Below are 128,639 nucleotides of genomic sequence, written 5' to 3' on the forward strand. Positions count from 1 at the left end.
TATCTATATCTTTATCTATATCTATCTATATCTCCATTTTGCTCTCCGAGTTCACAGTGACCTAACCCTAACCCTAAGTGGAATTTTCCTCCAATGGGATTTTCCCATGTATTTTACCAGGAAACATAGATAGAGCAGGCTAGAAAAGTCAGTTCCCTCCTAGCCATACCCAAGCACCCCAAATTTGTTGGCGATCTCCATTTTGCTCTATGAGTTCATGGTGACCTAACCCTAACCCTAAGGGGAATTTTCTCCCAATGGGTTTTCCCCATGTATTTTACCAGGAAACATAGATAGGGCAGCCTAGAAAAGTCAGTGCCCTCCTAACCATAACAAAGGACTCCGAGTTTGTTGGCAATGTCCATTTTGCTCTCCGAGTTCACGGTGACCTAACCCTAACCCTAAGTGGAATTTTCCTCCAATGGGATTTTCCCATGTATTTTACAGGAAACATAGATAAGGCAGCCTAGAAAAGTCAGTGTCCTCCTAACCATACCGAAGCACTCCGAGTTTGTTGGCAATGTCCATTTTGCTCTCCGAGTTCATGGTGACAGAAAATTTGTTGAAAAAAGGTGCCCAGAACTCTATATCTATATCTATATCTATATCTATATCTATATCTATATCTATATCTATATCATCTATATCTATATCTATATCTATCTATATCTATATCTATATCATCTCCCTCCATTCTCTCTCTCTCTCTCTCTCTCTCTCCCTCTCCCTCTCCCTCTCCCTCTCCCTCTCCCTCTCCCTCCCTTTCCCTCTCAAATTATATGACTGCCTAACTCACCTACAGTGATTCCAGGTGGTTTACAGAAGCAAAACGCCAAATACAAAACTCAACAAAATCTTACCCTCCTGGCTGGGATTTCTGGGAGATAAATTCCACATATCTTCAAACTGCCAAGATTAAGAAACACTGGATTAAAGATTTTTCAGGTACACAAATTGTGACTTGGTGCAATGTGGAAGCCCAAATATTTGGTACTCAGACTATTGAATTCTCTTGGGGGTTCTTACCTGTTGGGGCAGCAAATCTCTTAGGCTTTTAGTAAAAAGAAATTACATATTCTTAAATCACCAGACCATAGCTTCAGTGAGTCCAAAATGGAAATAAGGGTACCATCAAGGAAGGAAGGTGCCTTCTTAAGGTAGAATTTGTCCAAACTTATAAAGAAATTAAAACCTGGGACAATTGTGTGGTGAATTATTTTAAAAAAAGGAAAAATAAACAATAACATATGCAAGCAGTAGGCGTGAGCCTAAATGGACTCCAGAAGATGGTAGAGGACAGGAAGGCCTGGAGGAACGTTGTCCATGGGGTCGCGATGGGTCAGATACGACGTTGCAACTAACAACAACAACAACAACAACAACAACAACAACAACATATGCAACCATTACATTTTATCCTCATTTCCTGTCTCACTTTGATTTTATCTTTCCCTCTTTTCCTTGCTGGACATAACTGATAACACTTAATGTCATAACTTTAATATGTTTGAAACGATCTTGGTAATCTAACTTCTTAATCTCCTCAAACCTAGCTAAACCGTTAATATTTGGCTCCTCGAATCTGTACACGGAAAGGTTTTATTTATTTGTAACTACCAGCATGTATCCTCCTTCCATTTGTTTATAGGTCATTGAATCATGGTGGTTTACATCAAGAAAAATATATGAATTATGCAAAATGCATGCCAATGAGGTATAACCTCCTTAAGAGAATTTAATCTTGGCCATTTTGGGTCACAAGGAGGAAAGCTCTCAAAGATCTCCCTTCTTTCATGCTGTGAAGATCAAGTGAAAACGTTCTGTATGTTCGCTTTGAACCAACCGATCTGTAATGATTAAACCACTGAGGTTTTGAGCAAAGGGCCCACGACTTTGCCTTTATACCTCATTGGTGAATGCATTTCTATTGGACTCAAGAAATAGCAACACCCCCTAGCCCCCAAACATAAATCTAATTTATGACTTTTGTGTATGCGTGTACATGTACATTTCTTTAAATGTGTAACGAGGCAAAGAGATAATATGTCAATTATACATTCTATATTATTGTGTACAGAATTTCTGTGACTCCCCCCTCCCCTTCACTCTGTTGAGTTGTTGTTAACTCCCTGTCATCGCAATTCTCAGAAAATCAAATATTCCCATTTTATTTTAGGGAGGCCATTTGTCCCTCACAAAAAGAGGGGGAGAATATTCTAAGAATATTGCAGCATGGGAGAATTTTACAATTTGGGTGGAGGGAGGTCTGGCATTTAGAAATAAGGTGGCTGGTGGCTTGGTTCAATCCCTCCCTCTCTATATTTAATAGAAAGAGAAAAAGAAAAAGATTCTATGGCTGGCTTGACCACACGGTGTTCTTCTGAATAGAATACCTTTGGGAACAACAAAGAAAAACCCTTTTAAAACTTAAACTGTGTTATTTTTTGAAGAAGGAACTCAGCTCTGAAAATGTGTAAATTTGCCTAGTGTCTGAAATTTAATATATTTCCAAGGCAGCATTTTTGATTCATCCCTGTTGGAAATGTAGGTAATTCAATCTGCTCTAATTCATTGGTCCAGAATCTAGAATTCAGCTTTTTTTCCACATAATTTTATCATCTGGGGAGGGAGAGTGGTGACTCTGTTGCATTAAACCATGGACGCTGTGATTCAACATTCCAGCAGACTTTTTTTGTTGTTGTTAGCATTATGCAGCAATGTGGATAACTTCTGAAAAAAAGGGGGTGTACGTTCACACCCTTGCAATCCAAAAAGCAGTTTTTTCTTCCTTATCCTCTTTGGCAGTAAATTCATTGCTCCATTACTGCACTGCTCCCTTCAGTGGGCTGTAAACTATCACTAACGTTTTGTGGATAATCTAAAACCCAAGGAGAAAAATAGTGCTTGTGATTTTTTTACATTAAATAGTGGGATATACAGAACTGCACTGGTTCCAGCCAAAGGCACCTCTAATTCAGGATATTGCTTGGGCACGGGGTCCTGCAAATGCCTTTAGAAAGTGCATAAGAAGCCCCTGAGCACTTTTTTTTTCTCCTCTCAGTTCACCTTGGGCACCAAAGATGCCACTTCTAGCATTGGATATAATATGTGATGATCATGAATTGTAGTTATGGATAACCCCTTGGAGACCTTATTTGTCTCATCTTTAAAGCTGTCGGAGGGATTGCTTGTCATGTGGATCATGCAAAAATCCAATCTGAATGGAAGGTCCGATCCATAGAACCAACCGGACGGTTCAAATTGTTTTAGACAATCGGTCTGATTCGTAATGGATGTGGGAAAGGAATGGCCGAATTGGGTTTTGTTTTTTCACTTGAGTTGGGGAAAAAGAAAACATTGTTATGTAGGCAGTATCTGAATTTGTCCGGTTTGTAGGCATTTATGTCAGACATTCCCACAAGAACTTCTGATAAATAATATTTACTTAAGAAAGTGAGGAGGAGCTAACCAAACAAATTTCAGCAAGTGATGTAGAATGTGTGTGTGTGTGTGTCTATCTATCTATCTATCTATCTATCTATCTATCTATCTATCTATCTATCTATCTATCTATCTATCTATCTATCTATCTATCTATCTATCTATCTATCTATCTATCTACACACACACACACACACACACACACAATTAGTGTTTAAACTATCTTTTATTTCTTTTTCCTTCCCACCCTGGGAGAGGGACTTGCTTTGTCCTCTTCTTTTGAATTGACTGGTTTCTGTCTCTTTTTGCAAGAATGAGATTTGTTCTCACCTTGTTTTTCATTGGCTGTGTGAGAACTCTCACCTCCAGTTTGATTCAACATTTCAGACTCGAGTTCCCACTTGAATTGGCAAATTAATTCAAAGAGTAGCTTCCCAGCAGACCTCCAAAGTGAATCTTCACACATAACCTTAATTGCTACTTCTCTCCCCAAGTGAATTCCAGTTTAGTTCTATGCCTTGCCTGGGTCTGCAGGCTCTCCTAAGCTGTAAAGTGGTATATTTGGTTTTAGCTGGTTGGGTAACCCCAGACAGCACGGTTTGTAAGACATGGCTCCCAGGAGCCTTTAGCAGCCCACAGAGCACCTCCAGAATCTGCAAGGAAATTTGGCAACCAAATTGTGCCTTTTTTAAAAGGGCGGTTTCTGTCCAGTGTGCTCATTTTTTTTTGCCTCTTAAGATTTCTCTACCCAATCCCAAAGGGTTACACCTTCTTCATCCTTTGACGACCATTTTTTTTAAAAAAACATGATTGCCGCTTGCAAAAAAAGACACACCCACGCTCACATCCACAGCTTAATCTTGCTGAATCCAGACAATTATGATTGAGTGCATTCATAAATCTCACAAGAGTCAGAGATACTGGATCTTCCCCTGTTTAAATTCCTTGGATAAGCCTGGGACCCATTTTCATATGACAGGACAAAAACCCACCTCATATCCATTTTCTCCACATGATGCCTCATTTGATAAGACATTGCTTGTGCCCTACTTCTCAGTCTTTAGCCAAAAGAGTCAGCTGTTACCTTGAACAAAGCATGTTATAGTATCCAGTTTGGGTCGGTTATCAGGACCAGAGGTTTAGAATAGAATAGAATAGAATAGAATAGAATAGAATAGAATAGAATAGAATAGAATAGAATAGAATAGAATAGAATAGAATAGAATAGAATAGAATAGAATAGAATAGAATGGAATGGAATGGAATGGAATGGAGTAGAATAGATATAGAATGGAATGGAATGGAGTAGAATAGAACAGAACAGAACAGAACAGAACAGAATGGAATGGAATGGAATGGGGTGGAGTGAAGTGGAGTGGAGTGGAATAGAATAGAATAGAATAGAATAGAATAGAATAGAATAGAATAGAATAGAATAGAATAGAATAGAATAGAATAGAATAGAATAGAATAGAATAGAATAGAATAGAATAGAAGCTGGAAGGGACTTTGGAGGTCTTCTAGTCCAGCCCTCTGCTCAAGCAGGAGAACCTATACCATCTCAGACAGGTGAATGCCCAGTCTCCCCTTAAAAATCTCCAGTGATGGAGCATCCACGATCTCTAGGGGCAAACTGTTCAACTTTTTGATTGTCCTCACTGTCAGGAAGTTCCTCCTCAATGCCAGGGTGTTTCTCTCTTTGATCAGTTTCCAACCATTGCTTTGATGAACAACCTGGCCCCCTCTGCCATGTGTCAGCCCCTCAGATACTGGAACACTGCTATCCTGTCTCCCCTGTTTCTTCTTTTCTTTAGATAGCCAAACCCAAGTCCTGAAGCCGTTCTTCGTATGTTTAGTCTTTCAAGCTTTTCGACTTGAGCTCATCCTTGGGGAACTTCTTGCTCACCAGAATGTGTGAGAGGCTTCAGCACAAGCCCGAAAGCTTGGAAGACTTAATTTCTCTTCCCTGTGACTAACCAGATTGGCTTCTGCAACATTATCCTGGGACACATATATTTGTCTTCATTTGTGAAAGCATGTTATTTTGGAAAGGCACCTATGTACATCTGCTGTTCAGGGCAAGTTATAGAGGACCAAAAGTCAGACTCCATCTTTCTTCTTTGCTTGCTCCCTCATTGTTCTTCCTGGAGAAAACTAGAGGGAGAAAAGAGAAATGTATACATCAGCCCTCAGCATGAAGCCCTCTCTTCTTCCTTTACCCTGCCCAAAGTTGCTCCACTCCCCCACATTTAACCTTGGTCTTCATGTTTGCCCCAACAGCTTCTTTCTTTTCATCACCAACTCTTCTGCACTTTGCATCTGGTCTGAATGAGTAAAAGGTGGCTCCTTTCTACCTGTTAACCATCTTGGTCTCATCATCCATGACGCCTCTTAAGACTTTCATTACTATGTAGAGCACGACTTTAATGAAGTGCTGCGCTCTTGTGCTGCATAATGGACTGTGCAAGGCTCATTATAAACATTTCTCCTTTTGTGCCAATTTCATTTCTACATTTCAGAATACAAAGAACAATTGTCAGGAACGCCCCTCACACTGGATGGATGGATGGATGGATGGATGGATGGATGGATGGATGGACGGGAGGCTCCTTATCTGTTTCTTTTTGAAATGATCACTTCTATTATCAAGACCTTTTTACAGACTTGAACAGGCTTGGGGTACAAAAGGTTCATCTCACCTCACATTTAAACTAACATCTTCCCCCCCCCTTCCTCTTTCTTCCCATTGATGCTGATGGTCTGACAAAGAAAACGATGTAAGGAAATACAAATGTGAAAAAAAAGAAAAAAAATCTTGGCATTTGATGCGATTGATTTTATGTTCTGCCTCAAACAGAAAATATTCTTCCTTCTCATCATTTCAGATGGTGATTCCCCACCTTGGATGAATCCCCCCCCCCGTTCTTCTATGTGTAAGCCATAAGGTAATTATGGCCCCTCCCATCTTGCTTATAGCGACTCTGTTGATAAATCTAAATCAGCTTTCTTCAGTTTAGCATCTTGTAGCTTCATAAACTTCAAAACCTTTATTTATTAAATCAATTTATATGGTCACCCAATTTAAACACGGTGACTCTAGACAGCGTGTAGCATTAAAATAGTTGGGAATAGTTGGGAATTGGAGTCCAGCTGCCGGTGGAGCTGAGGACTGCCCCCGACCTCCGATCATTCCGCCGGGGCCTGAAGACCTGGCTCTTCGAGCTCTCGGGCCCAGGCTGAGGAGAAAATTTTAACTGGGGTTTTTAAGTGTACAGGGTGAATTTAATATTTTTTAACTGGTTTTAACTTTTGTACGTTTTGATTTTTAATTCCCTGTAAACCGCCCTGAGTCCTCAGGGAAAGGGCGGTATATAAATATAATAAAAAATAAAATAAATAAATAAAATTAGGCTCAGGGTTTGGGGAGATTGAATTAGAAGCTGAGGTTATACAGTACTTTCTAAAATAGTAAACCCAGGGTAACAAGAAACAGTTGCAGTGTGAGACAAATGCACAGATCTTCTGCAACTAAAATGACCGGATTAGACATTGCAACACAGAGATGTCATGGTGGCCTCTGCATGATGATATTGTCATGATTATCGTAATCTTAACACCATTGTGGTTTGTTATGGATGTCCCGATTGCAGTATTGATGTCAAATGCCACACACAAAGAAATACGTTGTATTATCTGACAATTTACGACTTGCTCAGTGAATGACTGGGTTCCTATCACACATTGAACTATACACAACCCAACCCTTTTTTTAGCCTAGAGTCGCATTCTGTGTGCCTCAGTACAGACTATTGCTATGGTTTTCCTCACCCAAAATATTCAATTTAATAAATCTCAGTTCATCAGAAGCTGAATGGCCACATTTTTAAGTTAAGTTATTGGATGGAGATGTATTCAGTCAGAAGAGTTTCTCCATGCAAATTTATTCTGCATGCAGACATTTTCAATTAAAACAATCAGCTGAGGAAAAAGATCACCTTCTTCTCTTGACCAGGAAGACTCAGAATAGTTCAGCCTCCCTCAAGCTGGGTCTTCCAAATGTGAGGTGAATATGCATTACTAAGCTTAGATATGGGTGGAGAGCCTATTCAACCCAAGAGATACAGATTGATTTTTGGTAATTACATCAGGGGCAGCTTGCCAGCGGTGGGTGTAACCAAAGTCCATGATGGATGGAGACAATCTACTGCAGATACGTTGGCTCCAAAGTACTTTTTCAGCACAGACAAACCAACACATGCCTCCCCATGCTTCTCATGCATTCATTCATGCATCCTCCCCCCCTAACCCAGATCCGTCTTATTGTTTTCCTTGTGTCAGCACAAGCAACCAAGTACGATGGTTGCCACCACTCTACAGTTCCCGCACATTGTTTGTAAGAGCCACCCTTCTCCAGATTTTACCTTCACATACAGGTAGTCCTTGACCTTGACTTACAAGCACAATTGGGACAAGAATTTCCATTGCTAAGCAAGGCAATTGTTAAGTGAGCTGGGCTTAATTTTATGATCTTTTTTTTGTTTGGGCTACAGTTATTTAGGTGAACGGCACATTTGCTTTATTAATTAAAAGTCAATTTCTCACCGACTTTTCATGTAAGAAGACAGCTGGGAAAGTCGCAAATGGCAATCCTGATGGCTTCAACAGTCATACATACAAAGCGGTTGCCAAGCGCCTGAACTTTTGATCACGTGACCACAGGGAAGGCTTCAGGGGTCGTAAGTGTGAGGACTGGCTGCAAGTCACTGCCATTTTGAATGATTACTGAATGAATGATTGCAAGTCGAGGACTATCTGTATGCAGGAGCAGAGACAGAGGGATTTCCCAGGTGAAATACTTTGACATAAGTAACCTTTTCTGCAGCCGGAAGAAAGAGTGCACTTTGTGGTTATTTTTTTTTTAACCTACAAGACCACAAGGGTCATGGTAGTAATTCTGGTGAAAAAGCCAGAGGTTCTACTGCCACATTTTGCTGCTGGAGCTGGGGGTGTAGGCTGCAAAATTAGGGCAGCACTATGCAATTATTCTACACAGGCAGACCCTGAATTAAGAACAAGATCCGTTCCTATGTCAGCCTTGAATTTGCACACTTATGGACTTATTACTTATACTTACACGTATTACTAAACATGGCGGATGGTGTGCTCCTTCCTCGAGCCGGTGAACTGCCGAAGCCTTGCGATGTTTTCATGAAACACTGAAAAATGGCAGTGTATTAAAAACACACAGCTTCAGCACTTTATGAAAACATTGTGTGGTTTCAGGGCTTCATCGGCTCAAGGAGGAATGCCGTCCACCATTTTTAGTAACAGCTAAAATGTTTGTAAGCATGAGTGGTCTGTAAGTTGAGTGTTCTTATGTTACTGCTTATATTACCCTAACAAGGACATTCCTGTCATCTTTGCTCCTTGGGAGTTTCCTTTCAGATTTCTACTTTTGGCAAACCTGAAGAGGCTAATACTCTCCTGATATCTAGATCAGTGTTTCTCTACCTCAGCCACTTTAAGACGTGTGGACTTCAACTCCCAGAATGCCCCAGCCAGCTCCCAGAATCCCCCACCCAGCCATTCTGGGAGTTGAAGTCCACACGTCTTAAAGTGGCTGAGGTAGAAAAACACTGAGGGGGTCATTATTGAATAAACTTTTACCAAAGAACTGGGGATCCAATTACAAGACTTAGAGGGGATCTTGTTTGCTTAACATTTGCTCTTATAAAATTCTCTTTTAATATTGGGAGCTTGTATCTTACTGCATTTTTAACCCGTGTGCCACTTAGAAGGCCCTCGGGAGAAGAAGCAGCTCCAAACCAATAAATAAATAAATAAATAAATAAATAAATAAATAAATAAATAAATAAATAAATAAATAAATAAATAAATAAATGAATGAATGCATAAAACATATATTTATACAAAATATAAAATAACACAGAGGCAGAAAGATGCCTAATGTGAAAAGCAAGGAGCTGAATTGAATTCTTCCCTCAAAAAAAGAATGAGGCAATATGGGCATTTTTTAACATTGTGCTTATGAATTTAGCCGTAGTTTAGCCGTAGTTTCATTCCATACAGCATTAACCTTGTGAACTCTCAAGCTTCCTCCTTCCATTATATATTCCAGATGGACAGTATTTAATATTTATTTGTTATGTATATGTAGGAGTGGGGGTCTATACAAATGTTGTATATAACATGTTTAGGCATGTGCCATGTATGTGTTTCACTGTGAGAGCAGGCAACTAAATTTCATTTTTGATGTGTGCCGTTTTGCCCACAGTAAAAAAATGACAATAAAGATTATCTTATCTTATCTTATCATCTTATCTTATCTTATCTTATCTTATCTTATCTTATCTTATCTTATCTTATCTTATCTTATCTTAAACAATTACACAGTTTGACAGTGAAAGGGATTAACTGTCTACAGGCAGTCTTCAACTTACAACAATCCACTTAGCGATTGTTCGAAGTTACAACAGTGCTGAAAGAACTGACTTACAGCTAATTCTTGTACTTATGATTGTCTCAGCATCCCATGATCACGCCCTAATTTGGTTGCTTGGCAACTGACATGTATTCACAATGGTTACCACATCTTGGGATCGTGTGATTGTCATTTGCAACCTTCTCACCTGGCTTTCAATAAGAAAAGTCAACGGAGGAAGCCGGGTTCATTTAAAATCTGGTTTCACTTAACAAGTTTGTAAAATTGGGTACCACTCAATAACCGTCTTGCTTAGAAATGAAAATTCTGGTCTCTATTGTGCTGATAAATTCAGGATTGCCTGCAAATCCATCCTATCAGATGTTGCCTGCCCTGTGGATCAACTTTCTCTCCCTCCTCCAGAACCTGCTGCCTTTTTGTTAGCCACCGAAAATATGGTATTTTCATAGGATATTGGACCATCGTGCAGGGTGAGCCTGTCTTTGAGTTAATTGGTTTAAATGAGATTTTAATTGTTTGAATCCAATGAAAACATGCCCAGAGTTGCACTGTGTGAGAAGCATTTCTATACAATGAATGAATGAATGAATGAAAGAATGAATGTTGACCAGAATATGTAGCCTAGAAATACCGGTGATGATTTTCTGATGATAGATGTATTAGGCCTCTTGTATGGCTTGTAAATCTTCCTTTGCTTCAAAGGCTTGGGGAAAGGTATCTCATGGACAACGTTTCTGTGGTTTGTTTAATCTTACTGTGTCTCTAGATATCTTTCATCAAAGCAAGAGATGGCTAAATAGGTAACAAGGATTTTCTTGTGCATCTGCAAAGCCAATGTTCTGTTTTAGCCAGAATTGGGTGCAGAATGATTTGCATGTTAGTTGGTTGTGAGAAGCATAAGGTAAATTAGGGGCATCTCCAGGCTGTTTCAGATTTGGACTAGCGGTAGATTAGTCTTATCCAGTATTAGATTAACAATGTGGATTTGCAATCCCAGGGTCCAACTAATCAGTAAGTCTATTGTTTGTCACTAGTGGAAAGGTTAAAAACAAAACTTCTAGGATCCAGCTAAGCAAGTGGTCTCATACTCATGCCCAACTGAAAAAGGAGGATATTGTTTATTCCAGCACTCATGTGAACTCAATTTGATCAAATCATCTATTTCAAGTCCATTTTCATTTTAATTGCTCAATTAATGAGGCGCTTTGGAACTGATTCAGAGATTTCACAGCACGGAAGGGATCCTAAGGGTCATCTAGTCTAATCCCCCGGTCAGGGTAAGATCTGCTAGTACATCTGACAAACGCTGTTTGATGTCCTCCAGTGAAGAACTCACTCTGTTGTGTGGCAGCCTGTTTCATGGAAGCTCAGGAAATTATTTTGTGTGTGCACTGCTTTTTCCAAACTGATTTGAATCTTCAAACTGAATCGATTAAAATGGATTTGACTCAGCTTTTCAAATCAAACTGCAGATTTGAGGCAAATTAATGTAACGCATCAGACTGCAGATTTATGGAAGATTTTGATTGCATTACTCTCCTCCATTTTTATTTTTATTTTCTCTTTTTTTAAGCCTTTATCTTGACTGGCTTTGTTAAGCCAGTCTCTACCCTCAAGTCACGAAATCTTGCACTGAATACAGTGTTGTGAACTAATGTTATGGAATGCACATATTAGCCCAGAATAGATTATAGAGAGCTTGCTGTGCTGGTTCAAAGGCAGATAAATGGCTTTTTAAAAAAAATGTGCAGAAAAGCCTTTAATTAGCGCAGGTCAGCTTTGCTAAACTTGAGCTGCTAGATGGGTGACACTTGAATTCTTAGGAGAGATGTTAGCCTTGCCAAGGGTGTTTTCACTCACAGTTGGAACGCAGATAATTTTTTTAAAATCCCAATAATCCATGAATAATTAGCTCTGGGGAGAGGGGCAGCAAAAGGTTGTCCTTGCCATTTTGGAGTGGCACAATTTGTCCACACTTTCTGTCCTGACTCTCCAGCCATCAGTTTCCCATCCACATGGACCTCTTTTGCCAGACTGATAAGCCCACCTAACCTGGCCCTCTTGCCTTGCCCCAATAGATCAGACCAATGGCACCCATCTAGCCTTGAAGTGTGAAATTCGATTACCACGTCCCCATCATTAGCCTCATTGCTATAGCAACAGATGCTATTAGCAGTCATAAAATTCCCCAACCCCCTTATTAAATCTAACTGCAGAATTTGTCTCCTTGACCCACTATGTCTCTAGCAGCTGTTTGATGATTAGACTCCGGGGTGGGGAAGAGGTTAGAAGTTTTATCTCTTGGGGCTTTTAGCTGATGGGTGCCTGTCTGTGTGTGCACATGCATCTAGAGACGGGTTCTTGTTCCCAACTCTAGAAAGGAGTGGGAGATGAAGGAGGAAGAGGTGGAGAAGACATGCCGCCAGGTTTATAGCTGTCTCTTGAAAGCATCAAAATGTTTTGAGTGATCCCCAACCTCTTGCTCAAACTGCTACTAAAAGGTAAAGGTAAAGGTTCCCCCGCACATGCGTGCTAGTCATTTCCAACTCTAGGGGCTGATGCTCATCTCCGTTTCAAAGCCGAAGAGCCAGCGCTTGTCTGAGGACGTCTCCATGGTCATGTGGCCGGCATGACTAGATGCCAAAAGCGCATGGAACACTGTTACCTTCCCACCATAGTGGTCCCTATTTTTCTACTTGCATTTTTACGTGCTTTTGAACTGCTAGGTTGGCAGAAGCTGGGAGGAGTAACAGGCGCTCACTCTGTTACATGGCACTCGGGATTCGATCACTGCTACTAGTGATCCTCAAATTAGGTAGACTTCAACAGGGTGATTTTAAGACTTAAGAAGCAGAGATAATCATAGGGAAAAGATTGGACATCAACTTATGAAAACCAGGTTAGTTGCATTTTTTTAAAAAAGTTAATTAGCTTTTTGATGATGATGATGATTTTCTACTTGGACAGCACCCATTTTCTCCTTTGCCCCAATACATACCATAGACCATCCTCGATACATTCACCTTGAAAGTATCACGGGATCCTCAATCCTGTAAAGGCACTTGTGTTTCAGAAAAGAGTTCTTCTGTAGCTTTCTAGGTGTACCGAGTTATATTTCCCAGTATACTTCACAAGTGGCTGGAGAATTCTGGGAGTTGAAGTCCATGCCTATTTAGAGGCCAAGGTTGGGAAACCCTATCTTAGAAAGATGTTTTCTTCAGGGAAAATGGAAGAGAGATGTTGAGACCATCCACATAAGCCAGTGATCTTCAAACTTGGCCCTTTGATGACTTCTGGACTTCAACTCCCAGAATTCCTCAGCCAGGCAAGGGCCAAGTTTGAAGATCCCTGGCATAAGCCAATGCTTCTCCACCTTTCCAGCTTTCACAGAGGGGATTTCAACTCCCAGAATTCTCTAGACACCATTAGATGCAGGCAGCACACAGAATTACACACCCTCCACAGGTGTGTGGAGGAAAAACCTCTCTCCACAGAACCAGTCCCTGGTGCCCCAAAAGCTGTTTTATAGCTTCCTGAACTTTATAAGGCTGAGAGACATTCAGCTCACTGGGGAAATATTATTCCACAGGGAAGGTGCCACAAATCAGTAGGTTGTAAGCTCCTGGGTCCTGCTGAATTTGAAGCTCTGCCTAACCTTAAGCCAGTTTGCCAGCCTACATGTAGCCCCTCAGCTTACAACCACAATTTGAGACAGAATTTCCATTGCCAGGTAGGGTCGTTGTTAACTGAGTTTGGCCCAGTCTTAGGATGACCTTTTTTTGTCACAGTTGTTAAAAGTGAATCACTGCAGTTGTTAAGTGTATCACATGATCGCTAAAAGAATCTGTCTCCCCCTCCCCCTTGACTTTACTTGTTGGAAGCTGGATGGGAGGGTTGCAAATGGTGGTCCCATGATCTGGGGACACGGCAACTGTTGTGAGTACGCGCCAGTTGCCAAGTGCCCAGATTTTAATCACATGAACGTGAGGATGCTGTGATGGTTGTAAGCACAAGGACCAGTCCTAAGTCACTTCCCCCCCCCCACTTTGGTCACTTAATGAATGCTTACAAATTGAGGACTTATCTGCAGTGTTCTCAAGTTGCTCTCAGGGATAGCAAATGAGCGAACACTCTTTTCCAGAGAAATCTTTATGATTTCTTGGTGCCAGGTTGATCCTACCTGCTCTTAATGCAGGAGTGGGCAAACTATCTGTTCTCCAAAGGCCATCTGGAGTGTCAAATCCTGGTCTACTCACTCATGCATTTATACAGGCATGCAAATCAAGTACATGACGGGCACCCATGGCAGGAACATCCATCTACCATTGTTACCCACAACCTGGTGACAACTTAAGCAGATTCCCCGTTATGACCGGCTGAGCTATGCCTAGCCCAGCCCTCTGCAAAATTAAAATCCCCTTTCCAACATTCTGAAGGGGTTGACCATCTCATAGAATAAAAGGAAATTCTTGACTGAGCTATGATTGTAAACAGGTTAGACTAGAGCAGTAGTGCCGAACCTATGGCACGTGTGACAGAGGCAGCACTCAGAGCCCTCTCTGTGGGCACATGTGCCGCCGCCCCAGCCCCACCTCCCCCTGTGGCCCACTCCTCACCAGCAGCTCCCCCCAGAGGAGAATCATCCCTGAGCGCGGCCCGCGTGGAGCAGTGCAGCCAAGGAAATGGCAGCTGGGCAGCGGGGACAAGATTCCGCCCTCACACTCCGTCGCGTGCAGTTGATGCTGCGGGGCGCGGGCGGAGGGCGTAGCTGCCATGGCACTGCTGGGCTGCCTGGGCGATCTGCAGCGGGCAGTAGAGGCCCTGCGGGTGAGTGGGGCAGAGGCGGGTTGGGAGTGGATGGGGTGGGGTGGGGCAGGGGGGTGGGGTGGGGCCAGAGCTGGCTTTTGGGCACTTGGTCTCTAAAAGGTTCGCCATCGCTGGACTAGATGATTTCTGGAGTCCCCTTTAATTCTATTATTCTGCAATACTAATTGTCCTCAGTGGGTGCCAGTTCTTGCCCCCTGCTGTACCTTATGCCTCCAAGTAAAGCCTTGAATTGTTGAGAATGAGATGGGTGTGTCCATTCACTGTGTGAAAAGACCTCCCTTCTAGCAGTGTAATACAAAGCATTCTTAAAATACAGTCTTTTAACATGAATGAAGGTAAGCGTACGTGTCCCAGGATAATGATGCCAAATCGAATTTGGGTCGATTTCGCATCTTTGAACACTAATCTTATTTTTTTTTTGTCATTGTTGAATTTCTTTGTTTAAAAAAATGGTTCTTTATGGTCTGTTTTGTTTGCTGCCCAGTCCTGTCTCATCAAATAGGCAGCCTTCTAACTATGACTTGTAAATAAATACAGGTGGTCCTTGATTTACAAGTGGTCACTTAGCGACTGTTTGAAATTGTGATGGACCCGCCAGAAGCTACTTAGGACCCGAATTCAAGTTATGATGATTGTACACACTCATACTTCTCCGTAGTCACACGATTGCATTTTGGGTGCTTGGCAACCTTTACGTTCGTTTGCAATTTTTCACAGTCACATGACTGCAATTTTCAGTGCATTTTCTAGTTTCTGATATTTACTTCCGTTTTCTGACAAAAGAAAATAAAAAATGGTCATTGGGTAAAATTGATTTTTTCCCCCCAATGACTGTGGCATTCGCTTGATGGCTGTGGTGTTTGCTTAACAACTACAGCAAACAATGCTGGAAAATTGGGTCCGGTTATACGATGCTGAGATTTACAACTGCAGTGACTTACAACCTTAATTCCAGACTCAGTGATGGTCATAGGCTGAGGACCACCTGCACATAAAATCATGCCATTGAAGCAATTGTGAAAGGTAGATTATGAGAAAACCCCCCCCCCCCGCCCTTTCTATCTGTGCCTTGCTCATTTAATAGGACCGTTGCAGATGGATTTCTTTGACCGATGGCGCTTTTCTTGCTATTTAATACCTTGCCATTTTTGTTTCCTTTAAAAAAATGGGTTAAAACATCTCTCTCTCTCCTCTCTCTCTCTCTTATATTTCATTCTTCTCTTCCCGGAAGATGAGAGAAATGGGAAGAGAAGTTTTTTTATTTTATTTTTTATTTATTTTAATTCCATTTATATCCCGCCCTTCTCCGAAGACTCAGGGCGGCTTACAAGCTTAGCAGTAGCCTTCATTCTATGTATATGCCTGCTTATTAGGGCTTTCACACACACCCCAAGCGGCATTATTACAAAGTCAGCTTAATTGCCCCCAACAATCTGGGTCCTCATTTTACCTACCTCGGAAGGATGGAAGGCTGAGTCAACCTTGAGCCTGGTGGGATGCGAACCTGCACTAATTGCAGGCAGCTGGTGTTACTTAAGGAGGCATTAGCCCACTGCTCCACCAAGGAAATTGAAATTGAAATTGAAATTGAAATTGCAGGGCACGCCCTCAGTGGCAAAGGATGGTGTCAGATCTTCAATAAACCATGCCCTCTGACCTAATTTCAAAATTAAAGGACGGTTTTTTGAGAATCTTTGCCAGCTGCTGCAGAAAAAGGACCCTTCTGTGCATGCTCAAAGACACAGTTCCCTTCTCTGGCAGCACAGGTTGCACCTCTGGGGCTCTGTTTCCAATTTGAGTTGGGTTGCCACCTTTTTTACAAGATTTTTACTCTTGTGCCTTTAGGAACCAGCTGATTTGCAGAGATTATCAGGTTTTTGCGTTTATCACCGTGCACCAGGAGCCATGCCTACTGCTTTCAGCATATTATCAAATGGTTAAAAGGCAGATTAGAGCAATTCTCTCACCTCTCCTTAGGTTTCAATTTAGGGTCTGGCTTCACACAACAGGCTGGGTCTGGAACGACATAGCACAACAGCTGGTTCAGGTGGCCTGTGATCCTCAAAGAAATAAACCATTCTGTGACTATTAGGGACCCCATGCTAAGGCAATGGGTAGAATCTCAGAAGTTGACCAACTAGAAACTTCTCAATCCCCACTGGAGCCTAATCCAGCATCTTGTGTCAAATGGCCTCTTTTTTTATTTTTAGCAGGATTTTAGCAGAAACGGACCCAGGTTTCAGTCTGTTCGTGATATTTCATTATTGTTTTAAATTATTTTAAGGCACAGCTGCTGTAATTATCCTGTTCTGGTCAAAGTGAGACAGAAGTCATATTTGGGTTTAAGAAGTAGATGGATGTCCCAAAGGTGCTTTTTCAGGAGGCAACTGGACTTTCTTGTTTTTCTTTGAAGATATTTTGCTTCTCATCCAAGAAGCTTCTGACCGGATGGTGGGTCGGAGCTAAAGTAGATGGATGCCTTTGAGATGTTCACTTAAAACAGAATTCCATTTATAGGTATCCCTTGCTTCATGACCAATTGCTTAGAGTCCTTGTGGAGTTAGGCTAGACCTCCCCAGGGCTACTTAGAACCCAGATTTGAAGTTCTGATGGTTACTTCCCTCCCACTGTGATCATGTGATCTTTCGTGCTGTTGGCAATTGGCCCGCATTCATGGCTGTTTGCAGAATCCCGTGGTCACACAACCTCATTTCATGACAGGTTTTGCTGGAAACTGGCATTTACTTCTGTTTCCGTCAAAAAATGCCCATTGTCGACCATGGATTTGCTTAATGACTGTAGTACAAGGTACAGGTAGTTCCCAACTTACGAACACAATTGAGCCCAAAATTTCTGCTGCTAAGCAAGACAGTTGTTAATTTTGCCCTGTTTTATGATCTTTCTTGCCACAGTTGTTAAGTGAATCACATGGTGGTTAAGTGAATCTGGCTTCCCCATTGTCAGAAGGTCACCAAGGGGGATCATGTGACCCCAGGAGACTGCAACCATCATAAATATGAGCCAGTGGCTAAGCGGCTGAATTGTGATCACATGACTGCAAGGGTTGTAAGTGCGAAAAACAGTCATAAGTCATTTTTTCCGTGCCGTTGTAACTTTGAACAGTCACTAAATGAACAGTTCTAAAGTCAAGGACTACCTGTATTTGGCTTAACAATTGCACACTTGTTTAAAGACCACTGCAAACAGGTAATAAAATCAGTGCAGTCGTGTGGTGATCCATGACTTATGATGGTAACTGAGTTCAATTATACTGGAAAGTTCATGAATTCAACTTACTGCTAACTCAGGAATTCTGGGAGTCCACAAGTCATAAAGGAGCCAAGGTTGCCTACCCCTGACCTAAACATTGCAATCCTTCTGCACTCTGATTTGGGAGCACGGCCAGCTGAAATACGAGGTTGATGGAGTAAACTTGCATAAGACAGCATTCTCTGTACAGCTGGCCACAAAGAGGCTGGGAAACGCCCCTGCACTTTTGTAGATGGAGAAGCAAAATGAGGGATGCTTCCCCCAAATTTCTACAGGGAAAAGAGAAGTCTACATTCATCTCTCAAGGGAAAGCTCCCCCCTTAATGATGACAGTAGTTCTGCTTCCTACAAAGCACCACGGGAGGCATTTCCTCCTAATGAATTCTTTGGGGGTTTAATGGAAATTTAGGAAGCTGCAAACAGCTGGAGTGAAGGTTGTGCAATGAAAGCCAGGCCACAGATCACCCTAGGGGATCAGCCTCATGGATCTGGACCAAGAAATACACTCGGTCACTCTTGGGTACTGCTTAGCAGTCATCTGGATTCTTGCAGTCCCGGATATGGTTTGCCCTAGTTTAGATGAGCAGACCCACTGTGGTGGCAAACCACAAACAACAGTGGAGTATGGTGTAAACCCTGAGCAGTTGTGGCTTTATGTGCTATACTGTGCTAAGCCAAACCTTGTGTGAATTCAGTGTTTGAGCCAGACTGGGTCCATCTTGGCCATTAGAAGTGGGGAACATGTCCAATTATTCTCAAAGTGCAGTTCTACTCACGGTGAGGGATGCTGGGATTTATAATTCAGCAACCCTGGGAAAGGCTTCCAACTCAAAAGAGTTTCAGTCCTGCGTGGAGATGGTGGGGGCTGAAACCAAGACCTTCTGCAAACCGGTGTGTGCCCCTTAGAACTGAGCTGCGGCCCCCTCCTCTTGGCTGGTTAAGGAGCATCAAGGGATGAAATGGGCATCAGGCATCCTGGAGAGAGATGAAGTCAACAGAGCAGAGCAAAAGAGACGAAGGAGAAGCTCAGGGCTCCCTCCCTCTTGCAATTGAATTCCTTGGGAATAGCTCATATTAATGACTCTCTCCCTATCCCAGAAGCTGAGTGCTTCGTTAATGGTGTAAAGAGGAACAATTAAATCCTTGGTAATTAGCATCCATCACCAGCTCACCAGCATCGATGTGGCTGCAACTATGCTCTCAAGAGGCTGGAGAGAGCCTTGCTAGGAGGCACCCTTGACTTGGCTGTCCTTCACCCCAACAGCCAGTAGGCGGCTTCCTCTGGAAGGGGAAGCTTTCCATGGGGCAATTGGGAAATATAGTAGGTTGGGGGGAGCAAAATAAGGTTTGTCACGAGCCATGCAACAATGCTTGGATATTGGTGTCCTTTGGTAGGAGTGGCAATGGTTAGCTAGGCAACTTCAGCGCTGAAGAACGGGCTGAGGCTGACTTCCTGGAAGATGGAGTTTGGTCTGTTCTCACATTCGCAGAGGGTATTTTTAGGTGGGTGCATAATGTATGGATGTCCTCATGAGTAGGCAACCATTAGACATGGTCAGCAATCCCTGTGGATCCCAGATAGATAGATAGATAGATAGATAGATAGATAGATAGATAGATAGATAGATAGATAGATAGATAGATAGATAGATAGATAGATAGATAGATATAGATGATACAGATGAGAGATAGAGGGAAGGAGGGAGGGAGGGAGGAAGGAAGGAAATATTAGAAGCAGAGGGAGTGAGAGAGACAAAGGGATAGAGATAGATAGACAGACAGACAGACAGACAGATAGATAGATAGATAGATAGATAGATAGATAGATAGAACGTAAAGCTGACATTCTACCAAATGCCATACTCTAACGTTATTAATTGTTGTTGCTATTGATTGATTCTCTGCCTTTTCTCCAGGAGCAAAATGAGGCTTTGCAAGACAGATTGAGCTGCGAGAGAATGATTAGCCCAACAGCCCCAGGTCATCCCAAGTCCTAGTCCAATAACTCAACCATTGCCCCACGCTGGCATCATATTTCTTTCCTTCTGGACCTATTTTATTCAGTCAACAGATTTACTGCATTTTCTGTCTCTTTATTTTTCTGGCAGGAATTAAAGGGCTGTGTAAAATATGCCCAACTTATTTCCCTCCATCACAACAACTTTGCGAGGTAGGTTGGGCTTCCACGGTTGAGGATGAACTTGAATCCAGAGCACAGCATCCTCTGGTGTCAAAACTGTGGCACAAATTGATGCTCATCACCAAATGCCAGAACTGTATCACTGTACTACAAGGTCTAGGAGGTATATGAGTTATGGCATCTGTGTGATGTTGTCATCCTTGTGTCATCCTTGGCCCTGCCTCCTCAGCCCCCCTTTCCCCCCCCCAGGCATCATGAATCCAGGTCTACCTTGTTCTTCTCTCCATCATAAACCTGATGCCAGGGTGGATGGGCCACCTAGACAGATCAAAGAAAAATTGTGCCGTGGAAATAGAAGGTACTGATTTTAAGGACTGGAGAATATGGCACGGGACTGACCTTCTCACCTTGCTCAAGTAAATCCTGAATGGCCTCAATTAGCTGTTCCGATAGATCCTTTGTGGATCAGAAAACCTCACCAGAAAAACATTAGATCTGAGGAATGGGTTTTGTGGAGAAGTGGAATAAAATGGTCAGGGAATCCAGAAAAGCTACGTTATTTATGCAAAACCAGCTTTGTAGACGAAGTTGCTACATCTTCTGAGAGATCTCTTCTGGGCTTCCAAGTATGCATTTTGGAAGGTTTAGGGATGGGGGGGGGGGCAGCTGAAGAAGTGGGTGATAAGTCAACAAAAGCACCAACTTTTGGAAGCTGGATCTCCAGAACAACCTGTGAAGGACACTGGGATTCCACGAGAGTGAGATGTAGAGATTTGTCCTTCTAAGGAAGGTATATTATTGCAGCATCTGCATTTAACCCTTCTGCTTTATCCCAGTTGGGCTAACATGGTTTACTTAAACCAGGTTTGTGAAACTTGCTGAACCATACTATGCTTGGCCGGAAGCCTTGTATAGCACATGAATCCAGCTAGTCTGGTTTTTCAACACCTGATCTGCAGGCTTGGCTAAGACCAACCAATAGCAACTTATCCAATGGTTAAGCTAACCGCTGCTTGTGGTCAGAACACCACCAAGTCAATGTATGGAACAGCTTGTGAGTTCTTCATCAATGGAGGTTTTTAAGAAGAGACCGGACAGTCACTTGACTGAAATGATACTATAGGGTCTCCTGCTTGAGCAGGGGTTGGACTAGAAGACCTCTAAGGTCCCTTCCATCTCTAATCTGACATAAAGCTGATCAAACAGAAGCCTCACCAGCTTCTTGATCAGACCATCAAACCCGTTGTTTTTTTCCCCCCAGCTGAGATCTGTGGTTTGTTCCCACCATGAATTTTACTCATTATAGGGAGCTTTGGCGAGTGTGTTAAGAAAGGTAGTAGCACACCTTGGACGTATAACTTAGCCTAGGAAGGACTGCCTCATTGCAGAAACTTAGCTTGGGTGAGAGAAGAGTTTAGAGATGCTGGTTAGCTGAATACCAGGCAGGGAAGGTGCTAGAACGGGCTCAGGTAGCAGGCAACGTTGGAAGCAGAATATCCGGCTTCAGCTTTGCCTTTGGGCTTCCCAGCGTCTGGAATAAGTGGCCCGCTGCGATTTTCCTCTCCTGCTTTCCTTTCCCCGGGCCAGCGGTCACATCCAGAGGCCTCCGAGCATGTGCAGAGTGCTTTCCATCTCAGCGCACGGCAGAGGAGGCAGCCGAATCCTGCTTCCCCCCCCCCCCCACTCCTCCTTTTGAGCTGGACGCGTTGTCGATGGATGGGATGACGGAGGGACCCGGGAAGAGGAATCACGGAGGGGGGGGGGGCTTAGAGAGCAACCACGTGGGGGGAGGGGGCGGAGGAGACCCCCCCCCGGAGGCGACCCGACTGGGGAAATTAAGGAGGGCGGAACTGAGGCGAGGAATGCGAAGGTTCACTCTCTCTCTCCTTGCTCTCTCTTTTTCCCTACGGAAGACCCCCCCCCTCCCCTCCCGGAGGCAGTTTTTGAGGGGGGGGCTCGGGGAAGGGCAGCAGGGGGATCCCTGTGGGTTTCCCCAGCCGTTTGCGTGGACAGGGAGGGGGGGCGTCCCTTCTCTCCCCCCCCAGCCCTGCTGCAGTAACAAAGAGCCCCTCATCAATCAGCAGCGCGACCCCCCCCCGCCATCCCTCCCACCCATTGGTGGTCCCCCCACCGGCTTCATTTGCATGCTCCGCCCTTTCCCAAGCCAGGCCTCCTCTTGATTGGTCCACTCGGGGGCGTCCCTCATCTCTGCCCAACTGTCTGTCAAATTTTTCAAGCCCTTCGGTAGCTTTCTTTCTATTTCTCTCTCTCTCTCTCTCTCCCCCCCCCCCACCATCTTCCTCCTCCTCCTCCTCCTCCTCTCCATCCTCCCCCCCCCCGCCCCTTATGAGATGCAGCAAGGCTGGCGGGTTGAATGCGAGAGCCAGCCCGTCCCTTCCTCCGCCGTCCCCCCCTCTTTCCTGCCGCTCCTCCTGCCGCGGCGGCGGCGGCAGAATTCCCCTCGTCTCCATCCAGGACCAGCCGGAGAGATGAACCGCGTCCTGCTGGGCGCGCTGCTCTGCAAGATCAGCTTCTTTTTCCTCTCGCAAGGTACCGCCATCCCGGTCGGCCCCGGGGCTCGGGGTGTGTGTGTGTGTGTGTGTGTGTGTGGAAAGGACCGGGGAGGAGGAAGGAGCCCCCCCCCTCCCGCCGCGTTTGTGTGTGTGTGTGTTTGTGTATACGCGGGGTGGGGAGAGGGTTCAAGCCGAGCTGGGAGGGAGTGAAGTCGTGCGCGGACGGAATGCCCAATGCGTCTCTGGGCACGCGTGGGTTCGTGCGCGGAGGGGGGGGGGGTAGGAATGCACGCGTGCGCCGCCGGCGGGAATCACAACAGGGGTTGCGTGCCACGAAGGTAGCGCAATGGTACCTATGCATCTGGAAAGGGGACGGGGGGGGGAAAGAGGGGCTGAGTCCCGGCGAGGGTCCCCCGGCGCCCCTAGATGTTGTACCCGCCGTCCCCCTCCGCTTTGGGGGCAGACTCCCGCTTTCTGCGCCTTTCCTGGAGGTCCCGCTCCCTGCTCTGCAGATTTGTGTCACGTCGGATGTCACGGCTGCATGCCTTTGGAAACCCCGCTTTCCACCCCCCCTCCCTCCCTCCCTCCCTCCCTCCGCGGAGATGTCACAACAACTGCAGGCGTGCTGTAGGAATGCACAATTGTGGCCCCTTATGCATATTCAGCAGAGGAGGGAGCCTGCCTTCTCTTTCGTGGAAAGCGCGAGGTTGCCTGCCAACCTCGCTCTGGCGCTGGATGTGGCTTTTTCCCTCCCTGCCGTGGGCGGCGGTGGAAAAGATCAGACCCGGCAAAGACCTGCAAAGGGTCCTCGGCAGAGGTGGTGGTGTTGGGGTGGGGGGGAGCCCAGATCGCGCTGGGGCTGCCCGAAGAGAAACGGGAAGGGACGAGTTGCCGTGAGAGAGCGGAGCCGAGCGCTTTTGCCAGGGTCCAGCTGGATGGACTCGTCTGTTTGGGGAAAATCCAGAGCAAAAAAAAAAGGCGGGTTGTGTAATATGCGCAGGACTCGGGAGAGAGTTGCAGGGAGGAAGAAGAAGGAGGGAATCGTATAGGTAACGCTTCTGAGGCTTCCAGGATTTACGGAAACAGACTAGAAGCCAAAAGGGAGATGGAAGACGGAAGGGGAGAGATCCAGCTATGTGTTGCAAAGGGATGATGAGGTCTGCAAAGCTGTACAAACCGCACTGCCCTGCAAGTTAGGCCTATAGACTCAGTAGCGGTGTTCACACAACATACTTAACCGAGAGCCTTGCAAACTTCCCAACTGCAGTTGCAGGATACGTGAAGCTGCTGTAGTTTTAACCTTGACGGGTGTGAAGGTTTCGTGGGGAGGGGTGGCGTAGGTTGGTGTATTGTGCGAACTCAGACCCATGTGCCTCAGAGTGGTGTACAAACCCGGAAAATGGGTTACTTCAGTTAACCAGGAAAAAGGTTGCTATGCGAACTCAACCCCTGGTTTTCCTGTCGCCTGCCTTTCAAACTCCACATTTCCTGGGATAAATCTCAAACCAGCATCCCAGGCCTTGGAAGAATAACAGACCTGTTATTCTCACAGCATAGACATGACAACAACACAAGGGGTGACGTGATTTAAACAATGGTGCCACACATTGGTGCAGATGCCAGGACTGGCATTGATAGGACTTATTAGGTTCCTGGAGTACCTTGAATTTGCTGTGGTATAGAATTTGCTAATGCTAAGATCAGCTTTTTTAAAATGCCAGGAGTGGCTTTCCTAATATCACAACAGATGGACCTGACCAAAGATCTTTTTTTTTCTAGCATTAAACAATCGTAGCGAGATGTCTCTTGTCATTTTCCCTGACATTTATCATTTGAAGATAGAGTATCCCTGAATGGAGAGGCTCCACTAAGTTATAAAACCCAGCTGCTTTGAACCGATCTGTCTTTCCTTGAATCTCCCTAATCATTTCCTAAAGTCCATTTACCAAGTGGTAATCTTAGTCTTCTACAATAATAATACCCTGTGGTAATGGATTTGAGGGAGTAATTCTGGATGATTCATCTCTGATTTCTGGAGGCAACTGCCAAGCGATTTAACTCCGAGCATCTGAGATTTGGTCCTGAAAAAAAAGGGGGGGGGGAGAAAACAGAGCTCTCTCTTTCCAGATTTACAAGTGGTACGATAGGAAGTGTTGATATTGCTAATGTTTTCCTGAGCGTGCTTTTGATGATTGCTCAGCTTTGCCTGGGCCTCTGTTGATGCTGAAGTTCTGTTTTTAGCATTGCTGAGTTGATCACACTTGCAGATGGTTGATTGGCATTCTTAGCGTGTACAAGCAAGAGTCTTGTGGAACCTTGAAGATGAGCAAAATCCTCTTGGCATCTGCTTTCCTTGGCTGGCTCTTATGCCACCAGCTGTCAGATCCATCTGATGGTGGAGTTGCTTGCCTTTAAGAGGCCACTGGGATGTTTGTGTCTGCTGCATCAAACTCTTTCTGGAAAGCTCAGCCCAAAGAACCTAGAAGCCCTCCTCCTTGTTGTTCCTTGTCGAGCCCGAGAAGATCCAGAGAAGGTCCTAGGGGGGCTTTGTGCATGGACAGAATGTGTTCTAAAGCCCACCTCCTTTGCAGAGCAGACGGTTCTCATTGGCTGGCTGTGTGGCATTGCCAAGCAGGCCTTTTTGCTTGGTGCCACCTCAGTGGTGTCATCACACTGAGCAGTTTTATTGGCAGAGCTGGATCTGGGGAGCTTCGGTCTCAGTGTGATTGGCAATGCAGGGAGCTGGTAAATCTGGAAGTGTTGTGGTTGAGTGCGGAGGAGTGGCGTCACTGGACTGAGACGAGGTAATGAAAAGTCCAAGTGGTGGGTCGGCCAACCCTGTTCTGCCTAGTGAAGCAGCAGATGAGTTTCCAGCACACTTCAAAGGCAGAATTGAAATGTCCTGCATGTCCTGGAGAGAGGTCACAATGATGTCAGCATGGGCTTTGGAGGCTTGAGGGTCAGTACTGGGTTTCAGTAGTAGGCTACTGTTCAGAGGGAGCCTTGAAGAAGGAATGCAGGAACAGGGATGGGAAAGTAAGGGGCAACTTGGTCTTAGGAAAGGGGTAGGAGTGAGAAAGGAACTTGGATTTGTTTAACATCCAGGTAGCTTTTATTTACACCTGAAGTTGCATGGAGCCCCCCAAAAAGATACTTAGGATATGACTTCAAAGTTATGATGTACACACACACACACACACACACACACACACACACATATCATGGTCAAATGATTGCATTTGGGGCATTTGGCAACCAGCACAACTTCGTGGCTATTTGCAGCATCCTAAAGTCACATCACCATGTTTTTTGACATCCCACCCCCCCCCCCCCCAGTTTCCAGTGCTTATTTATAGTTTCTGGCAAAAATGCCCATTCGGAATTAGTAGGTTAACTTAATGGCCACCATGAAAATGTCATTCATTTGGGTGATCTGGTGACCTGCTTAATGACCTCTATGACTTACAATTCTGGGCTCCATTACAATCGTAAGTTGAGGACTACCTGTAAGACGAGGCAGAAGAAAGCTGGTAGGCTTTCAAGATTCTGTTCTTAACCCTCCAACAACTGAGCAGATTCTGCTTATCTTTGCATTGTCTGTTTCCTAACCTGGCCTACCCTAAAAGGTTGACAGCATAATAATAATAATAATAATAATAATAATAATAATAATAATAATAATAATAATAATAATAATAATAATAATAATAATAATAATAATAATAATAATAATAATATTGGAAGGGACCTTGAGGTCATCTAGTCCAACCCCCTGCTCAGGCAGGAAACCCTATACCATTTCAGACAAATGGCTGTCCAGTCTCTTCTTAAAAACTTCCAGTGTTAGAGCATTCACAGCTTCTGGAGGCAGGTTGTTCTACTGGTTAATTGTTCTAACTGTCAGGAAGTTTCTCCTTAGTTCTAGGTTGCTCCTCTCCTTGATTAGTTTCCATGGAAATGGTCAAAGGGTGTGGGGAGAATGCTACTGTCACTTAGGAAGACTTAAGGGTTAGAGGGAACAAATAGAGAGATCTAGTAACAAAGTTCTTCTGTCTGCGAATGTTAAGGACTGAAGCCTAGTCTTTCAGGGACCCAGATTGTTGGGGACAATTAAGCTGACTTTGTAATAATGCCGCTTGGGGGTGTGTGAAAGCCCTAATAAGCAGGCATATACATAGAATGAAGGCTACTGCTGAGCTTGTAAGCCGCCCTGAGTCTTCGGAGAAGGGCGGGATATAAATGGAATTAAAAATAAAAAAAATAAATAAAAAATAAACCTTTTGGCATGACACCTCCCTTGAGTGTAATCTTAAAATGTACACCTCCACTAAAAAAACTCCGAAATCAGGGGGGTCTCCAAATTTAGCAACTTTAAGACTTGTGGAGTTCAACTCCCAGAATTCCTCAGCCATTTGGAAGTTGAAATCTACAAGTCTTAAGAGTTGCCAAGTTTGGAGACCCCTGTCCAAAATGAATACAACTAAATAACGAAAACAAGTCAGTGAAAGGAAAAGGTTCTTCATCACCCCTTGCCTGGATGGTCTGCATCTCCCCGAGGGAGACAAACCTCCTTGACTGGAAAGTGCCGATTTATGGAAAATCCAAATTCTAAGCCTTGACAATATGGCTACTGTTAGAATCAAGAAAGCAATTAAAAATATGCGGGTCCACAGAGTAGGCAAGTGTGGTTGGACAGGCTGCCTACAAAATGGCCAGCAGGATTTCTAAGCTGGACTTCATCTGGTCAAGGAGGAAATACCCAGTTCCATACCACCAATAATGGCACAAAAAAGCAGAAATGCTAGAAACCAATTCAGATCAATATTGTGACAGGATCTGTGAGCCCAGGTTTGCAGATTAGGGATCCCTTGATCAGAGGACCTAAGTGGAAGGACCTTCAAAACAGGTTACTTGAGAGACTTCACTTTTACTCCAAGGCTACACTGTTCTGACAAGAGGGACCATACTAGAGAGGAAAAAAGGAAGAATGTGTTTTCAAATAGTTTAGGTCACGAGAATATTTCTAAACCTCTCTGCATTGCCCAGCATTCAGTACCCAATAGAGGCTGGACAGATGTTTTGTGGAAGTAAACAGGGCCTAAAGCGTAGAGCCATCCTCTGTTATTGTCAGCCTTACCAGGTACGCCAGATGGGCGCTTGGCAACTGCCATGCATTTAACAATGGTTGGGATGTCCTGGGGTTGTGTGATCACAGTTTGTGACCTTCCCAGCTGGCTTCTGAGAAGCAAAGTCAATGAGGGAAGCTGAATTTGCTTAACAATCACGTGATTCACATGACAGCCTCAGTTATTCATTTAACAACCGTGGCCAAAAAGGTTATAAAATTGAGGCATGACTCTTTGCATAGCAATAGAAATTCTGGTCCTTGTTGTTGTAAGTTGAGGACTACTGTAGATAAGGCAAGATATTCACACACTGTGTATGTGTCTCTCTGTGTGTGTGTGAGTGAGAGAGACTTTGTTCACCATCATAAAGAAGTATGAGAATCTCACTTTCCACACACAATTTTTTTTTGCATAACTGTCTTGTTTTTTAAACGAATTCCTTAACTTGGTGCCTTTTGGATACGCTAGAACTCCCAGCTCCCAGAATTCTCAGTCATCTTGGCTAATCGTGGCTGAGAATCTGGAAGTTCCGATCCCAGCATTTCTGAAAGGCATGAGATTGGAAAAATTAAAATAAATAGTTAGAACCAGTTGGGGATAATTCAGCTGGTAGCTATATGAAACAACATCTTGTAATTAATTAAGATATACTATAGCTGAGAACCAAAGAAATACTAGAACATCCAACTCTGTTCATGGGATTGCAACAACATTCTCTTTTCTTTGCAAACAAATTTTGATAGCCAATTGTCTTCACGGTGCTAAATGAGACACTGCTTGGGGGGAAAAAAGGGTCAAGAGAATTTTTCTGCAGTGCACTAATCTCACCAACCAGTATTTGTTTGAGCAGTGGGAAATGAATAGCAAAGCTGAGCAGGACGTCTGTATCTCAGAAGGTGGAGAGAGATGTCTCGTTGCTTTATTTGTTGAAGTGGAATAAATTACACATTGCAAATGTGTTGTTGTTTAAGCTGGCGAGTTGGGAGAGTCCAACCTGGGTTGATTCAATTCATTTCCATGATTCACTTTAGGGCCTCAGGACATTGCAAAGTTACAGATATCCACGGTGAAAATAACTAGATAAGCTGATCAGCACAATTTAGATCGCCAAGTGGAACAAATGTGACTCCTTGCAATTAATCAGATTGCCTAGTACAGATTTGTGATGATACCGATCAACAGCACTTTCTTAGAGAGATCCCAGGTTGTGTGCTAATTTAATTACAAAGCCTGTGTGATTTCTTCTTCTGCAATTCTGTCTCTCTATATTGCGTCTAGTGGTTAAAGGCTCGGAATCAGGAGACTGTGAGTTTTAGTCCTGCTTGAGGCACATAGCCAGCTGGGTGACCTTGGGTCAGTCACTTTCTCTCACCCCCCCAGGAAGGAGACAATGGCAACTTCCTTCTGAAATTCTTGCCAAGAAAATTGCAGGGACTTGTCCATGTGGTCACTAGATAGAAGACGAGATTGATTTGTAGGCATTAAAAAAAGAAAAGAAAATCCATAAAATTAATAAAATGAAATGCTGTGCTTGGGAATCCAAGACTGTATGAATTAAAAAGCTATATTGAAAGACTTTTTTTTTAAAAAAGGTCAAGCTTGAGCAAGTTTTTTTCATTTGTCATATGTTCTGTCTAATGAATGGATGCTGTTTCTGTAGAGGGAGCACAAATGTATGCTTTGATCCCATCTCTTGACCTCTTGGCCTTCTTTGTAAAGTTTGAAGGAACAATCCCAAGCCCCTTTGGCCGAAAGTGTTCATAAACTATTTTCAGAGTTTTCCAGTGAACAGGGAAAGATCACAGGGAGAGTCCTGGGAATGTTGGGGGTTAAATTTGTATACAGGCCTGCTCCAAGATTGAAGACTTAAATTTGATTCATTTCCGACTGCTGGGATCAAATTCCACCTTATGAATCTTCCATTTCAAATAGGTGGGAATACTTTTCTGAGATGTCTTCTGGAAGATAAATCTTGTAAAAGAGGAAAAAAGTCCTGTTGTGGGGGTTTAATATACTTTTGAAGGGCATCCTCAAATATGGTATTGACTAGTATATTTTGTGAATGGCTACCATCAAGAAAGTAATTATTCTTATTTGTACCTTCCACACTGCTTTCCCCAGCTTAACCCGCCTCAACCATCCTACGCGTGTACTTAAGATAATACTCTATGTAGTCAATGAAGGGATTAGAGTCCATGAAGGTGATTGATTGATTGACGATCTGCCATCAAGTAAGAGTCAGCCCTCAGCAACTCATCAGCATGAATGCCATGATGAAATATAGGTAGTTCTTAACTTACAACCATTCATATAGTGACTGTTCAAAGTTACAGTAGCACCGAAAAAAGAAACTTATGAGCAGTTCCTGCACGTAGGATTGTTGCAGGATCCCCAATAGTCACATGATCAAAATTTGGGACAACTATTGCAACATCCTGGGGTCATTTGATCACTGTTTGTGACCTTTCGACAAGCAACGGCTTCAATGGGGTAAACCAGCTTTGCTTAATGAGTATATGATTCACTAACAAGTGTAGCGTTTTTCACTTAATGTAACAGGTTGTAAAATTGGGTGTGCCTCACTTGGTAATTGCCTTATTTAGCAATGAAAATTGTGGTCATAAGTTGAGGATTGCCTGTAGTAGTTTTTAAAATGCTGCTGAAATTCTTCAGTGTTAGGTAGATGGCTATTAGATGTGCGTTATATATTCAAGATGGACAGTATTTAATATTTTATTGTTATGTATATGTAGGGGTGTGGGTCTATACATATGTTGTATATAGTATGTTTTAGGAGTGTGTCATGTATCTGTTTCACTATGAGAGCGGGCAACTAAATTTCATTTTTGATGTGTGCTGTTGTGCCCACAGTAAAAAATGACAGTAAAGATGATCTTATCTTATCTTATCTTATCTTATCTTATCTTATCTTATCTTATCTTATCTTATCTTATCTTATCTTATCTTATCTTGAGAGGTCAAAGGTCAAGATGGTCACCATCTTGACTTTCTTGACCTCCTCCATGGGAGCTTCTGTCATTCATCATCTCACAAACATAGATAGGAGGTTTATGCCTCCTCTTTCTCATCTCTTGTCCCTTTTGTGTATTTTTTCATCAATAGAGCACTGATTTAAACAGGCATTGCAACAAGTTAAGATTACTTCAATTAAGCAACAATCTCAAAGGCCAAAGTTAATTAGCACTAAAGCTGAACTATAGGGTCCTTTTATTATTTTGAGGAATGAGCCTTGTTAATAATCCAGGCATGGAGGGAATTTTATGGATTGCTGTCCGTCATCTGCCCTGGGAATGCTGATCAAATAGGGAAGGATTGCCAGATTCAAAGAATTCACAAAACTGATTTAATCTCCTTAAGTGGGGGGCATCCGGATAACAGGGGGAACCTATGCGGCTACAGATGAGGCATGCTTCTGGAAGTTCCGGGCAGTGGTAGGATTCAAATATGTGCAGAACCATTTCTCTGGGTGGATGCCGCTTCCAGAAGTCTGTCCTGGGCCTGGGCAACAAAAAATTAGCTACCGATTCTGCCAAAGTGGTGCGAACCGGCTGAATCCCACTACTGCTTCTGGGATCCTGGTAAATGGCGTTGCTTTATTGAAGGAACCCCTGCAAAACTGAAGTGGCCAGGCAGATGTTTTGGAGATAAAATAATACAAGTAGTCCTTGATTTATGATCAGAAGTGGGACTACAAATTTCCATTGCTAAGCAAGTCGGTTGCTAAGTGAGTTATACCTGATTTTATGATCGTTTTTGCTGCAGCTGTTAAGTGAACCACTGCACTGAAGTGACTCATTTGGTTGTTAAGCAAATGTGGCTTTCCTCGTGACTTTGATTGTTTGAAGCTAACTGGGAAGGTCGCAAATGATGACCATATCAGCTTGGAAGGCAGCACCCATTGTAAATACACGCTGCCTGCCGAGCACCTGAAATTTGATCATGTGACCATGGGGATGCTGTCGTTGAAAGAAAAATCTTAATCAGGGTCCAGTCCAAGCCGGAAATAAACCAAATGGAGACTGCTTTAGAAAGAAGGTTGCAGTTTATTAAAGAGGAGAGCCAGACAGAAAGATGGCTCTGGGGAAGCTGACCACATGTAGTAGGGAGTGGTGGGTTTTTATACCTTCTTGGGCTTTTGTGTGGAGTTGTTCCTGTGGCATGAACTTTAACCTGAGTCTGAGTGGGCCCTTCTGGTATTCTAATGGTGGTGGGTTAATCCTATTATGTCCCAAGGGTCATATCCTGCTTCCCTGCGGGTGTGGCTGATGAGTATTGGATTTTTTTTGGTGTGAGGGATGGTTGATTCTAGAGATCTTTGTCTTTCTAATCCCAGTTTCCTGGCTCCAATCTTTCTGAGAAGATGATCACATCTGCATTTCTGCAGTCCTGGTTTCTGTTTAGGGCAGAGAGACTTGGGGGTGGCGGGGGTGGTTGGTTTCTCCCTTGAAGATCCTTTGGGGAAATATATTCTGCCTTTTTAATATTTCCCAAAATATTTCTTTCTCTGGATTCTTCCCACACTGTGATGGTGGTAAGTTGAGGACCAGTCGCAAATCACTTTTCTCAGGGCCTTTCTAACTTCAAATGGTTGCTAAGTAGATCATTGGAACTCAAGGATTACCTGTAACTTCTAAGGCACCGTTGACTGAACAACACTGAAGTTCACTCCAGTGCATTTCAGGAGGAGTCAAACATAGGTAGTCCTCAAGTTAGTTCAACAGTTCACTTAGTGACCATTCAAAGTTACAACAGCATTAAAAAAGTGATTTTTGACCATTTTCCTCACTTAATGACCATTGCAGCAACCCCATGATCACATGATCAAAATTCAGACACTTGACAACTGAGTCATATTTATGACGGTCACAGCATCCCGGGGTCACATGATCCCCTTCTGCGATTTTCTGACAAGCAAAGACAGTGGGGAAACCAGATTCATTTAACAACTTAACAACTGCGTTGATTCGGTTAGCAACTGTGGCAAGAGAGGTTGTAATATGTGGCAAAACTCACTTAACAAATGTCTCACTTAGCCACAGAAATGTTGAGCTCAATTTTGGTCATAAGTCTGGGACTACCTGTATGCTGCCCAAAGGCAGAGTTCACATCTCTTTACGTGGCTTTTGCCCGTCACCTGGAGCAAAGGTCCCCAGCCTCCAGTCCATGGACCAGTGCCAAGCCACGGCATGTCAGCAACCGGTCTGCACAAACAAGCAAAGCCCCATCCACGGGATGCAGTCAGCACACAAAACCACGCACCCTCTGGTCCACGGAAAAACCTCTCTCCACATAACCGGTCCCTGGTGTCCAAAAGGTTGGGGACCTCTGACCTGGAGTATGTGGCCATAGTAATTCATCCTAAACCAGCCTGTTTGCATTTACTTGTTCATCACTTCAAGTCTTATCTTGCTTGCAGGGGCGAAATGGGGAGCAAGCTCTTGCAGGATGCCGCCCTGCTTGCTTCTGACTTTGGAGGTTTCATCAGATGGGACAGAGTTCAAAGATGGCTCCAAGCCATCATGTCATTTCCTTGCTCCTGCTTCAGCACAATCTACAAAACCCGCCCGGTTCTAGGATTTTTGGCAAAGTGCAATGTATGAAGCAGAAAGCTGTGGCTGACTTAATTGGGCTAACACGATTAACAGGAGTGTTGTTAGCACCTTGGGGGAAACACAACTGGCTGCTTGTGACCTTTCAGATCATGAAGCCTTGGAGGAAGGAGCCGGGGCCCGAAGTTGCATTTGTACAAAACACTCATTTGAGGCTGCATAGTTTGTGGTTCATTGCGTTGTGTCTGTAGATCATATTCAAAAAGACAACTCCTCAGCCACTTTACAGTCACATAAGCCATTCCTGCGGTGCTATCAAGTATCTGCTACATGGGACTTTAACTGCTGAAGAAAGCTAGAGCAGGCTTGTGTTCACGTATTACTCACAACTGCTGTGTAGCTCTCTGATAACAAACTGAACGGGCAAAGCTTTAGGAGCCAGTTTTGCCTAGTTGTGAAGGCACCAAGCTTGAAACTGGGAGATGGTGAGTTCTAGTCTCACTTTAGGCATGAAAGCTGGCTGGGTGCCTTTGGGCCATTTCCTCCCTCTTAGCCCAGCCCACCTTACAGGGTTATTGTGGGGAAAATAGGACGAAGATATGTTGGATGTGTTTGCCCCCTAAAATAATAAAGTAGGATAAAAATAAATTCATAAAATAAAAAATAAAAATTCTTGAGATGTTAACCTTGCTAAAGGTGAAACACACTTTGGGCAGATCCCAAATTACAATATACAGGGGATCCTCAACTTATACTCATTCATTTAGCAACAGGTTAAAGTTACAATAATATTGAAAAACAGTGATTGAAGACCAGTCCTCACACTTATGCCCATCACGGCATTCCCCAAAGTCACAAGATCCAATTCTGGGCTCTTGGCAACTGGCATGCATTTTTTCTATGGTTAGAACACCCTGGGGCAGGGGTCCTCAAATTGGCCACTTTAAGACTTGTAGACTTCAACTCCCAGAATTCCCCAGCCAGCCATGCTGGCTGGGGAATTCTGGAAGTTGAAGTCCACAAGTCTTAAAGTGGCCAAGTTTGAGGACCCCTCTCCTGGGGTCATGTTATCACCATTTGAGACCTTCCTAGCCAGCTTCCAATAAGCAGAGTCAATGTGGAAAGCTAGTTTTGCTTAACGACAACATGATTCGCTTAACAACTGCCGTTAAGTGAATTCACACAACTGTGGTAAAAAGGATGGTAAAATCGGATGTGACTCACTTAATAATTACCTTGCTTGGCAAAGGAAATTCTGGACTCCATTATAGTCATAAGTAGATGAATACCAGTAGTTGGTTGGTTTAGAAGGAAGGGCAGAGTCAAAAGAGGGATCAGCCTAGAATCCTTACATAGCCACAAACATACTCAGTTCACCCAGAGGTGAATTTAGTTGACATCTAACTTCTAGCAGCTGCTAAGAATTAGTTGAGAGTATTTCTGTGCATAGGCATGTTTAAGTGGAACTTCATGCATGGTCCTGTGGTTTCTGTAGGTTGACACCCAATTTGTTACCAGGGCAGTTGTGTTCTCTGAACCTGGTGTCTAGTGCATTGTGTGAAACGATGGCTGCCAGTGTCTATTGCACTTGGATAATATGATGATATAATTCACATGAATCCGATCTGTCACTGCCCTGCAACCAGGTCTGAAATCAGTCATAAATGTGGAAGGCAGATGACATAGCTGAAACCAGACAAGTTAAACCACCAGCCCCAGGCATAAAAACCAAGCTGGCTGCTCTCATTCCCTTCATTTTTGGAAGTTCCCCTGTCAAAATTTCAGCTTTGTGTTCTAGGCGCCCGATTAAATCCGTGGAGAACCAGACAGCCTCCAGATTAAAGGCAAAGCAGTTGTGGAGTAGGAGCAAAAGACATCTGCCTCGATCCAGTGTGTGATAGAAACCAGGTAGGGCAGACAATCAAGCAGACGGATGAATGTCCACTTTCTCGCAAAGAAAGGATCTTGCGGCAGGATCTTATCCGAGGACTGATCTTAGCTGCCGCTACCTTTTTGCCAAGGGAAGTTTTAAAAAAATAAATAAACAACTCATCGTTTTTTCTGAAAGCCTAGGGAACCCTTTTCATCGTAATTCTGCAGAGAAATAGGAAGAAGTGACAGGGTGGGTGGCCAACAAGAAAACGGGTGGAGGAAAGGTCATTTAAAGAATAACAACAACAAAAAGAGATTCTTGAAGGATGCCTCCTAGATTGAAAAGGAAGGTGATGGCCAAATTGAAAAATGGGACAGCCAGATCTTCCCTGGCCCCAAACAGATGGAGACAGTCCTCAACCTATTGGCCTTCCAAAAGGCTGTGATTACCCGGCTGTTCCCCAGGCATTGAAGCTGGGTATTGATGGAGGTGGAGCATGCATGTGGTTTTGTTTGATATGTTAATGATGTGATTTTTAGGAACCTTGGCCTGGTTTATTTTTAATGAATTTCTGTAGCTTGGCTGGGAAGGAAGGAAGGAAGGAAGGAAGGAAGGAAGGAAGGAAGGAAGGAAGGAAGGAAGGAAGGAAGGAAGACCAGAAGTTGAGGGAATTCCGATCTACTGTCGTTCTTGAGAAGGTCTAGTAATGGATGAAACAGAAATACAATTTTGTTCTCTGAAATGTATGCTGGACACTCTGGAATGGGAGAAGAAAGGATTTTATTTCCTGGCCTGCCCATCCAGAAGGTATGGCCTCTTCCAGGTTTGAGGAAACCCATGATATAGAAATTGTCTCAGGACTCTGGTCAGGAGGTTCATTTGCCTTTTTTTTTAATCCCATTTATATCCCGCCCTTCTCCGAAGACTCAGGGCGGCTTACAATCTAAGAAGCAAAAATCAATGTGCTTAGCAATAGCCTTCATTCTATGTATATGCCTGCTTATTAGGGCTTTCACACACACCCCCAAGCGGCATTATTACAAAGTCAGCTTATTGCCCCCAACAATCTGGGTCCTCATTTTACCTACCTCGGAAGGATGGAAGGCTGAGTCAACCTTGAGCCTGGTGGGACTCGAACCTGCACTAATTGGCAGCTGGTGTTACTTAAGGAGGCATTAGGCCACTGCTCCACCAAGGCTCTTCCCTTTTCTACTCCCAAAATGCAGTGTCTTGCTTATATTTCCTTCTTTGTTTTTGCTCTGTTGAAGTCCAAAGCATGTTGGCTGGAAACCCTGGGATGGAGCAGTAGATGGGTGAAGATAAGACCCAGCTAATGTATAAGAGCTGGGATGGTCTCAGCTTCTTTTGGGCTTGAAAAGGAGAAGCAAATTCTTCGTAGCTGCCTTGATGGCTTGGAAGGCCTGGGATACAGTCTCCCTAAGGGATCGAGGCTAAAGTCATGAAGCGTTAAATTTCAGCTGTTCTGTCCCAGATGGAGCCCAGGACAACTTTCCTTACAGGTCTGCTGAAGCATCTAAGAATGACCATCTGCCCTGTAGGTGGAAGCCAGCATTTTCATTTCCTTCACAAAATAGAAGACAGGATTTGTAACGCCTCCCTTGTGGGAGGAGATGATGGAGATGAAAACCAGGGTGATACAAGGAGCAGCCAGACAAAAAGACCCATCTGTCAGGGGTAGGATGTGAAACTTTGCACAAACATCAGGGTGCTGGCAAGGCGCTCCATTTAGCAATGTTTGTTTGGGTGGATATGCGGGAAAGAATCTGTCTATTTTTGTGCATGAGAAACTTGTGGTGGAGGAATATTTGATGTGTTGGTAGAAGACAGAGTTGTTCAAAAAAGCATCTGCAATAGAGCACTTTCTTGCCTGTGAAACAAGTACTGTGAATAAAACAAAGATGGTTCTAAGATTTGGGAAGAAGCAGTGCTTTTTTGGTAAAAGAAAAAGGTGCCGGAACTTAAAAAGAGCCTTGGTGGAGCAGTGGGCTAATGCCTCCTTTAAGTAACACCAGCTGCCTACAATTAGTGCAGGTTCGAGTCCCACCAGGCTCAAGGTTGACTCGGCCTTCCATCCTTCCGAGGTAGGTAAAATGAGGACCCAGATTGTTGGGGGCAATAAGCTGACTTTGTAATAATGCCGCTTGGGGTGTGTGTGTGAAAGCCCTAATAAGCAGGCATAGACATAGAATGAAGGCTACTGCTAAGCTTGTAAGCCGCCCTGAGTCTTTGGAGAAGGGCGGGATATAAATGGAATTAAAATAAAAAATAAAAAAAACCTCACACATGTCATACAACCCGCCTTGTCTATCCTACAAGGTTCCATCCAAAAAAGGTGCCGGAACGCCGTTCTGAGCATTCTATGAGAAAAAAAGCCCTGGGAGGAAGCATTATAGCACTTCTTTGCATTTGCTTGTCCCGAACGAGGGGGAAGCAGCAAAACTGGCATTTTTCTCCTGCTGCTTCTGATCTTTGGATCCTGCTGATGTTCTGATCTAATCCATTAGCTAGGCAGTAAGGACCATCAATTGACTTTTGACATCCACTCCCCCCCACCCACCCCAATAAAGAAGTTGAATTGAAGGTAACAATCAACCATCCTAGCCTATCTAGCTTATTTTCTCTTAACTGTTTCTCAGCACATCTCCCACATTTTGCCTAAAGGACACACTGAAGGTTGTTAATATTCTCAAATGAAATATCAACAATTAAAAGCCCAGTAAAAATAACACATTAAAATGATTAGTGCTAGGACTCCAAAGACATGGCTGAATGTCTTAATGCCTTTCCTAAAAATGGAAATACTACAGACCAAGTGTCATTCCCGAGGGAGCGAAGCAAGGAAAAACTCTCTTCCTACAAACTTGACAAGGTCACGCTGTCCGTGTTTTCATGGATTGGTGAACAGCCCACCTATCAGAGTTTGGAACCATTGAAGTTTCCTGATAGTTTTCAAAAATGGCACCTGTCAGTTGTGCTGAAGATGTCTAACAGTAATGTAAGCAAGGCAGGGATAACCATCACTGGATCTGCTTGGCCTAGAAAGGCACTATTGATGTTGTCCATGTAGTTGTACCAAGGCATTCCTTGCCTTTGCTGTCTAATGGAGATCCAGTAACATCCGCAGATCATAAAGAATTCCCAGAACGTGGCTGTACCTTTCTAGCTCCATCCAGAATAGTGCTTCTCAAACCTGGCCACTTTAAGAGGTGAGGAACTTCAACTCCCAGAATTCCTCAACTAACCAGGCTGGCTGGGGAATTCTGGGAGTTGAAGTTCCTCACCTCTTAAAGTGGCCATGTTGGAAAAACACTGATGTAGAATAAGTGGCTTTGTGCTGGACTGGATCAAGTCAGTTCCTTCCTTTCCATGTTGCCACCATCCCTTTCTCTGGAGTGGCTGGTCTTATCCATATGCATTGTTTCAGAAAACATTCATTGTCTGAGAAACAAGATAAGAACACCACAAAGAAGCAGATTCCACTGGGTGCATTGTAGTGTTTGAACTGGTCTTGAGGCCCTGGCAAATGACGCAGACTCCCCACTCTTGGGATCCAGGAGCAGAAGTTAAAATTAATGCTGCTCGGAGTGGCCATGTTATTTGATATGCAAATCCCTTATTCAAAAGGGGCTTGATTTTTTTTTTTTTAGCAGCAGCCTCTGGTCGATCCCCTATTGCAAAACGTGGCTTTGGGTTTTAATGTTCTGCAGGATTATTTTCTCCCCTCTTTATATTTCCCAAGGTGCCCAAAGTTTTTCTGGTTAGGAAAATCTTCTGTAAATAATGGCACATGATGTGATGTCGCTATTAAGATTCTATTCTGGAAAGGCCATAACTTTGTATGCCGTTGTATGAAATAATTTTACCGCAGAGAATAATTGTGTGGGCCGACTCTTCTTCATGGCACAGCCGGCCATATTGTGGCTTCATTCACCATGTTGTCTACATCTGAAGCACACTGACTTAGTCTGCATTCACACAACATCAAATCAAACCATCTTAAGAGTTTGCATAATACACACCTTGAACCATAAACTAATTAATTCTTCTGGGTTCACACAACCCATTAAGTCTCTAAAAACGAAACCAAGTTAAACCAACGCAAATTTAGCTTGTTATGTAAGTGCAGCCTTTGTAAGTCATGGTAAGACCATTAACTGCAACTCTTTCTTGTTTGTTCCTAGATGAGCAGCATTGGGCTGTGGCTTTGAAGAGAAAAAAAAAGGAATAAAATAGAGGTGTGAACCAAAAGGGAGGGCATGCAGGCTGAGGGAGCATCCGAACTGTGATTCACCACATAGCCTATCATAAAAATGGGGCTGTTGGCTGGATTTCCACAAATATTTACAGATCTCATGGCAGTATTCATACAGCAATAGCACTTAGACTTATATACTACTTCACAGCCCTCTCTAAGCAGTGGTGGGATTCAGCTGGTTGGATGTGTTTGCCCCCTAAAATAATAAAGTAGGATAAAAATAAATTCATAAAATAAAAAATAAAAATTCTTGAGATGTTAACCTTGCTAAACGAGAAACACACTTTGGGCAGATCCCAAATTACAATATACAGGGGATCCTCAACTTATACTCATTCATTTAGCAACAGGTTAAAGTTACAATAATATTGAAAAACAGTGATTGAAGACCAGTCCTCACACTTATGCCCATCAAGGCATTCCCCAGAGTCACAAGATCCAATTCTGGGCTCTTGGCAACTGGCATGCATTTTTCTATGGTTAGAACACCCTGGGGCAGGGGTCCTCAAATTGGCCACTTTAAGACTTGTAGACTTCAACTCCCAGAATTCCCCAGCCAGTTTGAGGACCCCTCAAACAGTTCGGATGCTGAGGGAGCATCCGAACTGTCATTCACCACATCGCTTATCATAAAAATGGGGCTGTTGGCTGGATTTCCACAAATATTTACAGATCTCATGGCAGTATTCATACAGCAATAGCACTTAGACTTATATACTACTTCACAGCCCTCTCTAAGCAGTGGTGGGATTCAGCCGGTTCGCACCACTTCGGCAGAACCGGTAGCTAATTTTTTGTTGCCCGGGCTCAGAATGGACTTCCGGAAGTGGCATCCACCCAGAGAACCGGTTATTTGCATATTTGAATCCTACCACTGTCTCTAAGCAGTTTATAACTGAACCTCTAGAGCAGGTTCAGTTACAGTTAACCCTGTTTCACTTTTTTGATGGCTGCCATGTGTGGCATGAAACTAGTCCTTTTGGTTAGTTTATGACTCAGTATATGGTACAAGCAGACTACGCAGCGTTTATCCATTAAAATGACTGCATTTACACAGCCTGGGTAGCTTCTTTTGCCTTTCAGATAATGGGGTTTTTCATGGGTTTCTTAGGCTGAAGAGAACTTTCCAAATCAGTGTTTCTCAGCCTTGTCCCTTGAAGGTGCTTGGACTTCAATTCCCAGAATTCCCTAGCCAGCGTGGCGAATTTCCCCTTAGCACTGCTGTCTGGAGGATTCTGCAAGCTGACGTCCACACATCTTAAAGTGGACAAGGTTGAGAAACACTGTTCTAGGTGTTAAAGAAAGGACCCAGCAAGATTTTCTAAGTGAAACGCCTGTGTGTATGTGTGTGTTTTGTGTGTGTGTCTGTGTGTCTGTGTGTCTGTGTTTGACATCCCATCCTACCAAACTGAACTGACAAGTTCTGGAAGCAGCAACACCCAGGCAATCTGCTTGCTTTTTTTTTTGTAGCTCTCCAAGCCACCCAAATCAAATGCAAATCACAGAAACTTTATCTCCCCAAACTAGCCCTTCTTTTACATCACAGTTGCAGGATGTAATATAATAGAGAAGTCTAGAGCGCTGGGTTGCTGTCATTGTATCTCAGGGATTTATTCAAAGGAAGATGGTCCTGAAATAACACCTGCAGGCAAATCAAAGCTCTGGCCTAACTCCATCTATTTTCTGAATGAAAAGGACAACTTCAATCACAAGTGCGCTCCCCGTTCTCCTTGTGACTTCTTCTCTGCCTTAAGCTCAGGGAGGTGAGCGGCTTTTTTATAATAGACCGTGGACTTACCGTCCACCAAGCTGAAGGCATCCAGTTGTAGCTTTGAAAGGTAGCCAAGTCTTGGATGGATAAATAGAGAATTGCAGTGCATCAGAGTGCATTTCGGTAGGCCTGGTTGGGCAGACAGAGCGGGTGGCTGATGGATGCTTAGATGACCAGCTAAAAATAGCAAAAGCTAAACTGATGGGTTAATCCTTTACTCGCCCTAACACAAATTATTAGTAGGTGGTTTCATCTGCACAACACTTTCAACCTAGAATCAGCAAATTTGCTGAGCTCACACAACACGCTGAACCATAAATTTAACCAGAGGTTTGGGTTTGCCCAAGCTTCAAAGATGAAGAGGTGTGTGATGGGGTGGTGGTGGTGATATTTTTTTTAAAAAAATAATAATGCTAAACTATGGTTTGCTTAGCTGTGATTCTGCCACAATTATTTGGGCTTAATCTGTTGTGAGATCCTACCATCAGGATTTGTTCCTTGTGGAGTATATATATTGGGGGGGGGGGCGCACCAGGCAACATGTGACCCCAATCAATCTACCAGGGTCATTAACCAGAAGGGGCATAAAAAAAATGGCAGATAGAATGTGGTGATGCAGGCCCCTCCCCTTTTGAATATGCACGCCCCTCCTACAAAAGGGGAAGGGCATTGCAACATTCCATATACAGCCCTATTCATGGATGCCCCTGATTGGCTGGTTAGGCTCACCATGGTCCATAACTAACAAACCATACAGCTTGGGTTCTCGCAATAAACTAGGCCAAACCAAAGAAGTCACTTTGGTTGAGCATGATGTTCAAATGCTTTTAGTGAACCTTAGAAGACTGCAGCTGCCTTTGGAGATTGCATGATTTCAGAATGGGATAAAAGTCTGGAGGTTACCTAACTGGGAATCTGCCGTGTTTTGTAGTTGGCCTGATAACTTTGATAGGCTGTGTAAATGCTCCTTCCCCACTTGAATCTCTGTGGCCCATAATCCTCATCCAGTACTGGATTGTCCTACATGTGAAGGGCACGAGGCCAGAGAGAACCAGTAGAGATGAAAAGAAAGGCTAGTCGCATTTACATTTTTAATTATCTCGCCATTGACAAAGTTTGATTCATAATCATTCTGTTATATTTTTAATGAAAATAAGCTAAGAAGACCTGCATTATGCAGCGTATCTAATATTTTGATGGAAATTGTTTCTTCAGGTATGGAGGATAATGGCTGCTTTGTTTCTTCATGCAGCTCATTAATGTTCTGATACAGAGAGATGAAAATAAACAAAGAGGGAGGGAATTAAGTTTGCAGTGTATGCCTCCCAGCATACACAAAGGACAGCACAGCAGGAGGCTGATGGTGCAGATCAGCAGAGGGGCTGGACAGCTCCGGGCGATGACTGCTCACTCAGGATAAGCCTAATGACTTAAGCTGTTGACAGCCCCAGGCATGGTCAGCCTGGTGGGAAGCCAGGATCTACACCCATTGTCACCTGCACTGGCAGGAAGCCCAGGTTTGAACTGATTGGATGCCATCCACCTGGGCAGGTACAAATAAACGCCAGGCGTCCCTGTTTCCCCAGTTCGTTCTGTTCAGAATAAACTCATCTCTACCCCAGCTCTGTGTCCGTCTCTATGTGAAGCACACGACTTTACAAAGTTTCTAGCCCTTATGAATGACCAGAGAACGGGTTTGCTCCAAAAGGCCCAGAGACACTGCAAGCTACTTTTTCCACCGTCCTTGATCTGAATGTTTATACCACTTTGAGTGGCAAGTTAATATCATTTTGGACAAGCCAGACTGGCATCCTGTTAATTTTTTATTTGTCACTTGTGTAGTCTTCCTTTGGGAAAAAAAAAAGAAATCTGTGTTTGGAAAACTTGTTTGCAGCATTTTGAGCACTGGTAGGTACATGAAAGAAAGCGCTGTGTTATGCTTTGAGGCAAGAGAGTGCGTACCTTGGAGTGTTCCAGCTCTCCTTGATTGACAACAGGTTGCCGGAATAACAGACAAGCTTTTTCCAACCTTGGTGTCTGAGAAATCCCTCTAAAAAGAGAAAGAGAGAGAGAGAGAGAGAGAGAGAGAGAGAGAGAGAGAGAGAGAGAGAGAGAGAGAGAGAGAGAGAGAGAGAGAGAGAGAGAGAGAGAGACTCCATGGAGGGGTTCCTAAGAGATTCATATTTTGCCAGTTCTACTTCTTGGAAAACCCAGTTCAAGTACAATTCTGACAGATTTGTCTTATTATTATTTCTTTCCCCCTCAAGAGTGTTTTGAATGGTGCGCCTAGGTCCCATCTCTTTCAAGTGGACATAGCCAGGACAAAAGCAAAATTTGATTTAATGGAAATCTACATGTAACTAAAACTGAATTAATTAAGTTAGAGTTAAGGAGATTGCACTGTGTGCGTTGGATCGTTTTCCCCTTCAGCTACGTCCAGACGGGAGAGGGGGCAAATTTGGGAGAGGTCTCCTTTAAAGGCACTCCTACTCCATTTTGTCTCCCTGTGCCTAGGTGTTGGGTCTTTTAAGGGGAACGGCAGGCTGGCGGGTCGGCAGTGCTTCCTCTGGAAGTGGTGTGTGAGTGCATGACCAGATAACACACACTACAAAGGGCACGGATCAATCTCTTACCCTTTTATGTGGTGGAGATGAGGGGAGTTTTGTTACTGCAGAACAAAATGTGCTCTTTGATGGCAAGTTTGAAGATGATTGCACATGATCCGCAAAGCACTTTGGAGGGCCTGGGGAATGGAGAACAGTAGCAACATGGGAATACCTTTAGTTATAGTTTTGTGTCGGTTTTCTTCTGGCTCCCCTTTTAATTTGCACAAGTTTCCTCCTCTTACTCCCCTTCCTCCTCCTCTTCCTCCATTTTTGAATTCCACTACTAACAATGCCGCCCGCAACCCATGGTGTCTACCTCTGCTCTTTTGGAGACGAACCTCTGTTGTCCTACGATGGTTCCAATGTTTGCCCTTGTCTCCTGCAGGAGACTCAGCAACCTATCTAATCTAGCCTTTCACCCACTGATGATCCAGTGACACCCCCCCTCCCTCAGCTGACCCTCTGAAAGCCCTCTAACGCCCCTCACCCCCTTTACTGTTGCTTCCTACTGTATTTGCACTGCCCAGCGATGCAGAGGGTAACCACACCAAGGAGAAAGATCAACGGCTCCTTGAGGACACTAGGCTGACTACCCCCTCCCCCTCTCCTGAACAAAACCCTGATCCTGTTCAAAGAGGCGCCCTTGTGGTCCTGCCTTAGATGTAAGACTGCTCTGACCAGGCTGGATCGAGATGAGATTTGGTTGGAATGCAAGGCAGATAAAACTGTCTCAACATGAACCACGGGGATGCTGGAGCTGGCTTAGTAGGTTAGTGCCGAGTCAGGATTCCTTAACAGACTGCAGGAGAATCAATAGAAAAAAGTGGAGGGGGAGGGGCTTTTGAGGGGGTAGGGGGGAGGAGGAGGGGGAGGAATAATCCGATGAGCTCTGTAGAGATTCTAGGAAGAGCAATGCAAGTTGGCTGATTTTATTTTATTTTTCCAACTAGCAAGATTGGCAAAAAGGCCAGCTTCCGATTGTGGTGATCCAAACACAACTTTCACCCAAGAAGCACAGACTTTAGGATTCTGAAAGCTTCCTCAGCTAGGAAGACATTTGTATTGCATTTTGCAGCCCCCTCCTCTTCCCCCCCCCTCCACCCCCAGCAGTGTGAAGTTCACGCAGGCCTTCACCATACAATTGCTCCAGAGCTTCAGCTTTATGCAGGTTTCCTTGAAAGAAAGAAAGCCATGGATTTCAATGGAGCTTGCGGAACGATGCAAGTATTGCCAGGTTGGGGGTGGGTGGTGTTTTTAAATGCGCAAGTTAGGATGAAATATGCGGATTCTAAAGAAACAAACAGGTGCCTTGAAAGACTGATACTGTGCGGGGGGGAACCTAAATACTTTGCACGTGAAGTGGGCCCGGGAAGCAAGTGATCAAAAAGGCAGAAAATTGCCGTTGTGTTATCCCTTCGTAGCCCTGCAGTTCATATATTTGTTCTGTTCATTTTTTAAAACCCTCTCAATTTGTAGTAGGCAGTAATTGTCAGCCATACGGAATCCTGGCTGTGCACAGAACACCCGAAAGGGGTAGACAGCTGGAGAAAAGGACCATGGACAGATCACAGAAGGCAAAGATTGCCCTCAACCTGCAGCTGATTCATTTTGCTATCCTTCGAAATTACAATGGCATTGGAAAAAAAAGGGGGCTTGCAACTGGTCCTCGCAGTTACGACCGTTGCAGATAATGGTCACGTGATCAAAACTCAGGCACTTAGTACCTGGAATGTATATTTATGACAGTTACAGCCTGGGGTCATGCGATCCGAGGATCATGTGATTGCCACTTGTAGCTGGATTTGCTTAATGACTGCATGATTCACTTGGTAACGGCAGTGCTTTGCTTAAGAACATGGCAATAAAAAGGTCACAACTCACTTACATTGCTTGGTGATGTAAATTCTGGTCCCAGTTGTGTTGTACGTTCAGGATTTCTTGCACAGATGATGGCCAGTTGTCATCAGAAACCACTTGAAACTGCCAAGTTGGAGAAGATTTTGCACAGATAGGTCATAGATATTACAAAGCGATTGGTCCCCCCCCTTTTTACAACCCTGTAATCCCTTTTGATCAGCTGCCTAAATTGACACTCTTTTCAGAATCTAGAACTGTGGTCTTCAAACTTGGCAACTTTAAGGACTGTGGACTTCAACTCACTTTGTTGGCTGGCCAATTCTGGGAATTGAAGTTCACACCTCTTAAAATTGCCAAGGTTGAGGAATAACTGATCTAGAAAGCCGGGATTTCCTGTTTGCTTTTTTTTTTTTAAGAAAGAAGTAGAAATATGTTTCTACTTCACAGCTGCAAAGGTGATTCAGCTGATAAACTCCATGAACATGGCAGTTTTATTTCAGGTACATGTGCTTTGGCTTGGATACAATCAGGTCTGGCGAGCCAAATCTTCCTCGGAAAAGATGGTCTAAGGACAGATAAAACAGAATTATGGAGGGAATATCCTGGGAGACACTTTGAAATAAGAAAAAGCCCAGCTGAAATCATGTCGGAGAACAGATCAGTGGCTGCTGAAGAGCAGGATGACCGTAAACATAGAAAGAAACGTGAGAAAGGGTCATAAAATGTTAACTTTGTGAAGGATCCAACCAAATGAGGACATGAAGCCAGCTATGGGATTACTGTGTCATAATAGAGCTGGAAGGGACCTTGGAGGTCATCTAGTCCAACCCACTGCTCAAGAAGGAGACCCTATACCAGTGATGACGAACCTTTTAGAGACCGAGTGCCCAAACTGCAACCCAAAACCGACTTATGTATCATTGGGTGTCAGCTGGGCATGGCCAATTGGGTTGCTGTGGCCCATTGGGTGGGCGTGGCCCATGGGGTGTGTGGCCCATTGGGTGGGCGTGGCTGCAGTGGTAACAGCAGATTGGGTGGGACTATAAACTTTGATCAACCAATTCCAACTTTGCAAGGTTTTTTTTTTTCGTGAGAAGTTGAAATTGATTGATTTGAACCTTTTTTTCCCCTCACACGCAGTGGCGGTGGCCTAAAGGAAAAGGTTTTATAAAACCCCGCTGAAAGCCTAGGATTGGGGCGATGGCGTGCGTGGCAACAGAGAGGGCTCTGCGTGCCACCTGTGGCACACATGCCATAGGTTCGCCACCACGGCCCTATACCATTCCAGACAGGTCTCTTCTTAAAAGCTTCCAGTGATGGAGCACCCACAACTTCTGAAGGCAAGTTGTTCCACTGGTTAATTCTCCTCACTGTCAGAAAGTTTCTCCTTAATTCCAGGTTGCTTCTCTCCTTGATTAGTTTCCATCCATTGTTTCTTGTCCAGGGAATAAAAGAGGAAGGCCATATGGCTGGAATAACTTGGGTGTCAAACGACTGAATGAAAATGAGAAGGGAAGGATGCGAGGACTCTTGTCATCAAGGAAAGAGAAGACTAGAGTAGTATTTTAGGAAAGATGTACAGGTAGTCCTCAACTTATAACCATTCACTTAGCCGCTGTTCAAAGCTAAGGTGAAAAAGGTGACTTAACAACCAGTCCTCACACTTACAACTATGGCAAGTATTTATCACAGGGTCATGTGATCACCATTTGCAGCTTTCCCCAGCTGGCTTCTGACAAGCAAAGTCAAGGAGGGAAGCTGGTGTTTCACTTAACAACCATTTGATTGGCTTAAACAACTCCAGTGATTTCTTTCAACGTCTTTGACCAAAAAGATTTACAAAATTGGGCACCTGACAGCCCCCTTGCTTAACCCTGGAAAATTCTTGGCCCAATTGTTGTGATAAGTTGAGGTCTACTGGTAAAAGTGAGAAGAGATTGGGAATGAATTTCATGGACTCAAGAATTCATGAATTCTGGTCAGGAATTGGCAAAACCTGCGGGAAAGTGGAAGTTCTAAAGAAAGGAATGGAGGAAAGACAAGAGTCTGCTTTTCCTGATGTTGTGGTTTCAAAGTCCATCAGCTATCAAGACCTTTCCAGGTCTGGCACGGGTGTTTCACACTTGAGGGCCACTCTCTCAGAAACAGAAGCTTGTGGAACAAGGGGAACGTGTTTACCAGCAGCATTTTGGCACCTGTTCCATGCAGAAGGCTACGTGGGGCATGTTAATGGGCTGCAAGTCAATACGCAAATTGATGGGGACATGCCAACTGACATGGGCTTCAGTGTGCCAGAGTTCTTCCAATTCTGGAATGTAGTCGGGTGCATGATGGGTAGGAGTCGGGTGGGCAGACATTCAGAGAGAGATGTGTTGAGACGAGTGGACGTCAGGGAGGGAGGGGGAGAAAGAGAACAATTAAAATGGTCATCCGTATTTCGGGTGCTTATTATATGGCTGCCTCTCTTCCATGCTATCACTCTGGGCAGCTCACACCAGCAACAATACAGACAGAAAAGAAACAATAAACCAAAAATAAAAACCTAGTTTGGTCTAGTGCAGGGGTAGGCAACCTCGGCTCTTTTATGACTCGTGGACTTCAACTCTGCTATGCTGACTCAGGAATTCTGGGAGTTGAAGTCCACGAGTCATAAAAGAGCTGAGGTTGCCTACCCTTGGAGTGGTTAAGGCACCAGGTTAGCAACCAGGAAACTGTAAGTTCTAGTCCTGCCTTAGGCATGAAGGCCAGCTGGGTGACTTTGGATCAGTCAGCAGGAATGATGAGTCTGGGTAATTTTGGGCCAGATATTGAGGAGACGGTGAGTTCTAGTCCCATCTTAGGCAGGAAAGTTAACTGGGTGACTTTGGGCCAGTCATTCTTTAAGATGGTGTTTCGCTCAAAGCATCTTCAAAGCCAAGTATCTATGGAGTTTCTTAGTCATCCAGAATCACGGCTGTCCCAAAAGGTGCTCCTTCAAAAGGCAACTGGACTTTCTTGGTTTTCCCTCAAAGACATTTCGCTTCTCATCCAAGAAGCTTCTTCAGCTTTGCACAATCCCTAATACCAAATTGTGAGGATGGCTGGACAAATAACACTGTGTGGGTGATTTATGTCTTATTTTGACCGTAGCCTGCTGCTTCCCAGACAGTCTAGAGCTGAGCTGTTAGAAAAAATATAACCAACACAACACACACAGGTACAGCTGGCTCTGAGAAATGATTTTCTCAGATCTGAAAGCTTTTCGTAAGAACATTGGATTATATTTTTTTTTTAAGAAATGAAGGCGGTTCTGAGTAATGAATCAATATTGGGGCAGGAGAGCACCCAAATCATTGGTGATATGATAGTAATTTGCAAGGGTTCAACATTTGAAGCCCCAAGAGACCATATACAGGTAGTCTTGACTTATAACAGTTCATTTAGTAACTATTCAAAGTTACAACGGCAGTAAAAAAAATGGCTTAGGACCGTTTTCCACACTTACAACCATTGCGGCATCCCCATGGACACCTTCTGACGAGCAAAGTCAATGGGGAAGCCCGGTTTGCTTAACAACCTTGTTACTAACTTAACGACTCCAATGTTCGACTTAACAACTGTGGCAAGACAGCTCATAAAAATGGGGCAAAACTCACTTAACAACTGTCTCGCTTAGCAACAGAAATTTAGGCCTCAATTGTGGCTGTAAATCCAGGACTACCAATCAATCCCCTGAAATTGATCGTTGCTCTCCCAATTTCTCCAAAAACATTTCTCCCCAAATTGGAATTTGTCATGTGGAAGAAGCGGACTACACAGGGAATAACCCTACGAAATATATATTTAATTGAGCTTAATTTTAATTGTAGTTCAATGTAAATTAAATCTCATTTTTCTCCTGGCTTCGTCCCCTAGAAATGTAGTTCCTGATCTGCTACTCAAATATGGTAATCAGCCCTAAAGAAAGCCGATGCTATAAAGCCCCTACTTTAAAGATAAAGTGGGGGGGGAAAGAGGGGGGATTGACTTTCTCCGTAGCTTTTCTGTGGCAAATATTTTTCGTTTTTATTCTGGCCTAAGCCATTTCTTTGTCACTGCTTCCTTTGGTTTATAGAATCCAGCCCCTGGCTGATCATGAAAAGCTCAGAGTTTGTCCTTGGCCTTGGGGGGAAAAAAAACCCTTCACACATCCCTTGTATTTAGTTGAGGACAGTAACAGCATAACAGCAAGAACGATCAGTTTGTAGAAGTTAAAGGAGAGCTGTGTTCGTCTGTCTATGGGAACAAAAAGAAAAAAGGGAAAAAAAAGGTGTCTGGTAGTACTTTTTTCCACCTAACGAATTTTATGAAAAGGCTGTAGCTCGTTTCACCAGTTGCACAAAAGCTCCCGTTTTTGAATGAAATTTGTAGGTTGCAAAAGATGCTACCAGACTCTGGGTCTTTGTGTGTGTGTGTGTGTGTGTGTGTGTGTGTTTCTGTGTCAGTTCAGAGACGGTGGCTAGAAAAACAAAATCTTGCATTTGTTTCCTTGCAGGCCTTATTCTTTTTAGATGAAAGAGAATTGGCTTTTGGAAGGCTTTTTCAGAGAATTTCAGAGAATACAATGCATGTATACAATACTGTGATATTTTTAGTTACACAGCAGCCAAGGGATATGCGTATGTGTAAATGTACAGTTTTTCATTGCACAGTCTACTCTGGTTTATACACTTGCATTGAATCCCAAGGGAAAATATCAGGAATTATTATTTTTTATTTGATTTATATCCCATCTTTATTATTTTTATAAACAGTTCAAAGCGGTGTACGTATCTAATACTCCTCTCTCCTCTCACAGTCTCCTGGTGAATTCTGGGGAGTTGTTTTGTATATTTGGAAAAGTCGGGATCAAGATATAAAAAAGCAGCTAATATTTCCTACCTAGTAAGAAATTAAGACATTGCTTTCTTGTAAGTATTATTTCAACGTGAAGGAGTTTTAAAATAAAATCTCTTTTGAAATGAGCAGGATTTCTTCCTGGCACCCAACCATGTAGGTTTTTTTTAGCAGATGGAGGTGATTTATGCTACTTTGATCCTGTTGCAAGGATGTCTAAGGGAAGGGGGCTAATCAGTTAAGGTCATCTAGCTGCTCCCATGGGGTTGGGTGAGCAAGCACAACTAGGGTTTCCTTCAGCCTTTGAAATAATCTGACAATGTTTTCCATTCAGGTCTAGTAAACAGAATCAAAGAGAAGAATGTGGACAAATCAACATTACTGAAAACAAAGATTCTGACAGCTCCTTGCCAGACCAGCCAATTTTCTCAAAAGACACAAGTTTCCATAATCACGAAAGCTTCTATCTTTGAATAAAAATGGATACTAGTTCCCATCAACTAACATAATCCTATCCTGTAGTGTCCCCAAATTATTGAAATAACGTTTGGGATCCTCTCTGTATGGTGGGCTTTCCTTGGAGGATAAGCCTTGATTCTTCTCATCCTCTAGAACAGGGGTCTTCAAACTTGGCCCTTTTTATGACTTGTGGACTTCAACTCCCAGAATCCCTCAGCCAGCGTGCCTGGCTGAGGAATTCTGGGAGTTGAAGTCCACAAGTCATAAAAGGGCCAAGTTTGAAGACCCCTGCTCTAGAAGAGAGAACCAGACTTCTTATGATGGGGCCCTCCCATATGTATATCAGTATCTCTCCCTTCCCACAGGCCCACATCTCAAGACTTGCATGGATGAGTTGTATAATAAGCTTGGGGGTTGGAAGAGAGAAGCTAAGACGAAACCTGTAGCTAATGTAAAACAAAAACAAACCAACAACAACAACCCTGCTTCTAAATGTGGAAAGATGATGTATTTTCATTGATCTCGTCTGCAGCTCCAGCCGGCAAACTCTTTCCCCGCTGGTCAAATGGAGACCTTGATCACCTCTCAGGCCTGTGGAGAAAAGCAAGTCCAGACAACCTCCAGCGAGGGCCCAGGATGGCTGTCAGAGACATATATTCACAGCCATTCCCTTGCAATGGAACGAACTTTTAGGGGCATTGAGACCAAGCGCACGTTGCAAGGCCTTACCGGGGCTTTGATTTGTGATTACAGCCTCTTTGCTCACAGCCTGGATAAAAGCTGGTTGCTTATTCCTCCATCTCCCCATCTCATATTTTTGTGACTGTGGGTTATTTTACAGGCAAGGATCTGTCACATCTCTGACTACGTTGGGGCCAAGGGCTCTCGGAGGACCATTGATTTGTTTTGGCCAGGTATAATTTACTTAGATGGAATTTCCTTGGGTTTCATGAGTCTCTTTTCTGCATCTATCATTCTACAGTGTGCACGTCCCCTTCGGTGCCTGTCTATCATCCTGAGACTCTTCGGTCCACGTGAAATATTTCTTTTTTGGCTCTCTTCCCCATTGTGCTGGGCTGCCCACCCACCCTGTTTTGGAAGTTCCAGAATTCGCTCTACTTCTTTCACGTTAGCTACTGACCTGGACATGATACCAGGTTAATTGGTATCCTCTGAGTTTACCCTAATTATTTAATTAACCCATTTTTTGGAGCTTTGACCAGTGCATTGAACCATACATGAACCAAACAAAACTTGAAGGCATGCACACCGAAATCAGTTAAGTTTAATCTTGGTTAGCTAGGTTTTTAGGATTTCGGTCGAACTGTGTTCGACATTAGTGTTCGAAACTGATGGATTGCAACTGGTTGAGGGTGATTTAAAACAAATACGTTTTAGTTTTAATATGTACTTCTCAATCAATAATCTCAAGCGGGGAAAACAAAAGCATTTAACAAATATGCTCACCGCTGAATCATATATATTGGAGAAAAGAGCGGTAAGAAAGATACAGCAGCATAGATTCAGCCATTATAGAGCTGGATAATCTCTGAACTACAGTTCCCAGCAGTTCTTTCCCTTGATCAGGCTAGCTGAGACTGCTGGGAATTGAAGCCTCACAACATCTGCAGTGGGACAGGTTGGCCAGACTGCTTAGGGGTGAACAGATTCATCTCAGAAACCTACAGGTTCATGGTTTTGCCTGCAAGGCATCTGGGAGAGAATTCAACATAGCCAGAGGACACCACTGAGAAGGCCCTGCAAATGTCTTGAGGCATCCCACATCTGGGTCACATGTGGGCTCTGTATCCATAGGGTCGATAGCTGGTTTGAGACCCCAGGCTGGGGACTGTAAATTCTAGTCCTATTTTAGGCACAAAGCCAGCTGGGAGACCTGGGCCGGTCATTCTGTGCCAGCTCTAGGAAGGAAACAATGGCAAACCACTTCCAAAATCTTGCCAAGAAATCTGCAGGGAGCAATACAGGCAGTTGCTAGGAGTCAACCTTGACTTGACAGCATAAAATAAAATTTTGAAATGCATAGGGCCCATAATTTGAGCAAAGCTTCTCTGTAGATGTCCTGTTTACTTCTGAGCAGTAGGGGGCACTACACAACCACTCTCATAACTATTGGGATTGGGATTCTATTGGGGGGGGGCGGATGGAGAGAAATATATTGTGAACCATCCTGGGGGTCATGAGGCCCCTCCCTGACTTGCATTGTTTTTATTGATATGTTTAAGTGCTGCCCAGTTCTTGTTGTCTCGCCCATAGACAAATATTTTTGTGGGAAGGATATCTGCCTGCCAGAAAAAAAAACAGCAGAGCAGACAGAACATCGATGCAGATAACCTAATATGTCTGACTTTTCTCCCTTTTTTTTCTTTTTAATTGCATTACTCCTTGGCGAACAATCTTGCCTTTACATTTTTCAATATGTCTTCACAAGTTAGAAGTGGCTATCTGACAGCTTTCAGATTGGCAAAGAACATTGCATCCTTCATTAGCTTGGGATTCTGGGAGATATAGTCTGGCACACAGCTGAAGGTCATGGGGGGTTCTGGGATAGTCTGGAATAGAGCGGAGAACCACAGGGACCCTCGCTCTTGTCAAAGTATGACTCCTACTTTGCCCCTGTGCCTGTTGCCATATAACTCTCTGGCTTTTCATACAACCCATTAACCTGGTTACCAAATTAGCAAGTTTTTAAGGTGGACATACATTAAGAGAGAGCCTGAATTGATCACTAAATGTCAGTTCAAAAAGCTAACAAAGGTTGAAGCTAATCAGTGCCAGTTTAGCATGCTGGGCAAAAGTAGTGGCTGGCTTGTGGCAGGTTTGGGTAAATGGGTTGTGGGAACATAGTTTACATCATGGATCAAGACCAGTGTTGGACTTGAGGAGGCAAAGTTACAAGGTGGCCCCCTTCAAAAGTCTGAGCCAGATTTCCTCGGTGATGGAGCAACAAAATCACTAGTTAGCAGAAGAGGTGGCATCCATCAAACCCTGAATAACAGTTTACCCATGATGCTCCTTGGTGACTATTGTTCCAAAGCATTTGGGGGCATGTAATAGCTATTTCCTATGGAAAGGGAGAAGAAGACTTTGGTGGGGGTGTCCTGCTGAGGTCTAGAAGGATGCTGACCCATGCCCCATAAATAAGCTGTGTTTGCTAGGTTATGACAACCTTTGATTGCCCTTGGGCTATGCGGCTACTCCAATTCCCATACTGAGTCAGCAGCTAACCCCGGTTGAGTTCACACCTCATGCTAAGCTAAAATGTGATGGGTCTGCAGTTCAGAAGATCACCTACCAGCGGTGAGTGCTTGACTTGGTTCCAGGAACCTCTGAATTGAAATCTGCAGCTTTGTCCTCTGGATCCTTTGTCCTCTGGATGTTTTGCTTTCCTCTGGCTGTGTTCACACAACACTGTAGTTCAGGTTCTTAAAGTATGGTCTGGGGACCTCTGGGAGACTTCCTGAGATTCTTTCAAGGGGTCCAAGAGGTCAAATAAATGAATATTTTAAAATTTCTCAGTTTTAATTTCTAAGATAGTAAATATCGATAGGTATATAACTCACATAAAACCAAAGTGCTTTGGGTCCTCTCAAAATAATTTTAAGAGTGTAAAGGGGTCCTGGGACCTACTATAGGAGAATCGCTGGCTTAGAGTAAAAGCTGAGAAGTTTGTACCTCCATAGGTTGTTGGAATCTTAACAACGTAGCATGTGGTAAGTAGCTATCGTATGAATGTATTAAACCAGAAGACAGTTCATTTGTTTGGATCTACCATGTTTTAGAGGCAGCAGTAGGGGATTCTCATGCAGAGTCTCTCTCTCTCTCTCTCTCTCTCTCTCTCTCTCTCTCTCTCTCTCTCTCTCTCTCTCTCTCTCTCTGTGTGTGTGTGTGTGTTGGCTAAGATGATCTCTTGGATCCCTTCCAACTCTTTCATTTTTTGATTCTGTGTCAGCTGAGGAGTGGTGCTTTTTTTAAATAAGCTTAACCACATCAGCTCTAAACCTGTTAAGCTTGATTAGTTTTAACATTAGTTCAATCTATGTGCAAACGCAGAAAATAAATTAATTGAATAAGCAGGCTAAATGTGCTTTGTGAACACAGAAATTATATACTTATTATTAGAGCGGTGTTTCTCAATCTCGGCAACTTTTAAGATGTGGGAACTTCAACTTCATTCTTCAGGGTTATGGCCAAAAAAGTCAAGATGGCCACAGCAAGGGCACGTTTGAAGCCCTTTTGATGTGTATCGCAACACCTGTAAAAGGGTATACCTTTTTTAACCACCACAAATTGCTGTTTTAATAAAATAAAATAAAAATCTCCTAGTCACTTTTTTGACTTTTGGGGTTTCCTGCTGATTGTGTGTATGTACATATATGTATACATATACTTAAGCCTATACCTATGCATAGTATGTTGCTTTAAGTTTCTCTCTTGAGAACCCAAAACAGCTGGCCTGGTTTCCTCTCTTCATTTTACCCTCACAACAGCTGGAAGAAAGTGACTTGCCTGTCTGTGTTGAAGGGAACCTTCACTCTGGATCTCCTGGTCAAAAGCCAACACTTTAATCACTTCATTTCTACTTTACGCAGCTTATCCTTATCCTCGTCCCCCTTTTATAGCATTTGCCCTCCAAGAACAATTAGGTGTACGCAGTAACTGTTCAAAATTTCTCCATCTCGGCTCTAGGGGATTTCACCCCCTCCCCCCCCCCAAAAAAAAATCTGTGAACATCTCTTGAAATAAAAAAAAAACGTGGCTGCTTTATTTTAATGGCACAATCCGCTTAGGTGGAAAGCATGCATTGGATAAAATTTGCGCAAGAGCATTTTGGTTTTAACGTTCTGAAAGCCGGATTGGAGAGGGAGGGGGGGTTTCTCTCAGCCAGTACTGGAGGTGGAAAGCTTTTGGTGTGCTTGTGTGTGAAAGAGAAAGTTGTCAGGCTGTGCCCATGACCTGCACTGGGGACCCAGTAAGCAACATCTTTTTTCGCTCCCCATTTGCAGACCTGGATTTTTTTTTCCCTGTCCCATCCTCGCCCTCCCATTTTTCCCCTGCAGCTTCTGCATTTTCTACCTCCTTGCTCTGCCCTCTTTCCCCCCCCCCCAACTCTCTGTAGTGCTGGTCAGCCAAGATCCTTGCCTATACCGGGCAGGTGTTGTCCGGCTGTCCTCCACTCTTAAAATAGTAAAAAAATAAAATAAAAGGGTAACCTAATCTCTCCAACCAACAAGAAGTACCTAGCTAGAAGAAAAGGGATTGAATTCCTCCCCTCCCCCCCATCTTGCATTAGCTGTCGGTTGTTGAGTTGGCCGATGGATGTGTTTGTATATTTGTGTACAGTGAAGGGTGGAGAGAATCAAGAGATAATAAGCATAATTGGAAACTAATCCCAGAAGGGCAGCTTGTTGTGGCTAAGAAAGGAAGAGGGGCTGTGGAGAAGCAACAGCAAACAATTATTTGTTGCAGTAGTCAAATGGACAAAATCAGATAGACAGACGGTGACTTTTTTGGCCTGAAGCCACATTTCTGGGACTGGAAATCACATTCTCAAACTGTTGGCCAAGAGGTAGCTGTGAGGGTGACTGGCAGCAAAAAAACAGGCTTTGGGCATTGAGCTTCAAGTCCCATCATCCCCAGTCATCATGTTTGATGGCTAGGCTGCCTAAAGATAATGAGAGTTGAGCCTGTCTATCTGAAAAGGAGCTCCTGTAAGGGAAGGAAGTTTTAACCTCTTACAGATAGTCCTTGACTTACAGCCACAATTCGGACCAGAATTTCTGTTCCTAAGCAAGGCAGTTGTTAAATGAGTTGTGTCCTACTTTGCAACCTTTTAGGCCATGGTTGTTAAATGAATCACCGCAGTTAGGTGAATGTTCAGAGTCCCCAAATTCTCCAGCCATCATGCTTGAAGATGTTTGGACACCCAGAATTCCACTCCTCAGCGTGCTAGCTGGGGAATTCTGGGAGTTGAAGTCCCGGCACCAAGGTTGAGAAACACCATTTCTTGTATTACAGAGCTATGGCAGCGCAGTGGTTAGAATGCAGCATTGCAGGCAAACTCTGCCCACTGCCAGGAGTTCGATCCTGACCAGCTCAAGGTTGACTCAGCCTTCCATCCTTCCGAGGTTGGTAAAATGAGGACCCCCAGATTGTTGGGGGCAATAGGCTGACTCTACAAACCCCTTAGAGAGGGCTGTAAAGCACTATGAAGTGGTATATAAGTTTAAGTGCTAGTGCTGTTGCTATTACTGGCAGGAAAGCCCTCGTGGAATATGTGCACATAGTAATCGGCTTAAGAGAGACTTTACCTTTTAATTTTATTTCTGCTGCAGAGGAGCCCTTTAAACAACTGCCCTGCCAGAGAAGAGACAGCATCCCCCTCCTCAAATCCGTTGTCAGATTCAGTACCCACCCTGGGAAATGCACAGCCTCAGCTGATTAGCAGGTGATTATAATTCTCTCCTGGCTATTTGTTGAATTGCTCCTGCCATACAGCTGCTATTGAATTAATTAGGCCAGATTTCAGCCTGTCTTTTCCAGAGCATCTGAAATCAGAATAGAAAAGAGGGAACTTTGGGTGTATGCAAAATCTCTTTCCATTGCCAGGGATTAAATAACCGCTAACCTTCATCATACTTGTTAATTCTCTGCCAAAGCATTTTTTTCCTGTGATGCCACACATCCCCCCCCAACCATTTGGTGGGTTCTAGATGAGGTCTTGAATGACACCCACCCCTGAAAAGTCTGTATTTAAAGAGTTAATATACCCAACCATCTGGAAAAAAATCTGGCTGCAGGCTACTTGGTTTGTGATGGCTCTTCCATCCATGCAAATCATCTTCTGATGATTCATCACCGCAACCCATCAGGAGAAATCATTGCACAGTTGCTGAGTGATGATGGAATTTGTTATGGAATTTATTGTGCAGAGGTCTCCTTGTGCTACCAAAGAGTTGCACAGACAAGGAAGGGCACTGAGAGCAGTAAAAGTCACACACAGAAATACACTGAGTTCTAAAAGCAAAAAGTATTTTACTTTGAGGTGGTGTAAGAACAAAAATGCACAGTCAAAAATAAACAGTCCAAGTCATACACAATAGCAACAGTCCAAGGAGTAATCCAAACTACAAAGTCTTCTTACCGGTCCAGAGGTCAATACACAGTTCAAGTTTACAACAGTAGTAAACCAACAGCAGAGCAAAAACAGTAACAGTAGAGATCAGTGAATTCAGAGAGAGAGAGAAGCTACGTTCCTAGCTTCCTCTTATGGCCATGAGAACACTTACACACCCATTGGCCAATTAACAACTTAAAGACATAGCATTATGGTTAATATATTTTCAACCCAACATTGTAGGCTAACACCATATGCCTAACATTCTCCCCTTTGGGTAGAATAATATATAACTCTTACAATCTTATGCACATTCTTTCACAATTAGCATTGTGTTTCACAGCACTTTGTACCTTTGTAAAATGGTCTGCAATATTTACATCAGATGAACAATACTGTACTCTAGCTGTATTAATTTATCTTTGATACATTGTCTGACATTCAAATAACGAAGATCAGTATGTTTAGATCTTGTTCTTACTGCAGCATTATTAGCCATCTTTATCGCAGCTTGATTGTCCTCATACACAATAAATGGATCATTTACATTTAAACCCATATCTAACAATAATTGTTTGTACACTAGCAGTTCTGTACATAACACTGATAAACATGAAAATTCAGCCTCCATTGTAGATAAGCTTATGTGTTTCTGTCTAAGACTTCAACTCCCTGTTCATTGCAGCTTTCCATGATGCCTGTTCCTTTTCAGGATACATCCTGATCTCATCATAGTTAGATGGCTCTACACTAACTTGACATATTATACTGGCTTCATAGCGATCAGGTGGATGTCTGATGCGCGTTGAACGCCAAGGAATTACAGGGCTTTGAATTTCTGTCTCCTTTCCTTCCTCTGATTCCTCTTTTATCTCCCCTATCTCCTCTTCATCTTTTATATTTACAGGAGATGCATTATCATTACTAGTTACGTTATCAGAGGAGTCCTCAAACACTAGAGGATCAGTATTAACAGCTTCTTGCTCTAACCTATCCCAACCAACGTGCTCAAGGAATTTTGCACTCGCACTGTTATATACATTAGTTGTGCCTCGTTCCCAGAAACGATAGGATCTATGGTTAGCTTCATAACCTACGAAGTATAATTGCCTAGCCCTATGTTGGCCTTTACTCCTGAGTTGTGCAGGAATGTGGACCCAAGCTGGGGTGCCAAACGTGTGCAGGTAATCAAGGTTTGGTCTTCTACCATGCCATATAGTATATGGTATTTTACCAGTAGAAGTATTAACAACTATATTCAGAACATGGTTTGCACATTTTGCTGCCTCCCCCCACAGTCTATCTGTTAAGCCTGAATCTTGTAACATGGTTTCAGTTTAACTCCCTCTACTAATTCCACTGTTTTACGTAGTGAGTTAAAGTTTACATGCCCTAACCGCCTATGCAATAAATGTATACATTCATCATGTGGCTTCTTGTTCTCACATATTGAGTTAGCAGCTTACGGAATCTTCCCTTTCCTTTAAATCTGCCACGAAGAAAATTAGGCAGCTCTTCCCACTTGCACTCCCCCAGCGAAAGCGTCCTACTTGCTGCAGGAGGAAGGGGAAAGAGGGAAAAATAATGGGGGGGGGGAAACAACACCCTCTGTTCTCGCCTTCCCTGTAATATAGAACAGTGACAAAGTTCCACACGTGCTGCAATTTGCGAACGTTGTAAAGTTTCTTTTGTACTTCCCATGGCTGGTTCATGCTGAACCCTAAAACTGGGTTAACACAGCACAGCTCCTCACGGTGGATTCCTGCCACGTGCTAATCCATAAATGATCATAATTCTTTTCAAGCTCGGTTTAGGGCAGGGGTAGGCAACCTTGGCTCTTTTAGGACTCGTGGACTTCAACTCCCAGAATTCGTGAGCCAGCCTGGCTCAGCATGGAAACCTCTCCCTTTCCCCTCAGCATGGCTGGCTCAGGAATTCTGGGAGTTGAAGTCCACGAGTCATAAAAGAGCCAAGGTGGCCTACCCCTGGTTTAGAATATTAGGTGAATCTGCCTTCCTGGTTTAGCTATGATCTCTGTCTCTTTCAAATTATCTGGTCATTGACCAGTATTTCTCTTAGTTGGTCAGAAATGCTGCCTGAGGAATTCTGGGAGTTGAAGTCTGCTCATCTTAAAGTTGATGAGGACGACAAATATTGATTTAAAGGCAACATTTGCATAACAGCGCCTGGGTTATTCAAACTTCAAGGCTTTAAAAAATCCCCTCCCCCTTTCTTGCAATGATGACATTAGCCAGATTCGTCCACTGTAGGCTAGGTCCTGGTATGTTTTAACCATAGTTTGTTTGAATTATAGTTTGCAGAACAAGCATGCTGGCAGGGGAATTGTGGGAGTTGACGTCCACACAGTTTAAAGTTGCAAGGTTGAGAAATATTATTAGCTTCTTGGATGGGAGCTGTCCAACATTTCTGGACCTTTTCCCCTTTGCTGACCAAAAGGAATATCCTGCCATCTCTGAATCAGCAGAACATTATACTGGCATGTAATTGACTGTCCCCATTACAGTCTCCATCCTGCCTTTATTCCAACCCTTGCCAATCCCCTGTCTAGGAAAATGGATGTTGAAGCGTAACAAATTTTATCCCTGTTTACCCCTGTTTAGGAAGCCCTCCGGTGTTGCTGCAATTATTATTATTTGTTTAAATTTACTAGCTGCCCAACTGTTGTGGACCTGAGTGGCATATAAACCAGAGGGTGGTGATGGTGGGGGGAAACATAAAAACAGCTAAGAACATGAAATCAAGCAGACAGTCCAGACTAGTCTAATAAACACAAAATCAAATAAACAAGTGGGAATAAATGGGAAATAACTGCTTTAAAAATGGCATGCTTAAGCATGATTAAGGGGACCAAGGGGAGGAGGGGAAGGCAACATTCTGGGGACCCAGCTGAAAAACCAGGGCCCATAATTTGAGTTGTGTTTAGGTAGAAATGGGGAAAGCCTCTTGATGGGTGCTGGCAGGATTCAGAGAATGAACCGGGACGATCTGCCTGCAGATTGAGCCCAAGGCTGAAGTGCTGAGCAGCTATATTCTTCTCTTAGCCTCCTTAATTTGTAAGAAATAAAAAAGGGTGCCCTTTACTTTGAGCTCTATTCTATCTGCTTCATCTGGCAAGAAGTTGATGCTGGGGAAAATAGAGCTAGCCGAGCACAATCGGTGGAGAAGAGCATCCCTTTTGAATAAAATGTCAGCTTTCTGGCTTCATCCCTAAATCCTTTCCATTATTTCTGGGCCGAGAGGGAGGGGACGGCACGGTGGGTGGGTAGGTGAGAATTGCCGTTCGAGTTCTTGCTGCATTACATCCAGGCAAAGCCAGCAGCTCTGTTGCTGCTGCCCCTTGCAGCGCGTGGAGATTAACTGCAGCTGCCTTCCACCGCAGTGGCCCCCCAGCACAGCATCAGGAGGTGGGCAGGTGTAGTGAACCGGGAAATAGCGCTAAGGCGGTTCTGCCGCAGACTTAGGCTACACGTTGATCAGATCAGCTCCCTCGGAAAATGCCAGCTTGGGAAAGGGGGAGGAGAAAAGGGGAGGGGGGGCAGATGCCTGATTCTTTGTATGTAAAACAAAGGAGATGAAAAACAGCAAGGCAGAGGGATAGGTCAGGAGGCCAAATAGACCTACCTACCTTCCTTCCCTCCATCTTTTCCTTTCTTCCTTCTTTCCTTCCTCCCATCTTTTCCTTCCTTCCTTCCTTCCTTCCTTCCTTCCTTCCTTCCTTCCTCCCATCTTTTCCTTCCTTCCTTCCTTCTTTCCTTCCTTCCTTCCTTCCTTCCTTCCTCTTATCCTCCCTCCCTCCCTCCCTTCCTTCCATCTTTCCTTCCTTCCTTCCTTCCTTCCTTCCTTCCTTCCTTCCTTCCTTCCCTTCCTTTCTTCCTTCTTTCCTTCCTTCCTCCCATCTTTTCCTTCCTTCCTTCCTTCCTTCCTTCCTTCCTTCCTTCCTTCCTTCCTTCCTTCCTTCCTCCCATCTTTTCCTTCCATCTTTTCCTTCCTTCCTTCCTTCCTTCCTTCCTTCCTTCCTTCCTTCCTTCCTTCCTTCCTTCCTCTTTTCCTCCCTCCCTCCCTCCCTCCCTTCCATCTTTCCTTCCTTCCTCCCTTCCTTCCTTCCTTCCTTCCTTCCTTCCTTCCTTCCTTCCTTCCTTTTCCTCCTCTCCCTCCCATCTTTTCCTTCCTTCCATCTTTTTCCATCTTTTCCTCCCTCCCTCTCTCCCTCCCTTCCTCTTTTTCTCCCTCCCTCCCTTTCATCTTTTCCTTCTTTCTTTCCTTACTCCCTCCCTCCCTCCCATCTTTTCCTTCCTTCCATCTTTTCCTTCCTTCCTCCCTCCCTCCCTCCCTCCCTTCCTTTCTTTTCCTCCTCTCCCTCCCTCTCTCCTCCACCATCTTAACCTAAAACCTTCAGAGTGCAGTGTAATTCTAAGCACTGTAAGCCTTGGCTTTGTTGGGGGTTAAAAAACAAAACAACATCCCTTGGCCAGAAAGCAGAAGGCTGGGGCTGCAGATGGCTGATGCTGCTCCCAGTGCTGGAAGGGAAGCATTCTCTCTAGAGGTTGGATTAAAATGCTTTTCAGAGGGGTGAGCGGCCTCTCTCCCACCCGGGCTGGATTAAAGCCAGCAATATATTTGTCAGAATCAGGATGACCTCCTTCTCCCTGCCCTCAGCTGCCTTGTCCTCTGTGCCTGAAGCAAACCAGGTTTTTCCGGCTGCCAGATGTGCTGTGGTCGAGGTGACCCGTTTTCCCAGGGGCACGCTGCAGGCTATAAAAGCATTTTTCCCCTCCCAAGCAGGGTTTCTCCTAAGCATTTGGTAGCTCAGTTCAGGAGATGGAAAACCCTTGAGTAATTAAAGTGCTTTTTGGTTGTTCCTGTTTGTTTCCCCTGCTGTCTGTCAACTTTTCACTGGCATGCTCTCCGGCAGAGAGTGGCTGGTCTGCAAATTTACGAGCAGATATTCATCTGGTATTAGCTCCGAGATGAGAAGATCTAGTACTTGGGTCACCTGGGGTTTTATATCTGGCTTGGCCAGGTTGTGGGAATGATGGTGGTCTACCTGACAAGCTGTTCGAGGGCTGTTTTTCCCCAAAGTGTTGGATAGCAACTCTCATAATTTCCAGTTAATGGGCCTTTCTGGCTGTATCCCCAATTCCCATGCAGTTGCTGATGTTATTCGCCAACCCTTCTGGGCAACCACTGATCTAAGGATTGGAGAGATAATGCCAGAATTCACACAAGATGCTTAACCTGGGTCAGAGGCCTGGGCCTGCTTTTGCACAACATGTTGATCAGAGCTATTTTTAACCTTGAGTGGGAGAAGAGGTGGCATAGCAAGGTGTGTGAATGTGACCTGTTTGGTTAGAGGGGTAGACAACCTTGGCTCTTTTATGACTCATGGACTTCAACTCCCAGAATTCCTGAGCCAGCCGTGCTGAGGGGAAAGGGAGAGGTTTCCATGCTGAGCCATGCTGGCTCACGAATTCTGGGAGTTGAAGTCCACGAGTCATAAAAGAGCCAAGGTTGCCTACCCCTGGCCTAGGCCTAGGCCGCTTTATGACTGGTGGACTTCAACTCCCAGAATTCCCGAGCCAGCCATGCTGAGGTGAAAGGGAGAGGTTTCCATGCTGAGCCATGCTGGCTCAGGAATTCTGGGAGTTGAAGTCCACGAGTCATAAAAGTGCCAAAGCTGCCTACCCCGAATATAGTGAATTCGAGAAACTACAGTGACAGCTTCAATGAGTTTTCCCAAACTGGAGAGTACTTACTTACTTTATTTGTTTATTAGATTTTTATCCCACTATTAGTAAGCAAACATACCTAACATGCCTTCCTTCTCCTATTTTCCCCAGTACGACAACCCTATGAGGTGGGTTGGGCAGAGAGCGAGGGATTGGCCCAAAGTCACCCAGCCAGCTTTCATGCCTGAGGCAGGACTAGAACTCATGGTCTCCTGGTGATTGGCCCAAAGTCACTCAACCTCATCCACTAAACACCTCCCTCCATTTTGCCTGGGGAATACACCTCTCCAAAATAGAGTTTTCCAAACCTGGAACCTTTAAGATGGGTGGGCTTCAACTCCCAGAATCCCATGCTGGCTGGCTGGCTGACTGGGGAATTCTGGGAGTTGAAGTCCATCCGTCTTAAAGTCGCCAAGATTGGGAAAGCCTGCTCTAAAACTTTGACTGGGTTGGCGAGCAGGGCTTAGCCTGATGAATGAAGAGCTAGGAAGCCCCCCCCTCCTTCCCCAGACCTTGCTCTCTCTTCCTTTTTACCTCTCCCTCTTCGCCCTTCCCATCCTGACTTGAACTGCTGCCTCAGCGACTGCGTGAGCAGGCCCATTTCTTCCACTTGCTGCGGCTGCCAGTAGCTTTTTCGCAATCAATAGGCTTGCAAAAGAAGCATTTTCTTATTAAAATGCAAGCGAATCTCCCCATTTGCACTCCTCCCTGACTTTTCTTTGCGATGATGCAGCCGCTGTCAACTCTGAACTCCAGAAGACACCAGCTGGAGGCGGGGGTGTGGGGGTGTGTGGAGAGAAGGAGAGGGATAAAAAGTAAGAAGCTGATGAAAAATAAATGAGAGAAAAAAGTAAGACGGAAGAGAAATATGGGACGCAAGCGTGCTAAATGCCTGGCCTGTATTTCAAACAATTTCTTTTTTTCTGGCTCTGGGAAAATACGTCAGAATTTCCATTGCTTAGCAAGACGGTTATAAAGTGAGCTGCGCTTGATTTTATGGCCTTTTTTCTGCCATGGTTGTTAAGTAAATCATGCAGTTGTTAAGCGAGTTATGTAGTTGTTAAGTGGACTCGGCTTCTCTCAAGAACTTTGCTCGTTGGAAGCCCACTGGGAAGCTCAGAAATGGTGATCAGGACTCCAGGATGCCACAACTGTCAAAAAATACATATCCAGTTTCCAAGCACTTAAATTTTTGATTGACTATGGCAGGGCTCTTTTAGGACTTGTGGACTTCAACTCCCAGAATTCCTGAGCTAGCCGTGCTGAGGAGAAAGGGAGAGGTTTCCAAGCTGAGCCATGCTGGCTCAGGAATTCTGAGAGTTGAAGTCCATGAGTCATAAAAGAGCCAAGGTTGCCTACCCCTGGCCTAGGCCGCTTTATGACTGGTGGACTTCAACTCCCAGAATTCCTGAGCCAGCCATGCTGAGGGAAAAGGGAGATGTTTCCATGCTGAGCCATGCTGGCTCAGGAATTCTGGTAGTTGAAGTCCATGAGTCATAAAAGAGCCAAGGTTGCCTACCCCTGGCCTAGGCCGCTTTATGACTGGTGGACTTCAACTCCCAGAATTCCTGAGCCAGCCATGCTGAGGGAAAAGGGAGATGTTTCCATGCTGAGCCATGCTGGCTCAGGAATTCTGGGAGTTGACGTCCACCAGTCATGAAGGGGCCAAGGTTTCCTACCCCTGGACTATGAGGATGCTGCAGTGGCCATAGCGCAAGGACCAGGTGTAAGTCACTTTTTTCAGTGCCGTTGTAACTTTGAACGGTTGCTAAATGAATCGTTGTACATTGAAGACAATTTGTATATTCCTACTTTTATGAGCTTGCCTTTGGGGAATGCTTTGGTTTTTATTTTTTTATTTTTTTAATAGTGATTGTTGCTGGGTTTTAGCATCGTTTGGTGTTTGCCCCCTCACCCCAAGCTAGCACTGAAATATTTGTGTCCTGGGGAAGGAAATTGTATCTTGTTTTGTTTCATTCTTGCACTTAAAACTACTTGGGTAAAGACTGTCAGGTCTGCTGATTTGGCCATTGTGCCAGTTGTAACGGTTGAGGTGTGTTTGAAACTGTTGCTGTCGAATTGGGAGAGGATTTGTATGTCCCACTTTGCGATACATTTGGCATAACAGTAGACACAACCTGACTAAATCTGGCTGGGCCTGGATGCTGAGCAAGGTCGGGCCTAGTCAGTATTTGGTTGGGAGACCACAAGGAAATCCATGGCTGTCAGTGTAATCAGGTAAGCCTCAACTTACAACAATTCATTTAGTGACCATTCAAAGTTACAGCAGCACAGAAAAAGTGGCTTATGACCAGTGGTGTGATTCAAATAGGCAAACAACCGGTTCTCTGTGTGGATGCTGCTTCTGGAAGTCTATTCTGGACCTGGGCAACAAAAAAATTAGCTACCGGTTCTGCTGAAGTGGTACGAACCGGCTGAATCTCACCATTGCTTATGACTGTTTTTCACACTTACAATCCCCAGGGTTATGTGATCAAAATTTGGACGCTTGGCAACAGACTCATATTTATCACAGCTGCAGTTTCCTGGGGTCACATGATCGCTTTTTGTGACCTGACAAGCAAAGTCAATGGGAAAGCCAAATTCCCTTAACAACCATGTTACTAACTTAACCACTGCAGTGATTCACTTAACAACTGTGGCAAGAAAGAGTGGGGCAAAATGCACTTAACAAATGTTTCACTTAGCAACTGAAATGTTGGGTTCAACTGTCGTAAATCGAGGACTACCTGTATAGGGGAACGGCCTGGGGAGAGAGGAAGGAGAGCTGTAACGGTCAGACAAATGGCACCCTAGTTCTTTGAAGAAACGGGGCTGGGGCAAACATTTCAGAAGGGACCCTCCGTCTGGATTGCAGAGGAGAGGCGGTTGCTGATGTGCTTTCAGACTTGGAAAATTCTTCTTAATGTAAGCTTAAAGATAGCATTTCTGGGTGTGCTTCTTGTTTAGACTATCTGGCAAAGCTGACAGTCGGCTAGATGTGAGGGGGAAAGGAAATCCTGAAAGAAGGCATTGCCAAAAATGCTTGTAGGCTGTTGCCAAGAAGACAGCATGGATGCATCACAAAGTTGCCAGGAATGGAGCTTGATTTGAGAACATCGTTACCTTTATGTGACTTCTCCACTTTTTAAATCAAGTGGCAGATCATCCGCTGCTACTAATGCAAAGCAGAGCAAGAGGTCAGGGGAGGTTTTTGCCTTTGCTACAATACGGAGGTTATTTATTTATCAATTTCGTAGAACTGCCCGTTGCAGCAGCAGTGACCCTGGGCAGATTACAATCCCCACATAAAACAATAATATAAAAATCGCCATAATATAAAAAAAAAAAAACTGTGTGAACGTGAAGAGTTAAAAATCAAAATATCAATCAAAAAGCCAAGTAAAACCGTGCACTGGGAAAGGAGGTGTGGATTGCATAATTTTCACAGTGTCATTCAGGAAACATTGGAAGATCAAAGTCACTCTATGAGGAGATAGGCAGTTTGTAAATGTGTTATACTGTATGTGTGTATATGCACATAAACACACCTCTCATCTTTTCCTGAGCACCAAGGGCTTCCCTCATCTACCTGTTCATTATATATGCTTCCTGAAATATCAGAATAACAGAGTGGGAAGGGACCTTGGAGGAATCTAGTCTAATCCCCTGCTCAAGCAGGAAATCCTATGCCATTTCAGACAAAATGGTTGTCCAATCTCTTCTTTAAAAACTCCAGCGTTGGATCACCCACAACGGGAGGCGCTTTTAAGCAGTAAGCAGAGCTGGAGATATCCAGCTTTAGCAAAGGTCACAGTGATGTGTGAATCAAACTGGACAATCAGAATTAGACCACCAGAAAGTTCCTTCCCCAATCCTCCATTCCACTTGTAGGAAGATAATAGCACTAGCAGTTAGCTTTATATACTGCTTCATGGTGTTTTACAGCACTCTCTAAGAGGTTTACACAATCAGCATATTGCCGCCCCCCCCCAAAACAAATCTGCTCCTCTTTTTACGGACCTTGGAAGGATGAAAAGCTGAGTCAACCTTGAGCCAGTGAGGATTGAACTCCTGGCAGTGAGCTGAATTAGCCTGCCATACTGCATTACACTGTGCCAGCATGTCAATTAGGCAGACAATTCCTTCCCCATCCCACCCACTCCAATGATGGGAAGATTCCCCAACTCTTTCTCAAGGCCAAGACTCCATCCATCCACCCTAGCAGCAGAATTCCATGACTCTTGAAAAAAGCTTCCCTTGAGATTGAACGAAGGATGGGAAGCCAGGGAGACCACAAGGTGCTGGAGATACGGTTGTACCAGGAAAAGACAAGACATTCACACCCACCTTGTCACAAAATAAGCCCCACTCACTCCCAACTCCTTCTGTCTTTCGAAAGGGCTTGGAAAACAAATTCTCCTTCATCGTACTGAGTGAGAATTGGTAGAAGAAAAAACACAGGTGAATTTCTCTGCCTTGCACAGACAGGTGTGAGAGTTGGTTCTCACACAGCCAGGAAGAAACAACAAGGGAGCAAAACTAATGCTTAGAGAAACACAGGACAGACAGTAATAATCATGCCCACAGCAAAGAGAGGTACAAGCAATCTGGAGAAGGGAAAGAGACATAAGAGGTTTGCTTCTCTAGATGGCCTTTTTTTAAAAAAACAGCAATTGTTAGAATAGAATACAGCTGGAAGGGACCTTGGAGGTCTTCTAGTCCAGCCCCCTGCTTAAGCAGGAGGACCTATACCATCTCAGACAAGTGACTGTCCAGTCTCTTCTTAAAAATGTCCAGTGATGGAGCACCAATGGTTTCTGGTGGCAAGCTGTTCCACTGGTTGATTGTCCTCATTGCCAGGAAGTTTCTCCTTAATTGCAGGTTGCTTCTCTCTTTGATCAGCTTCCAACCCTTGTTTCTCGTCCTTCTCTCTGGTGCTCTGGTGAACAACCTGTCCCCTTCTGCCTTGTGGCAGCCCTTCAGATACTGGAACGCTGCTATCATGTCTCCCCTATTTCTTCTTCTTTTCTTTAGACTAGCCAAACCCAAGTCCCGTAGCTGTTCTTTGTATGTTTTAGTCTCCAGGCTGCCCCCAATCAGTTCTGGACAGATGGTATACAACAGTTAATTATTAAGGCTTCTTGCTTGGCTCATTTCCCTCAACCTCCTTGAAATTTCCAGACATTGGCTGGTTCTCCACCACTTGTCTTGATTCCGTTGCTGAGTTGGATCTGAGCTGGTGACCAGAGAATCAGGGCAGTGACATGTATGGCCTGGGTGAAGAATGATGAATGGAGCTTCGGAGGGGGGTGGAGGTTAATTGAGTACAGTAATTGGGGAATGGCAGCTACTAACTGACAGAGATGGATGGCAAAGGGGCAGGATGGGAGAGAACCAGTGGCTGAACAGACAAGATGAGGTAAAGAAGAGACACCACTTCTGGTTCCAAGAAAGATCTCCAAAAGACTGTTAGACACACACTTGGCATCTAAGCAAGGTAGAGGGTTGCTGATATAATACCTATGGGAAGGGCTACCAAATCATTGGGTGGGGAAAAAAACCCACCTACACATGTGTCTATGGAGACTCTCGGTCATCCAGGCCATAGTTGTTCCAAAGGTGCTTTTTCAAAAGGCAACTGGACTTTCTTTCTTTGTTTTTTTTTCCTGGAAGACATTTTGCTTCTCATCCAAGAAGCTTCTTCAGTTCTGACTTCAGTAAGAACTGAAGAAGCTTCTTGGGTGAAAAGCAAAATGTCTTCCAGAAGAAAAAAAAAAGCAAAGGAAATCCAGTTGCCTTTAGGCAAAAAGAAAAATAAATAAATAAATAAATAAAAATCCACCTTTGGGACATCTACATTTGTGGCTTCTCCTGTGCTTCTAATAACAGCTTGACCTGCAGAAATTGGCCAGCGCAGATGCTGATATAACATGAGCTGCTGTTCTGTGTTCGGGAGCAGCAGGGAATAAAAGAAGTTGACAGCCCCGTTTCTGGGGTTCTGAGAAGGGGCTGTGGGGTAAACGGAGGGGTTTTAAGTTTTAAACTTTGTTTTAATTTGTTGGGCTAGTAATTTAATTTAATTAATTTTAATTCTATTTCTATTTTAACTTTTATATTGTTTTTAAACTTTGCCCTATAAACCGCCCTGAGTCCTTCGGGAATAGGGCGGTATATAAAACTAATAAAATAAAATAAATAAATAAATAAATAAACTGAAGCCTTTGCAAGTACATAAAATCAGAAAGGAGCGCTACTTAGGAAGGATGGTTTGAAACCACATGAGACGGTTGCTTGGAAATACCTGTTTTTTCTACGCATGCTTCTAGCTTTAAGTACTGAACAATTAACATTATAACTAATTAAATTTACTAAATATGCATGCCTAAGGCAGCACTGGAAAGAAATGCTGGTAGATAACAGCATTGTAGCTACAGAGTATTTAAGCAAGGTAAGGAAAACATGCAGAGCGAACATCTGGAATGCTTGGCAGGCAGGAGTCGCGTGACAAAGGAGGGGGGGGAGTCTTACAATGGAGCTGTCACCAAAATTCTGAGCAGTTACCCAACAGCCCCACCCACGGAAATGCACTGGAGGATTCTTTTCTTTTCCTATACACAATTTCAGCTCTAATTGCCATTTAATTGTTTTAGTAAGTTTTAATGAGATGTGTTGTTTTGTATTACCGATTGTGGTATTTCTTTTCAATTTGTATGCCATTGAGAGTCAGGTGGCCTAGGTTTGGCAGCCCTATAAATGCTGTAATCAATCAATCAATCAATCAATTGTTTTGGTGGGGAGGGGAGTTCCTCCTAGCCTCCCAACCACATCTGGCCTATTTTCAAACTCAATCTTTTTTGTTAGCTTCTACCCCAGTATCAAAACTGGCCCCTTCCTGTTTTGCTTTGTGTCCTGCTGATGGACACTGAGAGAGATGAATGGAGTATGGACCTATGTCCCTAATTTATTTCCATCACTCCTTCGGGTGGGAAAGAATAAAAGGAATCCGTAATGAAGATTTTTGGAGTGTAATTATTTTGATGGGGCTGTGTGTGCTTTTGGTTTGGAAACATTTATCTAAAGCTCATCCCAGAGTAAATGAAACTAAGAGCAGGGAAATAGGAAGTATGTGTAGTCCTCAACTTACGATCAGTCACCTAGCAAAGTTACAACGGAACACCTCCCCCCCAAAAAAAAGATACCTATGACTTTGGTTTCGAAGTCCTATTTCTCCTCCATGATCATGTGATTACAATGTGGGTGCTTAGCAACTGGTCCTCATATGGGGTTGCTGCAGCATTCTGAAATCACATGACTGCGATTCAGTGGTGGGATTCAAATATGTCAACAACCGGTTCTCTGTGGATACCACATCCGGAAGTCCATTCTCGTCCTGGGCAACAAAAAATTAGCTACCGGTTCTGCCGAAGTGGTGCAAACCGGCTGAATCCCACCACTGCTATGATTCACTTCTGGCAAGAAACACCCATTGTGAGCAATGGGTTTGTTTGATTATTGTGGCCTTCACTTAATGACTCTGATATTTGCTTTACGGTTATGTGGTTGCCTTGACTTGTGATTGTCATGACATACAATGGAAATTCCAGGATCCCTTACGCTCATAAGTCAAGGACTACTTGTACAGTATATTTCCCCCCACCGCCCAACCTTTAGTGCCCTGGGAGAAGCAGCAATTGTCAAAATTCTCTTTTCTATGCCAAACTAGCAACCTCTGTCATAAAACAACCCAACATAGTGTTCAGTTCCCATACTAACTTCAAATCAGCCACTCACTTTAGAGAACACTCAGAACACCATTGTGGGATCTATGAACATATTAAGGACAAAACCTTGCTGCAAAAAACAAAACAGAACAGAACAAAAACCTCCAGGTTTGGTTTAGGAAGCTTTCTTCTTTTTTTATCATTTTCTTTTTTTCAAGGCATAATAATCTTGACGTGAAGCCTAAACCCAACCCCCTGCCTCAGTTTCTCTGATGGTGCCATGGGATCTGGGGAGGTGCCGAATGCGATTTTGTGTGAAAGGGGATGAGAAAGAAGGAAGAGGCAATTGCCAAAAGCTTGCCAGGAGATTTTTGTTTCTTATAGTTTCATTGTAGGATTACTGCAATTTTAAGGAGGAGGGGTGGTTCAAAGTCGGGATTTATCAGGCTTAAGCCATTGTGTATGTGTATGCACGCATGTGTGTGAATGTGTGTGAGAGATAGAAGGGGGGGCGGGGAGAGAAAAAATCCTGGGTATCAGTCTTTCTCTAGTTGTGACATGTGTTTTACCCCAATCACCTTTCATCTTGAATGCATAAGTGGCTGCGTGCAACGCCACATCATTTATAACAATACGACGGTGCCAATAAATGTACTGCTTTAGAGAATCACAAGCTGAAAATTGGGTTCCAGTCGGGGGAAGGGTGGGGAGCATAGAACATGCCAACCAGGACACATGTCTAGGTTTATGACATAGTCTGGGGCAAGGTCAGAGAGAACATTAAAAGTTAAGTGAGGAGGGTGCGTTTGTATGCTCCCCTGCTTCCATAGAGCGGAAGATAATGCTGAATGATATCTGGAGAGCCATCACAGAGCTTCAGAAAAGGGATAAAATTTGATGGCTGAAGTTTCTGAAGGAAAAAAAAGGGCAGGGAGAAAGGAAGGCAATGTTGCAATTAAGCCATCATCATCATCATCATCGCTGTCATTATTGTGGTGATAATGTCCCAATTATCGTATTTGCTCTTTGGGGAGATGAGAAAAGCTTTAATTCCACTGCAGTCAAGAAGATTAATGGAAAGAGAACAGAAATTGCCAGCTGCCAGATATTTTACCTGCCCGTTCAGAATTTTTTGTTTGATTTGAATCTCAGGTGTTTTTGTGTGTGTGTGTGTGTGTGTGTGTGTGTGTGTGTGTGTAATAAATGAGGTAGCTAGATCTGTGGGTTCAAAGTTGTTTTTATATTATTTTCAATTCCCCAAAGGATACTTCCTTCTCCTTCACCAAATACCACATCATTTTTCTATTATACCCTTGGTGGCTTTTTGTTTTTTTTTCCAAAGTTCTAGTCTGGGAGAACTGAAGAAGCTTCTTGAATGAGAAGCAAAATGTCTTCAAGGAAAAACAAAGTCCAAAGTTACCTTTTGAAAAAGCACATTTAGGACAACCATGCCCTGGATGACTGAAAATCTCTATAGACTTGTAGTCTGGGACTACCATATTTTCCGGCGTATAAGACGACTTTTTAACCCATGAAAATCACCTCAAAAGTTGGGGGGGTCGTCTTATACGCCCAGTCGTCTTATACGCCGGAAAATCAGCGTCTGGCATCTGGCGGGAGCCGGCAGGGCAGTCCTGCGCACGCGCGCACTCCCCGGCTGCTCCTTAGAAATGTTGGTTGTTTTGCACAGTAGCAAGCTAAACATTCCACAGTCATAAAATGTTGACTTAGAATCGTGGTTCAAAGACACTTGCTGATGTTAGAACATGGGAATTGCAGGTGCTGTGAACATAGCTGTGTTTTGCAAAGCCCGGTTGCGGGTCTCCTGGGTTGTACGTGCCCAGCATTAGAAGGAACATTACAACCTGTGACAAATTCTCTCTTATGAACTGGGCCATTGAACCAGTGTATGTGTTCGGGTGCAACATGTTCCTTGGAAGGATGCAGGCATCCTTGTTTCTGTAGTCTGGGGTCAGATTTCGTGTCTCAGTAAGGTTCATCTGTGACCATCTTCTTCACAAGGAAACCTAGATGAGCTCTGAAGTCCTCCCACCTCCTTGTCATCTTCAGACCCTCAAAAGAACACCTTCCACAGGTCCATTCTGTCTTTCTCAGCGTCTGGAAGCAAATCTTCCCAGCTCAGCTTCCTTGCCCTGCCATGTCACCCTCTTCCTGATGCCTCTCCAGTTCACCTCACTCCAATTTGCATATTTCCCAGCCACCATTAATCATTCTAATTAGCTGAAGCCAGTGAACTGGAAGATGGCAGAAATGCAGCCTTTGGTGTGGAGAAAGGGATTCAGCACTGACGCTGAGGTGAGGGAGAATCCGGGTTCTCTAGCTGTGTCATGGAAGGCAAATAGTACCTATAGATGTGTCTGCAACTGGTCCAACATTTCCTTTTTCGGTCTCATTGCACTGGACACCTGGCTGTTTCTCAATTTAAATTGCACCTGTTTTGCATGGGATCTTGATTGAAATTATGTGGTGTGATGGCTGGTTTGCAGGGTTGGTGTTGTGTGAATCTGGCTGGGATGAGTAGGTTGAGGTTAAGCATGTCATACATTCTCCTCCTTCCATCCATCCAAGTGAGTGGACATGCTAAGTCAACTGTGCAGATCATGCTTTTTGCTTTGACAGAGTTTCCACTATTGCTTGCTTTAATATTTCTTGGCTTGGACTAAAGGAAGGCAGTCTAGAAATACCATACATAAAAAAAAACTATTTTACATAAACAAGATTTTCATCTAGTTTGTGGGATGAATTCAGACCACGTATTGATGTCTAACCGGTCAATTAGAATCTTAGCAAATGCACTCACACAACAGGCTAAGCTTTGTTAGTTTAACTTTTTGTAATAGTGTTGGTGGCAGAGCGTTGTACAGATTCAGCCCATTTGGTGAACTTATGGAAGATATCGCGCAGGTTTAAAACCCAGGAAACTAGATGAAGCAAATTGCATGAATGCAACCAGCTGTCAACGCTGCAAATGAATTTGGCTGAAGCCATTTCCACTTTGTTTTTGGTTGTCACAGAATTGGGAGGGGGGAGGTGTACTTTTAAATTTAGACAAAACAATAAATTGTCCTGTGGGAACCAAGGTCATTGCTGCCTGAGTTTTGGCGGGCTGAAGCTTCCGTTAAAAAAGCCCACCAAAGTAGATCATTGGGGAATGTGATTTATGACATATTACTGGGATGGGAAGTTCAACTTCGTAACATTGTAACTTTTGGGAGGGAACTTCAGTCTTGGTTTCACTTTTGATCATGTCGATACTATGAAGCCAATAAATATGTTCTTTAAGGAAACCTCTTGCCTTGGAGTTCTGTTTTTACTGGTCTCATCTATCGGAACCATGACACCAGCATTATTTTGTGTAAATGGAGGCAATTGAAAAACCTGTTTATTTCTTAACCATGAAGTTCTCAGGGCAGTGTCCAAGAATACGCCAAAGATTATAAAACCAAGAGATTATAATACTCAAATCACCATATAGGACAGGCATAAACAGTCAATGGAGGGAGAACAAAACAATCTTTAGTTGTCTCCAAAGTTTAGCTGGGTTGGGGCTACCCATAACACTGAAGGGAGAATGTTCCAGGGCACGTCGGTAGTCCTTGTTTAATGATTGCTCAATTAGTGACCAATTGCAGCTATGACAGTGATGAAAAAATAACTTTATGAACAGTATTCACCTTTGCGACCATTACAGGTCTGTAAAGCAAAGGAAGAAATCTGTTCTCTTCAATGGATATTAGCAAACCCATCATTTCTCTCCCTCTTAATTCTTCCAGGAATCCCTTCAATTCCTTATTGAATAGAATAGAATAGAATAGAATAGAATAGAATAGAATAGAATAGAATAGAATAGAATAGAATAGAATAGAATAGAATAGAATAGAATAGAATAGAATAGAATAGAATTGGAAGGGACTTTGGAGGTCTTCTAGTCCAGCCCCCTGCTCAAGCAGGAGAACCTATACCATCTCAGACAGGTGATTGTCTAGTCTCTTCTTAAAATATTTTCAGTAATAAAATCCAAAAATCATCAGGACGCTTCCCCCCCCCTTCTTTTAGCAAATGTCCATGAAAGGTTTCCTGTCCTTTTCCTGGAGCTATTTCTTAGTCCGTGCTTAACTTTCAAAATGGACTCACAATTTAGCTCCCCAAGGCTTCAGAACCAGAAGCGCATCGCGTTTAGGATAGCTTTTAGAATCATTGTAAAATGCCATTTCCCCAGCATGCTTCCTTCATTCACCCTTCAGCAGTTTTGTGTCTCCTGGATAGCTTATTCACACCAACGAGGATTTCTGAGAACTGAAGTCCTAATGCGTTTGGATGGTGCCAAGCTGAGGACAGCCGTTTCGACTTATGTCCTGGCAGGCCTTGAGGCTCCCATTGCTCAACTCAGGTTGTCCAAAACATTTTGATTTCAAAATACTTGAAAAGGGATGTTTGGGGCATGAAACAAAGCTTTGCAACCTATTGCCTTGTTCTGTCATCCCAGGCATGCTAGCAACAGGGAAAAAAAAATTGGAGAGAGAGGGGTCACTAAATAAATCTGAAAAATAAATAAATAAATAAATAAATATACATACAGTACATACATGTAGTCCTCAACGTATGACCACAATTGAGGCCAAAATTTATGTTGCTAAGTGAGGCATTTGTTAAGCGAACTTTGCCTCATTTTACGACCTTTCTTGCCACACCTGTTAAGTTAGTAACATGGTTGTTCAGCAAATCTGGCTTCCCCATTGACTTTGCTGGGTCGGAAGGTCGCCGAGGGTGATCACATGACATCGGGGACAATGCAACCGTCGTAAATTGCGAGTCAGTAGCCAAGCGGCTGAATTCTGATCACATGACCGTGGGGATGCCACAATGGTCATAAAGTGTGAAAATGGTCATAAGTGACTTTTTCCAGTGCCGTTGTAACTTTGAACGGTCATTAAATGAGCTATTGTAAGTTGAGGACTACCTCTACATAAATACATTGTAGCAGTGGTCCAGTATCTGAGGGGCTGCCACAAGGCAGAGGGGGGTCACGTTATTCACCAAAGCACCAGAGGGAAGGATGAGAAATAATGGCTGGAAACTGATCAAAGAGAGAAGCAACTTAGAATTAAGGAGAAACTTCCTAACAGTGAGGACAATTAACCAGTGGAACAGCTTGCCTCCAGAAATCGTGGGCGGTCTATCATTGGAGATTTTCCAAGAAGAGACTGGACAATCACCTGTCTGAGATGCTATAGGTTCTCCTGCTTGAGCAGGTGGCTGGACTAGACGACCTCTAAGGCCCCTTCCAGATTCTATTCTATTCTATTCTATTCTATTCTATTCTATTCTATTCTATTCTATTCTATTCTATTCTATTCTATTCTATTCTATTCTATTCTATTCTATTCTATTCTATTCTATTCTATTCTTATTCTTCTCTACTCTACTCTACTCTACTCTACTCTACTCTACTCTACTCTACTCTACTCTACTCTACTCTACTCTACTCTACTCTATTCCGCTCTGCTCCGCTCCATTCCATTCCATTCTTATTCTTATTCTTATTCTTATTCTTATTCTTATTCTTATTCTTATTCTTATTCTTATTCTTATTCTTATTCTTATTCTTATCCTTATCCTTATCCTTATCCTTATCATTATCCTTATTCTTACTCTACTCTACTCTACTCTATTCCGCTCCGCTCTGCTCCGCTCCATTCCATTCCATTCCATTCCATTCCATTCCATTCTTATTCTTATTCTTATTCTTATTCTTATTCTTATCCTTATCCTTATCCTTATCCTTATCCTTATCCCTGCTCTGCTCCGCTCCGCTCCACTCCATTCCATTCCATTCCATTCCATTCCATTCCATTCCATTCCATTCCATTCTATTCTATTCTATTCTATTCTATTCTATTCTATTCTATTCTATTCTATTCTATTCTATTCATTCTATTCTACATACCCCCACAATGGGCTGTTATAGCTTCAAAGATGGGCTGCCTTAAGGATTCTGAGAGCTGTATGTTGAGGTGAGATTGAAACAAGCTTTTTGAAGATTTTGTTCAGATATAGGCAACTCAGAACAGTCCAAGAAAAAGAAATATTTAGTGAATCTGTTCAGTCCTGAGCTGGAGAGAAAACACACTTCCCATTTAAAGCAATGTGTAAGGTGAAATGCGCCAAGCTGTTTTGCACACTTACACTTTGTATTAAAAACTAATTAATTTGGGGTCTCCCCCCCCCCTCCTTTTTTTTTACATAAAAGAGCACCTGCCTTCTCTTCCCCAGGAGTATTCCTACAGTTGGATGGCTCTTTTCAAACACGGCTCTGTTTGAAAATATAGCCCCAGGTTCAGAAAAATGAGGGAGAGAGATCAAGATGTGGAGGTCAAACGTTTCCTGGCAGATTAAAGGAGGTATTTGGGAGCAAGCTGATTATTTTGCGTTCTGGCAAATGGGTGTTTTGTGCTTAATGTGCTAAACATTGGGCTCCGAGACCCAAAATAAGTGTGAAGGTGTTGAGCTTGGCCGAGGTGAGACAATGAGAATGGCTGACAGTGATTGGTGGAAAGGAGCCTTGTGCTCTGAGGCATGAATTCCCATCTCCCCAGCTTTGACCTTCCTGGCTCCTTCAGGTAGAAAAGAATGAACTTGACAGGCTAATGGGAGAAAAAGGCCGGCAACTGGTGTACAGGGAGAGGGTGCAGGGAAAGAGCGAGGAGTCCGTAGGGATAAACTATTGTCCCTTGTTGGAACACAGCTCCTCCTAAGATGTAGGTGCCAGCTTAACAGAATGACAGGGTTGAAGGGGACCTTGGAGGTCATCTAGTCTAGCCCCCTGCTCAAGCAGGAGACTCTATACCATTTCAGACAAATGGTTGTCCAATCTCTCCTTTTTTAAGAAAAACAAAAACTCCAGTGTTGGATCACCCACAACTTCCGAGACATTAGCTCTAAAAAAAAAACCCAAAACCAAACTGGTTTTCCAGGTTAAGGTGAAGGATAGACTTGGTAAGATGAGGTGTTTCTCTCTCTCTCTCTCTCTCTCTCTCTCTCTCTCCCCTCTCTCTCTCCCTCTCTCTCTCTTTGTAGACAGGATCTAGAGAATATCCATCTGTCCATCCTATCTATCCATCCTATCTATCCTACCAGCTGCCAACTGTATGTCCGTCCATCCATCCATCCATCCATCCATCCATCCATCCATCCATCCATCCATCCCTCTCTAGAATTAAACTAAATCTAAAACTCCTCTCTTGTTATATATTTGTCTCACTAATGATGGTTCATCTCCCATACAAAAAGGACACTGGGGACCACAGTTTCTGGGCCTCCTCCTTTCCTTACAAATCCCCATAAGGAAAACTACTTTTCCCATAGTCCCCAACCCCTGGACTTTGTAGCATTTCAAAGAGTGTCTGGAATAAGGAAAGCGATCTGCGGTGATCTGAACCAGAGGCAAATTTCTGAAAAGCAGGATTTCTCCATATGAACGTTGTGGATGGAAAATGTTCATACACCCAGCCAACTAATTACCAGCTTTGGCATCATCTCTGCTCCTCTCTGGTCACCACTGAGTCACATTTCCAGCTGGTGGTTCTTCACAGCCGCAGCAGTCAGTTCAGAAGCCTGACAGAAGGTGGAGTGAAGGAACTTCTCAGCTCCAGATAATGGTAACAAGACCGTCACAGTTAAAGAAATAAAACAGAATCGGTTACAAAGCTTTAAACAGTTTGGAGCTTGGCAATCTGAGAGATTAACCATGTCACTAGGAACCTGTCCAGACATTAAAGTCAGCAGGTCAAACCCTCTTAAAGATATACCCACTTTCCGAGATTGTTTGTTATTCCCAATTTATGGAGCTGGGCTCAAGCCCTACTCTCTGTTGCTTGTAGGACAGGAATCAGGGCTTTGCAGGCAGGCCTTTTCAGTCTGAATTACAGGCAGTGTAAGAGCTGATGGGATGTAGAAGTGAATGTGTTGATCATGGAGACCCAAGTTCATCCAAAATCACAGGCTTGTTCTTGTGGGTCAAATTTGGACAAAGGAATGCTTTGGATAGCATCTGGAGGTTCTAGACCCCGGCTCTCCAAAGTTGGCAACTTGGATGAGGACTTTAGATGCCGGTAGATTTCAGAAGTGCAGGGATATAAAAATGGATGGAGGGGTGGGCATATGTTGCCCACCCTGATTTAATCAACATTCTATCAACATAGCATACTAAGTATTGCATAGAGCGATGGGAATGATGGAGACTATCCATTCTGGTTTCATGCTTTCAGCCTTGCAACATTTCCCAGATTGGTCTGTTTTTTTGTTTATTTTAGTCTTAGGTCACCGACTGTGATTGTTGCAAGAAGGAAATTTCCTGGGAGTAGATAACCAAGAGGGGAATTGCAATTCCGTTTCTACTGTAGGTTTCATGTCAATTTAATGGCAACTGTTTAAACACAACTTGGGAAGCCAAGTTAGTATTAATGGGGATTTGTGTTTCTGTGTGGGTTTTAGCATGTTTTGCAAACCAGGACTTTTCTTTTTTAGTCTGCAAACCCAGAAAATGGATTAATTCAATAATCAGGCTTAATGTGCAGAGTGAAAAACGATTAGAATCACCCGGCGAACGAGGCAGTGTTTCAAATTCTTCGGGGATTTTGCTGCATGGAAATATTGTCATAGTGATTGAAGTCAGAGGCCCAGGAAGAAGGAGAGACTTTTTTTTAAAAAAAAAAACAAAATAAGGAAGCACCAGGGGGGAGAATAAGAACACCCCCTCCAAAAATCAATAGGAGAGGGGGGATGTATGCTGAAAATGAAAGAAAGTTGTGTAGTTTTAGTGTTCTTTGAATACTGCTCCCGTTGGGGGGAAAAAGAGAGAGAGAGAGAGAAGGTAGGGATTTGTTCAAATGAAAAGAAAATATTACAGACATTTGAAAAGCTGATTTTCCGGAACTGAAATTTTAGTCCTGATCCTTAACTACTTCTTGTTTTGCTGCAGTTTCTTTTACCTGGATTTTTTTCCCCAAAGAGGGGCCACTCAACTCTGTATGAGCAGCAGTCATGGATGGGGTTATACAGAAATTTAGTCTACAGATAGTCCTTGACTTACGACTGGTCATTTAGCGAGCGTTCAAAGTTACGATGGAGCTCCTTGGTGATACTTACGAGCTGCTTCTGAAGTTCTAACAGGCTCCAACTGGTACAGAATGCGGCCGCGAGAGTTGTCTTGGGAGTTTCCCGGTACTCCCATGTTACACCTTTGCTCCGCGAGCTGCATTGGCTACCAGTTGTCTTCCGGGTGAGATTCAAGGTTTTGGTTATGATCTTCAAGTCCTTACATGGCATGGGTCCGGGGTACCTCGAGGACCACCTGCTGCTGGCGTCGACTCCCCTCCGCCCTGTGCGTTCCCACAGAGAGGGCCTCCTCAGGGTGCCTCCGGTCAGAGAATGCCGGCTGGCGGCCCCCAGGGGGAGGGCCTTCTCTGTGGGCGCCCCGGCTTTATGGAACCAACTGCCGGTTGAGCTCCGGATGGCACCGGATCTTCGCTCCTTCCGGCGCGGGTTAAAGACCCATTTATTCGAACAAGCTGGCCTGGCCTGATGGGGGAACGTAAGGGTTTTAATGGGTTTTATATTCTGATTGTTTTAATTGGGCAATTATTTAATCCTTTTTTAACTTTTGTATGTCTATTTATATGCCCTGTTCACCGCCCTGAGTCCTTCGGGAGAAGGGCGGTATAAAAATTCAATAAATAATAATAATAATAATAATAATAATAATAATAATAATAATAATAATAATAATAATAATAATAATAATAATAATAACAACAGCCACTCCTCCTCTGTGGTCACGTGAGCACATTTGCAATGTCCCGTAGTCATGTGACTGACTTTTATGACAGTTTTGTCAAAAATTATTTCAAGGTTTTTTTTGGCAAAACTAGCCCAATCGTAAACCATATTTTCCCATCCAATATCAGAGACCAGGTTGGCTGAGGATTCTGGGTTTTGAAGTTAGAGCAAGTATGGGCACTTTGCATGACCTCAATCCTCAGATCCATTTTTTGTTGTTCCCAGCAGCCCGCACAATTGAGCAGGGCGTTGGACTAGAAGACCTCCAGGGCCTCTTCCAACTCCGATATTCTGTTTCTGTCACAAATGTGTTGCTTGAACTTTAATGGGCCAAATAAATTTCTGGGCAAGGTGATTCTTTGCTTTTTTTAAGACACTACACCCCACCATCAATAATGTGCTTCACCCCTCAAGCCTCTCTAAAGATAAAAAGTAAAGTTTCCCCCGCACATGCGTGCTAGTCGTTTCCGACTCTAGGGGCCGGTGCTCATCTCCGTTTCAAAGCCGAAGAGCCAGCGCTTGTCCGAGGACGTCTCCGTGGTCATGTGGCCGGCATGACTAGACGCCAAAGGCGCACGGAACGCTGTTACCTTCCCACCGTAGTGGTCCCTATTTTTCTACTTGCATTTTTACGTGCTTTCGAACTGCTAGGTTGGCAGAAGCTGGGATGAGTAACAGGCGCTCACTCTGTTACGCGGCACTCGGGATTTGACCCGCCAAACTGCCGACCATCTGATTGACAAGCTCAGCATCCTAACCCACTGAGCCACCGCGTCCCTTCAAGCCTCTCTAGGAAACCTCAATAGCCCCGCCTCCCCCCAGTCTTACTGCAGGATTATCAGAGACAAAGGAAAGCTGATGGTTTGATAACTCCGTCAATAAAAGGCATCTTCCCTTGAAAGGGAGCATGGGAAGTCTAAGCTAAGATGTAATCATCCTAAAAAATATTTCTGAATCTCTGCAGAATAAATTTTCCCCGCCATTGTGCAAATTCAGCTGTCCGATGAATCACTTGGGCTGTGCAATCCAGAAGAGGCAGTTCAGCTTTCTGAATCTTCGTGTATATCTATCTATCTCTCTCTCTCTCCCTCCCTCCCTTTGAATGGGCACATCCAGACCATCTAATCATCATCTGATGCAACAGTCATCACATCAAGTGACAGACATGCCTGGATGAGCCAGACCTGGTAAAGTACAAATAGTATGGCTTATCTCTTCTGCTGCAAAAGCCTTCTGTGCCTGAACTTTTGAGATTGCCTTCAGAACAGAATTTGGGGGGCCTTGTATGTTCGTCCCTTCCCTTCTTCCATTGAGAGTCTTCAGCAAAGCAGTTCATTTATCATCATCTCCATAAGCAAAAACAGACCTTAATTCAAGAGCATCCTGTTGCATTATCTCTACAGTGGTAATAATAATATTAACAACAACAACAACAAAGTTGGAAGGGATCTTGGAGGTCATCTAGTCCAACCCCCTGCTCAGGCAGGAAACCCTATACCATTTCAGACAAATGGCTGTCCAGTCTCTTCTTAAAAACTTCCAGTGTTGGAGCATTCACAGTTTCTGGAGGCAGGTTGTTCCACTGGTTAATTGTTCTCACTGTCTGGAAATTTCTCCTTAGTTCCAGGTTGCTTCTCTCCTTGATTAGTTTCCATCCGTTGCTTCTTGTCCTGCCTTCAGGCGCTTTGGAGAACAGCTTGACTCCCTCTTCTTTGGGGCAGCCCCTGAGATATTGGAACACTGCTATCCTGTCACCCCTTCTTCAAACTTCACCTGCTCACTTATTCTTGCTGTCCTCACTTCTCCTTTGAAGCCTCCTCACATTCGGGCTGCAAGAGAGGAGATTAGCAGAATAGAACATAGTGGTATCTTGGTACTCAACAACCTTGAAACTCATCTAATTTGATACTCAATGCACTTTATGTGAAAAATTTGCCTCATATGCACACCTTTTGTTTGATGCTCAACGCACAAGCTAGTACTTGTCAGTGTCGGCTGCCTTGTGAGTCACTAAATTACTCTTTATAGAAAAAAATTGTTTGGTACTCATTGTTTTTGGTACTCATCACACCACCCAAAACCAAGTAAGGTTGAGTACTGAGATACCACTGTAGTAGTGTTTCTGATTTTAAGATATGTGAAGTTCAACTTCCAGAATTCTCCAGCCAGCTGGCTGAAGAATTAATGGGAATTAAAGTGGTAATACCTTTTGGATGTTGAAGTCCATGTATCCTAAATCCACATACAGATAATCCTTCCCTTACAACCACTTGTTTAATGGATTATTGAATCTTCTCCATTATTTTTTGGGGGAAATGTATTCTGCCTTTTTAATTTTTCCCAACATATTTCTTTCTCTGGATTCTTCCCATCCCCAAGATGACATGATCAAAATCCAGACCCTTGGCATCCAGTCTGAATTTACAATGGTTGCAGAGTTCCGGGTTCATATGTTCCCCATATGTGACCTTCCCTGCTGGCTTCCGACAAGTAAAGTCAATGGATGATCTGCGTATCAACTGTATGTTTCATTTAACCACTGTGGCAAAAAAAGCTCATAAAATCATGACTCACTTAAAAAAAACCCTTGCTTAGCAACATAAATTTTGGTCTCAATTGTGGACATAAGTCAAGGACTATCTGTACTTTAAGGCTGAGAAACATTGAATTAGAATCTTGATTTGGCTTGATTCTTGGAGGGGCATCCATGCAATCATATGGAACAGAGGTGGGGGGACTATGGCCCTTTCATGATTGGTGGACTTCAACTCCCAGAATTCCTGAGCCAGCCATGCTGAGGGGAAAGGGAGAGGTTTCCATGCTGAGCCATGCTGGCTCAGGAATTCTGGGAGTTGACGTCCACAAGTCATAAAGGGGCCATAGTTCCCCACCCCTGATATAGAAGATATATTTCCTGCCTGAGCAGCGGGTTGGACTAGAAGACCTCCAAGGTCCGTTCCTCCTCCTCCTCCTCCTCCTCCTCCTCCTCCTCCTCCTCCTCCTCCTCCTCCTCATTATTATTATTATTATTATTATTATTATTATTATTATTATTATTATTATTATTATTATTATTATTATTATATACCTGTACTTTTCCGTGTTTTTAACAATCCAGTTTGGAGCCATGTTTCATCTGTGGTTGACTTCAGAGGCATATCCCTGCCATTTTTTAGCAGCAGTATGCAAATGTTTTTGCACGGCTTTCCCGCAGAGTGTGTTTTTCTTTTTCTTCTCTTTCACTTCCCAGTTTAGCCCACAGCCCTGAGATTATCTAGAACTCTCTCATTTAAGCATTAGCCAAGCTTGACCTGCACTTTTCAAGAGGTATCTAATTAGTCACTGTCAGAAAAAAAAAGAGATGCTGGGTAGCATTATTTTGATCATATTTCTTTATAAATTAACCTAATTTGCACTTCCAGGAGTTACATGAAAATGAGACCCTGGCTTACATTTAATTTTGGCAATATATTCTGAGCTAAAAATGCTTATTTTTAGGATCAGGCTTGTGTCTGTGTGTGTGCGCGCGCGTGCATGGGTGTGTATTACTTATATCAGAGATAACATAGCGTGCCCCTCTTGCTGCATATTTTAAGGAAGAATATCTGCAAACGTCTGCAGCTTTCAGATGAAATTCCTACAAGGTTAAGTGTTTTAGATAAAGATGTATGAAAATGCAAAGAGGAAAGAAAAATAAAAATGTTAAGGCATCAGATTTTAACACCGACATGAAGCCGCGGGGTGAAATCCTCCGTCGCCAGGGGGTACAATATCATCAGTACATTGATGATGCCCAATTATATCTTTCTGCCCCTGGCAAATTAAGCAATGCTGTGAATGTCTCATCCCAGTGCCTGGAGGCCTGGGTGGGGGGCAACAGGCTTCAACTGAATGTTGGCCAGGCTGAGTGGCTTTCATTCTTGGGGTCTTCCAGTTCTGGGACCCTGCCAGACAGAACCACTACATAGCCCCGCAGTCCTCCTTGACGTATGATTCCCACAGATGGCACTTGTGGCTAGGCAGAATGGGGCAACTTGCCGCAACTGACTTGCCACAGCCAACACGCCATGGCCCTCTTGCCATGGGGCAACTCGCCATGGCAAGGTCGCCCTAGGGCAGGGGTAGGCAACCTTGGCTCTTTTATGACTCATGGACTTCTAACTCCCAGAATTCCTGAGCCAGCCATGCTGAGGGGAAAAGGAGAGGTTTCCAAGCTGAGCCATGCTGGCTCAGGAATTCTGGGAGTTGAAGTCCATGAGTCATAAAAGAGCCAAAGTTGCCTACCCCTGCCCTGGGGCAACTCACTGAGGGACAATTCAACCATTCAATTTAATTATTTAAAATAATTTTAAAAAATATTTTAATTTTTGTCATTCACATTTCATTTTGTCCCTCGTGATTGTATTCTACTATTTTTTGGATGTTAGTGTTACTCTTGTCCCGCAGAAAGTTGTCCTGTGGTGAGTTGGCCACGGCGAGTTGACTGCAATGAGTTGGCCATGGCGTGGCAAGTTGTCGTAAGCCTGTGACTAGGAGGGCCTTTGACCAGCTTCATGTGGGGCCCAATTCTTGTGCCTGGAGGCTCTGCTCATGATCCTTCATGGCCTGGTCACCTCCCACATAGACTATTGCAATGTGATCTACCTGGGGCTGACCTTGAAAACTACCTGGAAGCTTCAGCTTGTGCAAAATGTGGAGGTGCAGACAGTTATGTGTGCCCCTAAAATGGCACATGTGACATCTTTGTTCTGCTTTGCTTTGCTTCTAGGTGCAATTCAAGTTCTGGTTTTGTCCTTTAAAGCTCTTCATGGCATGGGGATGGCTTACTTAAGAGTTTGTCTCCATCTAATTATATTAGATCTGCGTGGAAACCAGCAAAAAAGTACCAAATTATGGTTACATGATCTTGGGACATTGCAACCAGTCATAAATGCAAACCAGTTGCTAAGCACCCAAAATGCAGTCAAGTGACCAAGGGCGGGGGTGAGACGTGTGTACCAGTCGTAAGTTTGAGAACAAGTCATAAGTAAATTTTGGCGGGGGGAAATCTGTCATAACTTCGAACAGTTGTTACGGGATTGGTTGTTAAGCAAGGACTATCTGTCCTTGGTAGTACGGTGATATTAGGCGTTATATAATTACACAAAGTTATAATAAACACCAAGTCGCCAAATTTGAAGAACACTGATTTATATTCTTTATATTAAGAACAGAAAGACAACCCGCTTGGTTTTGTGCAGACCTCGGTGTGCACGTGTGTCACCTCTCTTACGGGAGCTGCATCAGTTGCCAATTTGCTTCCAGGTGCAATTCAAGGTGCTAGTTCTCACCTTTAAAGCCCTTCATGACTTCGGACCAGTTTAACTGAGGGACCATCTCTTGCTGGTTACATCCACCCAACCCACTAGAGTGAGGAGGGAAGGAATGTTATGGGTCCCGTCCCCTAAGGAGGTATCTCTGACTGGACCCAGAAGAAGGGCCTTCTCCGTGGTGGCTCCCTCTCTTTGGATTATCATCCCTTCAGAAATTATACTGGTCCCCCAGTTTGACATTCTTTCATAAGGCCCCAAAGACAGGGCTTTGCCAGTGGGCCTGAGGAACCCAGAGTGTGAGGGGGGGCTTATCAAATGGCTTATCTGACTGTGTTTTTGCTGGGGATGTGTGTGTGTGTGTGTGTGGTGGGGAGGGGTTGTTGTTTATTGTTTTTTAAAAAAATATTTTAATTTCTATACTGTGTTTTTATTGTTTGTAAGCCGCTTAGAGTTGCTGTGAGTGAGTAGGTGGCTATATAAGTTTTCTAAATAAATAAATTCTTTAACAAATACAGTAAAAGGGGCATTGTCCCTTCCTCCCTTCTCATCTCCTCTAGGCTATATATTGCTGAAGAATCCAGTGGAATATTGACTAATTATAAGTGATATTTTTGACTAAACGTAAAAAGATAAAGAGATTGTCTTTCTGTGGTGATCAATACCAGCAACGCTCAATTCCAGAATACACACACACACACACACACACACAATCTTCATCAGGCAGATTATAACAGGATGAAAACAGGAATGATGAATTTTTTCTGCAACTACCCAAGCTTACTTACTTTTACCTCAGGTGAAAATTCCCTTTGTGAAACCAATGGGTTCTGCTTTTGCTATCTGGGGTGTGTATGTGTGGTGGTGGGGGGGAGAAAGAGCAGTTCTTCACAACCTGACATTCATGCTATCTTCTCATTTTGTGTCTTTGGCTGCATAGGACTGCTGGTTCGAGGTGCAGATTTCAATCAGCCAGCTGACAATTACACAGTTTGCCAAGGAGACAATGCAACGCTAAGGTGAGCTTCTGCCTGTGACACTAAAATTGCATGTGGTAGGTGTGAGCCTGAGATTTTCCCAGCTGGAGTTTTGCAGGAAGGTTTTTCCTGTTGTGTCAGAGCATGCCCAGTCTTATTGCGCTGAGATAACCCAGGAGTAAACACAGTAAACAGTGGTCTGTATTAAATGGTGGTTCATCTTACACTATCTACAATATCATACATCAGGAACAATATACATGCACGTGTCAATACAGCAATCTCCAACACACAGCAGTTACAGCAGGAAACAGAAGAGAGAGAACACAGCAGTAGAGCCTTCCCTTTTATACAAAGCTCTTAAAGGGACAGAGACCCAGCTGGCTCTTAAAGGGACATAGACCCTGCTGAGTCATGCATCATCACATCATACATTACATCAGCTAGTTAGCTTCTAAATCATTACCTTGACATGTTGGTTAATTAGTGAGAGGCTTCGGAGTCTGTGAATTTTTACATGGATGAACTGAACCAGTATCCTAAACTTACTTGACTTTGTCATCCCAGCCCTGGTTCCCTGCACTGTTGAAAGAGCACATCAGTGGGATGATACTGATAATACCAATTAAAGGAGCTAATATTTACAAACCACTGAGCAAGGGAAGATGTTATTTTTATGCAGGATGAACAAACCGAAGGCCCAGGACTATCACGCAGCTTCTGTGACATGATACATACAGGTAGTCCTCGAGCAACATTGAGCCCTGCTGCTAAGCAAGACAGCTGCACCGTTTTACGACCTGTTTGGCCATGGTTGTTAAGTGAATCGCTGAAATTAAGTGGTTGTTAAGTGAATCTGACTTCCCCAAGGAGTTTGCTTGTCAGACCCCGGGACACTGCAACCGTCATAAATATGAGTCAGTTGCCAAGCATCCGGATTTTGATCACGTGACCTTGGGGGATGCTGCAACGGTCGTAAGTGTGAAAAACGGTCACATCAATTTTGTGTGTGTGCCGTTGTAACGTTGAGCGGTCACTAAGGGAACTGTTGTAAGTTGTGGGCTATCTTTATGAGCCTTCTCCTTAACCCCATTATTCTGTTCTTTTCTGCGGGCTGGAGGGTCTGAACCCAGCATCTTTTTATGCCCCTGGTTTCTATTTTCTGATTTAGCCTTTCCCCCCCCACCCCCCCTCTTCTGCTAAGGTTTCAGCGCAGCGTCTTGCCTCGGTTTAAATAAAAGATAGCTCTGTGGCTAAATGCACGATTACCTGCCTATAATGCATTAATAGCAGCCAGCAATGACTTACAAAATGGCTAATAACTCTGTCAAGTGCAACATAAATTCACCTGGCCTTGATATTAATACTCTTGCATTCTTTCAGAATGAGACCATTTCCCATGTCTGGGGGAATACAATTCCCTCAGCCCCTATGAGCACCACTATTATATGGTGCTTAGTGGAGCTTTTAGTTTATCCATTTAGTCTGCAACCCCCTTTCTGGAATTCCTCTTTGCTTTCCCCCCCCCCACAACAACATAGGGTGGTTTGTGCATATGGCCAAGCTGCAATGTGGTTGGTTTATGGTTTAATCTGGTGTGAGAAACTTTCTCTTAGAGCAACTGGCTGGGGAATTCTGGGAGTTGAAGTCCGCACATCTTTAAACTTCCCAAGGTTGGGAAATGCGCTGTCTTATAGCTTGGCATTATCAGAGAAGGATCCACAAAAAGGATCCTCACCTAGGGTAGGAGGATCTCTAGGGTGAATTCAACAGCGACTAGCAAGATGGCCAGTTTCTCCAGAAAGTGGATCTTCCTAGGTGTAAGGCTCAAGATTGTGGAGTGAGAGGGCTCTTAATGAGGACATGGTACCAATTCACAGCCTCTCCAGATCTGTTGCTCAAAGGGGAAAGGAAGAAAAAAGATACGCAGAAATGACTTCTGTAACCTTTCACAGCAAGGGACGCGGTGGCTCAGTGGGTGAGGACGCTGAACTTGTCGATCAGAAGGTCGGCAGTTTGGCGGGTCAAAACCCGAGTGCTGCGTAACAGAGTGAGCGCCTGTTACTCGTCCCAGCTTCTGCCAACCTAGCAGTTCGAAAGCACGTAAAAATGCAAGTACAAAAATAGGGACCACTACGGTGGGAAGGTAACAGCGTTCCGTGCACCTTTGGCGTCTAGTCATGCCGGCCACATGACCATGGAGACGTCCTCGGACAAGCGCTGGCTCTTCGGCTTTGAAACGGAGATGAGCACCAGCCCCTAGAGTCGGAAACGACTAGCACGCATGTGTGGGGGAACCTTTACCTTTACCTTTTTTTTAACCTTTCACAGCAGTAATAAGTACAATAATAGTTAACCCTCCTCTCCAAAGTTACATTATGATTCTCTTTTTTTCCTGTAATCCTGCCTGTCCACCTAGCCATAAATGGCTATTTCAGACATCCTCTTTCCCAACCGGTGTTGATATTTAGCAATATCCTCCCAAGTTTCATAGTTGTGTACTAGGAGAACAAGCTAAGTTGCCTTTTGTAAGTGCCAAAGCAGCTGCCAATTAAGGTAACTGGATATCCTAATTTCTATGATAGCTTGTTGCCTCTTTGTCTGCCTGACTCTAGATCCATATTTTGCAACCTTAGCCATGTTAAGGTGTGTGGACGTCAACTTCCAGAATACCACAGCTAGCAGAATTGAAGTCCACACATCTTAATATGTCTAAGGTTAGGGAGCACTGCTCTAGCTTAATGCATATGACTTTAAAGGCACTGGAATAAAATGAATGATGAGGCAATCACAGCCTCTGACTCAGTTTCCCCCCCCCCACTGCTTCAACCCATCAGCTCTCCTATGGGGCCTGCTATGGCAACTAAGCTTCCACCCTTTGCCCCATGTCAGGAGCTAGAAGATAAATGGTATGCCAGGGTTGGTTGGGCAGAGGAGTTGAGTCAGAAGAAATTGCCTCACAGCACTCTTTCTTGTTACTTTAGAGTTTAGAAGACATGTAAATGAATTCGCTATGGGACTGGCCAGCCTTCTATCCCAGTGTTTCTCAACCTCAGCAACTTTAAGCTGTGTGGACTTCAACTCCTAGAATTCCCCAGCTAGCATGAAGAATTCTGGGAGTTGAAGTCCACACAGCTTAAAGTTGCTGAGGTTGAAAAACCCTGCTGTACCCACTAGGTTAGAGAAATCTTTGAGAAAGGGTAAGACCAGATCCTTAGAGGAGGGAATTGCCTGTGGACCTACCTGTCAACTACCTTGACATTAATACCTGAGAGAGTTCTAGAGCTGATCATAGCACAATTTATCTATCCACACTGTGAAAACAATGTGGTGATTTTCAGAAGTCAGCATGGATTTGTCAAGAACAAGTCTTGACAGATTAATTGTCTTTCATTTTTTGTGATTGAGTATCTCCCTGAGTAGATAGTGGGGTTGTCGTGAACGTAATATATCATGACTTCAATAAAGCATTTGACAAAGTACCCCATGACATTCTTAGTGAGATAATTAAGTGGGGTTTGAGTGGCATGACAATTATGTAGAGCTATAACTCGCTAAAACTCACACATGCTCATCCGGTGGTTACTCATCACGTGTGGGAGGAATCAATTGGAGATATTAAAGGAGTCTCAAGAGGTGCATTTCTAGGACCAGTCATCTTCAACATTTTCATCCGTGACTTGGATAAAGGGGGGCGGGGCGAAGAGAATGCTGATCAAATTTCTTGGAACGAGACAGACATTGTGGACACCCAACCCACTATTCCGGGATTCAATAGAGACATTTAGATTCAAAATGAGCAAGAAAGTTGCACAAATACGTGGAAGGAGAGGAACATCTTGGCTTTGAACCAAAACTATGAGTGCTGGGCAGGCCTTCTTGGGGTGGGCATCCCACTAATGAAAAGGCCTGTTCTTTGCAGCTGCTTCAGTTTGCAAGACTGAGCACATAATAGTCATAGTATTTAAGGATGACTGTAGGAGATGACCTGGCTGAGGCAGAGGGAGGGGTCAAACACAGTATCAGCCTTGAGTTCCTTTGCACCCACAAGAGATCTAAGTCCAGCCTGCCTTGAATTCCCTCGACTCTTATCCTCTGCCAACTTGCTTTGATCCTTAGGAGTTCAGATTCTTGTAGAGAGCTTTAGCGTACATTAAACTCAAAGATTCGTCTGATCTACCTGGATCTTCTGATTTCCCTGGCTCTTGACAGTGACCAGATATTAAAGCAAAGGCCTTCCTTGAGAGGGAAAAAAACCCTTTTCTTTAAAGACAAGAAAGAAGAAAGAACCACACGACTTCAATAAATGGATAACTTTGAACCTCTAAGGTCTTAGGACTCTTAACCCCTTTTCTTCCAGGCATTCTTGTGGCTGGCTGCTTGGCTTTAGAGCCGCAGTGGGGTCACGAGAGAGCAGCCATAGCACTTGAGTCACATTTGGGGCCAGCCCTGATTGGAAGGGGTGGATCCAAGGTCTTTTCTCCTTGCAGCTCTTTTCCCATTATCTTTACGGGCGTTTGCCCAATCTTGTGTCTGACAGCTGTCAGGGGCCGTGAAATCGGATGACTTAGTGCCCTTTGCCTTCAAGCATTTAAAAACATTTAAATAATTAAATCTTCCATCTCGGAGCAGCAAGGGCAGTGAAAGCATGTCTGTATAAATTAGGGACCCTAGCTGGCTGGTGAGAAACCAGGCCACAAGTTGGTTGAGGGGTCAGGTAAGAGGCGGTGGGAGGCAGCCTCCGAAGCCCGGTTGAAAGAGTTGCCTTTGAAGGAGTCCTTGTAGATAGCAGGTTCACAAAACTGCCGTAAAGGTCGGGAGTTACTTCTCTGTATCTTTTTTTTTCCCTTTCTTTTTTCTTTTTCTTCTCTTGCACTTTGAGCTCTTCCTTCATTGACTTTGTTCGTCTTTTCTTTTTCTCGCTTTATATTAGTCGGCGTTAGTTTCTAATCTTGTCTTTTAAAAAATTCACTCATAAAATTAGAGAACGGGTGCTATAAGAGCGTGGTGGGGGTAGCCAAAGGCCTTCCCTTGCCCTGAGAAGAACCTGGAGTTATTCTATCCTTTCCTCTCCTCTCCTCTTCCTGTCTTTCCTAAAGGGAGAGAGAGAGAGGGATACATCTGTCTCCCAGGGATAAAAATGGGCTAATTATTACAACTGATTGTGAGTGGAGTCATGTGTAATTCAGAAAATCTGATCCATGATATGACTGCTGTAATTTGGGGAGCCCACCTTAGTGCATTGCACAAATGAAAATAGTTGTGGCTGATTCAGTTATGGCTTACATAATTATCTCATGGTAGATCCTTCAAGAAACCACGATTCCAAGCGTTGGAGGTGCAAAGCCAATCTCTCTGCTTTTTCTCTTCCCCTGGATTTTCCGTTCCTTGCCTGCCCCAAAGGTGTGGTTTTGTTTTTTTCCCAAAAGAGAACTGGAGTTTCCTGTTTTCGTTTTCCCTTGGAAAACATTTCACATCTCATCCGAGAAGCTTCTTCAATTCTAACTCAGAAGAAACTTCTTGAATGAGAAGCAAAATGTTTTCAAAGGAAAAACAAAACAAGAAAGTTCGGTTGCCTTTTGAAAAAAAGCATCTTTGGGACATCCACCTTGACCTGGATGGTTGAGAATCTCCCTAGTCTCATTCATGCTTCTTCCTTCTGCCTCCCCTTCTCCGCAGCTGCTACATAGACCAACAGGTGACGCGTGTGGCTTGGCTGAACCGTTCCAACATCTTGTACGCTGGCAATGACAAGTGGTCCATTGACCTGCGGGTGCAGCTACTACATTACAGCCCGTCGGAGTTCAGCATCCTGATCAGCCACGTGGATGTGTACGATGAAGGACTCTACACATGTTCTTTCCAGACCCAGGACAAGCCTCACACCTCGCAAGTCTACCTCATCGTACATGGTATGGGCGCAGGGAAAGGAAGAGAGGGGATGGAGCCCCTCCAGGTGGCATTGTACACAAATCAGTCCGCTCTGGTCTCGCCATGTTGAGAAACTGAACGAGTTCACTTCTGTCCAGCGATGCTATCCATCAAATTGCAACGGGTGGACAGTCTTGTTTTTGAACATTTCCTAGCAACATTCTTAATAAGGTCTTCTTCATGCAACAAGGGAGTTGTGATAGTTCTTATAGATATTTCCTGTGCACATATGGGAAGGATGTGGTACTTTCTCTTTTTTGCTAGAGCAGGGGGTCTTCAAACTTGGCCCTTTTATGACTTGTGGACTTCAACTCCCAGAATTCCTCAGCCAGCGTGCCTGGCTGAGGAATTCTGGGAGTTGAAGTCCACAAGTCATAAAAGGGCCACATTTGAAGACCCCTGTGCTAGAGTGATGCTGAAGCCGTTTTTGTTATTTTGAGAGGATGAGGAGCTTGAGAGAGGACATTCTTGGCAAGCTCTTAGGGGTCAGCCAGACAAACACTGACTAACTCAGATAAGTTCTCAAGATTTCAAAGCTGGGGAAGGCAAAGAGGCTGAGGGATTTGCTTCAAGCTGCTTTTTGACAGATTGGGGAATGGAAACAGTGTAATGTGGAAGAGCCCTGACTCCAAAACCTCGGAATGTTGTGTCCAGATAAGACTTTTATGGTGTAATTGTTCGGTTTCATTTCATGGAATTTTACTATTGACGGCAGAAAGAAGATTCGAAATTACATTGTCTCTCGTATCTAACTGGGAATTCTGGGAGTTGAAGTCCACAAATCTTAAAAGTTGCCAACTTTGAAGACCCCCTGTCCTCAGGTGTGATTCACACCACAGGCTAAACTCTCATATAGATCAACAAAAACGATGCCTATCGTATCGCAACTCCTCCTGTAAACTATATGATGGCTTAACTCGGTGGCATAGCAGCTCATCTGACTGGCTAATTCAAATGTCCCAGTTCCAATCTAAGGCTAGTCAAAGGTGTTGTGTGAACCCAGTCAAAGGGTCTGTGTAGAAATAGCTCGTCTCTATCTACAAATCTGTTCCCAAAGAAGGGTGTGTGTAGTTTGGCCTCAGAGAGAGACAGAATCTCTTTCCAGCTGTCAAAACCAGCTAAAAATTATTCTCTCTCTCCCTCTCTCTCTCTCTCTCTCTCTCTCTCTCTCTCTCTCTCTCTCTCTCTTTCTCCTTTTTCACTTTCTTCCCCAGTTTCCAGGCGCCTCCGGCATTTCTGCCGTATTGGCAAAAGCCACAACTGCAGTGTTAGGCACCCCATAATTATAGCACCACACGTTCTGTTTTTCTCATAGTTGCTGGAGCCGGGAAGCTGCTTACAATACAAGCTGATTGGGCCCAGTTCTGGGATGAGTAACCTGCAGATTAAAGAAACAGATGTTCTCCATTTCCCATAGCTCTGCCATTGCAGACTCCACCCCAGTTTATCATGCAAACAATGGGGAACGTTAAGCCAAGTCGGGGAGGGGGAGAATGTATTTTTTTTCATGGCTGGGTGGGGGGCTTCTTCCGCTGCAACAGGGAAGGGAGCCAGAAGCCACCCATGCTGAGATTTGCTGAGGAGGCAGTCCAAAAACAAGGTGGGGTGGTGAGTAGTGAAATGTGGGGAATACAGGGCACCTGATGTCAGCCTCACATCTCCAGAATCTTTATGTTTTCTCTTGGGGCAGGGGTAGGCAACCTTGGCTCTTTTAGGTCTCGTGGACTTCAAATCCCAGAATTCCTGAGCCAGCTATGCTGGCTCAGGAATTCTGGGAGTTGAAGTCCACGAGTCCTAAAAGAGCCAAGGTTGCCTAGACCAGTGGGGTTTCTATCTGCAATGGTGGATGTTGGCCACTAGATGGTGGAGTAGTTGGCTGAGGGAAATTTTGGAATTCCCTTCGTCAAACCAAGTGCAAGTCTTTAAAATTTCCAACAGTAAAATCTCCTTTCATTCAGCTTCCACTGGCGATTTCCCATTTCTGGAGCGAGCGGCAAAATCGCATCTAATTACAGAAACAAACAAAAGTGGAACTATAGAGAGAATATACATAACAACTCCAGTTGAATTCAACCTCCAGTTGGTTTTAAAACCCAACCTTCTTCCTTCTCTCTAAGCCCATTTGGGCGCAGCTTAAATCTGTATGTATGTGCTTGTGTTGGGGACAGCACTACTGAACAGGCTGCCCCACCCCCACAATATATATATATATATATATATATATATATATATATATATATATATATATATATATATATATATATATATATATATATATATATATATATATATATATATATATATATATATATATATATATATATATATATATATATATATGTTCCTGCAGTTGTCTTGGTAGCATTTTCAGCTGTGGTTTGCCTTTGCCTTCTTCTTCCAGGACTGAGAGAAAGAAGAGAGAGGCAGTGCTTCAAAATCTCTCAGCTGGATTTGGGCCTAAAGCAGGACTAGTATTCCTGGTCTCCTAGCTTCTCAACCTTCGTTCCAATTGGGTCTCTAAATATCTAGTGATCTCCAGTACCCCTTTACTTGTTCTCTTCTTTTGAACCCCCAGCTCGCCCTCTTTTTGTAGGCATCCTAGGTTGTCCCATATCAGCTCTTCCTTCTGTCTCCCAAGGTCAGCCTCCCATGCCATTATGCCACCTCTCTGCTTTAAACTCCACAGTTCCAGCTCGGATCGTGAACATTTCCTCAGCTGTGACGGTGAACGAAGGAAGCAATGTGAATTTGCTTTGCCTGGCAGTGGGGAAACCGGAGCCGACGGTAATTTGGCGACAGCTGAAAGGTGAGAACAAAAACTGCAGGAGGAGGTGCTGGCTCTCCATCGCAAGCCACTAATTATACCAGCATAGATGAGAATGGGTAGGTCAGGGAGATGTGTTCACACAACATGCCAAACTTGGTTAAATGTAAATGAACCTATGTTCAGGGTTAGCAGGATTTCCTGAGTCTTGCACTGGTTAAATGGACTGTGTTCATATGACAACTAATCCCCAATGTCGATCCAAGATTAAAATAAACCAAGTTTACCATTTGTATGACATTAACTGCTCATTTTAAACTATCCAGATTGAGCATGTTCTAGACACAGCTTGGGTGTCTGCACAGGGGTGTTGGTTACTTGGATCCCAAAGCATCTTTTAAGCAGGTGGAATTTAGTCCTGGTTGCAGAAATCTGCATTTTTTTTTAAAAAAATTTTTTGCCTTGATCTCACCTTTTATTTCCCCATTTAAATAAATAAATGAAATTCCTTTTTTTAAGGCCGCAAAAATCCATTTGAAAAGCTGGGAGGCAATATGTATGAAATCCCAGATACTCGGGGGGGGGGGAAGAAGTGAGCTGGGCTGCGCAGACAGTATTGACGGGGAGTGAGATTTCACATGTCACCTATATCAACCGTCCTCCCGCACCCCGTAATGAGCAGGAGACAATGCTATTTTATTTATCCATTGGCCTGGCTCCTTCCTGCCGCAGAAAGCCGCCTTTTCATAGAGTGGGATTTTGATTCATTCATAAAGGAGCACAGCTGCAGCAAAGCGAGGCTGCTGAAGATTTGAATTGGGAGTTTTGACATTTTCCGTGAAATGTTGTGAATGGAAGAGAACAAGGCGAGGCAGCGAGTGATGACAGTCTAATAGGAACGCTGCATTTCTGACTCACCACAAGATGGAGCCGTATTGGAGAGCTTCTCCTCCTAACAGGACATTGTGTTAGAGGCAGCTGACTATTCGGGTTTTTGCATACACCAACAATTTAATCTGTAGGTAATCTCAAAATGGGGGGGGGGGGGGCGCGCGCGGTGGCTCAGCGGTTAAAGACCCTGAGCTTGGACAGCTGAAAGTCCGGGTTTGAGACCCGAGCTCCAGGCAGCAGGGCGAACCCCCCGTTTCCTGCTCCAGCTCCTGCCCACTTGGCAATTTGAAAGCATGCAAATGCGAATAGCTATATAGGTACCACTTCGCTGGGAAAGTAACAGCGTTCCACACACCTTTGGCATATAGCAGGGGTCTTCAAACCTGGCCCTTTTATGACTTCTCGACTTCAGCTCCCTGAATTCCTCAGAGCCAGGCTGAGGAATGCTGGGAGTTGAAGTCCACAAGTCATAAAAGGGCCAGGTTTGAAGACCCCTGGCATATAGCCATGCTGGTCACATGACCGCGGAACTAAAGTCAGACACATCTGACAGGGAAATCTTTATCTTACTCTTAAAACTAGTCAGGCAGTAGCTTTACCCTCTCCGTCTCCGTCCCCTGCAGAATATGACAGTTAGGGTGACTGCCACTAGCTCTGAATTTGCTTTTTAACACTCTGACTACCTTGGCCTGGCACCTGAGTTTTTCCCTCCTTCATTTTTCCCAGAGACGTTCTTTGCAAATCAGTGCGTTCTCTGAGCTAAAATCACTTAGGGGGTGGTTTGTGAGAATGCCTATTTGGGGCATCACCCCCTCCTCGGTCTGCCCTTTATGGCCCTATGTAGGGCAGCCCTGCAGGAGGAGGCCTTGATAACTGTGTTGTGCCCTATGTGTTTTCTTGTGTGTAAGTCTCTTTGTGTCTGTCTGCCTGCCACCGGGGCTCACTCTGTTCCTGCCTCCTTCCCCACAGATGGATTCACCAGCGAAGGAGAATACCTGGAAATATCAGAGATCAACCGAGAACAAGCTGGGGAATACGAGTGTGTCACAGCAAACGGTGTTTCAACCCCAGACAGCAAACACGTTCTTATCACAGTCAATTGTGAGGCGACTTTTCATTTCCTTTCTTTCTTTGCTTGTTCGCCTGTTTTTATTTGCATTTGCATCTGAAATTCCTGGGGCTGAGTAGGATGCTTTCAACAGAAAACCAATGAGTGGTTGGGGATCTAGGATTAAAGATCAGCCTTTGGCTTGTGTTGGGTTCACACCTCACGGTCTCACCAAACCTGGCAGCTACCTTTTCACTATCTGTATTTGTTGATTAGTTAACCTTAGTTACATTTATTCTATACTTTCTATTTTCTATTATTTTCTATATTCTATTCCATTCCATTCCTATTCTCTATTCTATTCTATTCTATTCTATTCTATTCTATTCTATTCTATTCTATTCTATTCTATTCTATTCTATTCTATTCTATTCTATTCTATTCTATTCTATTCTATTCTATTCTATTCTATTCTACTCTGTTCTACTCTACTCTACTCTACTCTACTCTACTCTACTCTACTCTACTTCTATTCTATTCTATTCTATTCTATTCTATTCTATTCTATTCTATTCTATTCTATTCTATTCTATTCTATTCTATTCTATTCTAATTCCTTATTCTATTCTAATTCCTTATTCTATCCTGTCCTGTCCTGTCCTGTCCTGTCCTGTCCTATTCTATTCTATTCTATTCTATTCTATTCTATTCTATTCTATTCTATTCTATTCTATTCTATTCTATTCTATTCTATTCTATTCTATTCTATTCTATTCTATTCTATTTCTGTAATTCTATTCTATTCTATTCTATTCTATTCTATTCTATTCTATTCTATTCTATTCTATTCTATTCTATTCTATTCTATTCTATTTCTGTAATTCTATTCTATTCTATTCTATTCTATTCTATTCTATTCTATTCTATTCTATTCTATTCTATTCTATTCTATTCTATTCTATTCTATTCTATTCTATTCTATTCTATTCCACCTTTATTACTTTATAAGTAAAGCAATGAACATAACTAATAATCCCTTCATCCTCCTATTTTTTCTCACAACAACAACCCTGCACAGTGGGTTGATCTGAGAGAGACTGACTGGCCCAAAGTCATCCATCAGGGCTTCATGCCTTTCAGTGGGACTAAAACTCACCATCTCCTGGTGATTGGCCCAAAGTCACCCAGCCGGCTTTCATTGTCTAAGGTGGAAGTAGAATTCTCAGTCTGCTGGTTTCTGGGCCAGCATCTTAAACTTCTACACCTTTCCATCCGGTGTTTGGGGTTTTTTTTCGTTTTAATGATTTGGCAATACGAGAAGGAGGATGGATTTAGTTTTCTCCTTTCTTCCTTGGAATGAACTGAACTACAGGGGATTATTTTTTTAAGTTAGAAAGATCACTGAATCCAAATTGGTGGTGGTGGTGGTGGGAGTTAGGGATCCTTCTCTGGCCCTTTCAAAGCTTTTTTTAGAGTCCTCCTTGAAGGTCTTTTCTGCCTGTACCTGAAGGGTTGCAGGAGATGCCTACAGAGAGAGGCTGTCACAGTTGACCTCCAGTCCGTTTCTCTATCCATTGCTGTCTTCTCCCAGATCCTCCAATGATCACAGATGTAAAGGACTCCCGTCCCTTGATAGGAAAGACAGCCCTCTTGCGCTGTGAAGCCATGGCAGTGCCCGCGGCGGACTTTCAGTGGTTCAAAGATGACAAGCAGTAAGTCCGTCTTTCCCCCATCTCCTTCAGCCTCATCCATGAGCAGAAACAACGGTGCTCTGCCAACGTTTAAGAGCAGAGTTTTTTCAGAGGTCTTCAGCTCCGAGAGTATCTTTGGATAGATTGGGTAAAAGTGCTGAAATTGAAATGCCAAAATATCTTGGAGAACTCTTGTTTTAGACAGGCCTCAGCCCATTGGTTTTCTTCCTGGATAGGGAGCATACCATGAAATGGAATATATATATATATAGAGAGAGAGGTTTTTTTTAAAAAAAAAAAACAACACAACACAACTACTTAACATGCAAAGCAGCCCAGATTCGAATCTCAGAAGGGTGTGGCTGACTGATGAGAGCAAAGAAGCTTGAAATAGCTATATCAGTCTCCCTTTAATTCTTTGTCAGCAATCCAAATTTATTACACACACACACACACACACATTAGTGTGCCTCAACGGTTCTTGCTTGTTGTCCTCTGTGGAGTTTTGTTGTATTTCATTTTATCTTTTATTGTTGTACCCTGCCTGGCGTTGCATTTGGGGGTTGGATGGTCATATAAATCCAGTGAACACATACATACAGTACATGCTCACTTTTTCCTCAGATTGAAGGCAAACTCTTTAAAATCGGAAGAGAACTTTATGTCTTTGCACTAATTCAAGCAAAGGATCTATAGCAGGGCTGCCCAAACTTGGCAACTTTAAAACTTGGGAACTTCAATAGGGCTGGCTGGGGAATTCTGGGACTTTAAGTCGATAGGTCTTAAAGCTGCCAAGTTTGGACACCCCTGATCGATAGCTACCTGCTGAAGATGTTTTAATTTGGATTACAAAAGAAAGGCATCCTTCAGGTCATCAGGCCTCAAGCCCTCCAGGTTTTTTTTTAAACTTAATCTGAGTGTTCTGAATTGGGCTCAGAAACCAGCTGGAAATCCATGCAGTTGGTGAAGAAGTAGCTTAAGAAATGATCGGATAGTCTAGAATGGGAAAATAGACTGGTGCAGAAGACAGACAAATAGGGCAGGGTGAAGGGATCTGTCTGTGCGGCCAGGCTGTGTGTCTCATTAGTTAAACAACATTCCATGCTTCTTCCCTTCTGAATTGCAGTCGTATTAAAGCATCTTGTGGCACATAGTCGTGGTTCTTTCGTGCAGATTAATTTGTGATCCACCGCGCAGAATGTGATGCCTCGGTTGTGTGTGGCATCCTATCCCTTGGGCAAGGGGGGAGCCTGCATGGGGGAGGTGATAAACCTCCCAGGCTGGCTGCCTGCCTGGGATTGCAATGCAAAGGGGTTGTGAGCACCTGGCAAGCCCCAAAAAATGACTAAGCTCAGCTTGGAGGGGGGGGGGAAGCGGCTGCCACAAGTGGGGTAGCTCTATGGCTTTTTCGGTTGCACATTTTTGCTAATCACTCTTGATTGTTCCTGGACATTATTTCTGTAATCCTGGCAGCCATGACATACCGGTCAAAGTATGTTGCACCAAAGCTTCTATCATCCTTACTTAGATTAGCAATTGGGAGGGCAGCTCTGAAGGCCATAAAATTCTGAAGTTGATTAATTTATTGATAACCTGCCTTTTTTTTTTTTTACAAATAACGCAAGGTGTCAAACATATTCAACGCACCTTCCTCTTCGATTTACCCCACACCAACAATCCTGTGGGGTAAATTGGGTTAAGAGAGTGACTGGTGCAAGCTTTGATGCCTAAGGCAAGACTAGAATTCACCATCTCCTGGTGATTGGCCCAAAATCACTCAGCTGGCTTTCATGCCTAAGGCAAGACTAGAATTTACCATCTCCTGGTGATTGGCCCAAAGTCACCCAGTGTGTTTTCATGCCTAGAACTCACAGTCTCCAGCTTTCTAGCCTGGTACCCTAACCACTAGACCAAACTGATTCTTGTTGCATTTAGTTCACAAGCCAAAGGGCTCCTAATTTGCTGCTTCTTTAAAGTCCAACTAGTTGGAAGCTTAGTTTGCCCAATACCGTATTTTCAACACTCAATCTCCTCAAATTCTCAAGGCCCTCTGGAAGATTTCTTGCTAAACAGGGGTTAGGTGGGAAGGAAACAGAGGGCATATACTGTAGATGTAACCTCACAGTTATGGGCTAGCAATACCCATTTTCAGTTGTATAATGTCCCCACACTTGGGAAATCTAAATTTGTTTGACAGTAGCGTAGCAGAGTTTATATCCAAAAGCAGAACAGCTATTCCTGGGCAAAAAGAGGTATAATTGTGCAGGGAACAAGTTATTATTATTCTGTCTTTCTGGACTTATGAAAGAATGGAGACCACCTGTTTTTCAGGACCAATTTCCAATTTTGCCAAAACTGACATCTGACAATGTGATTTTTCGATGGATTCCAGATCAGACTCTCTTCCATTTCTCTTCCATTGTGAAGCTGGTGATGAAAGTTCTTGATCCAAATCTCTTGGGTCCTTGGGGTGCTGTTTTTTTTATTATAATTATTTAGAGAAGGCAAACTGCCAGTCTTTATCTTTTATTAGGAAACAGTGACAGGTCAGTGGGTGTGCAGAAAGTCAAAATGCCAAAAGAAAGGGGAACCCTATAACCACCACACAGTTTGAGATGGGACGGAAGGACTCAGCTATGCCAAGATGTAAAACTCAAAAATTTGACAATTGCCAGGCTGTGGAATGTGCTTTATACCATCCCAGTCATAAAATCCTGAAGTTGCATTTGGTGCACAAGCAAAGGCTCTTAATTTGGTGGGCCATGGAATCAAACTTTTTCTATTATGTAAGGTAGGAAAGGGAAGGTTGGATTGGATTCAGAGTAGTAATGCTGACAGAAATGGCGACTCTGCCCTTTCTGTGTGTTTCCCCAAATCTAAATAAACTTCCCATCTGGTGACGTGGTTGAAACCAGTACTTGTTCAATCTTGGCCATTTTAAGAGGTGTGGACTTCAACTCCCAGAATTCCTCAACCAGCATGGAATTCTGGGGGTAGAAGTCTATACTTCTTAAAGTAGCCAAGGTTGAAAAAACACAGCTTTAAATAATAGAACCTGTGGCAGTTACACAGAAAAATCTTTAATGGTGAATCCCGCTATTTCCCCCCCCCCCCTCATATTTCTTGTGAGGTAGAACAAGGTTTTGGGAAGCCCATTTCTATCAGGTATATCACGGAAATTTCCTCCCTTCACAAGTAGCTTTGATTTACTCTAATCTGGTGTTTCTTTGTGTGACCGGAAATTTAACTATGGACCTAAAACTGCTGGTGGTTCTGTTTTCCAAAATCTGAAATATATAACCCCAACTGAATGAACATCTGAACATGTACAAAAAGCCTTTCGCTGTTGAAGAACCCTTTGCCTCTCTGGGATGAAAATCTCTGAGGTTGAGCCAATCTTCCAAGAGACATTAATCACCAGTTTATAGGTTTTCCCACTGGTTGAAAATTATCCAGTAAGACAAAAATGAACCACTGTGAGATATTGAATTTTACATTGCTGGACAGAAAATCTCTGCATCTCTCCGTCTTTCTAATTCATATAATTGGAGAAAAGAGAAATGACTCTAGGAATTGCTTTAAAGGAGTAGAGCATTTCCACTGACCTCTTTGTGGAGTGAAATATCTGATATTATTTAGTGTTGAAGAGACTGAGGTGATTGTGGGTTGTTGTTTTTGTGTGTGTGTGTGTGTGTATGTATGGGTGAATATCTTGCTTTTGATTATTCTGTAATCAACCCAACTCCCTACCCTTCCTTAATTCCAAGAAATCCCAAGGGAAAGCATTAGGAATTAAATAAAGATAGTCCTTCACTTACAACCTTCCATTTAATGACTGCTTGATGTTATGCCACTCCCCCCAAAAGTGACTTATGATCCATCCTCACATTTACAACCAAGGTCATGGGCACTTGGCACTTGGGCACTTGGCAACCTGCGTATATTTGGGCACTTGGCAACCTGCGTGTATTTAAAACAGTGCCAGCCTCCTGGGGTCGTTGACGGCCCTTTATGACCTTCCAGCAGACTTCTGACAAGCAAAGTCATTGGGGGGAAGCCATGCTTGATTAACAACTCCACAATTCACTTAACAATCACAGTGATTTGCTTAAGAACCCTGGCAAAAAAAGGTTGTAAAATTGGACATGATCCGCTGAATAACTGCCTTGCTTAGCAACGGAAATTCTGGTCCCAAATGTGGTTTTAAGTCCAGGAAAAACCTCTCTCCAACCCCCACCACTCTTCCAACACAACGATCCTCTTTCTCCCTCTGTACACAATACTTTAACTACTTACTTTCTCGTTGTCTCCTTCTTCCTAGCAGATTAATTAGCGGCTTGGATGGACTGCAGATCCAGAATGAACGCACACGCTCCATATTGCTCTTCACAAATGTTACTGCTCGACATTATGGGAATTACACCTGCCTGGCTTCTAACAGTCTGGGATCCTACAATGTCAGCTTGCGGCTTATCAGTGAGTCTTTCCTTCTCCCTCTCTTCTCATGCTTTGCAAACTGCTGGGGCTTATAGTAGATCTTGCGCCATCTACAGTACCTTTTAGAAGCCGGAGCTCCTTGTAGTACCTGGAGACAACCTCACCTGGAGGTTGTCCTCTGGATAGATTTGTCTGTGGAGGTTCTCAGTCATCCAGGTTGTGGTTGCCCCAAAGGGGCTTTTTCAAAAGGCAACTGGACTTCGTTTTTCCTTGAAGACATTTCGCTTCTCATCCAAGAAGCTTCTTCAGTTCGTGTCTCATCCAAGAAGCTTCTGAAGTTCTGAAGAAGAACTGAAGAAGCTTCTTGGATGAGAAGGGAAATGTCTTCAAGGAAAAAGCGAAGTCCAATTGCGTTTTGAAGAAGCACCTGTAGAACTCTGGATAAATTGTTGTCTTTTCAAGCAGAGGGTTTGGGAGAACAGCCAGAAGGTGGAGAAAATTCGGCATGTTTTCACACAGAAAACAACAACAGTGTATCCAAGGAATCTAAGCTTGGCCTTGTTGTAAAAACCTGTTGAAAGAATAGACAGTATCAGGGCAAGGTGTATAAAGCACTTAATTTTAAGACTGTTCTAAAGATGCTCCAAGGATCTGCATCAAATTCTAAATTGAATCAGGTTGTTCTGTCTTTGCTGCTCTCTGTGCTTGGTTGTTCTTTGAGTTCTTGTTCAGAGGACATTCAGCCTTCCCTTTCATTGGTCCATTTCCTCACCTATTTGAACCCTTGATGATGTCTCTAGGAGTTCTAATCCTGTAGCTCATAAATGGACTTCACTCTCCTTTTTGCCCTCATCCTTTAGCCACAAGTAGATTTTTAGGGCTCCCTGAGCTGTGGTGGCCTGGTGGTTAGTATGCAGCATTGCAGGCTGACTCTGCCCACAAGCTGGAGTTCGATCCTGACCGGTTCAAGGTTGACTCAGCCTTCCATCCTTCCCAGGATGGCAAAATGAGGACCCAGATTGTTGGGGAAAATATGCCGATGTTGTAAACCGCTCAGAAAGTTCTATGAAGCAGGGGTTGCCAACCTCCAGTCCATGGACCAGCACCAGGCTGTGGCATGCAAGAAACTGGGCCACACAAACAAGCAAAGCTCCATCCGCAAAATGCAGGCAGCACACGAAACCACGCATCCTCCAGTTCACGGAAAAACCTCTCTCCACGGAACCAGTCCTTGGTGCCCCAAAGGTTGCGGGGGCGCTGCTGTAAAGCCCTATGGAGTGGTGTATACAGCTAAGTGCTATTGCTCTTGCTATTCCCTAGTTCAGGGGTAGGCAACCTTGGCTCTTTTATGACTCGTGGACTTCCACTGGCTCAGGAATTCTGGGAATTGAAGTCCACGAGTCATAAAAAGAGCCTTGGTGGAGCAGTGGGCTAATGCCTCCTTAAGTAACACCAGCTGCCTGCAATTAGTGCAGGTTCGCATCCCACCAGGCTCAAGGTTGACTCAGCCTTCCATCCCTTCCGAGGTAGGTAAAATGAGGACCCAGATTGTTGGGGGCAATTAAGCTGACTTTGTAATAATGCCGCTTGGGGGTGTGTGTGAAAGCCCTAATAAGCAGGCATATACATAGAATGAAGGCTACTGCTAAGCTTGTAAGCCGCCCTGAGTCTTCAGAGAAGGGCGGGATATAAATGGAATTAAAAAAAATAATAAAAAAATAAAAGAGCCAAGGTTGCTTACCCCTGGCCTAGGCCTAGGCCGCTTTATGACTCGTGGACTTCAACTCCCAGAATTCCTGAGCCAGCCATGCTGAGGGGAAAGGGAGAGGTTTCGAAGCTGAGCCATGCTGGCTCTGGAATTCTGGGAGTTGAAGTCCACGAGTCATAAAAGAGCCAAGGTTGCCTACCCTTGCCATAGCTACTCCTTGAAACCAGAACACCAACAATGGCAAACCTCTTTTTTTTCCCTTTTTTCCCCTCCCAGGACCGGGTTCTCTGGACAATGTAGCGGTGGCCAGCACAGAACCTCCTGTCCTCTTGGGTCTGCTGTCATCTGTTTTTGTGACTCTGCTATTTAAGATTTAGGGCACCTGGGAAATGATGCAGAACAAGGCAATGGAAACAGGTGAAAAGGGAAAGAATCCAAGAGAGGAGGAGAAAGAGAGAGGAAGACATCTCTACTTTCTGGGGGAAAAAAATGAAGAAAGAAAGAGGGAGAGAAAGAGAGAGAGAGAGAGAGAGAGAGAGAGAGAGAAATGAAATTTATCAAGAACCCATCACTGTGAGGGATAGAAGAAAACAAAACAACAACAACAACAAAAAATATGCATTTGTTTCTACCGCCATTTCTCTTCACACTTCATCTCAGACACTTCCGGTTGAACTACTTGTGGTTTAACACAACTGCAAAGACACAGGGCTCTAACAGTTGATGGCAACGCATCAGTCCCCCTTCCCCTCAACCTCTGTGGTTTAATAGAGAGCTCTCCTCCTCTTCCTTGGGCCAGTTGGCTTCTGAATGCACGGAACCTGGAATGTTGATTCCACAAAGGGTTGTTTCTTTTAAATTGTTATCGCTATTATTACGATTATTAATTTCCTTTGGGGTTTTACTCTTTTCTGGTGGAAATTTCTCACCAGGAGGCTACATTTGAGAGGTTCCTTTTTTGTTATTTACTAGGTTGAGAATCTTGACATTCAGTTAACCAGGTTATTTCAGGGGGTGTGGGCCAGTTGAGCAGCCAAGGACCAAGCAGAGACTCCATCATCTTGGTAGGTCTTGTAGCCTGGGCTTCGAAGCTGTCCTTGTCGGTGTCCTCACGAGAAATATTGGCATCAATTCAACTCACCACGTGAAAGGGGTCCAACGTACTGCCCTTGGGCCCCGTCTCAGCGACAGACAAGATCCTCTTTGCTGCCATCCCAGCATCTTTGGAAGAAGGATGAAAGAAATCTGAATTTTTCAGGCATGGCATTTAAGCTGTTGGGGTAAGAATGGCTTCTGCCAATGATTATTAGAGGTAACTGTTCTGTTGTCTAGAGACAAAGACTAAAAAAAAAAAGAATGAATGGTCTGGCTCTTTGATCATCCTGGAAATTTCCTTGCTTTTTACCTTTGCGGTGGGGGTATATTATTCGCTGGAAAACCGTGGCTTGGGACATCTGCCAGCTCTTTGATTCACTTCTGTTTTCCTTTCTTTTCTTTTGCACTTTTCACAAAACTTTTTCCCTCCTCCCGACAAGTCATGTCACTCCTTCACACAACTGGCTGACTTAACAGCTTCTCTCTGGGTGATAGGTTTCTTAACAAAAGGACCGTGGCCTGAAAGTAATTTTTTTTTCTTTTTTTTTTCTGTCTCCGTTCTGATTTTTTTAAATTTTATTTTCGTTTCCTTGAGAAATATTCTGACCTTCTTCTTAAGGATTGCACTTTGGAATATGGGATCACAGGTGTGCTTATTCAGTACTTCTGCATTTGCAAACAACTCTGTGTGTGCAGTAGAGTGTAGAAATTGGTATCTAGAGATAGCATGCAAAAATTTAAGCGCTCATCATCCTTCCAGTTGCAAAGATAAAGAGTGTGTTGTCAAATCTTCTGCTAACATAACAAGCTCAAAAATCTTTCTTATCATGGTTTGTTACTTATACATATCATGGTAGGTTTATAAAGTTACACCATTAAGGTTGATAATGGGTGTATTCACACCCTCTGTTTAACCACGTTGCTGAATTCGCACATTTTCTGATATTGCACCCCCCACCCCCAAACAAAAGAGATATACAGGTAGTCCTCGGCTTACAACAAAGTTACAACAACATTGAAAAAAGTGACTTATGGCCGTTTTTCACACTTACAACCATGCTAGCATCCCCAGGATCACAATATATTAGACCCTAAACCTATCCAAATGGCCTGGTTTCACACAAGACCTAAAAGAATTACAGTAGCCAGGGCTGAAACTTGTCAAGTGTAGCATGCTGTGTGAATGCAGGCATTAGGTCCACATCATGTTTGGTTAAAAATGTTGTGTGGATACAGCATGTTGCCTTCCGCAAGAGAAAATGGTCGGAAGTGGAAAATATCTGTGTGTAGCAAATGCGCTTATCCTGCTTTTATGTCTGGATATAGCTTGCCAGGCTTCTGCCTTTAAGAGGTTGAAATTACAGGTAACAGAAGACAAATGGCTGCTGCTAAAAACTAGAGTAAGATATATGAGACAAGGTCTGTCAAGCAAAGGTGGAATTTCTTCCATAAATCTAGTACTGCTTTCCTCTGGCTCTGTTCACACAACATAGGTAGCCTGGTTATAGAATTTATCCCTTTCCTGGGTTTACACAGCAAATGAACCTAATGGACTGAGTTCACACAATATACCAGATTTCATGCCTGGGTCTACCCGACACTTTCAGCTAGCTCAGTTACACATCCAATGGATAGTATTCACACAACATGCCAACTTTGGTTACTTTTAACCTTGTTTAGTTGTTGGGCTTTTTAATATATAAAGCCCAACAACTAAACAAGGTTAAAAGTAACCAAAGTTGGCATGTTGTGTGAATACTATCCATTGGATGTGTAACTGAGCTAGCTGAAAGTGTTGGGTAGACCCAGGCATGAAACCCTTGTGCAAAATTTCTCTCTCTGTTTAGAAAGGAACTGCGTGTCTCCACGTGAAAAGGCAAATTAGGTAGGTAGAAAAATTCCTATCACAAGCATGAAGTATGAAAGTTTCGGAAACAAGGAAGTTTGGGAAGAAGTAGAAAAGTTTCTCCTGAGATCTTTCTGGGCTGGATGAGTGGATATTTCATTAAACTTGGCCATTTTCAAATGTATGGATTTCAACTTGCTAGCTGGGGAATTCTGGGTGTTGAAATACACCATATGAAAGTGGCCAAATTTGAGAATTACCGCTTCACAGGGTAGCTCTGTCCGACAAGCCAAAACTTCTCTGTAATCCCAGACATGTGTAAATTGAATTAATTAAATTCCCCACCTAATCCAGTTCTTTCATCAGAAACTGTTATTTTTTTCAGCACCATAATATATGTCTTCCTAACATAGCACAAGTAGTAGAAGAGCACCATTTCTGAATATGCTAGGAGGAAGAGGATGAAAATGCACCAAGAACGACGCATTTAATTATATTTGCATGTTTTGTTTTCTTTTTTAAAAAATATCTTATTAGGATTTTTTTTCTTGCAATAAAAGGTAAATTTTTAAAAAAGGAAAGGAAGAAAATGAGAAGTAAAAAAGTGCAAAAAAAAGAAAAACGAAAGAAAAAAACGCTAAAGCGAAGAAATAATAAGAATGCCAACCTTCTTTTCAACAGATATTTACAATCCTGTTGCCTCTTCTCCCTCTTAGATGTTATATAATTTATAGCTGCATCTTCTTGACCTTGTCTCTGGCATCTTTGCTGTGATTTTTGCAGCTTTCTATAGGTAGTCCTCGATTTACAACCGCTCATTCAGTGACCATTAAAAGTTACTACAGCACTGGAAAAAAAGGGACTAACAGTCCTCACACTTATGAATGCTGTAGCATTTCTCCAAACCCCCCTCCCCCCCCCCCGGTAACAAATCATGTGATCAAAATTTGGGAGCTTGGCAACCGGAAACGCTGCCTTGTTTTTCAAAGTATTACAAATCACTGATGGAGAAAGAGGTGGAGAAGGAATTGTGGGGGGATGCAAGCATGGATTTTCTGCAAAGTATCCCCCATCCTCTACCCATTCTTTGACCCAAAAGTGAAAACATATTCAGATGTTTTATTTCCACAGCTTAGAAACGCAAGCTTCCAGTTTTCCTAACGGCTCATGTCTGTTTCCAAGACAAAGCCTGCGAAATATGCAAAAAGAAATTGTGTACTGTATTTCCACCATTGGTTTAAGTTGTTTAAGACCTCGGCTTTTCTCGACCCTAACATTTGATTAGTATTATGCAGGTATCTGAGGTTCAGTTCACATTTAAACACAGATTAGGTGCAGCTCAAATGCAGCTTTGTCCAAACCTCCACCAGAGAAATGTCATTGGATGGGATCGTGTCGGTGGAAGTCAGCTTCTAAGCTCTGAGCTTTCCTTTGGCAAAGCTGTGATAACTATGAAAATAAATGGAGGATTTTCTTGCTGCCGAATCCCCCAGGCAGTGATGGAGAAGCTTTGGGTCTTGGCTCGTCAAAAATTTGGAAAATGCCTAACTTGTCGCGTTTCCCCACCCCCACCCCCAAACAAAAGAGATATACAGGTAGTCCTCGGCTTACAACAAAGTTACAACAACATTGAAAAAAGTGACTTATGGCCGTTTTTCACACTTACAACCATGCTGGCATCCCCAGGATCACATGATCAAAATTCAGACACTTGGCAACTGAGTCATTATTTATGACGGTTGCAGCGTCCCGGGGTCACGTGATTCCCCCTTTTGCAAATGTCTGACAAGCAAAGTCCGTGGGGAAGCCAGATTCACTTAACAACCATGTTATTAACATAACATGCAGCGATTCACTTAACAACTGTGGCAAGAAAGGTCATAAAACGGGGCCAAACTCACTGAACTGTCTCACTTAGCAATAGAAATTTTGGACTGGGTTGTGGTCGTTAAGTGGAAGACTACCTGTATAAGGTTTATATATCCATTTCTTTTAAATACATATATAATCCAATCATGGGTGATACTCCTTATTATATGAGGAAATGTCAATTTTTTGCAACAATGAAATAGGAGTAGAACAAACTCAATTTCGGAGGCTCTGGAGGCTGTGCGAGAACACACCCCATTCTCACACAGCCTTGGCAGCCTCTGAAAATCACACGAGAACAGAGTATGCTTTCAAGAATCGTTGTTTGTGGAGATTCTCCCTCACCCAGGTCACCGTTGTCTCAAAAGTGCTTTTTCAAAAGGCCACTGGACTGGTTTTTTTTTTCTTGAGGAGAAAGAAGACATTTCACTTCTCATCCAAGAAGCTTCATCGGGGCTTTACCGATTAATTTTCTTGGATAAAAAGCAAAGCATCTTCTTTCTCAAGGGAAAAAAAAACTGGTTCGGTTGCCTTTTGCAAAAAAAAGCATCTTTGATTCAAGAAGAGTTGTTGTTGGGGTTGGCGTGTCACCGAAGACATGGTGTGTCACCTTTGACATACGTGTCCTAGAGGTGCCCCATCGCTGCCCTAAGTCCTGTCTCCTTGGCCCTCTCCACAACTAGCATTTCCACAAGTCCAGCTTGTTTTTCCTACCCTCTTTATTCTTACCTTTATTAGGCAACTATTATTATCTTTTGTACATTGTATTTTTATTGTATTTGCCCTGTACACTGCCCTGAGTCCTTCGGGAGAAGGGCGGTATAGAAATTAAATTATTATTATTATTATTATTCAGCTGTCCTTAGCCTAACCATGTTGGTTGAGCCAGATCAGTACTATAATACAGGGGTCCTCAACCTTGGCAGCTTTAAGACTTGTGGACTTCAATTCCCAGAATTCCTCAGCCAGCTTTGCTGGCTGAGGAATTCTGGGAGTTGAAGTCCACAAGTCTTAAAGCTGCCAAGGTTGAGGGCCCCTGCTATAATACATTGCATCTGGAGAGTTTCAGATCTGGAGGAAATCCTTGCAGTTGCAAGATATACTGAAGAGCAAGGCAAAGAGAACATAATCCAGAAAGGATATTGGGGTACAAATTGGGGGATGCGGCAACTACAGGTTGTCCTCAACTTACGACAGTTATTTAGTGACAATTCGAAGTTACAACGGCGCTGAAAAAAAGTGCCTCGTAACCATTTTTCACACTTACAATCATTGGAGCATCCTCGCGGTCATATGTTCAAAATTCAGACGCTTGGCAACTGACTCGTATTTATGACGGCTGCCGTGTCCCAGGGTCATGTGATCCCCTTTTGTGACCTTCTGACAAGCGAAGTCAACGAGGAAGCAAGATTTACTTAACAAACATCTTACTAACTTAACAACTGTAGCATTTCACATGACAACTGTGGCAAAAAGGTCATAAAATGGGGAAAAACTCACTCAACAAATGTCTCATTTAGGAACAGAAATTTTGGGCTCAAGTTGAGGACTGCCGGTATGCTTTCAGCACAAAGGGAAAGATACAGCTCGTGGATCCCTTGCTTAAGTCTCAGCATTTTTTCCTAAGGGGGAAAAAAAATATCTGGTTTGAACTGGCAGCTCTCCAAGACTGTGGTCATTTGCATACATAAGGATTAGGTCTGGATTTACTGATAAAGCTCTAGGAGATTTGCAATAGGTCACAGGGATTTTTGGTTTCGGCATTTTTAATGCTACATCTAACATAAAGAAAAAAAGTGACAGTAAAGGCGGAGCTGAAGTTAGACTGATCCAATAAAGAAAGTTTGAAACAACCATGAGGACGATGGGTGCGTGAATGTAGTAGGTGCTTTACTCAGTGCGGAATATGTCTTTTGTTCCCTGCTCTGACATCTGGATCTCGTTGTTTGAGGAAGGGAGCAAATAAGACTTGTAAATCTGAAATCTGCCCTCCCAAGGTTTAGAGCCATCATTCTAGGCCTAACAGAATTAAACTGATTCAGTGAAAGAAATCCGTACTTGGCAAATCAGACTATTCTTGACCGAATTTTCCAAGAGAAAAATAGTGTTAAGTCCTTTCTGTTACCCCCAGTGTTCTGTAGATATGTCCATGAACCACCAAGATCTGTAAGAGACCTTATTCAACTGACGCCTGATATAGTCTGTTTCACCAGCTATTAGCTGGCACTGTGGGGGGGAAAACATGAAAGGTAAAGACATCTAATTAAGCTCAGCTTCTGGTAAAGGCATCCGTGTTCCCGTAACACAGGAGTGGTTTACAATGTCCTTCTTCCAGAACTCTGTGTATTTGTTGATGATGACAGACCAAAGAAATCCCCCTATTTTTTTTCTGCTCAGCCCAACGAATATCCTTGGGATTCTCAGGTAGTCCCTCGTTCAGGTTTTAGCCAGGAACAACCTTGCTTAGCTTCAGAAACCAGCGACTCACAGAGAGATGGTGCTGCTGTTGGTTGAGGAATGGCCTGGATTAAGAACAGCTACCATCTTAAGCATGCTTACTTAGGGCTACTGCTGAATGAACGTGCACAAGTTTGTGTTACAAGAGAAGGTGTAAGTAAGGAGGAGAACAGACCAGAAGAATAACCATCCATTTCATCCCTTCAGATAACCATATTTTCTCCCATCACTTCCTTTCTCCATGAAGCTTATCTACTTTTGAGAAAAGGAAAAAAATTCCATCATTGCCCACATTTTCTACATGTTCTGGACTGTCCTTGGCCTTCCTTGAGGTTAAGTCTTTCATTCTGTTGTTTTTGGAGCCCAGGTTAAATGGGAAAGCCATCATGGTAGGAAGACCTACCTTTGATGTGGATTCTTATCCAATATTACTCAATCTACCCATGCAGAGGGAATCCAGAAACAGAATCAGGGTAGAGCTGGAAAGAACTTGGGAGGTCTTCTAGTCCAATCCTTTCCTCAGACAGGTGACTTATACCGTTTCAAACAACTGGCTGTGCAATCTCTTCTTAAAAGCCTCCAGTGATGGAGCACCCACAACTTCTGAAGGCAAGCTGTTCCACTGGTTAATTGTTCTCACTGTTAGGACGTTTCTTCTTAATTCTAGGTGGTTTCTCTCCTTGATTAGTTTCCGTCCATTGTTTCTTGTCTTGCCTTTTGGTACAACTTGATAGCCAAAGACTTGTGTTTTATACCAGGTTTGATGGGATGTAATCTTGAGTCTGGGAACGAGGAGCAAGCTGTGAAGGGAGAAAGGGTTCAAAAAATATTACTCAGTCATAGGCGAGAGGAGCAGGAAACGTAGACTAGTCCTGCCTTGATTTTGTTTGGTATAAGAGGGCGTAGAGAAAAATTCTGGCAGCCTTCAAGATTCTGTATTACATCCCACAAGAGTATTCCTCAAAGCCCTCCAGCCTCCAGCTGCTTTTGTTTTGTGACCTTCCCTAAGTTGAAGGGCTGACATCCGGCAACATGGCACCTGCCTGGATTTATGTTAGCAAGTCAATAGTGTTCCTTAATCACAAGTCTGTGATTGAACTGCCATGGCTGGTAACTGTTGATGGGTTTGCTTCCATCTCTCGGAGGGAGCAAAAGGTGTTTTGCACAAAAGCAGTGAGTAGGGCAAGCATCTCCTCGATCAATGGCAGAATCCATAACTTTCTTCTGAAATAGCCTCACTGCTGTGAACGTCTTTATCAATAGATCCTCACTTAGCTTGCACTGATGGGATGTCTTGGCCATTTTTAATAGCATGCTTTCCCCATGAAATGCAACCTTCTTATACTTTCTCCACCGTTGATTGATGGGAATGGAGAAGGGAGCACAGATTTCCTCCACTCAAAAAGCAGTCAGGTTTGAAGGATGATAACATGGATATTTGCAGTGCTGGGTCTCTATTGTCAGAATTTGATGACATTTCTAGGCATTGTTATTTTTTTCTGATCAGATGGGAGGGTGTCCACATTTCCAGAGAGATGCAAGAATGTTTAATTAAAGGGGAAATGGCAATTTCTTCCTTCCTTCCTTCCTTGTTTGAAGTCTGCCTCCTATCATTTCTGCCTCTCCCACCAGCCATAGCAGAGTGGGCCTGCTCTGGGCCCCTTCCTTGAAGCAGTGTCGCCTAACGGGACCCAGGAGATGTGCCTACTCTACCACCATGCCTCTCTGCTGGACCACCATTCCTCCTGAGATTTAGATGGCCCAACCTTGTCAGCTTCCTGAAAAGCTTTAAAAACTTGGCTCATCCCTCAGGATGCTGAGGGACCCTGATGGCTTGGCTGTGTTGTTGGATGAAAGTCAGCTTGAGACTGCATTATGTTAATGTTATCATTGTGTTCATTTTTCATCTGTGTTTTCATGGTTATGGATTTGATGTATGGTTAGCTGCCCAGAGTCCCAGATGTACTGTATATTTAAAAAAAATAAAATAAAGAGGAGCATCAGCAGATCTTTCAGCCAAGATGTGATTCTAGATTCTCATGCACAACCTTTTTGAAGGATAGGCTCTAGTGGGCTCGAGAGTAATTGGAGTTATTGCTATTGTAATTCCCATGAAGGCAAAGATAACTAGAGTGAAAGGATGATATGAATGAGTGATAGTGGTGTTGGGACCTAAGCATTCAGCTCTGGAGGAAATAGAGTCCCAATAGCACTTCCTCACAGTCCTATCATACAACTGGATCCTCAAGAAAGGATAATACTTACAAGCCCCTTTATCAGAAGCAGACACTGAGATTTCTGGAGAATAACAGAAATCTTGGAGGTCTTCCAGTCCAACCCCCTGATCAAGCAGGAGACCCTACCATTCCAGACAAATAGTTGACCCATCTCTTCTTAAAAGCCTCCAGTGATGGAGCACCCACAACTTCTAAAGGCAAGCCGTTCCACTGATTAATTGTTCCCACTGTCAGGAAATTTCTCCTTAGTTCTAGGTTGATTCTCTCCTTGATTAGTTTCCGTCCATTGTTTCTTGTCTTGCCTTTTGGTGCTTTTTGGAGAATAAGTTAGAGTTGGATTTTCTCCAGGTTGAAGAAAATCCCTGTATGACTTCATAGCCAAGGAGCTGTGCTGGAGTGTGATGGAGTGTAATCTGGAGTGTGGCAATGAGGAGCGAGCTGTTAAAAGGAGAAGGAGTTCAGAAACGATGACTCAGTCCTGGGAAAGAAGAAAACATGAGCAAGAAGCTCAGACTAGCCTTGCCTTGATTTTGTTTGGTGTAAGAATATATATATATATTCCCTTGGGCTCACTTGCATTTATTCGCCATGGAATCTGGAAAGACACTAAAGCAGGATTTCCAATTGCACGGAACATAAGGAGGCTGATGAACATACGCACACCTTCCGTATATATTAGTGCGGTGTTTTTCAACCTTGACCACTTAAAGATGAGTGGACTTTTAACTCCCAGAATTCCCCAGCCAGGCATGCTGGATGGTTTATGGGGGTTCACTGTTCTATTGTATTTTTTTGAAAAACAAAATTAAACAGTTCTGCAAATCTCAGGGTTCCCACTAATGCAGGTGTTCCCAACCTTGGGCACTCCCAGGTGGGTGGACTTCAAGTCCCAGAATTCCACAGCGAACATGGCTAGTGAACGAACATGCTAGGTGCTGAAGTCCATACACCTGGAAATCACCATGCTGGGAAATGCTGCAGTAATGCATGCATTGTGTTGTTTTTGTTACATAACGATCAATACTTACGGCTAGACTAGGGGAAAATAAAGGGACCGATATAAGCTATGCAATTGGCAATACTCACCCCTCAACTGTCATAAGTAAGAGGGTCACAGTTCTTCTGGAAAAAAAACGGAAGAGCTTGTGAGGTTGGCATGGAGTCAGGGGAATCTTCTCTCTTAGAATGTTGTAGCATTGCACTGTTGCTGCAGCTACACTTGAAGACCTAATGAATGACCTCTAGGATACCCCTTTGTTTTATGGCTTTCCTGCATCTGGCCCGTTGAGATCATGTGTGTGCTATATGAAAATGCTCGAGAGCTTTGGGCAGAAGAAGTGGACAGGACCCAAATGAACAGTTGGCCATCTCCAGAAGTCCTAGCATTCTGCTTGCTTTAGGAACTTAGTGGATAATTGGGTGACCTTGGCTGACCATTGTTACTTTTAAAATGGAGAACATTTGGAGTTCAGCAGTAGGCTTAAGAAGAAGAATCAAGCAATTTGCAACCCAGTCTGCATGTAAAATCAACTTAGAACTTTTCACACCGCGGGAAGAGCTAACATTCATGTTTACCTCTTCGAAAATCCTCCTAAATTTCAGTGTGCCAGAGAAACTATGGGGAAAGGTGAGGGGATGGGATTTTGGCTGCGCAGAAGTTATGTTTTTAAAAACTCTGTTATCCACTTAAAGTGCTTGTGGGAAGACAAAGGCAGGGTGCAGATAAAATAAGTACAGGAGATAGTAAGCCATGAGCAAAGATGATTGTCATAGAAAACAAGTGACAGTGGGATCCAGAGTTGAAGTAGTGAATGGACGACATATCATGGCTCTTTGGTGGTAAATTGGTGACAATTCATTAAAATCATGGCATTTAGGTTATCCTTGCTCCATCTCAGGGGCCGTTGCTTAATACTCTTAAGTTTGGATTCAGATACTGATGTTTCTCTTTCCCTCTTCTTCAAGCGTTGGCTAATTGGATTCTGGATTCTCTTGTTCCTTCTAGGACAGGGATGGGCACCTATGGCCCCTTTACAACCTGTGGATGTCAACCTGAGCCAGCCCTGCTCAGAGTTGATGTCCACAGGTCATAAAGGGGCCCATAGTTGCCTGCCTGTGTTCTAGGAATTTGTGATATAATGACCTCCACTTGCCTCAGTGCCTTGAAGAGTGGGTAGCCTAACCAGTTTAAGAAATGAATGAAGAAATCCAGGATAGCTTCATGATTATTCTGGAAGGTGAATCCGAGATCAAAACCACAAACACTGATCTATCCACTCAACTCTATGGCCAAAGGGTCCATTGTGACCAATGTCCAAATCTGATGCACTATCTACTTCATCATGATGGATTTGGATTTGGGAGGTACCAACGCTAAAACTGAATGGGTTAGGGATTGAGTAACATTGCTATTTCTTCCCAGGTTAAGTATCCCACCTTTGTTTCACGAGAGAAGAGTGAGATTGCCAAATTAGAAGCCAGCATCAGCTCTTGAGTTGAGATGCTTTCTTGCTTGCTTTTTAATTCGCATCTCCTTCCCCATCTTTTCATTGCCTCCCAGCTAATACTTTATCTCTTTAGACTTTGGGGCCTGCTGAGACCTATTCGCTTTAACAGGACAATTTGTAAAATGGATTGAGCCTTTTTTACTAGTAATTCTTACTGGAGTCCTATCATAGTTATAGTAATGCATCCACCTTTTGCCATAGTATTAGCATTTCTGGGTCTTTATTGATATCCCCTGTCAAATATTCATGTGGGTGAATGGCTGATTGGGTTTTGATGAGCCGATGAATAGCCAATGGGACATATTTCTTACTCTCCCTACTACAGGAGGGTGGGCAGCATGGTGGCTCCACAATTTAGACATTGGGCTTGTTGGCTAGAAAGCCGGAAGCCCAAAGTTTGAGACCCAAGCTCCATGTGGCAGGGTGAGCTCCCTTCCTCACACCAGCCCCTGCCAACCTAGCACTTTGAAAGCACACAAATGTGAGTAGATAAATAGGTACCACTTCGGTGGGAAGGTAATAGTGCTCCCTGCTGTCATGCTGGTCACATGACCACATGAAATATCTTCAGACACCGCTGGCTCAATGGCCTTGAAATGGAGATGAGCACCAGCCCGTACAGTCAGCAACAATTAGCAGAATAAAATCCACAGGGATTCCGACAGGAGGGTAAAAAAAAAAGCAAATTCCTCCCCTATGTCTCCAGCTTGCAAGCATGAGGATTTACCAGTGTTGATCAAGGCTGAGTTAGTATGAGCAGAGTTCCCCAAAAACCATTGAAGAAAGTACTCTGAAGCTTTTACACCATGGTGTTGTGAAGGAGGAAAACGGCAAATTTCCCTGGGACATAAAGTCTATTAAAATCAGGCGGATAAGATCCAGTCAGTGTAATTTTGGTGAGGCAGTAAAAAAATTGGCATTGGCAGGCCATTCAGAAGACGCTGTAAATCTCAGCTGAATTCTAATTCTTACTCTCTGAATAATGGGTTTTAAAAATATTTATTCCGTAGTCCTCTCTGTAATCCAGCAGAACTGGAGCTAGGGGGAAAGGGTGTGCATAAGGAAGGTAATGACAAAATTATCGTTGTCATTTCAGAACAACTGAAATGGGACCACAGTTCTATTGAAATTCCTATTATTATTATTTCTGAGCAATGCCACCAGAGTTGCATTTACAGAAAGTAAATCCTAACCATTTGAGGAGTGTGGAGATTTGGCCTCCTCCATCCATGCCTGCTCAACCTTTGAGAACGGCAGAATCCAAGGATGAGTTGCATGTGTGTGCTATCCTGAACCCAGGACTGAGCTCAAACGTTCTCATATCTCAAAATGCCTCGCATTTGAGCAACTCACTCATGTTGAGCTGCAAATGGGGGTGAGGGGAGAGCCTAAATAGGGAGGGGGGGTAGAGATGTGTACAGGCTTTTAGTTATTTGTCCCAGCTTGACTCTTCTCCATGCAAGGGGGAGTGGGAGAGGTGAGCTGCGGTTTCCCCTAAGCAAAAGATTGGGCACTATGCAATATTTGCAGCTCTTCGATAGGATCTGAATTTAAGTTTTTTTTAAACATGTTTTTTTTGCATCCATTTTTAATCTGTTGTTTCTCTCGAAACTCTCAGGAGAAAGCTTGGAGACTTTTGAAAAGCCCCCCCCCCTTTTCTTTTATTTGTGTGTTGTTGGGTTTTTTTTTTTTGCTTCTGTGAAATCAGTGCAATAAATAAAGAAATAAACTTGAACCATGCAAAACCAGTATCCACTACCACGGTATCCAAGTCCCAGTTGCTTCTAACAGTAACTTCTGCTGCTGTTAGTCAACATAACAATATCACCTTCGCACATGGTACCTTCATGTTTGAATAATAACACGAAATCCCCACTACCCCAAAGAATGTCAGATGGATTTTTTTGCAGTTATGGATAGAACAGGTCCAATAGGATCTATCTGGTGGTCCAAAGCTGTTAGTATCCCTGATACAACTGTGCTTCTGACATCTTAACAAGTCCATGCAAAGTTGACAATGTTTTCATGAGTTTACAATCCTGCTTTACACACACATATCTTCTTCAGCCTTATGGGGGAATGTCTAAAGGACTGCATTTTATAGGATGTCTTTGTCAACCATGTGCAATTTACCTGCAGAAGTATATAGCCATGTGTGTGAAGTAAGCCTCAGTTCAGATTAAGGTCATGTGTATATTTCCTGCCTGGAGTGAATACATGTTGCGCACTTGGAAATCAAGCAATGAATGTGCATGCATGTGTTTTGTGCATAAGTCACACACCAGAAATAAGTGAATAAACCTTTTGCAAGCCATTAGTAAGTCATGTGCAAAGCATGAGTAGACAATGTGATAGTCGCGAGGAAGTCATGTTCAATTTGCAAGTTCATCATAAGCAATTAATGTAAAGCATGAGAAATCCGTGAGTAAAGCAGGCGTTAAACCATGAGTAAAGCATGTGTTAACTATGTGTGACATTTAACTTTTTGAACAATTCTGTGTACACTCTCGTGCCAATCACAGTTACTCTCTTCCAAAAAATGTGTCTCACATGCTAAGCATGTGAATACCAAGTGCAAAAATTACCTAAATATATGTGTCAACCATGTGTCAACCCATGTCTACACCATGTGTAAGTCACATGAAAATCCACATGTAATACATGTCAATACTAATTAAAGCATACACACACATGAGCCAATATTTGCTCATAGTGATGGAAGTGTATTTTGATTTTCAGTCATTATGCCTTGTACTGGAACAGCATATCTTGTCTATTATCCTCAAGTTATTATCTTTTAGTTAACTAGTATCTTCAAATCAAGCCACGAGGTTTTTTCTGTCTATATCTGAACAGCAGGTACACATTATAAAGTTCTGGAATGTGTCAAGACCGTGTACATTTCTAATGCCCATGTGAAATAAGGATCTTTTTTTTTAAAAAAAAACAGTTGGAAACCATGTATAAACTATGTGTAAACAAGGCATTAACTTTGTGTAAAGCACTTGTAAACACTGTAAAGTGCATGCCGGACAAAGTGCAAACTCATTAAAAAGCATATGCAAATTCATTATAAAGCACAGGCAGACCAAGGTGTGAACTTGGTGTAGATCATGTGAAAAAGCTCTGTAAAAAAGCATGTGTAAGCAGAGTGCAGCTATTTGCCAACTGTCACACCATGTCAAGTATGTGCAAAAGAAAAAAAAAATGGATGTAAATGATTTGTGAAGCACATGTAAGCCAAATGTAAAATAGTTGTAAAGTGTGTGTGTGTGTGTGTGTGTGCTGCAGAGAATCTGGCTTTTTGAAAAACCAGATGTAAACAATTCATTAAGCATGTTGAAACAGAGTGTAAACTCTATGGAAAGCATGTGGAAAGTCATTGTTAGCTGGGCATAAACACTGGGTATTATAACCCCCCGAGAAGTTTTTAAAATGAACAAGATGGTTTTTAACAGAGTTGCAAACTCCCCTTTATGTTTATGTAAGCCAAAATGTAATCTTTTGGAATAAGAGTATGCAAAGAAGGAGCAAATGCAAAGCTATCTTGCAAAATAAGAGTGGAGGGTAAAAGGCGAATCTCCAGGCTTTACACAGATTTTACACCTTGTCTGCACATGTGACTATTTGTGCAAACCACCAATTAGTATGCACCGTGTCAATCCTGTAAAACTTGAGGGAGGGGGAAGTGGGCTGTTGTTTTTCCCCAAGGGAAGAGTGTGGGTGATTTCTGATGGAGTGGATGGCTGAGGTCTATGCTCTTAGTCGCCATCTGCAATCATCAGAGAAAGGAAGACTTGATATTTGGAGTACAGGTAGTCCTTAACTTACAACGGTTTGTTTAGTGACCGTTCAAAGTTGCAAGTGACCTAGGACCGTTTTCACAACCGTTGTAGCATTCTTTCCCTGGGTCACGTGATCAAACTTCAGATGCTTGGCCACTGGCGCATATTTACGAAGGTTGCAGTGTCCCGGGATCATGTGATCACATTTGCAACCCTCTGACAGGCAAAGATAATGGGGAAGCCAGAGTTGCTTAAGGTCCGTGTTGCTAACTGAACAGCTGCAGTGATTCACTTAACAACCGGGGCAGGAAAGGTTGCAAAATGGGAGCAAAGTTCACTTAACAACTGTCTTGCTTAGCAAGATAAATTTTAGGCTCAAGTGTGGTTGTAAGTTAAGGTCTACCTGTATTCTCTCTCTCTCTCTTTCTCTCTCTCTCTCTCTCTCTCTCTCTCTCTTAAAGACCCTTCTCCCACCTATTGTTCTCCAGAAGGGCCAGGCTACAATTCTGAAAGTCCAGTGATGGGAATTGTAGTTGCCATTTCTGGAAAGTGCCCAGTTGGGGAAAGTGGGTTCAACTCTGCATTGTTGAGTGATTTTAGAGCATAACTTCTATTAGAGGTAGAGCTTGTCACTTCCATTACCACAAAGATTCTGGAATTAGCAATGCCCCAATTAGGCAGAAGTCCATGTGGTTCAGTTTTCCAATGCCTGCTCATTGAGAGGCAGGGAAAGGCCAGTTAATGTATTTGCCTGCCCCCGAATGAAGGGCGCCCTGAAGCAGGGAGAAAAGATGCAACTCACAATCAGAAGCACGTATAATTATTGATTGGCATTAGTGAATTGATTGTCTTAGCAAAGTGTACCTTATCTAAGCTAAGCTAAGTCAGGTCTGCTTATTTTCGGGATGGGGGAGTCCTATTTTCAGGTGGCCAACTCACTGCAGCCATCGTGCCACAGCCAACTCGCCATGGGACAACTCGCCGCAGACAATTCCCGGTGGGGTAACTCCACGCAATAAACGTTATCTGCCACAGTGTCCTTGACAATATTTCCATTGGCAAAAATGGAAAGGATGTCAAAGAAACCGTGGCAGATAACGTTTATCGTGTGGAGTTACCCCACAGGGAATTGTCTGTCCTGCGGTGCTTGGCTGCAGTTGAGTTGTTCTGCGGTGAATTGGCTGTGGCAAGATGGCTACAACAAGTTGGCTGTGGCGAGAGGAATTGTCCCATTCTGATGTCAAATGAGTCCTGCTAAGTAAACTTAATCAGGGAGTCTGTGAACTTACCAAGAGTTGAGGTGAACTTGAAAGAAAATTGAACAAATTGATGAGGCCCTAAGAGAAAGGTTGAGAACTTGGTAGACCTCTGTTGCTGAACCTCAACCACCCACTTTCTTCACCAGCTCTTGTCCAAATCTGTTGGGAGCTCTGATTCGACAGCAGCTCCAGAGTTCTAGGATCTCCAGTATATCACTTGGTGATGATGCCTAACCTTGGTTAGTCACACGGGTAGTTAGGTTGAAGCCTTGGGCTGGAGTTGCCTACCAATGAGGAAGAATGAGACAGAGGCGTGCAGATGCTATGAGAAATGAGACCATTGATAGCCTGATCATCTGTCACAAAACATGCAGAAGGGTGTGGGGAAAAATATCTGGAAACCCTTGGGATAATGTCAGAGAGATATAGAAGGAACCAATGTAAATGAGCAAAGCATTCTGGGAAATAGAGCCAAAAAAAGAGAGAGAGAAGAAGTCCACCACTACCCCTTGAGTTGCAGAGCCTCTGAACAGAAAGCATAAATAGCATAGCTAAGCATAAGGCACGCTAGACTTAAGTCATGCAGGATAAGTTCTCCTTCGCCTTGTTCTACCTGGTTGGCCTAGGGCAGGGGTAGGCAACCTCGGCTCTTTTATGACTCATGGACCTCAACTCCCAGAATTCCTGAGTCAGCATAGCTGACTCAGGAATTCTGGGAGTTGAAGTCCATGAGTCATAAAAGAGCCGAGGTTGCCTACCCTTGGCCTAGGACCATCTTCACTGCAAAGGAGAAATCCCAGATAAAGGAACTGGATGTCAAGGCTTACCCTATCTGGTCTGCAGAATTGCAGGTGACCATTAGAAGAAAGCAAAGGGACAATCGGTGCCACCTTCTGATTGTTCAGAGTTACGCACCCCAGATATGGCATGCCTAGTAGATTAAAGCAGAAGGAAGCTGGTAGAAGGGGAAGCAGGATAAAGAAGAGTCAACACAGCAAGGAAGAAAGAGGCTTGGTAAACTAAAGAGCCAGGTATATAAAGGCTTCACGGGGCGCAGCGATTGGGCAGATTCATAGAGGATGCATCAGTACTCAGTAAGGTAAGAAGATAACCAGGTGATAGCAGAAGTTTAGAATTTCCCCTCCGTTCAATGTATCTTTGTAGCCTGGTTCTGATAGCCCTAAATCAGGGGTCTTCAAACTTGGCCCTTTTATGACTTGTGGACTTCGACTCCCAGAATTCCTCAGCGAGGCACACTAGCTGAGGAATTCTGGGAGTTGAAGTCCACAAGTCACAAAAGGGCCAAGTTTGAAGACCCCTGCCCCAAAGCCTAAGGAGGTGTAGAGCAGCAACACAATAGAGGGACAGCATCTTCGTGGCCTTTGCAGGTGGTCTGAGAACAATGTGGCTGGTGCCATCATTGGAAGACTAGAAGTAACAGGAGATCTTGATCTGGTCCAGGAAAACAATTCCTGGGCCAAGCAGAGGTGCCAAAGTGAATGACCCAACCTGGAGAAGGGAATGAGCAGATGTAGGAAAGGGCAGCCAGGTTTGATAGCAGGCCAATTGAGTCTACCCCCTCCATCAATGGTCCCCCACTCTGTCACTGTCACAAAGGTTAGTGGGAAGGGCAGCTGGACAGGGGTGGGGGCATGTTAGTGGATGCTGTACCTCAACACTAAAATATATTAAAAAAGAAAAAATATTGTAAAAAAAATACTTTTATTGCAAGCGAAATGAACAAACCACCTTGTCTTCCATCTCATGCAGGCCTGCCAAGGGCCACACCCATTGCAGGAGAACTGTACCTGTCCCAAAGGCGTGGGATTCGAACACACCTCCAGCAGAGGGGTTCGAATCCATCACCTAAAAGGGGGAGGGAACTTTGCGGAAGAATTCCTGAGTCTTTGGGTTATTTTTTTAATTTATTTATTATTTTTGCCAAATCCATGAGAGAGAAAAAAAATTACAAATGAAAGTACTAAAATAATCCTTTTTTCAATAAAATCATAGAAAACCACAAAAGAGAGTGATGTGTTCATGTCAAAGTATAAATTGTGGTAATCTACGTGGCTTATTGAAGCGTGACCTACTGACTAAACCACATTTAGCTGGCTTCACCCTAAATGCTAAGATACAAGCAAGCCATATTTAGACTGGATGCTTCTTATGAACCCAGCCTTTGCCGCAGCAGCAAAGGTATCCTTACAAGAATGAATGAATTAAAAAAGAAATAGAGTAACCACATCTACACACACACGTACACACTGAGTGCCATAAAGTTTAAGTTATGGCCATCCCTTTCAAAAAATTGAATTTATAAATACTTTGATGGCTATTATTTCCCCCTAAATTCTTCCTGGAATATGTTCGAACTAAGGCTGGATATATTTTTTACTACTGCCAAGACTCGTGAGAAAAAATGATGTTGGATTTTTGTCATTTATCACATGTTGGAAGGATCATTACATTTTACACTGAACAAAACATAAAACATTTCTAAAAATGGTTCTTACATTTCTTTAGCAGCTGGTACATCTATTAAGAGGAGGAAACAGATTAGGTGAAAATGTTGGCTTAGTAGTGGGATTCTGAAGTTAGGGAAAGAGATAGCTCAATCTTCTTGTAGAAGTTTCATTTCTTTTTTCCCAGTGGATCTTTTCCAGAACTTTCTTGTGGGTGATACTTGTGTACTTTTACCTCCATACCATCACAAAATTCTAATTCCATATAGTACAATGTTACATTCATGTGATACACACACGTGTGGTTAATATCTGATCTCAGACCCACTAAACTGCAAAATAACCACATAGGCTTGGTCGCCACATGTGCTGGACTAGAATATGGTGATTTCCTGGTAGTCCTTGACTTACGTCCGTTCCCTTAGCAACTATTTGAAGTTCAGACAGCCGCTCCCCAAAAGTTATTACCCAATTCCAAAGTTCTAACATCTTCCCCCCCCAGTCATGTGACTGCATTTTGGCCACTAGACAACAGGCCAGCCTATACCATTATTTGCAGCACCCTAAGGTCACGTAAGCATCATTTATGATGTTTATTTCTAAAAACCAGCATTTACTTCTGCTTTCCAGAAAAAAAAAATTCCACAGCAAACTGTGTGATCAGCTGTGTGATGACCTGCTTTACGAATATCGCAACTTATGACCGTAATCGTGGGGTCCAATTACAGAGGTAATTCAAAGATTACCTGTACATTTCAGACAGACACTGTAGCGAACACGACTGTGCCTATCAGATTTTTTTTAAAAAAATCACGGTTACTTCTATGCTGCTCGTAACAGATTCATTTTACACACATTTGTAGGTTGGGAGCTCCTGTAGGCCTGAAAAGGGGATTGGAAACCATACAAATGAGAAATGTAATTTAGGGATTTGATAATTAAAGGATGGGAGTGCAGGGTGGTGGGGAGAATTCCAGGTATAAATTTTCACGATTTCATTAACTACACTTCCCAGTGGTTCTACAATTGGCACGAAGCATGTTTGCTGTCTTTAAAATGCATTTCAAATCCAAAAGGAAAAACAAGCTATTAACAACCAAAATAATGCAGAAAGTCCAGGAATTAATGGCATTTAATGTAGAATTATATCGCTTCATCAAATCAGATCTCTTTAGGGTCAGGTTGGAAAATCAGGTTTTAGTAAGAACATTAGCCATATAGATGAATACACAGGCGTTTAACCACCACAGGCAGACAAGGCTTCTATTCCCTTTAATCCTGGACTTCTGCACATGGATGAGGGAGAGAAAATGTACCCATACTTAGCTAAATATTGCTTGCCCCACAGGATGGGTCCTTCTGTTTTGTTCAGGACCTAATCGCACACAACCCAGGAAGATCAAAGAGGAGTACAAATTCACTTTATTTCTCACTCTTCATACTCAAACAGAATGATGGATGTATGGTAGGTGCTATTCACTCGATAGCCTCGATAGTTTATCTCAAGCTATAAATGAAATTCCTACAGTGGATAACCTTGGTTGACCTTGGAAACTAAATGGGATTGGATTGAATTAGTGACCCGATTGGGCCAGGAAATTCCTAGATTATAGAAGAAAGTGTGTGTATATAGAAAGAACAGATGATAGAGATATAGAGATAGATCTCAGAGGAAACCACTTCCCTGGAAGTTTGGTGTTCCCCTTGACAGGACATTAGCAAAATAGGTTTTGCAGTGCGAAGGATTAATCTTGGAATGTAATTTATTATCCAGTCTTGTTGAATCAGTAGAAGAAGATTAAATTCCTGCACCACACACAAGGATACACAGACATACTCACAGATTAACTATTTTCATTTACTGCCAATTTAAAGCTGGCCAAAAAAAAATCAACCTCCCTCCCTTTTTATTCATAATGTTTTCAAGAATCATCTTTGCCTGCAAAGCAATTGGAGGAAATCTTTCACCAGTGGTTCCTAAAAGAGCAAACACTGCGCTGTGCAAAACACGGGTCTTTTCCAACTTTTTGCATCTATAGACAGAGGAAAACGGATGTACCCTGCTATTTTATGTCAATGCTGGTTACATAGAAAGCCCGGAGAGATTTATGATCATACACCCCAATGATCAAACTTCGCAAAGGCCAAATTTATTATCTTCCTGTGGACATCAGCTTTAGAGGGATGTGTAATACTGTATAACAACAGCAGCAGCAGCAACAACAACAACAACAACAACAACAATATTTTAAGAAGGCACCTGGTTGATACCTAGGATGCTGGCAGCAACCCGTGTCAACCATCAGCGCCAGTCAGTTTGAATGTTCAGTTGACTGAGGTTCATGTTTAATGAATAAAATAATGATGACGATAAAAACAACAACAATAAATAACTTGTCACTTTGAATGTACACCAATCTGCATACATCCAAATGAAATTTCGTTGCATACAGCTCTCAAAGGGCCACCACCTCCGATATACACTCCTTGTTCGTGGCCAGCTCAAGTTTCAGAACGTCCATTTTAGTCTCTAGGGAGCGAACGATGGCAAACAGGACAGATGGAAATGGATGCAGTTTGGATCATGAAAGCCACTAAGTCTTTAAAAGGAAAGCGTCAGGACCCTTAACAATTCCCCACACAATCCTAGAACAAAGCTAGGTGAACTTTCCAGCTTACAAATGTCTTCAGATGGAAGAGGCCACTTCCAGTTGTGGTTCCTGATACGTTGCAGGCCGAATTTGAGGCCCCACTTTTCCCTCTTTCCACTAAGTCAGTGCTTCCCAAATCTAGATAGATTACCCCAAATAGGGTAAATGTGGGTTTTTTTGGGTAATGCCATATGTATCTATT

The 128,639-nt window shown here is 43.4% G+C and overlaps 1 protein-coding gene across 1 annotated transcript; it reads left to right on the plus strand.

The window, feature by feature from the left end:
- Positions 1–22,630: 22,630 nt before the first annotated feature.
- Positions 22,631–106,765, plus strand: IGLON5 (IgLON family member 5; the record flags this gene model as incomplete). The annotated part of the gene is made up of 8 exons (XM_081335442.1): positions 22,631–22,691; positions 87,760–87,838; positions 93,476–93,708; positions 96,414–96,533; positions 98,352–98,483; positions 100,022–100,142; positions 104,446–104,597; positions 106,543–106,765. The coding sequence occupies 8 exons, from the start codon at positions 22,631–22,633 to the stop codon at positions 106,641–106,643; spliced, it is 999 nt and encodes a 332-aa protein (XP_081191568.1). The 3' UTR covers positions 106,644–106,765.
- Positions 106,766–128,639: the final 21,874 nt, after the last annotated feature.

The sequence above is a fragment of the Vipera berus genome (assembly GCF_964194415.1).
Source record: "Vipera berus genome assembly, chromosome: 9".
NCBI lineage: Eukaryota > Metazoa > Chordata > Lepidosauria > Squamata > Viperidae > Vipera > Vipera berus.